Genomic DNA, 144,179 nt, shown 5'->3' with positions numbered 1-144,179 from the left:
GAGAGAGAGAGAGAGAGAGAACACGCAAGAACCGTAGCCACAAGTTCTGCCTAAGAACTTGAATCCAGCCACGTGTTCCTGCTTGAGCCTAGTCAAGCCTTGGCTCTGGCTACCTTAAGCTCCAACCACGTGTGTTGGCTTTACAGGCAGGGGCCCTGTTCGGCAGGGCAGGCCTGAATTGTCTGTAGCACTGGCTTTAAGCAAGTAGCTCAAAGTTAGTCTGGCCTGAGGCCAAGCCGACCTGGGCCCGGCCTAGGGAGCCGGCCGCCCTGGCGGAAAACGGGACCTGCCGCCAAGCCAAGTTAAGCGTTTTTTAATGGATTCTTGTCACGTTGGGCACCAAATGTAGATGTAACCAACGGTCTTATCAAATAAGAAACACAGAGCCAATTCAGAGAAGAAAACCAAGAGGTCAGAGCTAAGAGCCTCACCCTTCCTGATTCAGGGATCCTCTCCAGCCAAGAGAGCTCTCCGAAAAAGGACCTACTTCCTGTGTGTCTGTCTTTAAAGTCTTCCTGTTCTGCCTTCTCATTGGTTGTAAACCCAAACATGTGACTGCCTCGTCACTGCCTGAATGTACTGCCCTCCAGGTCCTTAAAGGCATGCGCCACCGCCGCCACGCACTTGCTATGACTCTAATAGCTCTGACCCCCAGACAACTTTATTTATTAACATACAATTAAAATCACATTTCAGTATAAGTAAAATACCACCACATGTATGAGTCTTGAAGATTCTAGTCTTTAAATTGTCATCAACTAGTGTTTTGCCAGAGATTTTCTTGCATGTCTGGGTTCCTATTCTCATTCAAAAAAGAAAGAAGAGGAAGGATAAAAATCAAAGATCTAAACATGTGTACAAATAACTACAGTCATTTGATATTTGACAAAGATGCCAAAAGCATATGCTGGAGATAAGATGGCATCATCAACAAATGAGACACTTTTTGTAAGTTGATACTACATCCTGCTACTTTGCTGAAATGATCATTTCTAGTTTTCTGAAGGAATTTTGGGGATATTTTTGTATAATACATCTTTTGCAAATAAAGATGTTTTGACTCCCTCTTTGCCTATTTGTATACCTTTAATTTTCTTATCTTGCCCTATTGCTTCAGTTACTACTTCAAAAACTATACTGAAATGGAGTTGGGTTGATGGGTAGCTTTATTTTAATGTGATTTCTTCAAGCTTTTCTCTATTTAGGGTGGTATTTGTTGTGGGCTTGTCATATATAGACTTTATTAATGCTGAAGTATGTCCCCTCTATTCCTACTGTCTCTACCACTTCCATCATATTTTCAGTAATAAGTTGTTTTCATCTTCATAAGTTGTGCACTTACTAGAGATTTGTTTTCTGTCAATGTCAGATTTTATTGCCTTATGATCAGACAGGATGCATGTAATTATTTCAATCTTTCTGAAAACCTTAAGACTTGTTTTGTGTCCCAGGATATGGTTTATTTTAGAGAAGCTGTGCTGCTGTGAAGCATATATCTATATAGATTTATAGATATAAATATATAGATAGATATAGATATAAAATGTGTTTCCTTGTTATATATTATATAAGTTATATGTATATTATTGTATGCATATATGTATGTATGTATGTATATACAGATGTCTCTTTGTGTGTGTGTGTGTGTGTGTGTGTGTGTGTGTGTGTGTGTATGTGTGTGAATATCCTTTGGTGTTTGGGTAGAAGATTCTATAGATACCTTCAGTTAAGTAAATTTGATGCATGGCCTTATTTAATTCCGATGTTTCTCTGTTCTTATTTTTGTTCATATGCCTTGTTTATTGGAGAAAATTGGGTTTTAAAATCATTTAACATTAGTGGGTTGATGTTCATTTGTGTATTTAGTATCAGTAGTAGACTTCTTATAAAATTGGGTGGAACAGAACTTTGTACACATATATTTTGGAATGTAATGTCTTGCTATTGATTGTTCCCTTTTTTAGATTGAATTGTTCTTTGCTTTTCCCACTAGTTTTAGTTGAAAGTCTATTTTGCAGGATATTTGGATAGTTACAACTACTTCCTTCCTGGTCCCATTGGATTGGAATTTTTTTTTCTATATTTTATTCTAAGGTGTGGACTAAATTTGAGAAAGCTTTCTTCTATGATTTTGGTGAAAATATGGTCTCGGCAGTTGTCCTAGGATTCTTCCCTTTCATCTATGCCTATACTTTGAAGATTTGATCTTTTCATGATTCCACAATTCTTTCATATTCCTTCCCTATGTTTCCAAATTTTTGTATATTCTTTTCTCATTTGGTCTCGTTCCTCTACTTTGTCTTTGAGTCCTAATATTCTTCTGCTTGATGTAATCTACTTTTAAGTCTTTCTCTTCAGTTTTCTAGCTAGGTTACTGACTTCTTTTTCAATTCAATCTTTATGTTTCAGTTTGAATTTTTTCAGTATTTCTCTTTATTAAATTTAGTTCTTAAATTGTGTATTGTCTTTGTCATTCTGTTAAGCCTTGGACATCTCTCTGGTATTTATTCTCTTTGAAGTTATCCTCTTTAAGCTTGATGAAGTTTATTGTTATTCTTCTTAAGTTATTTCTTCCTGGGGTTCATCTAGGTAATTCTCAATGGAGAACCTTTCTATAGGACTGCTGGATTTGGAGGACATACTGTCTTGTCTTTCACTTTGTTCCTTGGAGGAAATTTGGGTGTGAGGACTTCTTATATTGGTTGTGTGTCTAGTGTGCACATTGCAGGGATGGCTGACAAGCAGGATATGCCACTTGGCTTGAACCTGGAGGTTAAGAAAGGTGCAGATTGGGCTTACCAGCCTGGGTTGGGCTGTGTTTGTAGGGCCAGACATAGGTATGGAATTGGGGAGGATGCAATTTGGGTTGGGTCAGGTGAACTCACAAGCTAGACCAGAACTCAGGATGTGTGGGTCTAACTGGGCCTGGAGGATGGACCTGACAAAGGCAGCTGAGGGCAACTGGATTTGGGTAGAGCTGTGCTGGAGAGCAACATTAGGTTATCTGTGTCTCTGTACCATGTGGTTGGACTAGAAAGTCTGGGAGATAAGCAATTTTTTTGGCTGACCACTTGTTTTTGGACAGTCAATGAAGGGCTTATCCCTGAAGAAGACAGAATCTCTCTCTCTCTCTCTCAGTGTCTTTAATTGTAGGTTATTTAATGCAAGGTGTCAGGCTTCAGTAGCAGGTGCTTTTATCTGCTGAGTCATCTCTCCAGCCCAGAAAGTGAATTTTATATGAAAATGTCATCATTGTTCCCCACTGGTAACTTTACTAACATAATCACCTGTATTTTTTTCCTTTTCACTTTTATTCAAAGGCTGCAAAGGATGTCTGCTTTGTCAGACTAATATGCCTGGGAAAAGAAAAAAAAACTACTAGTAGCTGGGGACAGTGGTACTCAATGAGTGAGGTAGGAAATTCAACTGCCCAGTGGCACTGGAGGTTCTCCAAGGAAAGTGCTGGTCACTTAAGACAAATTTGTTCCATTGATAGAAAAATGCCAGTAACTTACAAGGGAGTTGGTGTTGGCATGAGCCCAAATCATCCTCTTTGTCCTATAGAGTTGAATGAGGGCCAGATGTCAAGGTCTAGGGGTATTTCATGTAATTTTTCTTGTCTCACTTAGAAACTTAGGAAGACACCCGCCTTTACATCTTTTGTCTCTGGTATTAAAAATATGTACCATTATATCTGTCTTATTTTTTAATTTTTATTTTAGTGTGTGGGTGGGGGGGATGCATGTGCATATGCAAGTTGGTGTAGGTATTATGGAGGCCAGAAGAGGGCATCAGATCCCATGGAGCTGGAATTAAAGGCAGTTTTGAGCTGCCAGATATGGGTTTGGGGAACTAAACTCTAGACTTTTATAAGGACAGCAACTGCTCTTAACTGCTGAGCCATCTCTCCAAGCCCTGGAACTGGATTTAAATTCAGCCTCATATCTATTCATTAGTCATTCAATGTGCATTAAATAATGATTCAAAATACGTAAGATAATTTTGTGATCATATCTATTATGGGTTGCTTAATCTATATTAAAAAATAAAACTTCTTAGGCCATATATAGCATGCAATAAATTCTAGCAAACAAGAGCTAATAACCGTAATAGTAGCAGAAGAAAATATCATTTATTTTATAATGATTTTTATATATTATATATATATTACTATATTTTATAATTTAGTCAGCTGAGCTGTGTTTATTATTTACTTAAATTTTTGAGATATGCTTAACAAATGCACTTTCACTAACATTTCTGCTTCTTTTTTTTTTTTTTTTTTTTTTTTTTGGTTTTTCGAGACAGGGTTTCTCTGTGTAGCTTTGCGCCTTTCCTGGAACTCACTTGGTAGCCCAGGCTGGCCTCGAACTCACAGAGATCCGCCTGGCTCTGCCTCCCGAGTGCTGGGATTAAAGGCGTGCGCCACCACCGCCCGGCCATTTCTGCTTCTTGATTCATTGTCTGAAGGTCTTTTTATGATGAGATGATACATGCTGGAAGAAGAATTTTTATAGAAACTAGTGTAAGATTAGTTAATAATTTCCATAAAGATATCTTAGTACAAATGTATAAAACTAGTTGTGATGAAAATATCAATGGTTTCCCTGATATAACTTGGGGAACACAAGTAGGAGAGATTTGTCCCTACCACTGGCCAGCTGGGACACAGGAAATCTTCCAGCCACAAAGTTTTTCATTTGGAGACTATGGTAAGAAACTAACAACATAATTTTAGTCTTCTCAGTAACTGCCAGTATTTGGCAAATAACTGAGATTCGCACATTATTCTTTTTAAGTAAATAATAAATGGATATTGCTATGCATTGAATCTACGTGTTCACTCAAAAGTCATTATATCAGAACTTGTGTTTTCTATAAACTAGCCTGTAGCTGAAAGTTTTCCTATCCCGCCCGGTCTGCAGCTGCTGAGATCCAAGTAAGCACACAGAGACTTAAATTAATTAAAACTGCTTGGCCATTAGCTCAGGCTTACTACTGACTAGCTCTTACACTTAAACTCAGCCCATTTTGTTAATCTATATGTTGCCACATGTTCCATGGCTTTACCTGTGTGCTGTTACATGCTGCTCCCTGGATGGCAGGCTGGCATCTCCTGACTCTGCCTTTCTCTTCCCAGAATCCTCCTTGTCTTCTTATCCCACCTATGCTTCCTGTCTGGCTACTGGCCAATCAGCGTTTTATTAAACCAGTGTGCAAAAGCATTATCCCACACCATTTCCCCTTTTGTATTAATTAAAAAGAAAAGTTTTACCTTTAACATAGTAAAATTATATATAACAAAACAGTTATCAAGCAAGAATTACAGTTACAATATCTAGTCTATTTATATTTTGTAAAATTAAAGAAAATATTCTATCTAGCCTATCCTTGTGAGACCAAGGTTTCATATGTAGCTAGAGTTTCCCTGCCTGGCCCACGGTCAGGACAAATCTCTCTCACCTGCCAGTCCCACAGCCACTCAGACCCAACCAAGTAAACACAGAGACTTATATTGCTTACAAACTGTATGGCCGTACCGGTTTCTTGCTAACTGTTCTTATATCTTAAATTAACCCATTTCTATAAATCTATACCTTGTCACATGGCTCATGGCTTACCGGCATCTTCACATGCTGTTCGTCATTGTGATGGCTGGCAGTGTCTCTGACTCAGCCTTCCACTTCCTAGCTTTATTCTCCTCCTTGTCCTGCCTATACTTCCTCCTGCCTGACTACTGGCCAATCAATGTTTTATTTACTAACCAATCAAAGCAACACATTTGCCATACAGAACATCCCACAGCATTCATATTTACCTTATCTCTTATCATAACCAAGGAAAACCATAATTATAACTATCTAGTCTTCAACTACATCAAAGACCTCAGAAGGATATAATATTACTTAAGTAAACAGGAAGAGTATTGTAAGCAACTTACAAAATTCTGGAAACAACAGAGACAGTTTCCTGCCTGGACAGTCATGCAAAGTTCCTCTGAAGCATCGGGGCATCCATCTTCAGCCTATAGGCCCAGTCTCTCAGTTACTTTTCTCTGTGTCCTGTAGAATATCAGGCAGTTTCTTCTGCAAGGCCAGAACCTGAAAGACCATTTTGCCTTGCAAAGTTCAGTGGTCACCTTCCTGTGGGTCCTGCATGTCCAGTTGATGCAACATTTTGTCAAGCAGTCCAGGCAAGAACAGTTTCTTACCCAAATGGTTATTTTTGCCAAGAAGAAGATAAACTCCATATGAAGTGTCTTTGACATCCATCTTTCTCTTTGAAGTAAATCAGTGCTGCCAGGAGCAGACATGTCTCATTGTCCAGAAAGTCTAAGTTTTTAAAACATTTTAAATACCATATTCTGTAGGTCTTTGAAGTATTTCAAGATTACCTATGTAACTGAAATGTACCTTTATATACCTAAAAAACTTGACTAACATGACTATAAATTTGACTATCATAGAAGACTAATTATTAATCTGTATTTCTTAATTATCCATTAAAATCTCAAATGAGTTGCGCAAACATATTTGAAACAAGAGTATAAATATACATATAGTATAACAAAATTAACTTTAAATTTGTATCTAAATTAATAAACTAAAATCTATACCAATGTAAAACATTTTAAACAAGTTGTTGCTTTTTAAAAGTAGATTCATTAATCTCCCCTTTTATTCTATCATATCTATATCTTATATTCCTATATCATATCCCCATTTCTTCTTTTAGAATGAGATTGACTATGATTAATAACAATTTGTAACCAATCTCTGACAAAGACAAATATCCATAATCTATTTTGTTTTAATGTGTGTGTAGTGTTGTAGGCTACTGCTGATAGGGGGAGCTGGTAGTCTTATGGGGATCCTGAAAAAATTAAGAATTATGGTGAAGTCCTCATTGGAGTGGTCTGTGAGGCTGCATTGTCTGAGTCAGTTGCCTTGAAGCCATTTTTGCATGTTGGATCATCTGGGCCTTGTTTTCCATTGGAGACCTTTCAGGGGGTCTTGGCTGGTCAAATCTGATTCATCTTAACCTGGAACAAATCTATAGTCTCTTGCTTCCTGTGGAAACAAAAGCAGAGCCTCCTTTCCAAAGCAACATATCCTTAGATCCAAATTTTGAAGTGAAGTTACCGTTAAAATACATATATTGCTTTAACTTAGCAGCTTTTTCCAATCAAATGTCTTTCTGCAGTTAAAAATCCCAAAACAACACAATCCACAATCCCTGTGTAATATCCATCTTTATGTAGCTTATTTTTTATATTACCTTTACTGTCTCTTTAAAGACTTTGTTTTTTAAAACTTTCTTTTTATAACTATATTCATTTTCTTCTCTTTTCCAAGCCTATGTATATTTTTTACATACACTGTAAACCATTTAAAGTCTTGTTCCATTTGAATCTGCCTTAATTGCTTTAAACTGCAGCATTATTAGGACTGAAATGGCTGCTGGCTCCACCCACCTCAGCTTTCCAATATGTCAGAACTATGTTTACTTCCAGCTCTGGGGGGACCTTGCTCATTGCTGACTCTGTGAAGTAGAGGGTCTATGCTTCCATCCAGCAGTGTGTAGCCCCAAAACTTTTTTTTGTATTATCAAAAGCTGTTATCTACCACACACCATGTTGCACAGCTTACAGAAACCTCTGTGTAACTCAGCAGGAATCCACCACACTGTAGCTCCAGCCTACATGCCACAAACCCACCATAGCCAAGAGACACATCATTGTACCTAGGCCCACCATGAGTGACATGAACTGGGAAGTTGTTCTTAGCTACATTTATAATCTCTTAAGCTCTCTCAGGTTTTAAGTGGAAACTCTTGCCCCATGTTGGGTGCCATTTGTAGTTGAAAGTTTTCCTGTGTCCCACCCAGTCCACAGCCGCTCAGACCCAAGTAAATACAAAGAGACTTATATGAATTAAAAGTGCTTGGCTCTTAGCTCAGGCTGACTACTGACTAGCTCTTATACTTAAACTCAGCCCATCTCTGTTAATCTATGTCACCACATGTTCCATGGCTTTACCTGTGTGCCATTTCATGCCATTCCCTGGATGGTGTGCTAGTATCTCCTGAATCAGCCTTTCTCTTCCCAGAATTCTCCTTGTCTTCTTATCTCACCTATACTTCCTGTCTGGCTACGGGTCAATCAGCATTTTATTAAACCAGTGTACAAAAGCATTATCCCACAGCATTAGCCAATCTACAACTCCATAAAAAATCTATAGAATAATGTCCATGACCTTAATGAACTCATGATCTCATAGCACCTTCTCTTCTCAGTCCTTAGCTATCAACTGAGCTTCCTGATATCTTTAAATTTCCTATGGGAAATAGTACCACTAACATATCCAGGGGAAACATGATGAATACATTTCTCCTACTTCATGGTTTTACTTCTTCCTTGTGACTTACCTTTGTCACATTTTTCTCTGTCAGAATTGTCCTTGAAAATGAATGGTTATCTTGGTTTACAGCCACTCTCAAAGCCAAATTTAAAAAAAAAAAGAAAAGGAAAGAAAAGAAAATGTAACAAAAGTTAAAGTGATTGCCATGGTGAATGTTTCTGAGCAAGAAACTGCCTAAGCATATGTTCATATATTTAGGGTAGATTCCTAAAGCTAGAAATCAGTAAATAAAGGCATTTCCTGCCAGCCTAAAGACCTGGGCTCAGTCCTTGGGACCCACAGTCAGATGGGAAAATATACTCCTTTAGGTTGTCCTTTGATCCCCACATATGCATCATGTATGGCATGCATAAACATACATATACCTAAAAAAAAATAACAAATAAATGTAGTAAAATTATCTTAATTTAAAAATTACAATAACTATTTTATTACTGCAGCCTGAGTGTACCAAGACTGATTATAAATGGATCAACAATTATGAAAAGTGTAAGATCAGTAAGAAAAAATATAATGCATGATTATCCATTGAATTTTTTTAAATATTGCAAAAGAGAACATTGTTGATAATAATGTATAACCATATAATATTTTAATTTGTTATTAAAAAATAACTTCAAGTCCAGCAATACCTCCTCTAAAAACTTTGACTTAAAATTTATTCTAAATAGGTAGTACTTTATATGAAAGCATGTTCAACATAGAACTAAGTACAGCAGAGAAAAATCAGGCAACTTATACATCCATCAACTGAGAGCTTATTAAGCACTGTTGTATGCAAACACTTGAAATTTTTGTAGCCAGTTTGAAAGATATTCATGAATGGGTTATATAAAATAAACTACTATGTTTAGGTGTGTTTTTATTTGTCCATTTTCAGTAGCATTTGGGGGCAGCTTATTACTCCTTACCAGCTTTAGTTAGAAAAATACAGAAAATGTAAAACACAGACATGGGCATAACCATGATCCAATAAACATAAAATATGAAATGATTACTTCTCTACTGCCACACATGCTACCTGCCTCCAAGGGTTAACTGCAAATAACTTGCGAAGTTTATAGACATCACTGGAGTGCAGCATTGGAGATATTCAAATACATGTCTGTTGATGGGGCTTTATGTATATGTGCAGGCATATCAAAATGAGATCAAACCTTTGGAATGACTGAGATATGATGACTTCCAAACTTTATTCAACAAAAGTGATGATGGTTCTATTAAAGGTGCATAGTATACAAAGCAGCAATGCCAATGCAGACCTAGATTAAGGTTGCTAAAGTAATTAAAATAATATCAAATAACTCAGAATATTTTTATAATTATTGTTAAGAAATCAAAGAAAAAATAGGTCCAGCAAAAATTTAATTAATTTATTCTCTGACAATTTCATATATATATATATATATATATATATATATATATATATATGTCATAATTGGTATTGAAAGAATTAGTCTTAATCTCTAAAGTAAATTTTATGTTACTCAAATTAATGCTCACATTTAAATTGTATAAAGCAGCCTCCCATTATCAGATATCAGGCTCTGATGAATCATTATTGATATGAATGTTAAAAGAGGCACAAGAATACTGAATGATATAAAACTGCCAAGGTAACCTACTTTAAATAACATGCTAAACTTGCATGACATCAGGCTATCTTTGCGATTATGTGAATATGAATAATTATAACTAAGAAGCAATGTTCCAAGAGAGGTTAAGTCTGGCTGTGGAAGATAATAGCAGACACATAAACCATAACAATAAGGGGTGGTTTATCACTCAGGATGTTAAACAGCATACATAAAAAATGGGAAAATATGTTGACATATCAAACCAACAAACACCATCAATCCAACTCTTAGAAAGTTCCTTATGTATCCTAGTTTGTAAAAGGTTGTTCATCACGTTTCACATGGTTAACCCACACTTCCATACTGTATTTATGACTAACAGTAGCAACTGAAGATATTAAGACATGTGTTTTCTCACAGTGGATGTAAGAAAGGGTAACTTTTAGAAGTTTTTTTTCCCCTACCAGGACCTCCTGGCTCAAGATTCTGAATATTCTCAATGCCAGTCTCTGATGGAAACACTAAAAATTGCAGTGGGATTAGTGTTAGAAGTACCAGTCCCACTCTTAGAGCTTTCTATAGGGCACATAAATGACATATCTGAGATGGCAGGAGAAAGAAGATAATGGGTATTGTTTAGTAAACATACTTGTTACAGTATCTTCAAAGGCAAAGGCTTATGCTTTAATGTCCATTCTCAGATGGGGGAATACAATGTACTATTCAAAGGTCATTTTCCAGTTGCATAGTTTATGTCAGAAGTTATTGCCAACTAGTATATAATTCAAATAGCACAAATGTGTGTTCATAAGTAAGGATTTCTAGGTGACCACCTCAGTGGGATAGTGAGGACACCGTATATTGCCTTTTAATTTAGGTCACCTTTCTCTATATGGTTCCTGAACATCATCTTTGAGTACAGTTATGCATCTGATCACATGATCTGGACATTCTCAAACTTAAATGATAGAGACATTTGGACCAAAAAGTATAACAGTCCATTATAATGTTGGGCTCGAGGATTGCTTCTTTGGAAAAACATATACTTCTCTTGGGAGCATCTGTTTCATTCTTTAATACCAACCTACTGCTTTGTAGAGGGAAGTTTTTCCACTCCCGGCCAGCCCCAAGGTCCGGATGAATCTCTCCCATCCATGGTCCCACATCCGTTTGTAAAGTAATTACTCAGAGGCTTAATATTAATTGTAAATTGTATGGCCTATGGCTCAGGCTTCTTGTTAGCTAGCTCTTATAACATAATTCAATTCATTTCTATTAATATGTGTATCACCACATGTTCCATGACTTTACCTGTGTCTCATTACATGCTGCTCCTTGGACAGCATATTGGCATCTCCCCATTCTGCCTTTCTTCTCTCACTCTCTCTCTTAGATTTTCCTGTCTGGCTCCATCCTGCCCGGCATCAGCCAATGCAGCTTTATTTGTTATCCACACATATTCACAGTATACAGAAAGACATCTTACAGCACTGCTTAGTGGATAAGAATTTTATTCAGAGCTGAAGAGATGACCAGGTTTCTATTCCCAGCCCCCACATGGTGGCTTATGACCATCTGTAACTCCAGTTCCAGGATATCTGATGTACTTTTCTGATCTCTGCTGGCACCAGGCAGGGATGTGGTACTATACATGCAGGCAACACACTTGTACACATATTTGTTTTTTAAAAGAGCTTTATCCAGTCTTTTAAAAGCATAACATACATGTGATAGTTTTAATAAGATGGGCTCCATAGGCTCATATATTTGAAAGCTTAGTCACTAGGGAGTGGAACTCTTCAATAGGACTAGAAGTATTCGGTGGTGTGGTCTTGTTGGAGAAAGTAGGTTTCTTGTGGTGGGATTTGAGGTTTCAAAGACCCATGCCAGGTCACCCCTCCTCTCTCTCTCTCTGCCTACAGATCAGGAGGTAGCTCTCAACTACTTCTCCAGCACCATAGCTGCCATACTTGCCACCATGCTTTCACCATGATGACAATTGATTAAGTCTCTGATACTGTAAGCAAGCCCTGAATTAAATTCTATCTTTTATAAGAATTGGTCATGGTGTCCCTTCACAACAACATAACCATGACTAAGACAAAATGTGAAGGTCCCTAATCACTTAAATCTTAGGCAATTCTAGTAATACATAATTGGAAAACAAAATACTGACATGAGTTTATGTCAGTTCCCACTGACATAATATATTATATGCCATTATATTAGCTGTATGTTATTTTTTTCTCTTATGTAACTGCCCAGGAATAGCAGGTAGACTAGGCTCCATATCACCCAGAGACTGACTGCCTCCTCAAGGATATCATACTCATCTGCATAGTGAAAGTTAATGACCATGCCTTATGCCCACTAGTTGAAAGGATGAGGAATACAGAAGTTCACTTGTGTCAGAAGGACTAGTGTAGAGGTGACCTGCTTTCATTACATCATGAGAATTCAGTCATGAGTTTACTATGACCTTCAGAGCAGTGAGAAAGAATAGCCTGTGGGCAAGTTGCCCACCTTGGTTTTAACTTTTTGTTTCTGTGGAGGAAGGCCAGGACCCATTTCAACAGACAGTCTTAGACACACCCCTTATAAATGCTGACATTTCAAGTTTATTTCACATATCTGAATGTAGGAAAGCAACTCACCATGAATATATGTTTGAGAAAGAAACAGCAATGAATTCAATAATGGATTCTTGCTGAATTTATAACCATTTTTTCTTAGATGTGATAGCACTCTTATGAATAAGCCCTAAGAAAATTTTGATGGTTATTGTTCATTTACAACATACAGGAACTCAAATCACTTAGGAAACAAACCTCTGGGCATGTCTGTGAAGGAGTTTCTAGATTGAATTAGTTGAAATGGAAAGACCTTCCCTAAATACAAGTGATACCATTGCACTGAATGTGCGTTGACTGTATAGGAAAGCATAACAAGCTGAGCACTACCATTCATCTCCCCTTGCTTCCTGACTGTAGACTCAATGTGATGAGCTGCTTGCTTATGCTTATGCTTTCATGACTTCCCCTGCATGATGGACTGTAACATCAAATTGTGAGCCAAATTAAATCCATCCTTAAGTTGCTTTTGTCTGAAATTTTTGGCATAGCAATGAGAACTGTTGCTAAATACAGAAAATTACTATTGTTATAAAGATGAGCATGTGATTCTTAGGTTTTTGGAAATGGTTTGTGTAGTAGAATATTTTAAAGTGTGTTGCTTTTGTTTATATTGCATTTGTTTGACTCTGTGAAGCTGTGTTACTGTGCCTGTCTAAAACATCTGATGGTCTATTAAAGAACAGGCCAATAGCAAGGCAGGAGAAATGATAAGCAGGGGGACTGGTAGGCAGAGAGAATATATAGAAGGAGAAATCTGGAAAGGGGGATAGATCTAGCAGACAGAGAAGGAGGAGGACTGTAGGGACTAGCCACCCAGCTACACTGCAAGCCACGGAGTAAGAGTAAGATTTACAGAGTAAGAAAATCCCAGAGGCAAATGGTAGATGGACTAATTTAAGTTAAGGAAAGATGACTAGAAACAAGCCAAAATAAGGCTGGGCATTTACAAGTAAGAATAAGCCTCCGTGTGCACCCCCTCCCCCCCAAAAAAAAAGCAAGTAAAAACAAACAACAGGTTTGCTGCAAGACTGTAGAAGATTTTGGAACGTTGGGCTGGAGGAGAACTTAATGGGTCATTCTGATGGGAGTTTAGGAGACCAGAATACTGAAAAAAAATGCAGAATTTTCAAAGGCAAATAAGGACTCTCTCAGGAACTGAGCTTGAAGCCATTCATGTTCCAAGCTGGCAAAGAGTCTGGCTGTATTCACCTCACTGTCCAGAAAACTTGAGTGAGGCTAACTTTAGAAGTAATTGACTAACTTGGTGGAAATTTCAAGTAGCATCCAGGCTATGCTTTGTTTGACTATTGCTTTCTGGATTTATCAAGAACTATAGAGAGAAAAAAAAAAGTAGAACAAAAAGATCTGCAAAAATGCAGAGGAAAGAAGTTTAATAGCTCAGACAAGTCAGGTGTTGAGAAAGTAGCTCTAATTGTCAAAGAAGTTAGCACTGTTAAAGAGAAATGCCCATCCCTACATTGAGATACTGGGAAAGACTTTCTGAGGGCCAGACTCCATCCATTAGATCATACCTTGTAAAAATATTAATTCATTAGAAAGGAAAGAGGGAACCTGAGAAATGGATCCCTGCTTTTATACAAAGATCCAGGGAAGTCTGAATGGGAACACAGCCCAATACAACTGAAGTTGAGTGAGGACAACTACATCTCAAGTTGGCAAAAGTGATGTCAATATGGTCCTAGTTTTATACTCATGATACATGAAAGAATGAGAAGTAGTAGTCATGGTTACTGTTTCAGAAGGCCACTGTGTCCGACAAATATGTGGTAGGACCAGATTTTGCATGAAGGCCTGGAGGGACCACTGGATTAAACTGTGAAGCTGAAACCAAGTTTTAATGGAGGTCCCACCCAGGATGTTGGAAATGCCAGAACCATGAGTCATCTCACAGGCATCTCACAACAAAAGCTGAGGTAGAGTGGAACTGGATGTGTGTCCTGTGGTTGGCAGACCTGGAGGGGTGGACCTAACTAACTCAAGATCTTTACAGCCCACATGATTCCATCACGAGCCCTAGATGACTGATGGGGAGCTATAAGATTTCGTATTTCACCTGCTGAGTTACAGTCTTGCATTGCTTCATTCTTTCTATTCTTTGCTGCCACTTCTCCCTTTAAAATTGGAAATGTTTATTTACTCTGTTCCATTGACTGTCGGAGTTATATATTCTTGTTTTGACCTTTACAGGACCTTACACTGCAGAGATTGCCTGAGTTTCAGAAGAGAATATGCACTTACACTTTTGAACAGTGTAAGAACTGTTAGAGATTACTGAAACATTGAAGTTGAACTGAACACATTGTGAATTATGAAACCACCACTAATCTATGACAACAGGGGAAGGATATGACTTAAAAGTGGTGTGATTGTGAATTTCAGAAATGGTGGATTTACAATATTTAATATTGTTAATTTGATTTGATTGGGAATCAACTGAGAGACAGGTGCCTGTGTAGGTACATGGGGGCATTTTGGGGAATAATTAATGGACGGTAGCCTTCGCTTATAGAATTAGCCCAGATATGAAGAAGTCCAAGGAGAAAAGCAGACCTTCTTATCTGCTTCCACCTCGTCCTTGTGGGTGCATCTGTCTCCCCTGCTGCCGCTGCCTTTCTTCATTAATATCGGAATCGAGCTTCTCTGAGTTCCAATGTGGACTGAAGACCAGCAACTCTCCAGAAATCCTCCAGGCATTCAGCACCATATTTAGAACGATGAAGCATCCAGTCTTGTGGACTAAGTAGCTTCTCCAACCTTCAAATGGCCATTGTTGGAATACCCAGTCTGCATCAATTATAGGCCATTCTGGTACACCTTTTCTATAGAATATATGCATCCTATTGGTTCTATTACTCTTAAAAACACTCCACCAACAGAGAAGAATTGTATTGTTTATCAAAAATAATGCAAAATTTCTATTATGCTTGAAAAAATGAACATACCCTACATGTGTAAACCATCTAACTATTCAAATAGCCACCATTATTCCCATCATGAGCCTAGATTCCGTCAACTGTGGTAACAACTTCAAGGCAAATACTTCAGAAGCACAAACCATTAAAATTCTTCTGTTTCCCTTCCAACTTAAATTATTACACCTATGAAAAACATTAAACCTGTAACTGAAAAATAAACTAGAGGAGATTCCCTTCACAAAAAGGTGGATTGAGCAAAAAGGTGACATAATTTGGAAAGAATGCTGAGTGGAAAATTGTGAGGAAACATTGCTCTTGGTTCAAGTTTGCATGTATGTGTGGAAGGGAATGGCTGGAAGCTGAAAGGTTGTCCAGGCCAATCAAAGAGAAAGAGAGAACATAAAGTTGGTTGAGCTGGAGATGAGGAAGATCCTACCTACATAATGAAGGATGGAAAAAATCAAGCCCATGTAGAGATTTCCCCTTACTGCCTAGCATTCATACTGCTGGGAAGCATTATACACACCACCCTAGAAGAAAAGTAGTTCTCATTCTTACCCAGCTACAAACCCTGCAGCCTACAACAAAGTTATGCCAGCAAGATACACTGCTGCAAAAGTGACAGACATATTATTGGAATACTAAACCACTTTTTAAAAATTGGATTTAAGGCCCAACCCATGAGAAAGAATCCATACCTGACAGTCTTAATGCAGCTACAAATCTAGGGTTATATAGGTCCTACTATTTATTCTGATGAATGAACATAGCAAAAGAAAATTCCTAGTGGTAGATTTCCATACCCATGGATTAATGCATCACTCAACCTTCCTTAGAGACGCTTCTTATTTCAACAGACATAAATTAACATAAAGACCCACAACTGGACAAGGTACAGACCTTGAAAACTCTTAGAGAACTCTGTAAATGGGATGTCTATATCAAATCCCTCTCTCCAGGGCTCAGGGATCTATGTGGATGCAGAGTCCAGAAGACTGCAAGTGCTAGAGGTGGTGGATGACTCCAAGGAAAGCACGTATCTTTCAACAACAAGACTGATGCACATATAAACTCTCAGAGACTGTCGACATGTACAAGATCTAAACAAATTCAAGCCAGACAGAGAAGTGGATGCAAAGTCCTACCTCCAACCTAGAAGGTATTTACAATTGATACCTGCTGCATGGGGAGCAGAGTAAGTCCTTGGTAAGTGTGGCAGTTCACACAGGCACACCCATGCCAAAGTACCCATCACCTCTGACTCATGGGGAAATGACAAAGCCTTACCCTGGGGTAAGATTCCAAGGGAAATGGCAAAGTCCTCCCTTCTGGTCAACATGTCAGTGTTGATAATGTGTGCAGAAAATGTCCACCATTTCTCTCATTCCTCATATGTCCTGAATACTGTTCCCTTGTAGAGACTGCTACTGAGATTAGCTAAACCTTTTTCCTTGAGTATCTGTATGTAATAACCTGCTTCCTTATTTATCTATTACCCTGCATCCTTGTTCAGCTGTATGCCACAACCCTGACTCTCTCTTCAATTCTGTGTAATAAACATGCTCAGCTTCTAGGGTGCTTTGGTTCTGTATTCAAGAGCCCAGACCATTCAACCCAAACTATCTGTTGGTGTTTGTTTCTTGTTCACTCATTCTTTCACCATCCCTAGTCAGGTTCATCCCTGGAGCCATGCTGGAGGCTGGGAAAATCAGTTTTCTCCAATGGATTGACTCTGAGTGTATCAGCAACATTCCAGGGCAGGCCTCATGTTCAGGAGTAGTTAGGAAAAGGAAAACAGACTCTATGTCTTCTGTGTGTGCTTTTCTTCATTATGGTTTGGTTATTTTTGTCTTTTGGGGGTTTTGTTTGTTTTGTTTTCTTGTTTTTGTTACAGGAAGAGAGGAGGAGGGAGAGAGGAGAGAGAGAGAAAGGGAGCATGAAATGGGTGGGTAGGGAAGTGAGGTGATGGGAAATCTGGGAGGACTTGGGGTAGGGCAAAGAACATGATAAAACATATGTGTAAAATAAGTCTCAGGAAAAATTGCTGAAGAGAGGGCAGAAAGACCTAAGAGTCAGAAGATCAGTGAGTTTACTGTGAGATTGTGTCTCTTAGTAATGTCAGAAGCTACTCGCATGAAATCTCACACATCACTGCCTAAACATAAGCTGAACAAAGAGGACACAGACATGCCAAAGTGAACCGAGAAAAGCCCATGACAGTTCAATCCCACACAAAGAACTACATGCGACTAAGGAATGATGAGAATGGGAGGAATAGTCTTCCCCAGAGAAGAGCACAACAATTGGTTATTCAATCCCAAACAGTCAGCCCGGAAAACATGCATACAAGTAACATCAGACAGACTCAGCCAGTTATATTTGGAAATATATATGTTTATACATATATGTATGTAGCACAATTAATGAAAAAAAGAGGTATTGAATTTCAAGAAGAGAAAGGAGGGTCTGAGGGGAGGGAAGGGGATGAAGAAATGTAACTATATTATAACCTCAAAATAAACGTAATTAAAAATTCATTAAGAAACCAACAAAAAGTCAGAATACTGCAGAGAATCTGTTTCTGTAATGACTGCTCTTCTCTCTTTTTGAAATTTTATAAAATTTAATTTAATTCATTATCTGCATGTGTGTGTGTGTGTGTGTGTGTGTGTGTGTGTGTGTGTGTGTGCGTGTGTGTGTGTGTGTGTAGATCAAAGGAAAACTTTCAGGAGTTGGTTCTCTCCTTCCACTGTGTCATCTGGGGATCAAAACTCAGGTCACTCGATTTCACAGCAATTGCTTTTATCCATTGAAGCATTTTACCTACTCCTTGTGTTCGCTCTGTAGTATAATAAAGGAGTTATTCCTGTTTTTATTGCTTTATTACATTTATTTCTCTCTCTCTCTCTTTCTCTCTCTCTCTCTCTTTCTCTCTCTCTCTCTCTCTCTCTCTCTCTCTCTCTCTCTCTCTCTCTCTCTCTCCCCCCCCCCCCGTGTGTATGTGTGTATATGTGTGTGTGTGTGTTTGTGTGTGTGTGTTAAAGGACAGCTTATGAAAGTCAGTTCTCTGTTCCCACCATGTAGTTCCCAAGGATTGGACTTAGGTTATCAAGCTTGGAAACAAGTGCTTGTACCCACTGAGCCATCTCACTGGCAGAAAACTTATTTTCCTTAAAAAATACTTGATCTACTCTTTTTTTTATTTGTTGCAAATATTTACTTAATTAACATTTTTATATTGTCTTCATTAACAAAAACTGAGCTTGAGGTTGATTTTTTTCTCTCTCTCTTTTTCTTTTTTTCATTTTTCTTTATTAAGAAATTTTCTACTCACTCCATATGCTACCCACAGACCCCCCTCCTCCCTCCTCCCTTCTCCCACCCCCCAGCCCTCTTTTCCAAGCCACCCCACATCCATCCCTTCATCCCCCAAATCGAGGTCTCCCATGGGGAGTCAGCAGAGCCCAGCACACTGAGCCTAGGCAGGTCCAGGCCCCTTCCCACTGCACCAAGGCTGTACAAGGTGTCACACCACAGGCACTGGATTCCCAGAAGCCTGCCCATAGACCAGGGACAGATCCCGATCCCCCTGCCTGGGTACCCCCCAAACAGTTCAAGCCAAACAACCGTCTTCTGTATCCAGAGGGCCTAGTCCAGTCCCATGGGGGCTCCACAGCCACCAGTCCACAGTTCATGGGCTTCCACTAGTGTGGCCGGTCATCTCTGCACATGCTCCCATCATGATCTCGACGTCCCTTGCCTGCAGTATCTCTCCTGTTTCATCAATTGGATTCCCAGAGCTCAGCCTGGTGCCTGGCCGTGGATCTCTGTATCTGCCTCCATGTGTCACTGGACAAAGGCTCTATGATGACAGTTAGGTTATTTGCTAGGCTGGTCACAGAGTAGACCGGTCCAGGCACCCTCTGGACCACTGCCAGCAGACTAAGGTGGGGTCAACCCTGTGGATTCCTCAGAGCCTCCCCAGCACCCTGCCTCTTCCTATTCCCATGATGTCCTCATCTATCATGGTATCTTCCTCCCTGCCCTCCCACTCTGTTTCTGTTCCAGGTTGGCCCTCCCATTTCCCTATTTTCTCATCCCCCACTCCTCACCCTCTGCCACCCCCCTCAACAACCAGTCCACTCATGTAGATCTCATCCACTTCTCCTTCACAGGATCATCCATGTGTTCTTCCTAGGGTCTTTTCCTATTAGCTAGCCTCTCTGGAGTTGTGGGTTGCAGTCTGGCCATCCCTTCCCTCATATTTATTATCCACTTATGAGTGAGTACATACTATGGTTGTCCTTCTGAGTTTGGGTTACCTCACTCAAGATGATATTTTCTAGATCCATCCATTTGCCTGCAAATTTCATGATATCATTGTTTTTTTTTTTACTGCTGAGTAGTACTCCATTGTGTATATGCGCCACATTTTCTTTATCTATTCTTCAGTTGAGGGACATCTAGGTTGTTTCCAGGTTCTTGCTATTATGAATAATGTTGATATGAACATAGTTGAGCTTGTGTTCTTGTGGTAAGACTGAGCATTCCTTGGGTATATGCCCAAGAGTGGTATAACTGGGTCTTGAGGAAGACTTACTCCCAATTTTCTGAGAAACCGCCATACTGATTTCCAGAGTGGCTGTACAAGTTTGCATTCCCACCAACAGTGGAGGAGTGTTCCCCTTAATCTACTCTTTCAAAGGAGAATAGTTTAATACCATTCTTGAATATTTTTATGCTAGATCATCAAGGAAAGGGAGGTCCACTCAGACATTAAATCTTTCTATTACAAATGGCAAATACACAGTGATTGGTGGACACATTTCACCATAATAATAACCCTCTGCTAGCTTTTACTGTTTGTAAGCTATGAAGTCATGTGATTTTCTCTGAATTAACCAATTTCCTTTCACTGAATGGAGTCTTGTTGTGAGTGACTGTCCTCTCAGCCAAGCAACAACCATCTCCACTTCAGCTGTGCCCTTTTGCAAAATGATCATCCCAGCTGGTTTTGTTAGCTCTTTGCATCCCCTTATGGAGTGAGTATACTCTCACTTGAGTGTCCAGCCACTCCCTACAACCAGTAGCACACAATCCTGCCTTAACTGCACATGGCCTGTAGGATGGGGGAGAGTACATACGCCAGGAAATATTAGGGGATGGGGCTTCCATCTGTGTTGCTAAGTGAAAGCCATCATCCCTGCTGGGTAAAGGCTTTCCAGGTTTGTTCTGTGACAGGGAGTTCACCCATAGTAAGACACTCCTCATCTATACTCGAAACTCATTGGTTCCCCTGAGTAATCTCTCAGCAGAATATTGCCTCCATTTGTCATGGAGAATCTTAGGAGGAGAGTTAGACTGCTTTTATCTCCCCTTGGGAAGGAATTTTAGAATTGCATGTTTATTGCTTATCTATTTTTATACATTTTTCATAACACATAGAACCCTTTTAAAGTATATAATAGCCTCAGGTATTTTAAATGCTATTTTATTAATTATTTGAGAGTTTCATACAATGTATTTTGATCATACTCACCTTTGTCTTCCAACTCCTTCCATATGTATTCTCTACCCCTCCCTCCATCACTCACCCAACTTTGACCTTTCTTTATATATACCCCCACCCCAAACCAATCTAGTTTGTTTTGCTCAACTAGTCTTGGATGTGGGGCCTGACCTGGAGTGTGTTCAATCTACCAGATGGTCAGATCATTAAAGATCATTGACTCTTCCTCTTCCAGCAGCTATCAGATGCTGATGGTATCTCAGCTAGTGCTAGGGTTTCATCTTCTTTTCACCCCTCAATGCTGAGGTTTTTGTTATCTTCAGCTTGGTCTTATATATGCTGTCACAATGACTTTGAGTTTCTGTGTGTAACTGCCCTGTCCTGTTGTGTCTAGAAAGCATTGTTTCTTCAATGTTGACACACATGTTCTAGATCTTACAATTTTTCTGTTTCCTCTTCCACAAACATTCCTGAGTTTCAGGAGGTGTGTGATATGGATATCCCATTTATGGCTGAGCACTCTAAAATTTCTTCTCTTCATGTTGAACAGTTGTGGGTCTCTGTTAATTGACATGTACTGTAGAGGAAGCTTCTCTGATGAGGGCTGGAGGACACATTGATGATCCCAAACTATTATTTAAAAAATTCCTTCAAATAGTATAAATTACTTTTTAAATGTTTTCATTATTCAAAGTGTGTTCCAGCCTCTTTGGAGAGTCCACATTCCTATGGACAATAGGGCCACATTGCTCCCGATCTCACATGACTTCTGAAAATTCAGAATCTTTGTAGTTGGAAATCTGTATTGTATATCCAAGGATGTGACTACAGGAAGACTTGAAGTTCAGCAGGAAAAACCTATAGTTTTGTTGTTTTTCAAGATGCTCTAGAAACCTTGGAAAAGATTCTAAGCAAAATTTCATGGGGAGAAGAGAACTATCAGGATGTTTTTCAATTCCCACCTTTTTTCTACACTTTTCACCTGGCCTCAGAATGAATTACCAGATAGAGACTACAGTGAGCTATTATGATTCAAAAGGATTCTCAAGCAAAAGATAGCTCATTTTAAAGGTTGCATCATTTGTTACTGTGGGTTTTTAAAGGCTTTAAAAGTCACAAATGAAGATTGATTGATAGTTCAAAATAATAATAGTTACAAGCAGGATTTTAGGCAGGTGGGGCTAGCTGGATCGACAAGTTGGTAAGGAAACAAATGAGTGGGGATGCCTTTCCTTATCCCTTAAGTCTGACCACATAGACTAGTATTTCGTCTGGAATTGCACTGGGTTCCTCTTCTGGGAGAGCCGCCTGACTTCCTTAAGGTGTGTCTGCGATGGCATCACCATCACTCATCTTAAATCAGCTCCAGAGAGAGTAAAACTCCACTGGCTCCCAAGAGATCCTTCCAAAGTTCTGCACAGAAAGAAGATCCTGTGACTGGAGAGCTCTTTCAGTAAGTCTATGGGAATCCTGGCTAGGGGTCATATTGAATATCAAGTTGAAAGAGTCAGAAAAGAAAGACTCATTCATGACCTTATAATTCAAGGAAGTACCTGGATCCATTTAGGGACGAGAACGGGCAAAGAAGAATAAGTTATTTGTGAAGAACTGTTTTCTTTTGATATTGTAAAGAAGTTGTTTTACAGGTCAGAAATAACTATAAACAGAAATATCTGTTTAAAAAAAAAAAGGGTTAGGGATACAGCCTTAATAAGAAAATAGGTTCCATCAATCAAGTCTTTTGTAAATGCACATATCATATCACTAAGATAGGGTTTATATGAAACAAAAGATGTGGTAATTATAAAGACAGTTCATTTCACAGTGGCTGCTGACATGGTGGAGTCGTGGGAGGCAGCACCCCATAAGTAGAATAAGTTACAGGCAATTCAGAGATGTTACAGGGACAAAGACTCAAGCATCTGTTGAATCTGTTCTCCAGAGCTCTGAGAAGCTGCCTTGAGCACGTGGGAGTTGTGTCTGTAGCCTAGAGACTCTGGGAAGCAGGCTGTCTTGGGTTTTGTGTACTAGAGTCACAGTTCATACTGGTGAAAATACTTCTGGTGGGGAGGGGCCTGTAGGCCCTGGCCAGTTCATCCTTTCCTCAAATTGTTGCATTTTCAGCACGTGCTATACTTATTCTTGAGAATTACAAGTGGTAAAAAGAGGAAAGTATGTCAGTCGAAGCTAACCTGAAATTAGTATTGTTAGTATAAAAATTTGGAGATGGTAGAGAAATGCCTTCTTGGTCCAGAATGATGACTCTTCTTTCAGAGGACCAGAATTTGATTCTGTGTACCCGCATCAGGTAGGTCAGAACTGCTGGTAACTCCAGCTCCTGGGGATCTGATGCGCTATTCTGACCTCCATGGATATAGACACACATGAGTACATACATACACACAGACATATATGCAAAAATAAAAATAAATCTGATTTTTAAAGATTAAATTTGAGTGAGTTAGAGAGAAGTGTCTAAAGCTAGTAATCAGATCTAGACTAGAGTGCTCAGAATGGCACTCATTATAGGACACAGGACTCTTTCTGCAGGGAATAATGGGATAAATGAAAGGGGGCTGATGGATAAAGAGCTGTACTTTTGAAAGTGCCATGCTAGCATCTGACAATTGATTGGAGTACTAGAATTTATATCATTCCTTCTACTTCCATCTTTACTTTTCTTTGTCAAAATTTCATTGTAAGTTATAACTTAATATGTACATAAGTAAAAATGGGTAACCAAATTATGTGCTTATTAAAATTCGAACTCTGGATCTTAGACTTAGGATTAGTATTCTTTTTTTTTTTTTTGGTTTTTTCGAGACAGGGTTTCTCTGTGTAGCTTTGCGCCTTTTCCTGGAACTCACTTGGTAGCCCAGGCTGGCCTCGAACTCACAGAGATCCGCCTGGCTCTGCCTCCCGAGTGCTGGGATTAAAGGCGTGCGCCACCACCGCCCGGCTAGGATTAGTATTCTTAAGCACCTTTTTGTTTGGAGATATGGCTCAGTGGGAGAACACTTGTCTAGCATGCATATTTTAATCATACATCTTATTCAATATAGGACTAACATCTAACTATCATGCTATATATTAAATATATTATACACTGAATCAAGAATATAAGCTCAAAATCAGGATGTATGTGACATAAAATATTGAATGTTCTTTTCCATACATTCCTTCCCTAAACATCATTCTCTCTGTTTTAAGCTCAGTGCTCTGTTAGGAACTGATCTCAAGAAAATTATTAAAGATAATTTTTTCTAATGTAATTTAGGGAGAATAACAGAAGAACTGGAAAAAGACAAATTTAAAACGAAGTAGAAAGAAACATAGATATATGGATCAATGTTATAATAAAGTCAGTAAATGGCTTCTGAATGGGTGAGTAGTTAGTTGGGATTTGAAAAGAAGTATGCATTTGCCAAAGCAGTAAGGGGAGAAAATTCTAAGAATTTTTTCTTAGAAAAAAATTTCTTAGCAAAGAAACAGATTGACAAAAAATAAAATCAGGCAGAGGAGCTATGTGTGGTGCCCGTTGAGTATTGTCTAAATGTTCCCATCATGGTCATTAAAGAGTCTAATACTTATTAGAACAATTTTAGGAGGGTAGAAACTTGTAGTAGAATTTATTTTTTCCAACTTATACAAAATTACCATTAATGTGAGTAGAGGTTCTGGTGAAAGTTTCTGTCTTCTTTTAAATGATGTAGCAAATTGGTATTTTAACTGTGTAACACTCAGGATGACACCATTCCCCCAAAGCCACCTTTCCCACTGGGCCCTCTCAGCTGTTCTGGAACCAACAGAAGTGCCCCTATTGGCAGAGAGTTGCCAGTCATGGGGGCTGTTCTGCTACTATTTGCAGCTCCCTTGAGTGCCACAATTCAAACAAATGTTGCTGAAACTTCATTCAGTTACAGCAGCACTTTTTGTTAGCTTTCCAGAGAAGCCTTGCCTTGGGGTGAGATTGGTTTATATAGTAACTAAACTACTTTTCTGTTCAGCTGGTAAGACCCAAACTCTTTCTTTTTTTTTTTTTTTTTTTTTTTTGGTTTTTCGAGACAGGGTTTCTCTGTGTAGCTTTGCCCCTTTCCTGGAACTTACTTGGTAGCCCAGGCTGGCCTCGAACTCACAGAGATCCGCCTGACTCTGCCTCCCGAGTGCTGGGATTAAAGGCGTGCGCCACCACCGCCTGGCTTATTTATGCCATTTTTTATAACATAATTCTTTATTAATTCTTTGGGAATTTCATATCATAAACCAAGATCCCACTCACCTCCACATCCCTCCATATCCACCCTTCACCACTGCAGCATCCTTCCCCAAAAGGAAACCCTCTAAAATTAATTAAAAACAAAACAAAACAAAGCAAGCAAACAAACAAACCACCTCCCTCCTCCATCTTTCCAACACCTCTTTATTTGACCTAGTGGCATATGGAGCTTCCGTGTGTCACACGTTATACCCTTTTATCCAATGAGTCCCACTCACAAATGTTCATTGCGATGAGTCATTGGTCTGGTTCAAGAACTCTGGCACACCTGTCAACACTGGATCCTCACTGAAATGCCCCCAAGATACTCTGCTGTTGCCCATCGTCATGGAGATCTTGTGGTTATTGTTCTGCAGGACCAGTTCTTTCACATGCTCCAGCAGGTCACAGATAGGGTAGATGTTAGGGTGGACCACCCAGGATATGGGTCTGGGTGGTAACTGAGCTGGTCAGTCTGGGTCACTGGGATCACACCTCTCAGGCAAGAGGTTTAGACAGCTCTACTAGGCCCATGCCATTGGGGCTAGCTCTCCCATGTACATGATGAGAGATGCAGCCATCTCTTTGGAGTGTGTGTTGGGGGCATCTCTCTTGCTGCAGTGTCCAGCGAGGGGCAGGGTCAGCTATCCCAGGGCCAGTGAAGGATAGGGCCTGGTCAGCACAGCCCTTGGACTTCAACATACATGGTTCTTATGACCTTTTGTGGTAACATGGGCTATGGACATCAATGCAGACCCCAGCTGCGGCAGGACCATAGACACAGACATGGCCCTAGGCTGCAGCTTGGGCCCTGGATGTCACTGTGGCCCCAGGTGGCCGCAGAGGCCACCCAGATTAGTTTGGCCCCAGTGGCAGCATGGCCCTTGGATGCCAACATGGTCTCAGGTAACTGACCAGACCCCAGGGATCTACATGGCCCTCAGTGGTAACAGGAGCCAGGGACATCAATATAGACCCTGGATGTGAAAGGGTCACAGACTATGACATGGCCATCGGCTGCAGTCCTGGCCTGGATGACACCATGGCACTGTGTGACAGCACAGACAACTTAGATCAGTATGTCCCCAGATCTGCACAGCCCTCAGACACCAGCATGGCCACAGGTTGTGTCCTAGACCCCAGGTATCTGTGTGGTTTTGGTAGCAACATGAGCTACAGACATCAACACAGACCCTGGCTGTGGTAGGACCACAGACTATGGAATATTTTTTCCTGAGTAAGTTTCTAATGGTGACTAGAGAATTTTCTTGACAACTTAATTTTCCATCTTCTCCAAAATCAAACCAAATACAGCTTGTAACAAATCTAAGAAAGCTTGGAGGATGCAGAGAAATACAGATTGTCCTTATCAGCTTTCCATATTAAGTTACGGGCTCCACTTCGATGAAGATGGAATTTGGCTTACTTCTCCAACAGATCACTGCAGCCCTGCATCATGGAAGCAGATGGAGAAGAATGTACCCATCTATATATCCTTCCTTCCCTTTGGCGTGTTATGACCATAGATGTTTTAGTGGCAATGAAGAGGACTGGCAGACATTTCCACAGTGGACAGAATTGTTACAGAATTTTAACAAAATCTTTCCAAAATCATCCATACAAAAGCAATGAGTTTTTAAAGAACTTCTGTTATATTTTAAAACTGTGTCTGTGTGTATATTCATGGGTGTGCCTGTTAAAACACATCTTTAGTGATGTGGAATAACATAATAGGGAAGAAATGAATCCTCATTTGGAGCCAAACTGCCTGGTCTAAAATATGCTTCATTTGCTGTGGGCAGGTTGTTTAATCTCCCTGTATATCAGTTTCCTTTGAAGTACAATGCAGATTAAAATAGATTGTGCCCTATAGGATGTTGGTGAAGACAAAATGATTGCTGAACTGGTACCTGTCAGCAGAGTGATATTCACTAGTTATTATTATTGTTACATTTCATGTAAAACCAACTATTGGTGTAAATGTCTATAACTAACCTCCCTGCCCCTGCAAAATCTGGTGAGTGTGTTTGTAAAACCTAAACATTAGTGTTTTATTATCTTCCATTTTTCCTGGAGTTACTACAACCACAGATGTTAGACCACAAAGCCTATTCCAAATTTTTTTTTAGGATTCTAACTATGGTAATTTTGTTAATTTCTGTTTTTATTGCACAGTTTGTCTGAGCTCTTTCCAGTAAAGCATTCATAGGGAGCAGTCAGTCGAAATCTTTTCCTGGTTTCAGTGATTAAGAGATAACATTTCTGTGATCTGGCAACATTAGAATGAGAGGCGGCACAAAACAACACTACCAAAGGACGATGTTTTTTAAGTGACTCAAGCGAAGAGTGATTTAGGAATTTAATGACAAATAATTAAATTTAATTTTTAAGAGAGGAGCCAACAGAAGAAGTAGGAGAGAGATAAGAGAGAACAATGGGGAGTGAATTCTACCCAAAGGCAGCACATACGTCCTCCTTAAATCTTGATGGCGCATGATCAAAGACAGATGATATGATAGACCATAAAAAGGTCTCAATAAATTTAGTAAGATTAAAATCATACCTAGTATCCTTTTTAGTTACAGTGGTATATAATCAATGACAGAAGGGAAAAAAATTCACAAACTTTTAAGCGCACAACCCTTTCCCAAACAGCCAAAGAATCAAAGAAGAGTTGTTTTTCAATCTAGAGACAATGATGAAACATATCTAAGCAACACAAGACTTACTGAAAGTTTCTATAAGACAATACCTCAAATAAACAAAAAGGACCAGTCTCAATTAGAAGGAAAAAAAGAGAAATAACTAAGATAAGAGTGGAAGTAAATGAAAGAGAGACTAGAAATAATACTTTAAAAAAAAAGTTTCTTTGAGAAGGTGAAAACTTTGACATGCCTTTATCTAGGCTAAGAAAAAAAGGATGAAGACACAAATAAGATCAGAGACAAAAGAAGACATAAAAACTAATAATAAAATAATTGCAAATGAGGCTGGAATGAAGGCTTAATAGCTAAGAACACTGACTGTTCTTCCAGAGATCCCTCGTTGGATTCTGAATACCCACATGGTAGCTAATAATTGTCTGTAGATCCAGTTTCAGGCAATTCTGGATTCGGGTCCTCGGCCTTGCAGGCAAATCATACATACACACAAAATTTAATAAAAATAATAAGTGATTACCATGAATAATGCTGCATCTTCAAATTAGATAATCTAGAATAAAAAGACAATTCACAAATGCCTAAGAGTAAAATCAAATCCATAAGAAACAGAAAATCTAAACACACTGATCATAAATAAGACCAAATCAACACTCATAAATTTCCCATCCGGAAAGAAAAATAAATAAATAATAGCAAACAAAGGTCTAATGATTTCAATGGAAAATTCTAACAAACTAATATTTAGAGAGTATTTGCCAACAATCAAACTAATCTGAACATCGAAAAGAAATAAACATTTCCAAATTTATTTTGCAAGCCCATCAGCCCCTAGATACCAATATCAGAGAAGCTGCTACCAAAAATTAATCATAGACCAATATTCCTAATAAAACACATGGGTAAATATCCCCAACAAAATATCAGGAAACTAAATGCAACATCACATAAATGATCATACATTTTAATCAAGTAAGAGTTATTTCGGCTATATGAAAATGGTTCAACATAAACAAAATGTGAGTCACTATATCAACAGGAAGATATAATTGAAGGAGTAAGCTAACTTCTTGTGGCTCTGCATTGGCCCATGAGGGTGAAGGGGACAGAAGCAGGGAATAGGGTTGAATATGGCTGTTGGTACCAAGGGAGACAGCCCTCCAAGAGACAGACTTCAGTGAATCAGATCAACTTTATTGTAGAGTGCAAGGAACACATAGGATTGGAGAGCCTGGGGACAAACTCTAATTTACAGTAAGTGGCATGCATCTATCCCAAGGCTTTGTATGTGGCAGTAGGCTCCTATAGCAGGGCTCCTAGCACAAGTCTTCTGAGCAGAAATCTGTGTCAAGGGCCAAGCTAAAGATGAATCAGGCATCTGATTTAGAGACAGTTTTCAGATAAGGTCAGTCCTTCAGGCCTAGGGACATTCTCCAGATAAGGGCAGGTAGAGGCAGGAGGAACTGCTGAAGGAAGCAGACCAATGTTGCTGAGCTATTGAGATAAGCTGCCACACCATGGGGAGACTGAATCCTCTATCAGTCAGCAAAATCCGCCAATGACTCCTGAGAGTTGTCCTCTGATGTAGCTGAAGTTTTCTCTAGTCCTGCCTGGCCCACGATCAGGACAAATCTCTCTCACCCGCCAGTCCCACAGCTGCTCAGACCCAACTGAGTAAACACACAGAGACTTATATTGCTTACAAACTATATGGCCATGGCAGGCTGCTTGTTATCTAGTTCTTCTATCTTAAATTAACCCATTTCTATAAATCTATACCTTGTCACGTGGCTCATGGCTTACCAGTATCTTATATGTTGGTACTCATGGTTGCGGTTGGCAGAGTCTCCTGACTCAGCCTTCTTGTTCCCAGAATTCTCTTCTCTGCTTGTCCCACCTATACTTCCTGCCTGGCTACTGGTCAATTAGCATTTTATTTATACAGAGCGATATCCACAGCACTCTGATGTACATATATGTTCTGTGACTTGAAGAATATGCAATAATCACATATAAGTCATACACACACACTCAAAATATACATATTCAATAATAATATTATTAATATTAAATAAATTAAAAAATGGGCAATGGTTCTGAAAATATACAAGTGACCAATGGCTTTATGAAGGGTACTCCACATCATTAAATACAAAGGGAATATAAATAAAAATGCCAATAAGACATCACCTTAAAGCTGTTAGGATGGCTGTTATAAAAAGAAAAATATAATCTGGAGAGTGGTGGTGCAAGTCTTTACTCCTAGCATTTGGGAGGTCTACAGAGCAAGTTCTAGGACAGTCAAGGTTACACAGAGAAACCCTGTCTCCAAAAAACTAACGAAAACAAAAGTAAACTATAATAACAACTTCTGTTTAGAGTGTAGAGAATGATGAGCCTTTGTATACTATTGCTAGGAATGTAAATTTATATAACCAGTATAGAAAAAAAAAACTATGTAATTTGAGGTGGCTTAAAATAATAAAACCTAGGTATTTATTCAAAGTAAATAAAATCTCTATCTTGTTAATACTTAATTTTTTGTTAGCTGAGGCAGGTGTATTGCTGCAAGTTGGAGACCAACATGAGCTGCATAGTGACATCTTGGCTCACTGAGCTACAGAGTGAGATCTTGTGATCTTGCCACAGACCAAAAAAAAAAAAATTCTCCATCTCAAAGGGATATTTTCATTGTTATATTCATTGTATTAGTCACAGCAATCAAGACATGAATATAACCCAAGTGTCTGTTGACAGAAAGACAGACCAAAGGAAAACATTGAATGCTTATCAAATGGAAAGGTAACTTTTAAAAAGCATTTTTAAAAAATCCGACTTTTCATGTAATTGTGACAAACTTGGAGGGCAGTATTCTAAGTGAAGAGTGTCAAATCCAGATATAGAATGAGACAAACTTAATAAAATCCCACTTACATGTGTCGTATTCAAAAGCTGAATTTATGGAAATGGAATGTAAAGGGGTAGTAACCACAGGTAGAGGGTTGGTAAAATGAGAAGCTGTTGCACACAAACAAACTTGAAATTATAAGACGAATGATTCTGATTTTTTTTTATATATATATTTTTCAAGACAGAGTTTCTCCGTGTAGTTTTGGTGCCTGTCCTGGATCTTGCTCTGTAGACCAGACTGACCTCGAACTCATAGAGATCTGCCTGGCTCTGCCTCCTGAGTACTGGGATTAAAGGTGTGCACCACCACCTCCTAGCTTAAGACGAATGATTCTGAAGACCTATTTTACAGCATGATGGTTCTAAATAATAATATGTTCTTGATTTGCTAAGATGATACTCAATGCTGTTGAAAATGCCCAACAAGATCAACTTTTGGAAGTCAGAGCAACTTCCAGAAGTCAGGGTTTATTTCAGCCTACAGTTTAAGGGGACATAGTTTCCCACAGTGGGAAGTTATGGGAGGAGGAGCATGAGGAAGCTGGTCAGATTGCACCTGCAATCAGGAAGCAGAGATAAAGACATACTGGGACTCAGCTAGTTCTCTCTTTTTCTTCCTGTCTGGGACCCTCGTCTGTGGGTTGGCAGTGCTGTCTATTTCTAGGGTGGAACTTCCCATCTCAGTGAAATCTTTCTGGAAATGCCCTCACAGACAGGCCCAGAAGTGTGTGTCCTAGGTGATTCTAGTTAATTATCAAGATTAAACATCATGGAGTGTAGCTAGAGTTTTCCTGCCTGGCCCACAGTCAGGACAAATCTCTCTCACCTGCCAGTCCCACAGCCACTCAGACCCGACCAAGTAAACATAGAGACTTATATTGGTTACAAAGTGTATGGCCGTGGCAGGCTTCTTGCTAACTGTTCTTACAGCTTAAATTAATCCATTTCTATTAATCTATACCTTGCCACGTGGCTTGTGGCTTACCGGTACTTTACATCTTCCTTGTCCTGATGGCGGCTAGCAGTGTCTCCCTCACCCAGCTCCCTGTTCTCTCCATTCTCCTCTCTGTTAGTCCTGCCTATACTTCCTGCCTGGCCACTGGCCAATCAGTGATTTATTCATTGACCAATCAGCAACACATTTGACGTACAGACCATCCCACAGCACTGGAGAATAACTTCACATATCTTCATCTCTCACACATAAAAGGCAACTACGTAAATCGATCAGGACATCCATTATACCTCACTAAATCTGAAAAGAAATCCACATGACAAATAATCATGTAAGAAAGAAGAATGCCCAACATACTATAGGAATTCAAATGACAAACATTTGATTTAGATGGTGGGTGCATAAGGATTCTTCCAGAGCAGGTGACCTTTGTAGATCTTTAAATTGGGAACTTGGAGTCTGAGTGAAGAAGGAATTGTTAGAATTAGCTATGAAGAAAATGTTGGGTCTTAGTCTAGAAACAAAATAATGGTCCCAGTGGTTCCAGCATCCCATCACACAGTACAGTTTGGGATTCAAGCTGAGGAAGACGTAAGAATGAAGACCAAAGATGTCTTAGCTGTCCATCAATCCGTGGACTGGCCATACAGTACTGAAAATCAGACATCATTGGTGCTGTGGACCCTTCTCACCTGCTCACCCTTCTGCTGGTGTGTTATTTTTATTCTTCCTGCTCCAGAGACTTCAGGCTCCACAGTGCTTCATACATATAACACTCTTGGCAATGTTTCCCTTTGGCATTCTTGGTGATGTACAACTCAGGCAACACATAGAACCAGAGCCAAATTATGTTTGTTTTTTTTTTATGTTGATTTACCTTTCTGTACTACATGGATGCTTTACACACTCATAGTTACTTCTCTCCTGATTGGAGATACAAATCCACTAAAGTTAAGCTTCTTATGTACCCAACATTTTGCTGGTTCTCCCTAAATGTTAAATATTAATCAAAGAAGATGAAGTGTAAAAAAAACACAAGATGACAGTTGTAAGACTGGACCTCAACTGCATTTGGGCTGCACTGCAAATGTCAGCTAAAAGATGTGGATACTTTTCATCAAAATATAACACGAAAATGTTTCTAGGAGGGCAGGAGATGCTCAAAAGCAACAAAGAGTTTTCAATCTAATTATTTAAAAATATACGAGAAAGTAGTTTTCGCATGCCCTTTATCCTCCTACTGAGAATATAAGATGTGTTTAACTTGTAATTTGGATTTTCATCAGTTCCGTGACCATATTAAACTGACATTTTTTCCATTGTTTGAAGTGATTTTTTTCTACAGGTAATGAATAGTACATGGTGATAAAATATTTTATATATATATATATATATATCTGTATATATGTATGTATGTGTATGTATCTGTATATATGTATGTATGTGTATGTATCTTGATTATTTTTGCTTTTCTGAAGCCCCATTGTTCATTTCACTGACTCCTTGACTAAACGCCTCTGTTTGCATTCCGCTTCACACAAAGGCATGTTTTAGGGACGTACCTCTCACAAAGAAGTATTGATGGGCCAGGAATCAGACTTTGAACAAATGAACATTTCATGATAACACAGCCTAATTGTTAAAGCCCTTTTTACTGAAAAGAATGAAAATTTCATTAGTCATCACTGTAGCTCAGCTCAAAGCCTCCCTCCTCTTCCCTACAATGCACAGAAAGAGCCAGAAAAAATAGCAGCTTTAAGCTCAGCACGGAACTTTTGGAAACTTTGGTTTTTCTTTCAGCTCCACATGCACCTATGTATGTTTTGGTAACAAGTGCACCATAACTGTGGTTATAATCTTAAGTATAATTTTAAGTATTTGTGTGGTTTAACAGTTTTAGATCCCTGTGTGCAGCTCAAGTTACAAGAAGCCTGGAGTTCCAGCTGATGAAGGTCTTGTACTTTAGGTTTCTTCTGTGAAAATTTTAGAGATTTTTAGGTCCATCTAATGTTATGCAAATTTAAAGAAATATGTTTTGCATTGATGGCCATATTGCCACAGCAGTTTTTGATTTTAGTATCTTTTTCTGCATGTAACCAAGTTATATATTGATTGAACTGTTAAATGAAAAAAAAATGAAGGGGAGAATTTCACAGGGACCATCTGTAGAGAAAAACCTATCAGACAACAAAGAACTGCTGGGAGAGGCAATGAGGATGAGATTTGTAACCGATTATTTAATTCCAAGTGGTCAGCCCTGAAATTACATATACAAGCAAACTTGAATGGACTTAGTAGGTTTTATTCATGTATTTATGCATGTGTGTGTGTGTGTGTGTGTGTGTGTGTGTGTGGTGTGTGTGCAACAATAACAATTAAAGGAAAAGAGGCCATGTATTTGAGAGGGAGTGAGGTTGGGAATATATGAAAGGGGCTAGAGGGAGAAAGTGAAGGAAGGAAATGATGTAGTTATATTTTAATTTTTAAAAGAAAATGCATTTAAAAACCAAAAGAGGAAAGATACAGGAAGTGACTATTCAGGATAGAAAGCCTTGATGTTAATTAGCTAAAGTTGTTGAATATATTATGCAACCAAACAGCAGCAACTATTGTATCAGATTAGTAAAATGGTGAAGAAGAACAGACAAAGCCTAGGAACACATGACACCCTGAAGCTTTCCACATAGGCAGATATGCTCATTGATCTTAGAAGTATATGTGATAGAGACAGCACATGACTCATTTAACAGGTTGGGGCTCAAGATAACCTTTTAAGGTTTTTCTTTCTGATACAAGAAGCTTTAGTTGTTACCTGTGATTCTAGATAAACCATCTTACTCTTCTGCTCAAAGTCATTCTAACTCACAATCTTGTTCTGAAAAAGAAAATGTTGAAGTCCTTAAGCAGTCCACCATCAGTTCTCAATTGTCTCTATTCCATTCCCTTTCAGACTCAGCCTCTTCCATTAACTTGTCCACAGACTGTTTCTCAAACACAGCAAGCAAACCACTGTCTCAGAATCAGAGCAGTTATGAATGCTCTGCTCCAGAATTCTGAATGTCCACTCTCCTTTTTTAATGACTGAATTTAAATGACCTACAAGGCAGTTGACAAAGCTGCAGTCAGGAGCAAATCTGGACCCATTGCCTGGTTCTGTATGGCTTTCATGCAAAAATAGTGTTTATGGTTTAAATGGAAAAAGAAAAATCCAAGGCAAAATAACATTCTGGGACACATGGAACTCAAACTTCGGTATTCATAAATACAATTTTATTGGAACCACAGTTGCATGTATTTGCCTTGAATTTTTCCCAGTATTAAGATATACCTTAGATTGGATAGTTTATAAGCAATAGAAATCTATTTCTTATGGTTCTGGAGACTGGGCAGACTCGATGTCTGAAGGTTTATACCTCATAGATGAGATGGTGCCTTGTTACTCTAACGAAACCTGGGGGAAAAGGAAGAAGGATCAGGAAGGTTCTATTATAAAGGCAAAAAATATCACTCAAGAGGATGGAACCCTCAGGACCCAACTACAGCACCAACGGTTCTATTTTTTAGTGCCATCACATTGATGGTTTTGGTAAACATCTGAATTCTGTCAAGGAAAATGCTTACATCCAAACCATATCACCATTTGTGGGAAGGCAGGAATCCTGGGGACTGAGAAGAGCTAACACAATAAACTCAGGAGGGGACAGACATGGCCATCTCAGGCAACAGCAGTGTTACAGTTGGAGAAGTGGGGGAAGGAGAGAGAAAACTATAAAATCATGGAAATGTTCTAGTGTATAAGTTCAATTCCTTAGCTCTTTAGTGAAACAAAGTTCCAAGTAATATTTCCATTTCAAAATCCAAGAGTTTAACTAATGTTCTCAAATATTCACAACCATCCAGGTCTACCTAATTATGGAACTCATTTATTTATTCATTCAACAGAATTTGAATTTATGAACAACTACCAGAAACAAACCCTCAAAAAATATAGCCCTTGTAATCATGTGCCTGATAGGTACTAATGCAAGCAGGGAAAGATCATGTCTGTCTGAACAAAGAGAGAACGTTTTGTGATGGGGTGGACAGTTGAGCTAGGGGACAGATATGATATGGCACAATAGACACTGGAAGCAGCAACCTGATTAAAGGCTAGAGAAAGATCCTCCGTGTAAGAGTGTGCTGTTTGTAATTCTCATTTTTAAATTTAAGAGACCATTACCAACAACTAAATTCTGCTTTTTTCACCATGTTGTTCTCACTCCCTTGCAAGAAATTCTATTGGAATTATGCAAGATACATCCTAGGCCTTGCACAGGCACTGAGAAGGAGGGAAGATGGTTTCCATGAGCCTTACCATGTATCCATGAGTCTTCTGTTTGGCATGGGACCATCTCCAGAACTCCACGGTTTCTAAGAGATGCCAGAGATATGGGTCATGTAGTAGTTTGGTACCTGGATAGAATCAATAAAACAAGAAGTAATGCAAAAGAAATGGGAGCAGGCTGGCTTGTATTAATTTGTTTAAACTGCTGTCAGTGGGTAACATAATTTGCATGAGATGGCCTACTTGTGACACACCTGGATTCAAAAATGAGTTATGAGTTTCATCTATTTCCTTTTACATAATTGACCTTACCTACCGACTCTTTTATGGGGGATCATTCACAAATATTTATTTATTACTTTCTGACACACAGGCTCACTATATAGACCTAGCTGGCCTGAAACTTACTATATGAGATCTGCTTGTCCTTGTCTCAAGAGTGCCGCCATTAAAGACATATATCACCATATCTGGAGTGGTTCATAAATCACTAGTCTCCATGAAGCCTCCTATTCAGAAGTATTTTCCAAAGTTATCTGTGCACGTCTTCCATGATATAAAAAGCTTGTTTTAGAGTTATTGTACCACTTCAGGTTTATGAATTCAATATCAAGCAAATTATAGGAACATAAAGTTCTGGTCTTTTATATGTGAGTGGGGCTGAGACATCTACCACTGGATTCAAATAGCAGATATATGAGGTATCACAGTATCAATCTCCTTTATAGTCTGTCTCAGCAGAAGAGATGGATGGGCTTACTGGCTAGGCATAATTAGCCAAATGATTAACCCATACAGGGTTGAGATGTGGATACCTTTGGACAAAAAAAAAAGAGACTTTAAGACTTAAGCATTTGGTTCTGTCTGTGGCCTCAGCATTCTTTTCTTTATTGGTCAGAGATTTTTACTAAGGATCTGTCTGTTACATCAGGTGTGTTGGAAGTCAGGGAGGAAATAGAACAAAATCAGAGATCCTGCATCTTCGAACCATGGCAAAGTAACCAATAACTACAATGATAAGGAAATGGCATGGGGCAGAGAAATTTCAAGCCCAGGCTGTGGGTATCAGAGACGACTTCCTAGAAGAAATGCTATACACCCTGAGCCACAAATGTGATGGTAGTAGTGAGCTGATAAGCAAAAATGAAACCTATAGGCATGAAAACATAGATCTTTTTAGGAAAGCCATACTTCAATAATGAGAGTGGAGTCCCTGATAATCATTCCAAATTATGTTCTTCTCTAATAATCTTTCAAAATGTCCTCTACCCTTTACATATAACAATTAAGATAACATGTGGCTATGTATATGACTATGTATATGACATGTGACTATGTATAATCCATTATATATGGAAGCAGAGAAAACTGGAATCATGTAGGGTGATCAACAAGTCTCTGCACCGGGCAGCTAGATGAATCACATGGAAAAGTAGTGTCTTTGTTTCTGACAATGCAGGGAGAAATGACAGATTTAATTCTGAGAATATTAAATTTATGATTCCTATAGGCAAGGACTTGAATACAACCATGAGAACATTCTCATTTGGAGATAAATATTTGTGATCCATCAGAAGACACCCGCTGAAAGCACACCTACACAACCAGCTTACACAGACTCTGAAAGGTCTCACTTGTAAGCCAATTCTAATCAGTTCATAAACTGAGAAATAAACCATGGGGCATGATTTTTAGTTCTGAAAAATCACATTTTTTCCAAGCATCGTAAAAGACAAAACTATGAGAAAGGCACCTAAATGACAAGACAGCTCTACAGGTCTCCACATCTTGTGTTCATGTTCAGCTTGTTGCTGGGGAAGACTTTGTGTTGCTGGTTTTCTTTGGGTCTTTAAGAATATGAACCACACATAGCAGACCATGTGCTCTAACAAGATGGAATGTGTCTTACCACATAGTTTTACATGGACAATTGCCTTCCACTTCCAATTTAAGTTGTTTTACTCTGGTGGACAAAGCTTAACAATGGACACTTATTTTCTTTTAAAGGATCATGCTGTGACTATAGAGAGAGGACCACAAGTTCTTTGGGTGTGTTTTGTTTGGCTGCTTTAAAATTCAAACAATGTTTTAAAGAATTTTAATTAACAGGTGTTTTGTTTAGTTATAATCTAACCTTTGGCAAGAATCATCGTCTTTCACTCTACCTATTTTTGATGTTTTTGTTAAAGTACAGACATTTTCTGCAAGTATGTGGTAAGTTGCTTTGACTCTCCAGGGCTAAAGCCACATACACAAGTTAGAGAAGTAGAAAATGGGTGAATGAAAGGAACAATGCATTTTAAATGTTAGAAGGCTGAATATTTTTATCAACCTTTAGGGAAAAGTACTTAATAATAGAAAATTGAATACCTATTTTGCCAGGTGGCAGAGGGAACTACTCAGTGAAAGGAAAAATATGGATAAATAAAACACTTTTAGGAATGTGAGGTAGTATGCTAGCAACTTAACATTTTCCCCCAAGAGTAGAAAGGCTTCGAATACCATGTTAAGGGCCTTAACATACCTGAGACAGCAGGAACTCAGAGATGTAATGCCACAGAAAAACATTGCAACTTTCAGAAAGAACACCTTGTTCATTGTGGCACCATGCAGTTGAAGGAAGTTAGGTTAAAAAAAAAAGCCGCTGGGCGGTGGTGGTGCACACCTTTAATTCCAGCACTCGAGAGGCAGAGGCAGGCGGATCTCTGTGAGTTCAAGGCCAACCTGGTCTCCAAAGTGAGATCCAGGAAAGGCGCAAAGCTACACAGAGAAACCCTGTCTCGAACCCCCCCACCAAAAAAAATGAGAATTAAGTCATTTTGATGGCACTGATATTTTACCCCAATTCAGAGCCTGCAGTGATACTAAAATCTCCATTCATTGCAGTTTTGAGCAATGTTCTTCTGATTTTGTGGATCTCCTAGTAAATAGGACCCTCGCTGTTTGTAGTGTCTCACTCCCTCCATCTCTGTCTATGGTTATTCTTTCTCCTTATACTCAAACCAGCAAAATGACCAATTCCAATAAAGATGCAGCAGAGTAAACAATGCACCCTTCATTTTGGCAGTTATTTTCCTGTTGTTCCTTACTGGATCAGCTACGAATCCTTTCTTCCTCTAGCATATTGTGTCATGTGGCCTTTACTGGATGAACCAACCCTGTAAACAAATGTAGACTGAGGATGGGCAGTGGGCTGAGAGAAAAGGTTGCCATTTAAATAGTATAGACTAGATAAAAATCAATTTTAAGTTCCCAAAATTTATCTTAGATACCAAAAGATACATATCATTTGGATATTTTCTGGCTTAGATGGAAAAGTCCCATTCCCAGGATCGTATACCATCTTTACAAGGTTTAAACATCACTATGGCTAAGACAGAAGCAAGAAAAGCAGAAATTTAAAAAAAATGGTCAAAAGAAAGGAAATTTTGTTTATAGTTAGAGCATAGCTCAAGAATAGCTCATGTCTTTATGTTTGAGACTTGGGCCTCAATCTTACTCTCAAAAGAGTCAAGGAATGGATAGGGAGAAAAGTCATTCAATGAACACAGCACAAAGTTTTTTACTAAACCTTCAGACAAAGAACAAAACTCCATCCTCCAGATAGCATTGTATGTGGCTTTATACCCATCTCAGGACTCCTTTCCCCAAGGCAAATAAAGAAAGGTGTTCATCGTCCAAATTGTTTGAGCTCCCAGTTTTTGATAGCAACCAGCCTAAATGTGAGTCAGAGAAAGGACAGGAAAAGAAACCAAATATAGCGTGTGTGGGGTAAAATTCAGGAAGTAAGAAAACTAACTCTTATCCAATTAAATGACTGGACTTAGAAAAGTGATGTTTTCTGCGTACTGGTCCTCTCCTCTCTCAAATGTAGCAGCTGGATCACACCAGAAGCCTCTGTTGTTCCAATTTCAAGTAGAAGGTGAGATGATGGCTGAATGGTGGGGGACGTGGAAAATAAGGTTTGAGGGACATAACCACAATGTTACTCTGGCTATGTAGCTGGGTATCACTGAGGTAATTATAACCCTGTGACCTCCTTGGCAGCATTGAAGATTTAATCTTTCAGTGTTCTTCATCATTCAGGAGAATATATATAATATTTCTGTGTTTGTCTAGAAGATAGGATAAATAATATTTCCTGTTGAGAACAAGTTGCTCCATTTTGAAATTTAAAAGGCTTGATAGGGGTAAACAGTAATTTGAAACAGGAAAAGAAATTTAAATCTCATACCTTGAGTGCTATCTTTCAGATAAATAATAAACCATTACAATGGTAAGGTACAAATAAACTAGGTTAAAATAACTAGTCATTTTTATATTTAGTCATTATTTCATCATATATGTTATAAATTCTCTGGTCTTTGTCCATAGGCAAATAGATGATCAATTTTATAAATAGAATTGACTGGAGTAGGGCACACCCAGACATCTGGAGGACAAAAAGTTATGTGTAGATGTGTCGACTGTGAAAGCATTTTTGGAAAAGATTAGCAATTAGATTCGTGAATCATATGAAGACTCTATCCAAAAGAATAAGAAGGACGACTGAACTTTATTTTGAACAAAGAAACAGCCCCATAGTGTCTTTTGGTTTTCCAGATTGTAGGTTTAGAAAAGGAGAGAGCCACGCTCCAACTCCAAAGCAAGCTTTAATTTTTAATTGATCTGAGACTACATAAAGACCATTTGTGTTAAGTGTCTGTAGAGAACAGCAGAAACAAACATTTAGGAAGACCTATGAAATTTTATCCTGTTAGATATATGATATACCAATAGACCAATTTACTCTTTTTCTTGGGACATTTTTTTTTCTGGATGATTTGTCCTTTTTCTTCAGATGTCTCATTTGTTCAGTGTTCTTCAGATTCCTTAGCCTTCATTCTTCTGAAAGACAAAAGCAAAAACTCTTCCCCAACCCTAACTTTGAGGAGGTTCCCTTTTGGCAAGCTATATCTGACCAAATGAAAAGCAATTGTTAGTTGTATAAGTTAATTTAAATTGAAGGGTCATGCTGGTTGATGAGCTATCACCTCTTGAAGATTTTAGGAAGTTGCTTACAATGCATTTCCTGTTTACAAAGGTAATATTATATCCTTCTGGGGTCTTTGATATAGTTGAAGACTAGATAGTCATGATTATAATTTTCCTTGATTATCATAAAAGGTAAATTAGATATGAAACTTTATATATATATAAACTCAAATATAAGATAGATGATAAAATATTTTCTTTAATTTTGCCAAATACAAATAGACTGATATTGTAACTGCAATTATTGCTTGATAACTGTTTGTTATATATAATTTTACTATATTAGAGATAAAACCTTCCTTTTTGATTAGCTAGAAAAGGGGAAGTGCTGGGGGATGTCTTTCTGTACGCTGTGAATATATGTTGTTTCCATTAGTTAATAAATAAGCTACTTTGCCCTATGGGAAATCCATAGGAGAGAGACAGGAAAGAGAAAGGCAGTCTGGAGACACTGCAGCCTGCCATAGGCCATACAATTTGTAAATAATATCTAGCTTCTGAGTGATTATTTTATTTTATAAGTGGCTGTAGGACCGTCGGCCAGGCAGGGCTAGGCAGGACAAGAGGAACTCGGAACTTGAGAAAACTTATGGCTACAATAATAGGCACTTTTGTAAAAATTGCTGAAATGAGAGGCACACATTACCCTATGTGTGTATGAATATGTCTATGATATATGGGAATACTGGTGTGTGAGTGTGAATATGCCCATGCACATATGTCTGAAACCCAGAGGAGGGGGATTCATGTCCTGTTCTTTCACATTCTCCCTTATTCATTTGAGATAAGATCTCCCACTTAACCTGGAGCTAGGTTGGCAGTCAACAGGCTCCATCTATCCTGTTTTGGTCCCCACAGCACTGGGGTTAGAAGCCTTTAAGTTTCTATGCTAAGAATTTTACATGGATGTTAAGAATTTTAATTTAGGACCTTGTGTTTTCTCAGTGTTCTGACCCACTGAGCCATGTCATCATTTTTCCTCAGACTTTTAAAAACTAAAACTGAAACACTTACAGGGTTGGTATTGTCAGTGACCATGGAGAAGCCACATTGTTCAGTGATAACATTTAGTCATATGTTTCCTTTCAAGCTTTGTAGGGAACTGAATGGGGTACTGAATTAAAACAAAATCTATACCTGCTAGAGAGTGCAGTTCTATGGTTTTTCATCATTATGGTTCAAAGTATGTCTATGTAATGTACATTACATGCATGAATTGTCATGTGCTGTTTGAGCTCATTAAGAACCAGGCTCTGAAAGTAGGATTGTCTCCTGGACCCATTCAGATTCAAGCATGTTTATGTCAAGTGTCCGCTAGACTTCTTGCCTGGGGATGGTATGGTCACCCTAACTGTGGAACAGAGAAGTAAAAGAAGTACAAAACAGCCCAAGAATAAAAACATTGAGCCCTGGAAAATGGCTAGAAACTAAACTGTTTCCAACAAACGTTAACGTTGCTTATCTATCTTATGATATAAACAAGTCTACAGTGGGAAACAGAAGTTGGAAGTTCTCCCATGGGAAACTCAGTCATGGAGAGAAAGCTCAACTAGGAACTCTAGCTAACTGACTCAAGTTTCTCAGTTGGTTTCTGCTGAATGTTTTTAGGACCATGATTTGACAATACTGTAACGAGGACTGTTGGGGTCCTGCCCCTCTGTAGTACTCTCCCAGGGTTCATAGAAGAATCTACAACCATCTGATAATCTAATCTCAGATGACATGAAATGCATTTATGTACACAAAACTCTTTAGTCTACTCACTTTATTCTTCTGAGTCAGTTCTCTCTCTACACAGCTTCTATTCTGCTCTCTTACTTAGCTCCTTTCTTGCCTGATTTCTCTCTACATTGTTCTACTGTCCCCTCTAAGTGCTATCTTAATTCCTTCATCCAGTTCTGCCCAATCTAGGTTTTCATCCATCTAGTTCTTGCCCATCGTAACTCCTCTCCCATCCCCTCCTTTCTCATCTAGTTCTTCCTCATCTTGTTCTTCCCCATCTGGCTCTTCCTTATCTTCCATCTTGTCCTTCTAGTTCTCTCTTCTAGTCCTCCAATCTAGTTCTCCTCCAACCTGCTTCTCCACAAGTCTCTGAGGTTTATAGTTATATACCTATGCAATAGCAATGCTCCAGTTAAAGCAAGGTCACCAGGCTTGAATTCCCTCAGGGTCAAAAGGAAGGGCAATAAGATCCACACAAAAGAGCAGTAATTGTCTCTGCAACCCCAAAGTGAAGTGACTAATAGGGAAATGAATCAACTAAGGGCTAAATTTGGTTAATGTCTAAGCAAAGGGTATTTTATGTGCTTAAACTATATTCTTAGAAGTGGTTAGGTAAAGTGTTAGGAGTCCACCAGTAATGAGTGAAAATAAAACTGCCATATTTTCCTTTGGTCCCTTATCTGTCCAAGCTATCTTGGCTACTGCCCTTTTCTGGCAGGGTCGGGGAGTACACTAGGTGGCTGAGTCACAACTTGATGTACCTGCAAGTAGAAACCCTTTAGTTTTGAGTTAATTGTTAGGGATGGATCTAAAACTCGAGACAAGACTTTGGAAAGGAAGTTAAGTTTAATTAGCACATCTGCCAGGCCTTCTCAAGTAGATAGTCTGGATGCATAAGTCTGTTCTTAGAGATTCTGGGAAATATCTCAGATAAGATACTTTCCTTCATCTGGTGATGGTCCTGGCCGGATGTTGCTAATGACGATAATTACAGAAAGGTCTGATATTAGGGATTTTGACTGCGTCTGTTGGAGCCCAGTTGGAGAAAGTTATGCAAATACTTTAATTGTATAGGGGAAATTGTGCCCAATGAATGATGGAAAAGCTACAATAGCACATGAGAAATTCATAGCAGGAAACAGCTAATAATCAAAAGCCAATATCACCAAGACTCTTTGAACCTTGGCCTCAACCTCTGGAAAAGTTCTTAACTCTTCGAGGTATAGCTTTGTCATAATCAACTGAATTCCTACTTCATATATTTTTTTCAGCCTGCAACAATGTTACCTTTATATTATTATTTTTCCTTCTTTTCAGCCTCACCTGAAATGATGTTCTGCTCTATGCAGGACTCCACTAACTGCAAACTCCAGCTGACTACCTAAATTGCTCATATATAATACACTATGATGTACTTTTAGAATTCTGTCATATGTCATATATATGCATGCTGCACATATAATTTATACCACATTAGTTACAAGCTGTGCATTCCTGTGTCAGTAGCAGTGGGATAAGTCTTCAGAACAGGTTGGACCTCATTTCTCCCTGTTGCTTTTTAGTTGTGATTAGACATCTTACACTGCAAAGATGAAAGAAATATGGATATGAACATCTCTGCAGTTACCACTTCGGTGTTAAATATCTCTAGCGTATTTTTTTGCTTCTTTCTTTAATGAAGTAACTAAATTTTATTAATAGGTTAAATTTATGTGTTTTGTTTTCACATACAATATTATACAACATTATATGTTCTTTCACATTACTGGTAGGAAACCTGGAATCTTTGGTCAGTTCCAGGCCCACTCATACTTACCTCTTATTCTCTGAGCCAGTAAATCATGCCCTGACCTAGACCATCACCATTGTAGCCTAGTAAGATATACATATTATTTGTTATCAGGCTACCATTAAAGATTCTATAAGCAATTAGTGAAATATTGTTTTCAATGTTGTCTGGATTTCATTGAGGACTAGTTTATTAAATAAGAGAATACATCCATTATATAAATGAGAATTAATGACAGTGGTCCTTCATATATTCAGTGCTCTTAAACTTCCTTAAGAAAGCATGAACACAGTTTGTAATATTTTCTGTCAAAAGGATGTCAATATATAAACAACAGGTGTTCAAGCACCTGTTGAGCAGAAATTAGCTTGGGATGAAAAGCTCTAAAACACAGAGATTTTAAACTTCATAAACTTGGTAGAGACTGTATAAAATTGCAAAGAATAAGGCATTATGATATGCTCAGAATATACATAATTTATTTAGTAATAAAATGCAGAAAATCTCCTAAAGCTGAAGGTATTATTTCCAAAGACAACTAAATAGACAGATGGCCCAACAGGACTGGACTCATCTTCTAGCCCAGATAAAACCAGCAAAAACCAAAGCATGTGCCAAGGATCCTTTTTAGGAAATGTAGTACAGCGTCTCAGTTCTTGGGGAATGCACAATTTAGTAGAGCTGCAAACTCTTCATCATTTTACACTGTATTGTTTGTCCTTGTGGCAAATCTACACCATGCTGAAACATCCAGATTGATGGGTTATACAAAGATATGGTATGTGCTAACATACACAAGAAAGTTAAAATAACTCTGTGGGAAACCAAGTCACAATACAATGTAAAGTCAAAGAAAGAAAGATAAATCAAGAGAACCTTTTAAAATCTGTTGTAGAAAAATGTTATGTTAGGATAGAAAAACCACCACATTAGAGTAATGCATCCAAATACTACATCCTTATACTCCTATAATATTTCCTCCAAATATTATATCCTTATACTTAGTCCTAAAATATTAGATTCTCTTTAACGATCTTATATTCACCTCTTGAATCATACATTTACTCAAGAACAGGAATAGCTTCACATCTGGGACTTATACTCAAATATAGTACCATCTCTTTCTTTGTGAATGAGTTTCCTTACTAGCAGGAGTATCTACAACTAAACTTGACAATATTCTTAGATATAGCACACTTATTGTTCCCTGGTAAGTAAACATATTTGGTAAGGCTTGTAAATGGACACTTAAACTTCTAAGCAGTCATGGCTTTCTAACCACTTACTTTAGTAATTACAACATATACAGTTCAGAGCAATGAATGCACTTAATTCATGAGGGCTTTGCCAAGCAGGGCTTTGATTAAGTATTCCATGACCTTTTCACTATTGCTACTCCTACATACCAACTCCATGTCCATAAATGTAATTCTGGATGTCTGTGATCTATGTTGCTTATAAAAACTAGTGAATCTTCCCACAGAAAAGTGCATCTTGAAAAATGACAGTTGCAGGCAGGATAAAAGACGGGATTATTGTAAGTAGACAAGATCTCCTTGGTTGAGCTTCCAAATACTCTTGAGTTAATAAGAAGAAGGGTACATCTTCTGTCAGATAATATAAATTACTACTTCCAAATAAATGTTGTAATTGGATGTTTCTCTCCCACCCGTCTGTTCCCAAATACCTGTCAGCTGCTTCTCAAATAATTGACTCAGAGGCTTAAAATTACTTAAAAATGATTGGCCAATAGCTCAGGTTTGTTACTAGACTACTCTTATATTTAAATTAACCCATTATATTAATCTATGTACTGCCACAGGACTCATGGCTTGTTACCTCAGTTTTACATGCCCTACTTGTTCAGTGGCTGGCTTGCAACTCCCCTGACTCTGCCCTTCTTCTCATCATTCTCTGTTTGACTTTTCCACCTAACTTCCTGCCCAGCTACCAGCCTGTCACCTTTTTATTAACCAATGAGAGTAATACATATTCATTGTGTAGAAAAGGATTATTCCACAGCAAAATGTTCTTTAATCTATTGCTTATTGGAGATTGATTATATAATTCAATTACCCAGCACATTTTATGTCTCAAATATTTATAATAAATGTCTTTAATAATTGAGTATCTCACTTCAAGTTTATATTAAAAAAATACTAGTTTTCTATTTCATACAAGTTCATATACAACAGTAAAAATGGGTTTAGTTTGAATTTATATGTATTTAATTTCATAATGGTTTTTCTTTTAAGATTGATTTTTATTATTTTAACTTATATGTCTCTCTGTCTGATAAAAGGTACATGTGTAGTGGAGCCTGTGGATGAAAGAAGGTGCTAGATTCCCTGGAGTTTTGGTCCCAGGTAGTTGTGAGGTACCTGATAAAGGTGCTGGGAACTGCTCTTGGGTTCTCTGGCACAGGACCAAGCACTCTTATCTGCTGAGCCATCTCTGTAGCCCTGATTTCATAAATATTTTCAAATATAACTACCTAAAAACAATGTTATTATTCAACTATGTTTTCTATATCCTATAATTCCATTCCTCAAAGTAGGCTTAGAGTTCCTTTTTAGAACTCCTTCTAGAACATACTAATGAATAAGACATGCTAGTTATATACGATGTTTCTAGGTTTTTTTTTTTTTTAAAAAGCCTTATTCAACATAGCTATTTACCCAGTTTTTCTTTGAGTTGGCTCAGAATGGAATCAGTTGCTAACAACAAAATTCACAGACAAAAAAAGAGACCTTTTAGAACAGAGATTCTTTTAAGAAGCGTATCACAGGTTCTAATGGCCAAACTTCTCTAAGATTAGATTTGGCTTTTATTTAAAACTAAATATTAAAGTAATGAAGCATTTTCAGGTACTTTCACTAAGTAATGAAATCAAATCTGACAAGTATCTACTGTCTTTCTCACAATTATTATAGACACTAATTTCCTATTATTTTAAGGACTTTGTCTTAGTTGAAGTTTCTATTGCTGTGAAGAGACACCATTACTATACCAACCCCTATAAAGAAAAAAATTTAATTGGTGCTAGCTCATGGTTTCAGAGGTGTAGTCCATTATCATTATGGTGGGACATGGCAGTGTGCAAGTAGAAAGACATGGTGCTAGGGAAGGAGATGAGAGTTCTACATCTTGGTCTGCAGGCAGCAGAGGGAGATTGTGTGCCACACTGGGCATAGATTGAGCATATGAAACCTCAAAGACCATCCCTACAGTGACAAATTTCCTCCAAAAAGGCCACACCTACTCTAACAAAGTCACATTTCCTAATAGTGCTACTTTTTTTTGAATCTACTTTTATTTTTATTTAATTATTTACAATATAATTTAATTCTACATATCAGCCATGGATTCCCTTGTTCTCCCCCCTCCCGCCCTCCTCCCCTTCCCCCCAGCCCACTCCCCCATTCCCATTTCCTCCAGGGCAAAGACTCCCCTGAGGATTGAGATCAATCTGGTAGACTCAGTCCAGGCAAGTCCAGTCCCTTCCTCCCAGGCTGAGCCAAGCGTCCCTGTATAAGCCCCAGGTTTCATACAGCCAACTCATGCACTAAGCACAGGACCCGGTCCCACTGCCTGGATGCCTCCAAAACAGATCAAGCCAATCAACTGTCTCACCTATTCAGAAGGCCTGATCCAGTTGAGGACCCCTCAGCCATTTGTTCACAGTTCATGTGTTTCCATTCGTTTGGCTATTTGTCCCTGTGCTATATCGAACCTTGGTCTCAACAATTCTCGCTCATATAAATCCTCCTCTTTCTTGCCAATTAGACTCCCAGAGCCTAATAGTGCTACTTCTATGGAGGCCATTTTCTTTCAAACCACTCCCTGGCCCCATAGGCTTGTTAGCCATATCACAATGCAAAAATGCATTCAGTGCAACTTCAAAAGTCACCATAGTCTATAACAGTCTCAAACTTAATTAAAAGTCTAAAGTTCAAAGTCTGTTTTGAGATTCATGCAATCTTTTAATTGTAATCACCTGCAAAATCAAAATCAAAAAGTAGGTCACATACTTTTTATGTGCCACAACACATAATGGCACAGGATATACATTACCATTTCAAAATGTAGGGGAAGGAGCATACTGAGGAAATACTGGACCAAAGCAAGAAGAAAAACCAGCTGGGCAAACTCCAAACTCTGCATCTCTATGTCTGATGTCAAAATGCTCTTCAGATCTCCAACTTCTTTCAGCTTTGTTGACTGCCAACGCATTTCTTTCTCTTGAGCTGTTTCCATTCTCTGTTAGCAGCTCTCCTTAGCAGATATCCCATGACTCTAGCATCTCCAACATCTTGGGGTCTCCAAGGCAATCCAAGCTACACCTTCACAGCTTCACCATACAGCCTGTCTAGGCCTCCATGCAGGAACACCTCTGTCACATGCCTGGCCTCATTGGCTTTCCTTAGTCCCAGAGGAAGTTTCCATAACCCCTTTCTTCTATCCTTGACTCTAAATTCAGAATCACATGGCTAAAGCTGACAAATTCTGCTCCTTACTAGGGCTGGAACATGACCCCATCATAAATGGAGGCTTTTCTCTGTCCTACCCTGTCCTGCAGGCATTTCCAAATAATCACTCAGAGGCTTATATTAATTATAAATGTTTGGATGATGGCTCAGGCTTACTACTAGCCTTCTCTTACATTTAAATTAACCCATAATTCTTATCTATGTTTAGCCATGTAGCTAGTTGCCTTACTTTCTATACATCTTGCTATGGTGGTATTTTATTTGTACTGAAATGTGATTTTAATTGTATGTTAATAAATAAAGTTGCCTGGGGGTCAGAGCTATTTGAGCCATAGCAAAAGCTGGGCGTTGGTGGTGCATGCCTTTAATCCCAGTACTTGGTAGGCAGAGCTAGGTAGATCTCTGTGTGTTCAAGAATACAGCCAACAGACAGTGATGAGGCAGTCATTTGGTTGGTTTTACAACCAATGAGAAGGCAGAACAGAAAGTCTATATAAAGACAAACAGACAGGAAGTAGGTCTCTTTCAGAGAGGTCTCTTGGCTGAAGAGGCTAGCTGCAGCAGGTGGTAGCAGGTAAGGCTCTTAGCTCTGATCTCTTGGCTTTCTTCTTTGCATTGGTTCTGTGTTTCTTATTTAATAAGACGGTCAGTTACATCTACATCTTGCTTCCTCAGCAACTGGCTGGAGTCTTCCTGACTACGCTCTTCTTCATCTCCACTTTGATTGTACTGCCTTACATTACCCTGCCAGGCTATTTGCCCAAACAGCTTTATTTATCAACCAGTGAGAGCAACACATATTCACAGCATACAGAAATACCATCCCACAGCACCCCCTTGTTCAATTACATCTTCATCTGCTTTCTGTTTTTGATTGTTTCCTTTACTGCCTAAGCTTGGCTGTACTGAAACTGGATCTGTAGACCAGGTTGGCCTCAAACTCAGAGATCCCTCTGCCTCTGTCTCCTGAGTGCTAGAATTAAAAGGCATATAGCACCATTCCTGGACCTAAGCTGTTTTTAGTTCCTTTTCACAAGCTATATGCTTAGCTGGATCAGGTCTTCCCCTGAGGTCACCACTCCTTTTATTCCATTTATTAATCTGTTTATCTCCTGGAATAGAGGACTCAGCTCCATTCTACTTCCTAGTGCTCCTTTTCTCCTCAAATATTACATTTTTAATTTTTCCTTGCTCAGCTTGCTCATTTTCATTATAAATATTCATTAGAGTTAACACTAAAAACCACACAACAGAGTCTATACTACATGGTTTTGAGATCTACTCTGCCAATGAAATTAATCAAAAACTCTTTATTTTAGCCTCAGGCAGACTCTTAGGACAATGTCAACAGGCAGCTACTTTGTTAAATAAAATATCACAAAAACATAGGCAATACACTAAAATTCTTCTCCTCTGAAATCTCTTGAGCCAGGCCCCCACAGTTCAAATCACATTCAGCACCACTATCTTCCATGCTCCTACTAGTATGGCCCATTAAACAGCAGTCAAAGCATCCACTGGTTTTCTATCCCAAACTCCCAAAGTCTAAATTCCTCCAGACAAAAGCATGGTCAGGCCTATCACAACAATACCTCAGTCCCTGGTATCAACTTGTGTCTTAGTTAGTGTTTCTGTGGCTTTGAAGAGACACCATGACCATGGCAACTCTTATAAAGGAAAACATTTAATTGGTGGTGCTAGCTTACTGTTTCAGATGTTCAGTCCATTATCATCAGGACATAGTGGCAGGAAATAGTGGCATGCAGGCAGACAAGGTGCCAGAGAAGGAGCTGAGAGTTCTATATCCTGATCTGCAGGGAGCAGAAGGAGATTGTGTGCCACACTGGGCATAGCTTGAGCATATGGGACCTCAAAGCCTAACCCCACAGTGACAAACTTCCTCCAACAAGACCACACTTACTCCAACGGTCATACCTCCTAATAGTGCCACTCATTTTGAAACAGTCCTCTTTAGTCTTTAGGAGGAGCAACCCAGGCTCAGTATGAGGTGAAAAGAGGGCTCACCGACTCTCCCAGAGATGAGATCCTATTCCCAGTGCTCCAAGTCCCCATTATATTTTGAGGCCTCAGTCAGCAGGGCAGGCAAATATCCAAGTCTTTAGTTTATAACTTGAAGATCTGCTGTCCTCTGCCTGGAGGTTCTGTTCTAGTCACCTTTGATGACCCCAAAGAGGTTCAGCAGTTGCTACAACAAAAGGAATATAAAATGGGTGTAGACAACTGCCCACTGCAGGTGCAGATCCAGGCCTTAGACCTGCCTGTGATGACCAACATCCAGGTGTCCAGTGAGCCAGATAGCTACAAGTCAGTGGCTTTCCTGCTGGCCTTAAGCTGAATTAAGAGGAGCTGCTAGATAAGTTGGAGATCTGAAGAGCAGTTTGGTATCAGACATGGAGATGTAGAGTTTGGAGTTTGCCCAGCTGGTTTTTGGTCTTACTTTGGTCCAGTATTTCCTCATATGTTCCCATCCCTACTTTTTTGGCATGTAATGCATATCCTGTGGTATTATACATTGGAAGTTTGTCATCATTTTTTTTGTTTTGTTTTTACAGTAGATTATAGTTAAGAGATTGCATGAATTTCAGAACAGACTTTGAACTTTAGACTTTTAAAGAAGTTTGAGACTGTTATAGACTATGGTGACTTTTGAAGTTGGACTGAATGTATTTTTGCATTGTGATATGGCTATAAGCCTATGAGGCCAGGGAGTAGAATGTGATGGTTTGAAAGAAAATGGTCCCCATGGGGAACAACACTATTAGGAAATGTGGCTTTGTTAGAGTAGGTGTGGCCTTTTTGGAGGAAGTTTGTCATTGTGGGGGTGGGCTTTGAGGTCTCATATGCTTAAGCTATGCCCAGTGTGGCACATAATCGCCTTCTGCTGCCTGCAGACCAAGATGCAGAACACTCAGCTACTTCCTTAACACTATGTCTGCCTACTTGCACACTGCCATGTCCCATCGTGATGATAATGGACTAAACCTCTGAAACCGTAAGCTACTCCAATTAAATTTTTTCTTTTATAAGAGTTGGTGTGGTAATGGTGTCTCTTCACAGCAATAGAAACACTAACTAAGACAGACTCCTTTCCAGGTTACTTATTTTCCAACATTTACAACAGAATCATGATTCTGTTTACTGTGATATGCCAAGCCTAGGAGTGGACTTTCAGCTGGTGAAAACACACAATGACAATAACTTTCCTCTACTTTACTGACTGCTCTTATTTTCTCATTTGTCTACTGAAAAATAAGAAGAAATCTACTGAGAAACTTCTAATCCAGGTATTCCTTATGTATCAAAACAAGCACCAAGGGATAAAGTATTGGTTTACATCTGCTCCTTGTGTTCTGGCTTATTACTACGCGTGCAGCCAAGGCAAACAAACTGGAACCACAAAGGCAGAAGATAGAAAAGGCATAAATCCAGATGACTTCTGTGAGTTCCTGCATGGAGGTACCAACCTCCAAGCTTCTTCCTATATGAGATAAAGATCCTATTGTTTTTGCTATTGTATAACAGAAATACAATATCCATAGATGAAAGCGTCCTTACTGGTATGAGCGACAGGTATCAAGCGGCAGCTCCCAGAAGACCATAAAAATGTATTTTGATAATCTTTAAAGACACTGAGTTCATAGCTATCAAAGGCAGAAGTATAGTCTTCCCCAGAAACAGATCTTACATAGATTCACTGCATTTGACTAAAGATGCCTTTCCTGGTATCAGTGATTGTTAACATTGAATTATGACTTACATAACACAATTTTAGTATTTTTCTGTGTATTTTACCTAGTTTGCTTAAACATTTTACATTGCTATAATGAGCCATATATCCATAATATTTTTATGGATTCTTCCTTGTTTTAGAGATTTTAGTCTGTTTTCTTCTAATGGATTAAGAGATGTTACTATTGGTGTTCACAAGGAATTCATATCCAAATTACAGACTACTAATTTAGGAGAAATTTCTAGCCAAAGAATTTTAAGTACATGAAGGAGGGGGAGAGTGGTGTGGGAAAGCCATCAAAATGCCAGACATCTCAAAGTAGCTAAGATTTTAAAAAGTATATTTTACAGCCTTATTTTTTTTTTCTATTACACAGCACATGCCCATAGCTTAGACACTCCTCATCCTTGCTGAAGAGAGCATTGATCAGTGGAATACAGTCAGTTCAGACTATATCTCATGTAATATTAACCAAATGCTAACGAGTTTCCATTTTGTTCATTCTTTTTCTGTTCAACTGGTGGGAAGAATGATACTGTATTAATTTTGACCACACTGTGAGACATGTGAACACATATATTTCTGGGGGATTTTAGTGGAAGAACTGAGTCTACTTGCCTTTTCCTCAGTTTTGGTTATCAGTGCTATCTATATGTTTCTTGTTCTTATCATCACAGCCTTTTTATTCCTTAAAACTTCATGGACCCCATGGAACATTAAAATGTCTAAGGTTGAAATAACCTATGTAACTAGAGTTTTCCTGCCTGGCCCACAGTCAGGACAAATCTCTCTCACCCACCAGTCCCACAGCCGCTCAGACCCAACCAAGTAAACATAGAGACTTATATTGCTTATAAACTGTATGGCCGTGGCAGGCTTCTTGCTAACTGTTCTTATAGCTTAAATTAATCCATTTCCATAAATTTATACCTTGCCACGTGGCTCATGGCTTACTGGCATCTTCACATGCTGCTTGTCATGGCGATGGCTGGCAGTGTCTCCTCCTCAGCCTTCCACTTCCCAGAATTCTCTTCTCTGCTTGTCCCACCTATCCTGCTTGCCTGGCTACTGGCCAATCAGTGTTTTATTAACTAACCAATCAGAGCAACATATTTGATATACAGAACATCCCACAGCAAACCTACTTAGTCACACTAACTCGAGCTGTACATGACATTATTTGAGATTTGTCCTATGTCAGGAAGATAATATTCTTTAGGTAGTATATGGTCCAGATGCTTTTCATTTTTTCATCCATTTCCTCCATGTTTTAGCAGATGATGACCCAGCTAGGGTTCTAAGCAATAAAGATGTAACAGAGAACGACCATATCCTTCTTGTGGAGTTGGGATCTTAATGGGAGCTCTTACTATCTTAAAAATAAGCCAGTTACAAGATTTTGTGAGTGTTATTTTCTCAAATATTCCATGGCTTTGTTCCCTCATTATTTAGTGTTTAACTTGACTGGATTGTGTCTGTGTATCAAAACTGATCTGCAAAGTTCTGTATCTGTTCTCACCATTGCTCATTTGCTTGAGGAAAAAGAGCAGTATGTTGTCATATTTTCTTTAGAAGGAATTTGTAAGTGAGTGAATGCAGGTAGTATTTGGTACCTCATTGGTCTGTGAAAAGTAGAGGCCTCTGATGTTACAGGAATTCAGTGTATAAATTTCCAGCAATACAAAACAAATGAGATTCTGTAACACTTCATGGTCATGTGGTGCTAGATGTATAATTAACATTACATGTCATATATTAAAAAAAACAAACAAAAAAAAACACTTGAGATAGAATTGTAGAGAGTTGTAGAGAACGGTTCCATAGGTTTTAGAAGGTCCACTCAGTATACTGGGAATTTTAACAACTTAAATATTCACAATTTAAACATAGCTGAGTAGCAGTAATATTTTGTGATTGTACAGCATCATAATTTTTTTTTTTAAATTCAGCTTGGAGGTAAAGTATGCAGGAAGTGCATCAAGGAAACATTTTCTAGAAATGTGATTAAAATCCATTTATGGTAGAAAGCAGCAGTTAAGCAATGCACTTCACTTTCATTTTTAAATCTACTGAGAAAGAGTAACATTTTGACTACTAGTAGTAACATCCCCAAACACTTTAGGTTAACTATATCCAAAGTTACAATCAATGATTAATCAGTTTAAAAAACAATGGTTTGGCTACTGGTGATAAATTAGAAGTGAATATATTCCCCACCCTGTAACTGGAAGATTTCTCCGGTGCTTCCCAGCCCCGAGGTCCCACAGCCACTTATATAATAATCACTCAGAGGCTTAAGATTATTTATAAACTGTATGCCCTATGGAAGACTTCTTGTTAGCTAGCTCTTTTATCTTAAATTAACCCATTTCTATTAATCTATGTTTTGTCACGTGGCCATGGCATTACCAGTCTGCCAGCATCTTGCTTCTCCTTCGGCGGCAGCTGGCGTCTCTCCCTCCTCTCCTTTCTTCTCTCATATATCTGCTTGGATTTCCTGCCTGCCTCTAAGCTGCCTTGCCACAGGCCAATGAAGCTTTATTTATCAACCAATCAGAGCAACACATATTCACAGCATACAGAAAGACATTCCACAGCACTTCCCCTTTTTTGTCTAATCAAAAAGGAAGGTTTCAAATTTAACATAGTAAAATTACATATAATAGAACAGCTATCAAGCAGAAATTGTACTTTGCAAGACGAGATGGGTCTTCCAGTTTCTCAGAAAAAAACTCCCAGACATTCTACCGCATATGGGGAGAAGTGACTGATGAACTTTGCCAGAATGGGCGGAATAGCCCTTAAAATTTTCTTCATCACTGAAAACTATGCCAGAGACTTTAGGACTCTAGGCTGAAAATGGATGCCCCAATGTTGCAGAGGAACTTTGGGTGACTGTCCAGGCAGCCAGCTGACTGTGTCTTTTCCAGAATTTTGGAAGTTGCTTACAAAGCACTTCCTGTTTACTTAGGTAATATTATATCATTCTGAGGTTTTTTTTGATGTAGTTGAAGACTAGGTAGTTATAATTATAGTTTTCCTTAGTCATGATAAAAGATAAATTAGATATAAAACTTCAGACTCACAAAATAGGATAGATGATAGAATATTTTCCACTTTTGCCAAATATAAATAGACTAGATATTGTAACTGTAATTCTTGCTTGATAAGTGCTTTGTTAATATAATTTTACTATCTTAAAATTAAAACCTTCTTTTTGATTAGACAGAAAAGAGGAAGTGCTGTGGACTGTCTTTTCTGTACTCTGTGAATATATTTTGTTCTGATTGATTGATAAATAAAGCTGCATTGGCCCATGGCAGGGTAGGATGGAGCCAGGCAGAAAAATCCAAGAGAGAGAGTGAAAGAAAAGAGGTAGAGGTGGAAGAGGTGCAAGCCCACAGCCCAGGGAGCAAGATGCCAGCAGACTGGTAATGCCCCAGCTATGTGGCAAAACATAGATTAATAGAAATGGGTTAATTTAAGATGATAGAGCTGGCTAGAAAGAAACATAAGCCATTGGCCATACAGTTTGTAATTAATATAAGCCTCTGAGTGATTATTTTATACATGGCTGCAGGACTGTGGGGCTGGAGGGGACCTGAGAAATCTTCAGCTACACCATCCCCATGGAATGAATGTTTTTCCCTCAGAAATTGGAACACATTTTTAGAAATGGCATTTGACAATTTACATTCATAAAATACTGGAGATTTTAGAACATGTTCTTGTAGTTCCCCTCACTTAATATTTATAACACATTTGTGAAGTAGAAATCCTGTCATCGTTTTTGCAAGCTTCAAGGCTGAGTTATTGCTAAGTTGTGTGGGATAGGGTTAAGTGAATACACATTAGTAGAAGTAAGAAGTATAATTCCAGGGCTTGTTTCGTAGAAATACCTGCTCTAGTGTATTAGTCTGTTTAATGGGAGCCTATTAAGTGGAAGGCATCTTAACAAAAGAGGAAGAATGGTTGGTGTGATGGCTGCTTTTGTCTAGTTGATACAGTGTAGAATCATCTCAGAAAAGACTCTTCGTGAAGGGCCATCACGATCAGATTTCCCTGTAGGCATGGCTGTAGGGGTTGTCATGATAATATCAATGTATATGAGAAGACCCAAGCCTACTCTTGGTGGTCCCAACCCCAAGCAGTAAAATGTAAATGTAAATGTAGAGAGGACAGATAGAGTTAAGGAAACATACATGAATAAATTCATTGTTCCTCTTGTATTGATTGTGGGAGTGAGTTGCTGCTTCCAATTTTCACCTTGATTTCCCTATTATGGTTGGCTAAAACTTGAATTGTAAAAAATATCAACCTTTTCTTCCTTTGAATTACTTTCATCATGGTGTTTTACCACAGCAACCGGAAAGGAAACTGGTAAAGTTGGTAGGGGCTTTGTGGCATTGGATTTCTTTTGTGTAGTGGTGATTCACTTCTAAAGAGTGAGGAAAGGCAGAAAACAGGAAATACTGAAAGGGAGAGGACTGAATGAAGAGGAAAGCAGAAATAATTTCTATTCTTTAATTATGGATGCTTCTTGTTAACATTATAAATACTGCATAAATGCTGGCAGATAACTGAAAAGTTCTTTAGCATCAAATCTCAATGTTCTTTTGCATCAATGGAGGCAGATTTTTTTAATCCATAATGAAAAGAATATAATATTGTTTCTGGTTTCCTCTTCATTTTACAAGTTTTAAAATTAGATACGTATGGTCATCAAACTTCAATCATCATGTTCCTATGACGAAGTTAAACCTATCAAATCCAATTTAAAGTTAAATCTAAGGTATTTCAAAGACTCTTGTAATCACAACTTATACTACTAACTTAGCAACTGTTCTTTCCAAGAATTATTAGAACAAACTGAATGTTTATAATCTAAGTGCCTCAGTTATCGCCTATATAACATAAAAGTAAATGATTATGAAATTTAGCTGATGGTTAAATATGTATTGAGAGCTTTTATTTTTAATAGTGCAAATTTTTTGAATATTTTTAAGCTTACAGAAAATCTGTAAAAGCACTACAGAGAATTCTGACAGGTCCCCCATCCACTGCCTCTTATCATTTAAATTATGTAGAACAAATGTTGACTAACTACTACTAATTTACTATTTTAACTAAAAGCATCACTTATTCAGATTCTCTTACCTTTAATCCAACATCCTTTTTAGTTATAGGAACCATCTAAGGCAAAAGAGTTAGTCATCATGTCTCCTCTGTACTGTGAAAGTTTCTTATGATTTATTTTTGATGACCTTAGCATATTTGAGAAGTACTAGGATGATATCCATCAGAGCATCCTTATATTGGGTGTGAATTGTTGCTTTTCCCATGATGATACTTGGTCATAAGAGGAAGAATATGTGTATGTGTGTGTGTGTGTATCTTTTTATCTTTATATATACATATATATATATACACTCATATACTATACATACACATGCACACACACACACACACACACACACACACACACACACACACACACACACACATATATATATATATATATATATATATATATATATATATATATACAGAGAGAGAGAGAGAGGTAGAGGGAGGGGGGGGAAGAGAGAGGAGAAAAAAGACAGAAGTATCTCTTTTCAAGTATATATTTCTGTGTTTTTTTCTAATTTGTTGTACCTGGCAGGGTGTCCTAGTAATTGAAAACACTTTCAAATCCCCTCAGAAATCATTGATGACATTGGCTCTTCTTTGACATCCAGATACCAGCTAACCTCTGAGGAGTTAGTCCTTCAATTCCGGAAACCTCCAAGCTACTTTTAAACAAATATATTTTTATTTTTAGTTAAAATATAGTTATATCATTTCTCTCTCCCTCTCTTGAATCTCTCTCATGTCTCCCTCCAAAATTCATGGTCTTTTTTCTTTAATTATTATTGTCACATATGTATAGATGCATATATATATATATATGTATTATATAATTATGTAAATACAACCTGCTGAGACCATTTAGTATTGCTTGTATGTATATGTCTTTAGGAATGACCACTTGGGATTGGATAACCAATTAGGGAGCTTATTCCCGGGGAAGACTAATTTTCTCTCTCTCTCAGCAGCCAGTATTCAACTTGGTTTTGAATGTTTCCTTTTACCTTTAGTTGAAGACAATGAGGCTTGGGGCACTCAGCATGTATGGTAGAGTGATGATATCTCTGGTACATTGCAGGACCTGCACCGGCTCACTTGGCATTCAAGTATCAGCAGTAACTTTCTGCCCACCACATTCATATGCTTATCCTACCCCCACCCCCACCCCCGCCCAGTCAAGGGGATTTTTACAGCACAGATCCCATAAACAACGGATAGTCACAGACAGACTTGCTAATAATCAGCACAGAACTGGTTTCCAGATATGCTGACAGCAGCTTGCATTGGGAATTTCATGAGTCTCCCTGGAGTCTAAGCAGAAGTTACTTCACAGTGGAGGACACTGGAGTCACGCCTTTTACCAATGATGCTTGAGGCATAGTCATGTCTGAGAGTGGGAAAGCAGAAGGACATGACCCACTATGCTGTACTTCTTTTGGTATTTCATCCTTTCTGTTCTTCTGGAACTCCCATGGCTTATATCAGTAATTCAATATATTCTTAGGTCTTTTAATTTTTACGTATACATAAGTGTTTCTTCTGTCATGAATTTCTCAGAACTACCTTCAAAGTTACTGCTTTTCACAACTGGACAGAATTTACTTCACACAGTAGATGCTTATTTTTAAGATGTCTATTTTTATGTTCCAAATTTTTTTTGAGAGAAATTGCTTCCAAATTCTTATGACTTTTAGGGGTCTATGGGAACTTACTGTTCAATAACTCCAAAGGAGGTAGCCTATTCCTGGCAGTGGGTTTTTTCTTTATTAGCCTGTGGTCTAGTAGGGGCACTGCTGTCCTGTTACAGGATAAATCCACTTAAATTCTTTTCACCTATTGGTATATAAATATTTTAGAAAGCTTCTACAGTAGTAGGTTTTCATGACTTTTAAAAAGTTTCTTCAGTGTTAGTCATCCCTTCCCATATTCTGTCTCCTACCCTGCCCTCCCATCTCTCACCTCATTTAACTTTTCCTGTCACATTTTCCCCCTTTAACCTGTCTTAGTTACTTTTCTATTGCCATGACAAAACACTATGACCAAGACAACTTAAAAAAGAAATCATTTCATTGGTTTTCATGATTCTAGAGGGTTCGAGTCCATGACCATCATGGCTGGGAGCATGGCAGCAGACTGGCAGGCTTGTTCCTGAAGCAGCAGATGAGAACTTACATCTGGTCCACAAGCACAAAACAGTGAGAAAGTTCTAACTCAGAATGGCATGGGCTTTTGAAGTTTCAAAGCCCACACCTAGTGACACACCTCCCCTCAAAAGGCCATACCTCCTAATCCTTCCCAAACAGTTCCACAAAGTGAGGACTGAACATTCAAATATATGAGCCTGGGGGGCATTCTCATTCAAATCACAAACCCTCCATGTTGCTACATTCTCTCTATCTTCCTTAAATTCCTGTCCTCTATGGACTCTTTATAATTTTCTGACCTCATGATCATTCCAATTGGACAACCATATATAAAAAGTCAAAGCTAAAACCTACAAATAAGAGAAAGCACACAGCATTTGTCTTTCTAAATCTGGGATAGCCCACTCAGAATTATTTCTTTCCAGGTACTTCCATTTACATGTGAATTTTCTATTTTGTTTTCTTAATAGCTGAATAATCTTCCATTCTGTAAATGTTGCATACCACATTTTCATTATCCAGTCATCAGCTGATGGTTATCTAGGATGTTTTTATTTCCTAGCTCTTGTGAATGGAACATAAATAAACATAGATGAGCAGGTATCTCTATAGTAGGACAAGGAGTCCTTTGAGTATGTACTCAAGAGTGGTATCCCTGGATCATGTGGCAGTTATGGTTCTAGCTTTATGAGGAAATTCCACATTGATTTTCAGTGATAGTACCAGTTTCTATTCTCACCAGCAGCGAATAAGTGTTTTTCTTTCCCCACATTCATTCTAAAATTTGTCATCATTTGTTTTTTGTTTGTTTGTTTTATTATGTTGTGCCTTTTATTATCATAGACATTCTGGCTATACTTGGGTCATATGACACAGAGAAATCACACTGATACTCAATTGGACCCCTCATCTTATGTGGCTAGATTTCGTAGTGCTGGAACACTGGCAAAGAGAAGCTTGAAAGCTACAATAACAACCAACTTGCAAAACCTTTCAGCGTTTTAATTGTGAAAATAAATGTCATGGGAGTAACCAACCACTTTCTGCTCCAAACATTGAAACCCATATCTCAGACCATTATTGAGACCAACAACTTGTGTCTAGATCAGTCATAGTTCCAACAGGACAGCCTAATACTATAACTTTGCTAAATGGGTATGGTATTAAACCAACTCCTAATGACTTATTATTATGCCAGTAATAGTAAGTAATAGTGATAGCCTGGAGGTCTTACCTTAAATATAGAGGAAGAGAAAGCATGTGATTCAGCATGCAAGATGAATAAGCCAAAGTACAGGGACCATCAAACCTGTAGTATATAGTACAGCAATGTATACAAGATAGACTCTGCCTCAGCAAGGTAGAAGGAGAAATCCAACTCCCAACGTCATCCTCTGATCTCTCCCCAACCATCACACACACACATGCACACATGTGCATGAGCATTCCACAGTTTCTCAATCTCTTCACCTTGACTAGCCATGGATCATTGTGTTAATTGCCACCTATTGCAAAAAGAAGCTTCTCTGATGAGAATTCAGAAATGTACTTATAGGTATAATAATGTCATTAGGAGTTGGTTTAATACTATATCCATTTAGCAATATATTCTCTAGTCTGCTAGCTATTTAAGGGATTTACCTATACTTACATAGCACATAGTATTTATCCAGGAGGTCTGCAAACCAGTATCATACAGAGGAAGATGTCCAGTCTTGGTTCCCAAGAACACTATACTCTTAGACTGGCCTTTGTTAGATGCCATATTACTCATCACAGGGAACATGCAATCACTATAGCATGGAGAGACAGCATCCCATACTATATGATGAAAGTAGCCATATTAGGATTTCCCCCATGGATGCTTTACTTTCAGACAGATAAGCTTAGTTGCATGTCTCACCACTTATCACAGGGGCCATGCAACCGTACTTCTCCAATTCATCTTTTATTCTCTTAATTCCTATTTGAATGCCAATTGTGTTATGATACCTTTCCTAGGGAGGAATGCCCAAATATTTATTCACCCTAGATATGACATCAATAATAACTCAAAGAGATTATTTCACCCAAGTCTATTTTAGATAACCAATAAACTTATTGGAATTATTTATAAGAGTGTGGAAAACTCAAATACATTCACAATGCCAAAAAGTCCAGCCGAGAATGTATGACAACTCACAATATCTGCATCCCTGGAGCTATTTGCTTAGTATGTAGGCAGGCTCCAGCCTCCATGGGAGCCTCTTCCCTCCAGAAATTGTCTGCCTATTTAACTGTAGGGAGAGACCTTTTGGTTTCAGAAGCTCTCTAAATCTTGAAAGCTTTATTTTCTTTTTTATCATAACAATTCTCCAGGATTTACATAACCGTTATGTTTCCTGTGTGTAGTGATGAAGAAGAAAATCAAAAGTTCTGCATAAAGGGTGAGAATTAGAATAAACAGGAATCTCAAGGATTGGGAATTATAGGGTCACCATTAGACCCAAGATGCATCTGCATCCAGTTCTAGAGATTATAGCCTTTGGTCTCAACTTTGTATCCCTCCACCAATTCTACTCCACAAAATGTTGATTATGCTGTCAATTTTTCTGTCTTATTACATTTCCTTTTATAGTTTACCATTTAATTTAGGCTCAGAACTGCTTAACTTGATGGGGATTAGGCATAAGTTATGAACCCTCATGTATGCTTCATATTAGGAAATTATTGAACTAAATTATATAGGAAGGATGATCTGGTAGAGGAGATTATTTTGGTGTGTCAGCATAAGGAATTTGTAAGCACAAGCAAGGAATTCTTTCATTGGATACTGAATATTTTGAAAGTGATCAGTATCTGGTTTATGCAAGAACCTCAGATTCTAATTTTATACTGAAAATGCCCACATGATCCTGGTTTCCTCACATTACAGAGATATACTACTACTGAGAGACTTTTCTTGCCTGAAATGCCTTGCTATTTTGCACCAAATACTCTTTTAGACAATTTATTTGCTACACTGTAGTTCTTTATAATACAAAACAGGGAAGGTAGTTGAGGAAGGCAAGGCAATGGATTTATTCAACACAAGGTTCCAATCATAAAGTAAAATGTCTATTGGTAAAACAATGATACATTTGAGTATTAGGGAAAAGACCTGAATTTTATTGTTTTTCACTTGTATGCTAGTCTATTTCCTTTGTAGACTTTGGAAGGGTCAAGATTAAGACTGGCACTATGAAAAAGCAATTGCAAGTTTTACTTGGGAGAAAAAGTCTAACCTAATAAAGAGACATGTAAGTAACAGGATTTTAAGGAAGCTAAGTCAAAGGGCAACAAATTATTGCTCATACCAACCTTCCAGAAAAAATTCTAATTTTTTCCTTTCTTTTATTTTCTTTTGTTGCTGCTGTTGCAGCAGGGTCTCTCTATGTAGTTTTAGCTATCCTGGAACTCAACTATGTAGACTCAGCTAGCCTTGAACTCACAGAGATCTTCCTGCTTCCTCCTTCTGAGCACTGGGATTAAAGGCACACACCACCATGCCCAGCTTCCTTACTACTTTCTTAAAAGCAATAAAGTTTGTTCTTGATGTGAAAAGACTGAAGGAACTATCTTGAAAAGAGTCATGGATTCTGAAGTCTTCCTTAACTATCTCAATATGAGTAAGTGACATTATCATGTAATTATTTAAGAAGCAAGTATTTACTAATGCTTATTATTACAGGAAAATGTGAAGAAAATGTCAGAAGTTTTGACATTTTAACTATGCTTAATGAATCTAAAAGCTGCTGTGGATGGATTTAGTCAAGCAGCCTTTAGCAAAAATGAAAGCATGTGATGACCATGAGACCATCTGCCTGCTGATTGGATTTTGGAACTAGTTGATATCACCTGAGGCTTACAATAAATTCAAGTCTTTATAATAAGTATTAGTACAATATTTTAGTACTAAGTTCTAAATAATAAGTAGTATCTAGAAAGCAGATGGGAAGGGAGACAAGGGCATTTGCTGAACTGAACTGAGACTTAGATTTGATGTCCTGTGTTATATAGTTATTATACTCTCTAAAACTGTGGCAAAAACCACTGTTAGAGACTCGATATAAGCTGTCTAAGAATCCAGTGTAGGGGGCTTTCCAGGCCCAAAGTTCATTGATGATTATGTAAGACAGGTTTGATGTTACTATGTATTTCCCATAACTGACTAAACCTGATTCATCATAAAATTTTTAAAAATTATTTTAAAGTAGTCAACTAATTGGGCACTAGATCAAGAATCTGAGTTTTTTTCATGATATTTCCTAATAATAAAAATAATTATGATCATGAATATTGACTCAAACATATCTCAACTGAATTCTCCATTTTGCTACTTTGTTAGTGTACTTGGTTAAGTCTTATGCCTCAACCTCTCTACTTTATATTCAAGAAGGATAATAATGGTTCATTTCTCCTTGATTTTCATGAGAAGTAAATGAGACATTTTGCCTGAAACACACTATTAAGAATTCAAAGTAAACAACACACATTTCATGATTATTATAATTTTAATGATCATTATTTTTATTACCACTGTCAAATTAGACCTCATGATTAAAAGTAGAACCCACACTGTTCATAATTATATTTAGATTTTAAATGATTATTATTAACATCAAATTAGACTTAGAGCCTTTGTGGCCATCCGGACCCTGCTCATCCTGCTCCCTGGCTCTTTAAACAGATAATCTCTTTTGAAGGAATGAAGATCAAAGGTACTTTATGAAGTCTACAATGTATGTGAAACTGTAGATATCCTTCCAAACAATATATTCAAACATTGGAGATTATTGATAAAGGGGTGTTGGAATGTATAGCCACCCATTCTTCTTCCCACAGTTGAACTTAAATATGTTCCACTGTGCTCTGTACTTCATAGTCATCACTACAGTGATGAGTGACATAAAACTATGCCTTTCTAGTTAGTTTAAGAGTTTCCCATGTAGCTCAGACTGGTTCCAAAGTTAGTATGTAGACTATTATGACCTTTTACTTCCGATTCTCCTACCACTACTTACTAGTGCTGATTACAAATGTATATCATTGGATCTGTCTATACTATACCAGTTTTTCTCTGTGTAAAATAACTTCTTTATTTACTTATTTATTTTTATTAAGGAATTTTTTATTCATTTACATACCAACCACAGATCCCCCTCTCTTCCCTCCTCCAGCCTCCCCTAGTCTTCCCCCACAATCCATCCTCTATTCCATCCTCCAACAAGGTCAGGCCTCCTATGGGGAGTCGGCAGAGCCTGGTACTTTCAGTAGAGGCAGGTTCAAGCTCCACCCCACACCCTGCCTCAAGGCTGTGCGAGGTGTCCCACCATAGATAGTGGGCTCCAAGAAGCCAGCTTATGCACAGTGAATGGATCCTGATCCTACTGCCAGGGGGCCGGCCCCTTGAGCAGATCAACTGCACAACTGTCTCGCTTATGTGGAGGGCCTAGTCCAGTCCCATGGAGGCTCCACAGCCATTGGTCTAAAGTTCACAAGCTCCCACTAGTTTGGTTTGGTTGTCTCTGTAGGAGCTCCAGGAGTCCAGTCGAAGAGAGAGAAGAGGGATTCTATACTATACCATTTTATACTTGGTTGTGGAAGAATCTTTAAAGACTTTAAGGCTATATTTGTAGAACATACTGGCTATAAGTAAATAAACATGCAGTTATATACTCATATCCTGATATTGTTTCAATACCTCAATAAAACTTTTTAAGTCATATGGCATTTGCTATGAAATGCCCCAAACTCACATAGGTTATTGAGTGCATTTTTTTCAAGAGATCTTTATTTAAATTCTATTAACCCCTTCTGAAATCTTATTTTCTTAAAATGTTACATATCATATGTGGATCTAGACATCTTACTGCCTACTTTTTCTTTCATGTATTTTGTAAGTGGGTTTGTCTGTGTTATTTCTACTCGAAAACAGGAAAAGAGGGATTTTTTTTTATCAGAGAATACAACTCTGTGTCACACTATGAATAATAATGGAAGAGTTTAATAAAAGAGAAAAAAAGAAACTAGATCAATTTTTCTATTCCTTTTAGAGAAGTGTCCTCTATTGCTGACCTATTGAGATTTTGTCATTCCTAACAGCTGACTATCAAGTGTTTACTAAGCCTTCCTAGATGTCCTCACACAGTTCGAACCTCCTCTGTATCACTTCCATGCTTTTGTCACACTTAAAGGATGAATCTGCAATTTGCTCTTTCGGTTCTGAGTTCTTCTTGGGGCAGAGAATCAGGCTATATTCACAGGACTGCAGGTTCTACACCTATGGGCACTCAATCATTCATTAGAATTATAACAAGCATTTTAAATTAAATCGTATGAACTAATGCATGTGGTATGCAGCAATAACAAGGTAATTTTATTTTTCCCTGGCTGAAACTTCCTTCACAGATATGTTATCTACTACAACATTCTGCAACCTGAGCAGTATGGACACTTCCTGTTAATTTGAATAGGAAATTGAAAGGTGGATTACATACGAAAACTATGCACCCTGCTTTGAAGGAAAGTAGCAAGTGTTATTCATTTTATCTAACCCTCCTGTTAGTATTGAGTGCCATTGACTGGAGTGTTTCAAAATGAAGAGAGTGAGGCTTACTTTTATAATTTCCTTTATTGTTTCAAAGTTCATAAACATAATTCAAGTCTAATTTATGCAAAGGCATGCTAAACTTAAGTCGTGGAATGTCCTTTCAGTGCCGGGCTGTGACAAACATGGCAAATAACAGCCAGATCATAGATACAAAATTCATGGACACATCTACACATAATATTCAGTAATGCATTTTTCAACACCTGTTCAGTTTGACAAAAACTTTACAGTATTATCAGTTCATATGATTTTATTAAGCACATGGATGTGACATAAATTATTGAAAATATATAAAATCATAATTATTTATTAAATTTGTAATGTCAATGTTTACCAAGAATTTATGTACATTTTATTAGGACAAGTTGCAACTGGAGCATGACTTTTGAGAAAATAAAGCTATTAAAGAAAATGCTTATATTCTCTATTATCTGTTAAGTTTGATACTTGTTACCAATCTTTTTCTAGTGCAATTTAAATAATTAATTAATAAATTAATTAAATGTGTATCATATTAGTCTTAGGTCAAGTACAAAGATTTCTGACTTACAAAGAAGAAAAGTGCGCTACCTCCTTTGAAATAGGTATTTGAAAAATCTCTCCATTAGGGCAAAGATTTGGGCTCATGACTTTTGGGCACTACAGTCGTTAAATAGACTGTTAATAAGAACAATGAATAATAGATTTTTCTTCTATCATTACAGAAATTTCTATTTTTGAGGGCAAAGATCCAAACTTGAATCTCAAGTTGGAGCAAGGAAATAACATTAATGGCATCCTGTTTTTTTTTTTATCTCTGAACATTTAAACACCTAATTTTCATGGCAGCATTTTAGGTTCTGGAATTTATGTCTCACCTGATTTGTGCTGTTCAGAAAGTTATACCATATTCAATTCAGTTCATGTACATCTATGCGAATATGCACAAGTATGTATGGCATCGTCCGTGTGTGTGCGTGTGTGAATGTAAAAGATTGCCTAACAGGTTCCAAAGTAAAGCAAGCAAACGTTTGCTAGATTTTTTGAAGTCTGTAGCGTGCTATTGACACTTAAAGGGCTTGGCCACCAGTGTCTGGGGCCCCAGAGGCCACGAGCTCCTTGGGAAATGTTGCTTCCTGACCTGGAAGCCAACTTGGCAGACAGACTGCTAGCAAACACTGTCCGTCAGAATACGGAAGCCAGACCCGATCAGGCAAAACTTGAAAAGGTCCTTTCATGAGAAGCCCCAGTTGGCTTTTTCCAGTCACCCTAGGCCCGCGCGTTTTTCTGCGCTCGCCACGTGTGCGCAGGCGTGCGAGCCAGCGAGCGCTCAGACCCACCGCTCTCCTCACCGAGCGACTCTCTCAGGCTCGCCCACAGGAAGTGGAGGGATTGCTCCTCTCCAGCTTCTGAGGGGGAAAGAAAAAAAAAGGCGGGAGGACGAGGAGCAGCCTGGCGGGCGCGGGCGCGCCTCGAGGGGAAGACCTTGCGGCGGCAGGTGCAGCCCGCAGGCAGCAGCAGCATCTCCGCTCCGCCGTCGGGGCGCGTGCGCATCGGGCGTCCCCGGGCCCAGGCCAGGAGGTTTGAGCGGCGGCCCCGGGGGCGCGGAGGCGGGGGCGCGCGCGGGCTTGAGCGCGCTCCAGCTCCCTAGCGGCGCGCCGGCTGGGGAGGGGAGGGGAGGGGAGGGGAGGGGAGGGGAGGGGGCGGGGCGCGCGGGGCTGGGCGGCGGAGGAGCAGGCGCGCTGCGACCCGAGGGCACGGTGGAGCATCGCTCGCCCGCCCCAGAGCGCCCGTCTTAAGCCGGGCAGGCGCGCTGCAGCCTCCCTCAGGGCTAGCCTCGGCAGGCAGGGGCGCTCGCTCGCTCGCTCGCTCGCACTGCACTCCCAAGTCCCGCGCGGCGCGGCAGGCGGCCGAAGGACGCGGTAAGCGGCGGCGGGCGTCTGACTGCAGGGACCCACGGGGGGGGGGGGGACGGAGGGCTCGGGATCCCGGACGGGTGCGCTGCCCGAGGTGAGGGAGGGACGGCCCCCGGCTGAGGCAGCCCGACGCGGGGCTCCGTGGAGAGAGAGAGCGCTCAGGTTTGTCCCCCCTGAGGTGGTGTCCCCGCGGTGGCGGCGGCGGCGGCGGCGGCGGGAGCGGGTGAAGGGGACGCCTCTCCAGACGCAGGACCTTGCGCCGGACCCCGGGGCAGGATCTCCGGGTCCCCGCGGAAGGTGCGCGACGGGGGTGCATTGGGGAAGGGGGCGGCCCCCGGGCTGCGCGCCCACGCGGGACCTCTCGGTGACCGCAGCGGTGGACGGAGACAGTCCGGTCGCGCGTGGCCCGGGGCGGGCGGACGCGAGTGCGGGGCCGGATCAGGAGGTGGGAAAGCTGCGGGAGGGAGGGTGGGAGGGAGGGTTTGCCTGCTGTGGAGGAGCGGCAGGGCCCGGGATGGATGGATGCTGCGGGGCTTGCCGGAGGAGAGGCATCGCCGGCCGGCCGAGCGCTGGGCTCGCGGATGCAGTGCGTCCGGGCAAAAGGACGCTCAGAGGTGTCTCCAGTCAGGACCTGATCCGTGTGCTCCAAAATTGAGTTTGCAGGGTTAGGAAGTTGGGGACTTAGAATTTGTCACTCTGCAACACTTAGGGACAGGATCGCTGCGGTGCCTGTGTTGGGACCAGCCCTCAGCATCTTTTCCAGTGCTGAAGGACGTGAAGGGACAGAGGCAGGAAAGTGCTCCCAGTTCAGAAAATTAACTAAGGGGGAAACTCTGGGTTGGGGGAGGGATTATCACAAGGGAAGAAAGGGGTGACTTTCTTATTCCTCACCTTATCTGGAAACCACTATTGTGATACAGTGTCAGGACTAGTCACAGGCTTCTGTTTCACGTGATTGCCTTCAGAAAAGGTTCAAAGAAAAGCACTAAGGTTTTTGGTCATCTTAGGCTGTCACCTTGTACAACTGTTGTTTGTTCGCTTTTTCAAAACTAATGACAAGAATGTGTGGCAGTTTGCCTGGATATTGACAAATATGCCGCTAGTTCTGTCTATAATCCCACGTCCCCCCAAACAAGTACCTTCTTGGATGTAGACGTCCTTAACCCATATGCCCAGACCAAAAAAAAGGGCACTGTTTAAAAAAGACGAGAAAGTCTTCCTTAATTATTCTAATAGCATTACCAGTCACGCATTGTCCCTAGGCTTTTTTTTAAAATTATTAATTAACTAAAAAAATTCATACCCTTAAGCAGAACTTTATGTTAATCAAATTAAACGTGAGTTTGCAGTTTAACTTTTCCTGAAGAAACTATTTCTTGGCAGCTTGAGGTGCTTGATCTGACCATGTCTGTTCAACAACTCTTAAGTCTTCTAGATAGTGTTAGAGAGAAGGACGGATTTACCTGCCACCAGCAAGGTTAAGTGCACATCTACTGTGGTCGTGGAATCTAGCGTTCCAGGAACATTTTTAAACTGTGAGGAAGCAGTGTCGACATTTAGAACAACAGCCCAGCTTTGTTGGGCACATCTGAACAACTGGGCATTCTACTGGCCATTCTTCTGATTTTTTCTGCCACAGAGATCTGAGCTCTTTGAGTCTTAACTTTACAGTTTTGTGTTTGTACTGATACTTAGAATACTTGTTATAATAAATAAATTCAATAAATACATTTCATGACAAGATTTTTGTAAGGTTTTTTTGATGGGTTGTTTGATAGTTAACATTTCTGGTCATTTAAATTGAGATATTTCAAGGTACCCGTGAGCAGTCTTGAGTTTAGTTATTATTTAAATATTAAATAAATATATTATTTAAATATATTTAAAAATTGAGGGTAAAACTTACCCTCAATTCTCAGACTCTGTTTTAAAATGATTTATGGATCTGCATCTCAAACAATCCAGATTTCTTTATTAACTAATTCTTAATTTCCAGAGTACACCTGAAAATTGCTGACGCACACAAACAATGGCTTCTTTTGCCTGCTTATGCAATATATATTATACTGACAACATATGAGTTGGTGCTTACTTTCTGGGTAGTTCACCCTATATTAATCACCAAAAAAGCTAGCCATTAAAATAAGCAGTTTAAAAACCTTCTTCAGAATTTTTGGATATGCTTTTTTTGTGTGTGGTGTCTGGGTTATAAGTATGAATCTATAAAGGATTCAAGAATGCCATTTGTTGAGGTGTAGAGAACTATTTTTGTTTATAGTTTATGGTCTCTGCCTGCCTGGTTGAAGTACTAGAATGGAGACAGAGGTACCATTCTTCTTTATGTGCTTTTGTCTGGGTCTCCTTTCTGTTATCAGCTATCACTTTCTGCTGTCAGGCTGGGAGCGGGTCCTGATGCTGTGTCCACCTGTTTTTCTTTCTTTTTTTCTGTCCTAATGAAGTCATGTATCCATTGCCACGTACAAAGCCTGTAGATTCTGTGACAGACAATTTTTGTTCATGTGCTCTTTGCTGTACTATGGGCTGAAAGGTTGTGATTCTCAGAAGAGTGACTGTATATGCAAGGTTTTAATGTGTTTATATACAGAAAATTTTGTATGGGAGATCCTTAAAAGAGTGTCTTCACTTTAGACAATTTGGCTTTTTTTTTTTTTTTTAAATTGAATCAGACCCTTTAAAAATGTTTACTTTTCTTATGTGGGCTTAGGTTATTTATGTACCTCTTTCTGTCAGTGAAACTCATTAACCTGGTGTAGTGTTAATAGTCCCCTATCCTGGAAGCTAAGTAAAAGTGTAATTTGATAATCCTGCTAACCATACTGGATGCTTGTTCAATTATTTAAATGTTACTTTGCATACCTGTCTAAGGAGGAGCTACATAATCAAATCAGTTTGAGGAAAGTCTATTAGTCTTTAAAGTTGTGTTAGTCATATATTCTTTATCTGAAGCATTTCATGAACATATATTCTTTCCTCTAACAGGTATTTATTAACAGCATACCAGTTGCCAGTCTCTGTGCACTGAGATTATGCAAACAATTCTAACTATGGTAGTTTCTGGGTCTAAGAGGGAAACCTGCGTGATCTAGAGCTATAGGAACATTTTTTTTTTAATTATGGGGAAGCACAGTGTCTTGGCACTTAAACAACAGCTTAATACACTATAACATGTTTTGCACATCTGAGACAAAACAAGAAACTAATATTAATGAAACAGAAGAGCAATGTTGTTTAAGTGCTGTGGTATAAGTGTGATCCCAGTGCCTGAGTAGGGATTTGTGAATGGGTAGTTATCAATTCAAGAAGACTTTCAAGGATTCCTGGAAGGTGACATAAAATCAAGGTTAGCAGAAACAAGATCCTGGATGTTTGTTTACCATCCTGAGGGTTATCTCCCTCTATGCAGAGTTGCTTTTAAAAGAGGTGTGATATGCTGAGAGGTCAGCTTTCACAGCAGTCTAGAAGGATGGCTCTCAGAAATCTGAGACAGGAACAGCTTTTATGTTTTGGGATGACCTTGATAAGAGGACTTAATATATAAGTGTTACTTGAGTGAAGAAGAGGGAGTACCAAGGTAACTTAAGTGGTAGAGTCTATAAGAAGAGCAGGAGATGAGTATGCTGGTGGAATACAGAAATTTGGGATAAGAGACTGAGATTTGAGATGTCAAGGTGTCAGGTTCAGGTTGGGGCACACAGAACCTGAAGTGGTGTGGAAAGTTCATTAGAGATGTGTATGCAGTAAGTCATGTCACAAAGTTTTGTGAAGAGAGGGCCTAGGTTAGATAGTAAGTAGGTAGATTAGTGGATGGATGCAGGGATGACAGTTGTAGCATGTTGCATAATTGTAAACATTGAAAGTTGATGGGCTTACCAGGAAAGGTACCAAGAGTTAGTAGGAAAATAGACAACTGGGGAGATCCTAAAATTTGGCAACTGGATTGAGAAATAGAGACCAACAAAAAATGAGACCTTGGAAAGCAAGAGGGCAGGACAGAATGAGGGGAAAGGAGAGACTTTCAAGAAGTGAGCCATCGGGTGGTGAATGGAGGAGTGTTAGACAGTCCTGCTCTACCTTCACTCAGGTAAATTCTGTGTCCTGGGGATGGCAGTTCATTTTCTAGCCTTAGTCTGCAAAATAGGGAACAAATCAAGTGTTTTACAAGGCTTCTGTGAGATCAAAGATGATAGATAGGCTTAAGTACAGCATTTAGAAGGTTACCTGTTTGTTGCTAGTATGTAGAAGCAGCTTTAATGAAAACAGACCTTGGATTTGTGATTAGAAGACTCAGAGTGAATTTTAGTTCCCAAAGTGCAAGCTGGCAGGGTCTAGAGGTTATTTCAAAAACATTTATGAGGTGATCCAATTTGTAGTGCTTTGCTTGGGAAGCCAGTGGATTAGCAGATATTGAAAAATATGAAGGAAGCAGAGAAGCCAGCTCATCCAAGTCTTAGAAGAGAGGATAGGAGTTGCTTCCAGAGTTCTAGTGGGATGCTGAGTTCCCAGAACAGCCTCTGCTCCAGCTGAATGGTGTTTAAACATCAACTGTCCCTCAAACCGATGTTCTTGGTATTCTAGGTATGCCTTGGATGATCTCACAAGGTATTGATTGTTCATTTTAATAGAGTCTGAAACAAACAAAACTGAAGATAGATATCAAAGCTTAAACTATTTCCATCAGTTGCTGAGTGAAGCCTCTCTGAGGCATCAATCTATGAGTATAGAAGAATATCACTAGGAATCATTTCCATTGACTTTTTTCCCATTCCTTATTGATTCTATCCTAGGTCTCTGGGGTATCCCACCTCTGGGTCCTGACACTCAGGGGTGAGCTCCCTCTCAGGGTATGGGTCTCCACCAGTGCCAGTCATTAGTTGGTCACTCCCACAATTTCTGAGCCATCTTTCCCCCAGCACATCTTGTAGGCAGTGCAATTTGTAAGTTGAAGGGTTTGTGGCCAGGTTGGTGTCCCAGTCCTTCCCCTGGAAGTATTGCCTGGTTACAGGAGATGACTGGTTCAGGTTCAGTATCCCCTATTTTTAGGAGTCTTAGCTAGGATCTCCCTCATAGATTCCTGGGAATTTCCATTGCTCTAGGTTTCTCACTCATCCTGGGGGATGCACGCAGCTTCCAGTTTTCTCTCCCAGAACTCTCCCCCACCCCCACCTGATCTCTCCTGTTCCCATTCCCAACCCTTTTTTTTTCCAGCCCCCTCCCCTCTTCCATTGGCAATGTCTGTTCTATTTCCCCTTCAAAGTGAGATTCATGAGGCCTTACCTTGAGCCCTCTTTGTTACTTAGCTTCTCTGGGTGTGTGGGTTGTAGCATGGTTCTCCTTTACTTACAGCTAATACCCACTTAGGAGTGAGTGAGCACATACCAGCTGTTGATGGAAACAGATGCAGAGACCCACAGCCAAACCTTAGGCAGATCTTGGGGAATCCTGCCAAAGAGAAGGAGGAAGGATTGTAGGACCCAGTGGAGGTGTCAAGGGCACCACAAGAACACCCACAGAACCAACTAACCTGGGTTGATAGCTCACAGTGACTAAACAGACAACCAGGGAGCCTGCATGGGGACTGACCTATGTCCTCTGCATATATGTTACAGCGGTGTAGCTTCGTCTTCTTTGTGGGGCTTTTAACAGTGGGAGCAGGGTCTTTTTCTGACTGTGTTGCCTGCTTTTGGGACCCATTCCTCCTATTGGATTTCCTCATCCAGCCTTAATTGAAGAGGAGGTGCCTAGTCTCACTGCAACTTGATATACTATGGCTGGCTGATATCCATGGGAGGCCTGCCTGTATCTGAGGAGAAACAGTGGAGGAGGAGTGGAATGGAGGGGGCTGGGAAGAAGGGAGGGAGGAACAACTTTGATTGGAATGTAAAAATAAAACAACCAACCAAACAAACAAAACTTAACAAACTAATGTTGTATCAAATGTTTCAGAAGACATTTCCCAGTTATCCAGGGCCTTAAACTCAGTATTGTGAACAAGTTATGATCAACCTGTACAGCAATGAAAGGATGATCATGGAGTTTATTTTCTTTCCCCTCCTCTCCTGAAGTTTATTGTAGTAATGTATAAATATCCTTACTAGGGAATATTTTGAGAGTAAAATGTTAACATGTATGAATTGTTTGGCAACCATCCAATACCTGAACACTGTACATGTTGTTTACACATTACTTGAAAGACATTATTGTGATTGGTTGGTTATATGTAATTATGTTTAGCTCAAGTTAGTAGGTCTATTAGTCTATCATATCTACGGCTGATTCACACTTTTTTTTGTATAGCACTCTCAGTAGTGCATAGCTTTAGGACACATAAGAATTTACTGAAAAAATGAAATTTAATGTTTAACAATTTAAAGGTGAAATGCAATTTGTTATACTGATGGCTTTGAGAGACTGTAGCAATACTTTCTGTTATCAGTATCTCTCTTTGGCAGAGTTGACTTTCCGTGATTTTTTTTTCTACTCTGTTTACTTATAGTACATGGTCCTATTACTTGCAAAGCATAGAGAGCTGTGTGATTTCAGTTTAAGATTTTTGTTCTGTTCCACGTTGTGTGTGCATAAATCCCAGTATTTCACACTGGATATTTATTGTCTTTTTCAATACCCTCTTAGAGAGACTGCAAGGCCAAGTTAAAATTTGTCTAGAGTGTTACATGTAGATAGGTATTAAGCAGTGTGTAATAGCCAGAACAAAAAGGCTACTTTTGAGTTTATGAGTTGTAGAGTATCTAGGATAGCTTAAGTTTCAGGTTTGAAATCAACTGCTGGTTTCAGGCTAGAAAGTTGCCTAAGTTTTAAAGTATTTTATTAGATAGGAAGACTGCGTAGGAGGAACATTTTGGAGATCTTCATTATGGCCTTCGATTATTTATGTCAACTTGTAATGCTTTCAAGTTTCAAGTTTCAATGTTTTCAAGATTCTAAGTCATGTTTTAGCATTAAGTATTGAGTATACCTTGTTTTAATGGGAAGAAACTATGGAACTAGTATTTCTCCAAGTGAGAAAAAATGCAAGTGTATGCCCAAGTATCGGAAAAGTAAAATTATTTGTACACATTTGCTACAGTATCTGTAAGATGTTCTTTATGCTGCGTAACTTGAATCATATGATTATAAAACTTCAAAACACCTGAAGAAAATAGGGCCAACATTTAAAATTTGTAAAAATGCTTTTAAGGGCTAGGGAGATAGTTTAGGAAGGTAAAAATTTCTTCCACAAGCCTCAGCATATGAGTTCAGATCCTCAAAATGAACCTACAGCCAGACATGGGAGCATATCTGTAATCCCATGATTCCTATGGTGAGATGGGAAGTAGAGACAAGAGAATCCCTGGGTACTCACAGGCTATCAAGCCTGGTGTGCACAGTTACAAAAACAAGAGAGTTTGTCTCAAATAAGGTGGAAAGTGAGGGTTGAAACTCCAGGTTGTTCTCTGAGCTCCACACATGTGCCCAAACTACCAGAACACAGGCACACATACATTACACTACATATATGCATAACACACAGTTTTAAAATTATATAGTTGATATTTTGCTATATTAATTACAGACCTTATTGTATCATATAAATACTTTTTTTCAGCTGATGGTTTAAAAGCATCTCATTTTAAATAAACTAAACTAAAGGACTTTGCTATTCAAAGCAACATCAAAGAACATCCATGGGAAGAATCCTCTTTTGAGTAACCTATTTTGCAAATTCAAAGCTTTTTATTCTGCTTAAGTACACGCACAGCAGCAAAAACATGTGGACACACCTCTATAATTGAATGTAATTCAACCATCAGATTTTTTTTAGTCTTTTTGTGTAGCACAACTGATCTCAGATTTGTAATCCTCTAGTCTCAGCTTGCAGAATACTCTGTGTCCCCACACCTAGCTCGTTTATAAAGTTTAAACACCATTTCAAATGGGCTTCCTATTATTCTGCACCATTGCCATAAAAATATTGATAATGTAGAAGAGTGTTTCAAGAGGATTATTTTTTTAATTTCTAACAGTGACATAAATGAGTATGTGCTGATTCTTAGTATTCTGAAAGATCTGCCTTACACTGCAGGCATTGTACAACTTTACCTAAGAAACTTGGTCTGTGTGCTTTCCATAGCTTTATCCATTGTCCAGTTGGTCTGTCTACTGGGTAGGCTTTACAGCAAACTAGTCAAACAGGTTTGCCTGTTTATTTGACAGAGCTGGGGGAAGCAGGGAAAGTTATGGATAAAGACTAGGCTGACGCTGTTTTAAGGAAATTAATGCTAATCACTAACCTTTTTCTCGTGACTTTGAAAATATGTTGAAGATATTTATAAGAATATGTCATAATAGAGATATGATTAGGATAATGGAATCTAGAAGGGGAAATAAGATGCAGTGAATATAAGAATAAAGCGAGGACAACAGAGAAAGAGAAAACCTTGTTGGAACAACAGGAAAACATTCAAAGAAAAGCAGCCATGCTTCAGTGTTAGTCTCTGTGCTATTCTTTCTGTGAGCTGGCTGTGTCCCAGCAAGAAACTAGAGTATTGATCTGAGGGGGAATGTAATTAAAGCAAAGGTTTGCCTGTGGCATTGGCATGTGGATGGGACCTCTCATCCCAGAGCTGAGCTATATACTAGAGATATTTATGGGTGGGATTTAGTTACTTTCTCTGACTCGCCTAACCTTATCCTAGAAATGATAGTTATCTTTTAGAAAATAATAAGATATTCATGCAGATTTTCGTTTTATTTTTGAGGGTTTCATGTATCTCAAGCTAGCTGAAACTTACTGTGTAGTAGAGGATGACATTGAACTGCTGATCCTCCAGTCTCCATCTCCAGAGAGCTAGGATTAAAGGATTGTGTTTAACCATGCCAAACTAGCTTTTTTTCCCTATCTGTAGTTTACAAAACTGTGTGTTCTATCATTGTATTCGTGATCTGCCTCAGATCTCTGGCTAGGAGGCAGTAGAATATTACTGTAAGATGATATAAAGTCTTCAAGTTTTCAATTCACTTATTGAGATGACCAGTATAGTCCCTAAGACTTCAAAGGTAGGACCTCAGTTTCTTGCTGAGAGCCAGGTGCTGGAGGTATACCAAACACCTCATTTTCTGAAATCCTTCCATAGTCCTTTGGAAATTACACAACAAACGCCCCACCCCCCATAGTGTCCATCCCTTTCTTTCCCTCTTGATGGAGTCTCCCACCCCTACTCTGTGACAGTGTTCTTCATCTGCTTTTCTGGTTATTCCTCTGTCTTTTCTGGGCATTCTTTAGAACATTTTTTAAAAATTCTCAAACCTTCACTCTTTTTCTTCATTCCTTTGGTGAGGGTTATTTGTGCTTGTATACTAGATTTCTGTTTATAAATATATGGTCTGTAATCCCAGCCATGACATTTTTAATGTAATATCTCGAAGGCTTAAGAGTTCAAACTCAACTTGCAAACTATGTCTGGCACCCCTGTCTGCATCAGCCAAGTGACAGACCTTGGGGTTACCTCTGAGCTTACCCTTCTTTTGTCTTGCTTATTTAGTCTGGCCTACTCTTCTGTGCTTATTCTCTTAATAAAGCCCTCCCTTCACACTGCTTAGAACTCTCATTCACCTTCTGCTGTCTCTGTGTAGTCTTCTCACTCTCAACCTTAACATTATTACTGTCTCTCACCTTTGCCTTGGATCTCTTTGCATCACTGCTTACTTGCTGCTCACCCTTCATCTTCTTTAGGGGCCATTTAACTGTGCCCCTTATCTGAAAACACCACGTCTTTAGCCAACCTTCATGCCTACGCATTGTCTAGCTGCACCCTGAATACCCTTACTAGTCTTATACCCAATAAGGAGACAGCATGTATCCCTTGCTTCAGGCCATTTCAGTTCTAAAGTGCCCTAGCTTTCTATGGAGAGGTGGATAACAAGGAGATAAATGAAGTAAGGAGAATGGGTTAGTGGAGAAAATGGGTTAGTAGAGAGAGGAAGAGAGACACAGAGAGAGATTTTGGGGGTATAGCCAAGGACTTCGTTTTTGTGCCCGACAAGAGTTCCACCACTGAGCTACATCCCCAGTCTTTACTCTCTCATTTCAGATATTCACCTACCCAGCTTTTGACATTCAAGACACACCTCAGATTATTGTTTCCTTGTATCTCTAAACTTTTCTTTGGCTTTAGCCTTTGCATATATTGATGTGAGTTTAACATTTACTTCTGTCTACCTTCTCCCTCTAAGGAGAGAACACATCCATATACCACCTTGGATAAACAGGTCTCACCAAAGATAACGATATTCAAACATCATTAAATGTTATTTTTAGCTCCTCACAAGGTAGTGTAAGTAGAGAATTTTCCTAGGTTTCTGTACATAATGTTGATACTTTTGCTGTTTTCTCTCAAGCTTGATTATTCAAACATGAAATGTTTCTTTTTGGATTTTGGGATTGTCTGTGTAGAAACCATAAGGGTTACCAAGACCTCTATTCCACATAGTCAGCCACAGTAGGAAGGTTTGATCCATAGAAAAGTCATGTTGCAGAATTCTTTAAAGATCACATTCATGTAGGAGTATTTACTTTTAAATATACCTAATATTTTATCTAATAGATACAAGTGTATTCCCAAGTAATTCTGAGTGAGACTAATACAAGAAATAGCCGTAGCAGTAATTAATTGTACTTAGTGTTTGTTTCAGATTTATGTTTGATCGTGAGTGTGCCCAATGTCGTGAAATAGTAGTTGGGGGTGGGTTACATATGCTAGAAAGAAGAGTTGGATGCCTTTTAATTCCCTCACCTGGACGTTTTACGATAGCTGCAGATGTTGAAAATGCTACCCAGGTGGGGTGTTTTTGTTTTTTCCTCCTCTTCCTTTATTCTAAGCTTCTCCCTTGGTAATTACCAAAATTCTTGTTCAAAATGACTCCCCTTCCATCTCTTTCTGGGCAGAGTAGTAGAAGGGATGAGATTAAGGATATAGTTTAAGATTGAGACAAATTTTAATATATTTTAGCCCAGGAATAAAAAAGAAGAAAAGCATGAAATATGAAGACTATTAAAATCTATACACATTACCTGACTACAAATCAGGAAATTCCCATGGGAACTCAAAACAATCTAGGTTATTGCCATTGTTCGTAGTTGCCTACTATAGATAGATGACAGGACCCTATTGCTAAAGACACAACATAGTATGATTACAGGACATAGAGAAATCAAGCTGGAAGTGACTAGGAAGCTCTTCCTCCAGTGTAGCTTCTTGTGGGGATCTGCCCCACCAGGAACTTAGGTCACCTGTGAAGAGGTGGCCTGGAACTGAGGAAAGGCAAGTGCAGTGCTGCTCGCCCTTTCCCCAGCCTCCCTCTTACCCGGAGACAATCAGACGCAGCGGGGAGTTAACTCAAGCAAGAACTCATTTATTGAGAGACAGTAAGCCTCTTTTATACCAGAAAACCTCAGAAACCTAGGAGGGGGTGAAGGAACCAACCAATCATTTTAAAGATCACCCTATTTACAAGTTGTTTATGCCCTGACATCATCTCCTGTTTTTAGCATAAATAACTTGAGCTAACTTCCTCTCTCACTATTTGTCTTTAATCTCCATACAAACAACCCAAGCTAACTTCCTTTTAGCCATCCTTTGTATCTATTCTCTGTACAAACAGCTTAAACTAACTTCCTCTGGTACCATTTGTATCCACTGTCTGCACAAACTGCTTAAAGCTTAAGCTCTGTTTATCTAAATTGCTTTCGGCACCCTCTTTGTAGCCTATGTATGCCCCACAGCTTCTGTAGTTCTAGAAGGTACTGTGCAGGCTCCTAAGAAAAGACATCAGTAGTTCCATACTGGCCCCTGCAGCAACCTGCAAAGGGAGATGTGGGCACTGATAACAGTAGTGGGAAGCCTGGCATCTGGGTTAACCAAGAGCTCTCTTGATTGGATTTGAGGCCAGTTCCACGGGAGGGAATTCATGCTTGTTACTGTAAATGTAGTTAAGACCTATAGTTAGGGAGGTTATAAGACCCAGGGGGAACTTACTATTGTTTTGATAAATGGTGATTTTGTTGCACTGCTTTCTAAATACTTTATGTTCATAAATTTGTGCCCTTCTCAACCTTGGGCAGAGAAGCTTCTTAATGCAATGGGTCATGGTTAATGCAGAGAGCCATAACTGTTCAAAGTGCTGAGAATAATGACTGCAAATGCTCAGCCATGGCTGGGGTATCTATATTAATTTCTCACCCATAAGGCTCAGGGAACAGGATGGAAGAGGGAAGCCAGCAGAGGTAGAGAATGGGAAAGAATGCTGAGAGATTTCCTCAGGTCATGATATGTCTGTGACACATACGAACTTACGGCAGCTGTAGTTACCAATGTAAGACCTGCTCAACATAAAGCCAGACAAAATCCCACAATGGATGAAGGAGGGGCTACCATAGACCATAGCTGAAGAGCTCTTGGAAGTTGATGGCTCTTGTGTAGGGAGTAATTTTTCTTTGGGGAAGGGGAGTGGCCATTGGTAGGTTGCTTATGCCCCAGTGGATAGCTGCACACCTGAGCACATATAGGCAATAGTAATTGAACTAAGTGGTTTTAAACAACAAAAGTGTCGTGTGCCAGTAAAGGCATTGAGGGCTATGTATTACTTAGAACAGTTATCTTTTAAATAAGCGCACTTTGCAATGTTGTTCCAATGTTTTAAACTGTGTACAAAACATAGACACAAGCTCTTCTGGATATCCTTGCTCCTTACCCTGTGTGTCCTTTTGGAGATAAAGTTCTTCTCTTTCTTCAAGAGTCCTTATGCCAGATCCTACTGATGGGTTTACAGGTGGGTGGTAGGGCTAAGAACATGGTCTGAGACCTTTATAGTAGTTAATGCAGCCTTTATGGACCCTGACCACTTTATGATTTACATATATATATTTTATATATACATATGAAAATACTAAAATATATAAATACTAAAATTCCTTCACTAATCTCTCTCTCTTTCTCTCTCCATATACATATATGTATATAGGAAGGATTTTAGGCAAATGCAACCCTGTTCCTATTATAACTCCTAGTGTCTTCACCAAAGGTGAATCTTTGTGAACTAGGAATGTTAATTTCTTTGTGATCTGAGAAATTTAAGAGGTAATCCAGCCACCTATTCAACAAGCAGCCAGGTGCATGGTAGAAATCTACCTTGGAATGAAAAGTATTATAGTTTTTTTTTTTTAATAGTATAAGTATTAAAGGGCTTTTCAGTATAAAGGTTTAAGTTTAGTACTAAGGCTTTTCTGCTGTTTTGATTTGTGTATCCAAGAATTCAAGAAAATAATTGACCTGCTATCTGATATGTTGTAATGACAACTTTGGAAAGTCTTTACTGTTTCGGTCATGATATACTAGAGAGGATCAGGAAACCTGAGTGATAGTGTTGACTTTGCCAATGACTAGCTCATTAGAGGCATTGTCCCTTTGTCAAAGGAAAGGATTTGAACTCAGTTATATTTAGTACTTAAATTAGGACTCCAATTGTTTTTTAGATGAAAATACTTTTAATTGTATTTTGTATTACTTTACATAAAATATATTAATTACTGTGTTTAAGTATATTTATATTAGTTTTGCAAAACCAGTAATGACAGCAGTGATTTACAAAAGACTGCTTGACATTTGTTCATTGTGGATATATTAGTATAATCCGAGATGCATAAAAGACACAAAATGACATTTTCCTCTGTTAGTAAAGGAGCATCAGAGAGATGCACTGTGCCTCGTGAAGAACCTACCCAAGTCTTTGGTCCCGGGGGACTCATAAGTTTGCTGTTTTTTAATCTAATAGTCTGCAAAGAGCTTCTCATGGTGCTTGTGCCTGAATTTTGTGGCAATAGACAAGTCTATTATTAGTTTACTAGTGAAGACTTCCACAGGATACAGAAATACATAGAATTGTGTTTTTAGGTTAATATTTGGCTGGACTATACTTTTTTTAAAACTCAAAAACATGTTTGAGACATTATATGAATGTTTAGTTTGTGACTTTCAATAATGCTATTATAGCTCATCCACAAACCTATTTAGTGATATCAAATAAAGGATATTTTTAACAAGTAGAGGAAAGTCCCATGCATTCCAATACATTTCTGTAACATTAAGAATTCTAATTAATTGCTAATTGAATAGAGTTGCATTGTGGGAGATCAAAATTTAGCCTAGATTTCTTTCAGATTTAAATGCTGTATTCCAGTACAATAAATAAAGAGTTATAAATATATAGAGTTCCAGGCTAGACTGGGCTAATGTGTGAAAACCTGTCTCAAAACAATAATCATATGGACTATTAGATTGAAAAACAGCAAAGTTATATTAATCCTCAGGGGACAAAGACTTGGATAGGTTCTTCATAAGACACAGTGAATTTCTCTGATGCTCCTTTATTAATAAACAATGACTTTTATGCATCTGATTGTATATCAACAAAATCTCAATAAAAGAGTTGTAAAGTGTTATAGCACAGTATTTTAAAACATAAAACATGGTTTAAAAAAATAAACGTTTGTCAGAAGTTTAAACCTTAGAAAATCTCAGTTAGATAACTTAGGATCTCTTCTGTTTGTATAAGGATGAAGTCAGAGTCAAAACAAAGAATTTCTGTATTTTCTGGATGCTGATCAAATGATGCAGAGGCATGGAGATAATTAGTTCCAAGCTGGTCAAGTCTTGGCAGAATTATAGAAAAAGAAACCTAAGTCTTTTAGGAGTGTGTGTGTGTGTGTATGGATTTTATAACTAGGATGTGATAAACACCAAAATGATTTAATCATACCATTTTCTTTAATAAAAAGGAACATTGTTTTTCAACTGTACATTTTTATCACTATCATTGATTCTCAGAAAATGGCTCTTGAGTCAGTAATTTCGGCATCATCTGTGAATTCGCTAAAATACCAGATTCTGTGGCTCATCTCAGATCTACCTTGTGAGGGCACACCCAGCAGTCTGTTTGCATAAACCCCCCATTTGCTTTTGATGCTTGCTACTTTTGAGGCTCATTAGTCTGTGATACTAGATGCCTAGTTGGTTCATATTATCATATGGTGAAAATTTGTGATCATTTTGAGGATGAACAACTTGGCTTAGGTTTTAAGATTTTTTTGATCAACAGTTCCTTGAATAATTTTATAACTTAAACTCATGATATAGTGATTTCAGTAACTAATTGGCTGTGTAGATGAAGTCAGGTATTCTTAGTTCAGTTAATACATACATACTCATTAATTCATCTAAAAATTGAGACAATTGATTGTCACTTTTTTAGACTTTGCTCTGATGCTGTCTCATAGTTACCCATTTGGGGTAGTATAGTAGTTCTCAATGTTATCACCTGGATAGCAATTGTGGAACAAAAATGTTAAAACTTGACCTCAGCTGGGTATGGTGACACATGCCTTTAATCCCAGCACTCTGTAGGCAGAGGCAGGCAGATCTCTATGAGTTCAAGGCTAGTCTGGTCTACAAAATGAGACCCAGGACAGCCAGGGCTGTTACACAGAGAAATCTTGTCTAGAAAAAAAACAAAAAACTAAAGACCAACAAAACAAAACAAAAAACAAACAAAAAGCCTGGGCCTGATCTCTTGATTGTGGCAACAATGAAGTTTTAAAGCATCTTTAGGTTTTAAAAGCTAGAGATGTTTTAGAGCTAAACTGTAGCCTTGTGCTTAAAGATTGGCTCCTTATCAAGTCAATTAAAACATTACATATGAAGTCCATTAGGTACTCAAATTATTTTAAGCACATTGTCGTTTGCATATTTGTGATTGAAAAGTAATCTGCTTCCTTGCAGGTTTGCATTGCTGACTGCTTGACCATGATCTTGTCTTGACTATTTTAGGACTGTTAGAGTGTTGGCTAAATCTTGACCTATGTGGACAGTTACTTTATATGAATACCAGCAGTCCCATGTCCCTAGGGAGCTTGTTTCAGAAATAAACAAATTGGGGATTCTCACTCCTGATCTGTCAAAGCCTAATTTATATTTTAACATGTGCGATGAAGTTTGTGTCAATTGAAGAGTCTCTGGAACCTAATTTGGAAATCAACTTGAATTCATTTCTTTTTTTGGTTTTTTGAGACAGGGTTTCTCTGTGTAGCTTTGCACCTTTCCTGGAACTCGCTTTAGAGACCAGGCTGGCCTCGAACTCACAGAGATCCGCCTGGCTCTGCCTCCCGTGTGCTGGGATTAAAGGCATGCGCCACCACCGCCCGACCCATTTCTTATTTTTAAATTTAGTACTCCATTGATTTGATCATACTTTTTTATGAGCATACCACCTCAATCTCCTTAAACTTAGCGTTTTTACCTCCTTTCCTCTTTTCCATGCCCCTTCCCCAGTAAGTTATTTTCCTTTCTAAACTTGTTCTTAAATATAGTTTTGAGCAGGTTTTATAATAGGATGTTCAAGTCCTTCCAATTTGATAGTCTCATTTGGCAGGTTAGATAATTAGTCTCAAAGAAATTAAATATTTGGCTTCATTTACAAAGATTACTAATGACAGATTTATGGATCGTGCTTTCTCTTACTTTTTTATTTCATTATAAGTCATTTAAAATTTCCATACTTCAGAAATGAGCTAACTGAAAAAGAGATCTTGGATTCTTAAATATACTTCCAAGCCAAAATCTTAATTATTCTTCGGCAACTATTTTAGTTATATTTCTAAGTTGATCTTGATATATTTTACTAGGAAATTCCATTTTAGTAATGCACTAACAACATAAATTAACTCAGAATTAATTAGATGAGAGGGAAAACCCAGTCCTAAAAGGAATGACAGTGAACAGGATGGCCGCATGTTCACTACAGGCTTAGTCCTAAAAGCTTTATTCATGTACTCGTGGAAGTGGTAGGTAATCTTAGCAAGAAGAAGCTTGTAAATGTTTTGAGATTGTTCAGCTGCTTCTTCTGTGTTCCTAAGGATCGAGGTGGTACAGTGTGCTTTTCTGAATTCTCCAAAGAGATATGCTTTACCTCAGGTCTTGCTAGTTTACACCTATAGTTTCTTCAGTGTATCACTTGTATTACTCTGCACTGAAGTGTTAAGTGCTAGATTCTTACCAAGTTAGAGTGGTGGTGAATGACAAAGAAATCTTCAGCTGCTTTTTTAAAATACACATTCTTTTCTACCCAAGTCACCGACTGTTTGCTGGAGACCTTGGAATCTGCATTTTTGCTTAACGTTTGAAGTGAGTCTTTTGGGTCCTAAAATTTGAAGATCATTTCATTTAGATGATTAAATTTTGTGTTTTATTATTTCTTAGGCTATAAAATTATATTTATTACTATACTCATCATCATTTTCATTTTGAGACAGGGTCTCATTCTGTACCTAGGCTAGCTAGGAGTTCATAGTGATCCCCCTACCTCAGCCTCCTGAATGCTAGTGTTACAAACTATCAAATCCAACTTTGAAGTTTTAAATAGCTAAGTTTATCATGATTAGGCATAAATGGGTTTGGGGTCCCAAGTGCAGTGTTTGTTGATATCTAATTTTGTGTCTTCTCTCTAGCCTTGCTTTTGTTTTTCCTTCCACTTGATGGTTGAGGAGAAACTCTTATGTGGACAGGGGCCAGCTAGTACTGATAAAGGAGAAGGGTTGAGTTTCTCATTACAGCTTTGCCACCTGTACTGCAGATGTTAGGAAGAGGATAACTGTGGCTGATTAGAGTGAGGAGTGTGAGTGCGCCTAGCTTGGGATGTTACAAAAGCATCAGCCATTCTGCATTCCTTATGACCTTTTTTTGAGGGTATTGCTAATGGTTAATATCTTTTTGTATTTCATTTATAAGCAAGATCTGCCTGTTTGTAGTACTCCCAAACAGCTATATCAGTCTCACTTCCTATAATGGAATATGTTAGTATAAGCAATAATACCATATGAATATAATATTTTCACCATGACTTTTCAAATTAGTTGTTAGTCACAGGTATTTTTTTTTCTTTTAAAAGTGATTGTGTTAGAAATTTTGACTAGAAACTTCTGATGGGGGAGACTTAAATTTGTAAAATAGGCCAGACCGTGGTGGCGCACTCCTTTAATCCCAGCACTGGGGAGGCAGAGCCAAGTGGATCTCTGTGAGTTCGAGGCCAGTCTGGTCTACAGGGCGAGATCCAGGACAGGCACCAAAACTACACGAGAAACCCTGTCTCAAAAAACAAAAAACAAAACAAAACAAAACAAAAAAAAAACAAAAAAAACCAAAATTTGTAAAATAGACTACATTCTTCCTTTTCATTCAGAATTTTTGTCTCATATCTGTAGGTAAACTGCATACATTAGATTATGTGCAAACCTGAAAATTTTGTGCAAACAAACATAGAAATGTTTTTGTGTTGTTGTTTTGTTTTCTGAGTAAATCAAAACCAAAAACTTAGTAAAGTGGTAGATTTTGAAAATCTCCTTATCTAGTCACTAACTTCTAATGGTTATCCTGAATTTTGTTAGTGGATGATAGTCCAATTAGTTCACGGTACTGGGCACACATTATCATTTTAGTTTTATGTGATTTTTGTGTGTATGGCTGTTTTGCCTGCATCTTTGTCTATGCACCACATGTATGCATGCATGCATGGGGTATAGAAAGTTAGAAGAGGGTGTCAGATTCCCTGGAACCAGAGTTGCAGATGGTTGTGAGCTGCCATGTGGGGGCTAGGAATCAAACCTGGGTCCTTTGGAAGTTCAAGCAGTGCACTTAACCACTGAACTGTCTCCAGATCTCCCTCCCTTCCCCACCTCTTTTTCTTTAAGGTGGGAAAGAAAACTGAAAGGTAACTGAAAACAGGGGACCATACTTTTCTAAATGGTATGTTCTCTTCCAACCCCCAGCTGAGAATTCTCCTAGTCTATGAAAGGATTTTTACTTTCAGTGTAAACTTCTAGTCATAATTTACTTTAGGACACCAGGTATTGCTTTTATGTGAAAGTAGTAGCCATAGAAGTAGAGCTGCGTTTGACCATGTGTGTGTGTGTCTTTGTGTCTGTGTCTAAATAGGGTGCATGAATGTATGTGTGTGAACTTTTGACCTTTCATTATATAGTGGGATAAAGTGGATTAATTTCCTAGGTGTTAGCTTTTGTTAGGTTTTTACCTTTTCAGACTTGTTTCATAAAGTAGAAGCAACTGTCTTAGTGTAAGTGAAGTAATGCTTTCAAGTCTCAAGGGCAGAAAAAGGAACTATAAGGTCAAAGCTATGAGGTGAGCCACTTGCGTGATTTGCTCAGGAATTTCGCATTTGTAGTATTGAAATGCCCATCCCTTGGGATCCCTCAATCCTGGGAAGACCATGATGATTCATCACCCTGGTGCTATAGACAGAGATGGTACAGTGGCTTAGATCAGGTAGTTTAGCTGCTCATAAACAGTAATCTGGCATAAACATGGAGGAATGGCATTTCTGGCTCGAAGCACCTTTGTGGCTACAACTTTCTGGGTCTATTCTTTGGAATGCATGGCCTGGAGTGTTAATAATTGCCACAGTCTCACACCAGCTATGAGGCACGTTCGAGTGACTATTAGGGCAAAAATTATGCACACAGCATTTCTCCTCCTGTAACCAGAGCTTTTAGGGCAGAAGCCTGGGCTCAGCCACCAGTCCCCATATACCAGTTAAAGAGACAGAAATTAAAAGCAGAGATAAGTTCAGTATGGCCATGTTGGGAAGAGGAACTAAAAAAGGGGTTAAATGACCCTAAGTCCTTCTTGAGGAAACTTATCGGTGCGTTAGATTTAGAGGAGGAAGTTCTTACTTAACATCATCTCTGATCAGGTCTTGAAAGATAATCTTAGACAGAATTCTTTGCTGGAGGGGTTGAGGGGGTTTCAGATGGTTAGTTCCATTCCAGGGTGAGGCTGTCAGTCCTAGACAACAATTACCCTCATTTTATTTTGGAGGAGTCTTTATTTTATACAGGAATAAAGTGACCCAAGGATAACACATTAAGCCAAAATAAAGGAGAGAGACAAAACTGTGGCAAGAATGTTAGCCTTTCATCCTGCTTCAGTACCTATGTGCCCCAGTGAGGAGGAGTCAGTGCTTTTTAACTAGAGGTTTCTAGGCCCCTGCTTTACTCCATCTCCTCCTGTAGGAGAACTGAAACTAGATGCTGGCAATGTTCTCTTTCATCTTTTTGGCCATGAACCAAGTTGAAGTAGAGGACATTACCCTTGAAAAGAGAACAGAAGCCACAGTCACCTTCTTATGCCTTAGCATCTAGCATATCACAGAATTCCTTTAGTGCATTTAGTGCTATTGTGATTGAGTGTAACAGTAGTTCTCTTAGTTGTTTATAACAGTGATTATTGGGGTTACCTAAGGAAGAAAAATGGAACCTCCAAACTCAAGGAAAAACTCTTAATTGTCGTTTTTTTTTTTTCTTTTGGTTTTTCAAGACAGGGTTTCTCTGTGTAGCTTTGCGCCTTTCCTGGAACTCACTTGGTAGTCCAGGCTGGCCTCGAACTCACAGAGATCCGCCTGCCTCTGCCTCCCGAGTGCTGGGATTAAAGGCGTGCGCCACCACCGCCCGGCGTCTTAATTGTCAATAGCAGTGTGGCTACTGGCTGGGGAAACTGCTCTCCACTGTCTCACTGCCTTAGGAGTTCTCTTCAGAAATATTTATCCAGGTGAGGCTGGGGTTTTTGACTGTGCCATGGAAAATAATTTCAGGACAAGTCAGTTTGAAGCAGAATTGGAATTTATCAGAAAGAAATTTTAACATGATTTAAGCACAAGGTTTAGTAGGTGCCAGAGAAAGGATAAGACAAGCTCAATTATGGATGTGGGCTTCTGGAGTGAGCATGTTCAAGTGCCTTTAGAATAAATGTATGTATTGTTTGAGTGGCTTCTGAAGTTGACAGTACTACTTTACAGCCCCATTCAAACCTGCTCTGGTGTGATTGTTGTTTCACCTAGTGTTAAACAAATCACTATTCTTTGCAACATAAAATGCCAAGTGCTGTCATGTGTCACACATTGGAATTGGTGGGTCATAGTTAATCTAAAATCCTCAGACGGTGGTCTAGAACCATCAGTTCTAGTGTATGAACCAACCAATACCTACTCTAGTGTTTTGAGGAACAGAAAATGTGTAAATGCTTATAGAGAAGAGGTTTAGTGTCACATCATGTTTTGTCAATAAACTTCTAACTAGAAAGTCATTTTTTAAATGAATTTTAAATTATTATTTCTTAGTGTCTCTTACACCCAAGGCGGGGTGGTGGTGGTGGTGGTAGTGGTGGGGTGGTGCAGGGGTAGATGAAGGGAGTGGAGAGGGGGAAAATACTTTCCCAGACTAAGGCAGGGAGTGGGGAAAAAACAAGTAGAGAGAGTGGAGGCCACATTGTCCTCACTGTCTGGGACTAAGCCTCAGGTTCCCCCGGCCCTGGGCTCCCCATTCACTTGAAATACTAAGATGAGGCCCAGGGCACCTGACCTTCCTACTAATATATTGCATCATCACTTTTTAAGTGGATATGGTGGTTGAGCGTGGTGGGTAGTTCAGAGGCACATCATCCTCCTTTTGGTACACCCCTCCAGGCAGTTCTGGCTTTGAGATGGTTCTGCAAGTGGTCTTCCTTGGCGAAAGCCTTGTGGCACAGGTGGCACTCATATGGCAGGTCCACAGTGTGTAGGCACATGTGGTTCTTGAGGTCTTAGCTCTGCAGGAAGCCGTCTGAGCAATGTGGGCATGAGTAGGGGCGCTCTCCTGTGGATCTTCAGCTTGTCGTTCCTGGTGAAGCAGATACCTCAGACCTCACAGGCAAAGACCTTCTCACCAGTGTGGGTTCTCATGTGGCATGGTAGTTTGCCTGCCCTATGGATTATCTTGTGACAGACTGTGCACTCTTTGGACATTTGTGAATGGCATTTATGCACCAACTTGTCTTGGCCATCAGGTCAGGATCAATGGTATATTCATCTGAGCCCTCTGGCGATAGATACTGGGGGCTTGTTGATCTGTGCTAGCTCATAGGCTGGAGGATATACCAGCTCCTCCTCTTCTTCCTCACTCTCAAAGACCTCATAGTTCTGGTACCAGTCAGGAGGTGAGGCATCACCTGTGGGAGGACTAGCTGTCCCTAAACCCACTGCTCCCACTGTTGCCTACTCTACCAGCTCCCCCTTCTTTGTAAGTCAAGGGATGGGTGAGTACTGTGGATGCATCAGGGACCAGATGCTTTGCTCAGACCCCCTTGGTTTGAAGAAAAGCTTTTCAGGGCTTGCAGCTGTGGCAGGCGACAGGTCAAGCTGGTGGTGGTGGTTGGAGGAGCTCCTGTGGAGGGCTGTCTTCACGTTGGGCACATCTGAGGTTGAGGCTGTGGTGGTGGCAGTGGCAAAAGCCTCCAGGTACCATCAGGCTTGCTCACAGTCATCCTCATCTGAGCTAGTGGCTTCTAGCCCACTACTTTGTAGAATTTCCATGCAGGCAACAATGACACGGGATTTCTAGTAGCCAGGTAGCTTGGAGTACAGCCAGTATGTTGGCACTGCTGGTGGTCAGTGTGGCTGTGTAGGTAAATTCCAGCAGGGCACCCAGGGCCTCAGGCCCTACAAAGTCCAGGTCACACTGACACACACAGGCCCCTGCTCTTCCAGTAGCTGTCCTGCCACCCCTGTTACCAAAGCAGTCCCCCAACCTCCATCATGTAGATCTTCTGGAAGTAGTGGCTATAGGCAGCCAGCACAACTATATGGGAGCTGTATTCAAGATCCTGTGTCCTGATGATGAGGTCTCATAGATGGCCCAGCTGGATCTGCTCATTAAGGCAGCTCAGGAGCTCACTGTGTGGTCTGGGAATGAAATTCCAATCAGGACATCCTCAGGACTCCCCATCAGGGCTCTCCATCTTTTCCTTTCAGCTTTCTGGAGCTGCAGAGTGACAGTTTGGGAAGAAGCCCAAACTTCCTGTCAGTGCAGGGCTTGTGGCTTTCCTCAGGTTCTGGTCAGAAGGCTGAGGTCAGTGGCTCACCTCTCACTCTTTGGGGAGGGCTCTTCCTCCACCACCATTTGCCTCCTCCTGCTGCCCCGACCCCCTGTGACATGGAGAGCCTTACATTCACCTGGCTCTCCCTCTCCAGGGCCTGCCTCACCTGTCCTGTCTCACCTGTCCTGCTTGTTTTCCTCTCATTGTCCCCTCCTTCCCCCCACACCTGCCACCCTCAAACTCTTCTCCCCCCTTAGCAAGACCCTCTGTCACTTCCTCGTTTTTCACGCCCCAGCCACCCCTTCCCTCCTCCCAATAAGGACATAAGCCTACACCTCTTCCAACAGCCAGTTCCAGCAAGGAGCATGTGGGTCCCTCCATCCCTTTCACCTCCTCCCTCTGAGCTCTTCCTTTGCTCCCTGAGCCTTTCCCAGCCTTTTCCTTTCCCTTTTTTCCTTCTGTCTCCCTTCATCTGCTGCGATCCCTCTCCCTCTTCTCTTTGTACCACTGTCTCCTCCAGTCCACCTTCACCTATACAGTTGTTAATAACAGTCTTCCTAAAACACAGATGAGTATTAGGATAAGATATTGTATAAACTACCAGAAGGTAATAGTCCAGTGGATGTGCTCAGGTGACTGTGAACCAGGAGAATTTCAGCATTTGTTGCTAGCTGTGGTCCTTCCTCTTATTTGCACAGTGATGCTTACAGTGCTTATGTTTAGGTGCTGCTGTGATTTTTTCATAATTGTTTTGTATTTAAGTAGAGAAACATGGTTGCTTAAATAATTTTGTTTTCTCATAGTCACTGTTTTTTATTGGAGGCATGGTAGACATTTCTAGAAGTTGTTTTTGCCTTGAGAATGTTGATATTTCTAAATAGTAATTTTTAAATCAATGTATAGAGTCAGTAGTTTTAATTTTTTTCTTTAAGGACAGTACTCATTAGCTACCTGTAGCTGAACTATTAATACAATTTGGATTTTAGTTCTCACTCTTCCTAGCCTCATAAAACTACTCAGTAGTTACTGGTGAGTAGAATGCCCAATAGAAAAACAGGCATACACATTTTTCATCTCACAGAATAGTTTCCTGGACAGTGCTATTCTAGGACATAAGAAGTTCATTGAAGCAAAATATTTTATGTTATTTCTTTTTAATTTTTAGTAATGATTGAAATAATATACTCAGATAAGGAAGAGTAAGAAACACAGAGGAAGTGTTTGTTTCCATGCTACTGTTATTATTCGATTTATGATCAATTCATGGCTTTGAGTGTGGTTGAAGTACATACTAATTGTCAGTCCAGCAGAGTACAAGAGTGGCTGTCTGCCATGGCTCCATCATTAAGTAGATCTTGGGTGTGCACATAGCGACAGTAAACAACAGTATTGATGGCATATCTGCTTTTGCATAAGTCTCATCCCTAGAATTTATAACGTGTGTATTGAGGTGTCCATCCGTCTCGCTTGAGGTTGGCACTCTAGCTGAAGGTGGAATGTAGGAAGTGTGGTCTGGGACACACTCATTCACCAAACCCTTCTTCAATATGCAGTTACTCTTCTTGGACTTTTCTTTTGAAAGTCATTCACTTGGGTGATGCCCTGAATTAACACAGTATGTAACAAATAAAATGTTACATAAATACTGACTGCCAGGATATTTAGCATATGTAGTGATTAAAAAAATACTGAAGATTATTTTACCTGAGGGAAATACATTTTCTACCGAATTATTGAACTACTACTTAATTATAAGTGTGACCTCTTATTGGAAACCTTTAGTCTCAATGGGATTGTTACCACTAAATTAAAATGATTTAAGTAGCAATTGTGTACTGATATACCTGAAAATTAAAAATTGTCACTCTTCCTGGAATTAACATTGACATGTATTAAGAATAAGAAATTTTTAATACTGTTTCATAGATAGTGTTCAAAGAAGTACTATGTTTCATAGTGTTTAAAGAAGTACTATCACTTGTCTCTAGGCCTTGCAGAAGTTATTATCTGGGTTAAAAAGTTCTTATTTACTGATGAAATAATGTATTTCAGATTGGTCTGATATGTATTGTGTGTCGATTTCTTCCAATTCTGTACTTAATAATTTTTATTTAAGTGAAGGCTGCTTTGGAACAATATTAGGCTAATTTTTAAAAGAATTGGATCATCATCTGTTTTGGGAAATAAAATCATTGTGGTTGTTTTGAATGGCTATCTGTTTATACTGTTTTAAGTCATTTTCTGGTTGTCTTCACAGCTATGAAGTCTTACACTACATATTTCATGCTCCTATGGAGTGCTGTTGGAATAGCAAGGGCTGCCAAAATCATCATCGTGCCGCCAATTATGTTTGAAAGCCATTTGTACATTTTCAAGACGCTAGCATCAGCCTTGCACGAGAGAGGCCACCACACGGTGTTCCTCCTCTCAGAAGGCAGAGACATTGCCCCATCTAATCACTACAGCCTCCAGCGGTACCCAGGGATCTTCAACAGTACCACCTCAGATGCTTTCCTGCAGTCTAAAATGCGGAATATTTTCTCTGGGAGACTGACAGCAGTTGAACTGGTTGATATACTAGACCACTACACTAAGAATTGTGACATGATGGTTGGCAACCGAGCCCTAATCCAGGCTTTGAAAAAAGAAAAATTTGACCTGCTACTTGTGGACCCCAATGATATGTGTGGATTTGTGATCGCTCATCTTTTAGGAGTTAAATATGCTGTATTTTCTACTGGCCTTTGGTATCCTGCTGAAGTAGGAGCCCCTGCTCCTTTAGCTTATGTCCCAGAGTTTAACTCACTCCTCACAGACCGCATGAACTTCCTGGAAAGGATGAAAAATACTGGCGTTTACCTCATTTCCAGACTGGGGGTTAGCTTTCTGGTTCTTCCCAAATATGAGAGGATAATGCAGAAGTATAACCTGATGCCTGCGAAGTCCATGTATGATTTGGTTCATGGGTCCAGCCTATGGATGTTGTGTACTGATGTAGCACTGGAGTTTCCAAGACCCACCCTGCCTAACGTTGTGTACGTTGGAGGAATCCTAACAAAGCCGGCCAGCCCACTGCCAGAAGTAAGGTTTGCTGAACTTCTTGGTAATTTTTTTAAAAATATAAGCGTCAGTTTTTATTTCTGAAAGAAAAAGTATTGGTTAGTATTCCTTTAAGAGCCCATAGCTGATCAGCCCTCTTTATTTGTGGATCCTTCACCTCCCTGGAAATCATCTGCTTTGGGTGAGCATATCTATAGTATCAAGAGGCTCTCTGTCCTGTGTAGGCAATAGATTGAATGGAAAATAGATTTTTAAGTAATAACTATAGTCTATGAGAATATACTTAGCTGTTTAGTTTTAATAAGCATAATTTATTTTGCTTTTAATTAAACACTCTGTTCTCCACAAATAGTATGCAAGCATGGTGTTTGGTAAACACAGTAAAAATGGAGAGAATAAAGGTACTTCTTTGGGAATTTATAGTGACTAGAACATTTCCATTCTATAGTGAAGCTGAGTACTGATTTCAAAGTAGGAAATCAACTAATTTAAATTAATAACAAATGTAACATTTTAAGAAAAGCATTCCCTAGTGCAGTTTCATTTCAAAAACAGAATTAATGGTACGTTAAAAATATCTGGCTTCTCAAAACTGCATTCTTTTCTTTTTTGCTAGTTTAACTATCAGTCCATTGTTCTTCAGAAATCTTTTTTCTATCATATTTTGTTTTAATTAGCTACCTAAACCAGCAGGAATCATTATATATATATATATCTATATATATCTAGATATATATATATAGATATATATATAAAATGATATATGTATATTAAAGTTTTCTAACTTTATGATAACTCAGTACTTTATATCACTTAAAAAGTAGTAAAGCTTATATAATTTTATTTTCTCTCATCTGTGAAAATAGCTACCTGCACAAATGGTTCATTTCCACTGTGGGCACTAAATAAAAAAAGTCTATCAGGCCCTCAATGAAGAGAAAACCCAGATTGTCTCCTGCAGGTATTAACATAAAAATGATCACTGGGTAGTATTTTCTTACAGTGTAATCAGGTGACTGGATTGTAGATGTGAGACTTTTCTGGTAGACCCATTGAAGTGATACTTAAGAAATACCTTGCTATAGTCCATGTGACATGGAAGCACAGGAGTAGCTGGCTTTGTGTGCAGTGCTGGCTTAGCATCTTGAATTGATGCAGTCACTGGAGTGTCAAGGGCACAGCTGCACTAGCTACTGTAGAGGATGAGAATTAACCTTAGCCTATCTCAGCTGTTCATGAAGAGTCACCTTGTGATGTATCGCTCGCCTTCCTAAAGATAGTTAAAATCAGATTTTAGAAGCAGCTCCTCAAGGATTTAGTAAACAAAGTTGTCTTTACCTTGAGAGGGTCACTTATAATGTTACAGAGATAGCTTTGCTCTTTGCACAGCTTCATCATTTCCGGTGAGACCAGTGCCCTCTGCCAGCAATATTGGTTTTGGTCTCAGTACTTTCTCTCTTTATCTACTCAGTCTCTTGATTAGAGAAAGCGCTTCTGATTCCCCCCTTTCAGTTTCAGTGCATATTTCTTGAATTGCATCAACTTGAACAGCGAATTATAGGTATACAAGACTGTTCCATATTTTGTGTGCTTTCTGTCTTTATTAAGATACATAGTATATGCTGTGGGATGGTCTGCATGTCAAGTGTATTGCTGATTGGTCAATAAATAAATCACTGATTGGCCAGTGGCCAGGCAGGAAGTATAGGCGGGACAAGGAGGAGAATAAAGCTGGGAAGTGGAAGGCTGAGTCAGAGAGACACTGCCAGGCCACGATGACAAACAGCATGTGAAGATGCCGGTAAGCCACGAGCCACGTGGCAAGGTATAGATTTATAGAAATGGATTAATTTAAGCTGTAAGAACAGTTAGCAAGAAGCCTGCCACGGCCATACAGTTTGTAACCAATATAAGTCTCTGTGTTTACTTGGTTGGGTCTGAGCGGCTGTGGGACTGGCAGGTGAGAGAGATTTGTCCTGACTGTGGGCCAGGCAGGAAAACTCTAGCTACAAGTATATGTGCATTTTTCTGTAGTTTGAGTTTATTTTTACTGCCTTGGTTCCCTCTGTTCAACCATATCTTAACTAATTTCAATATTGTGTTTCTTTTTAAACTTAAAATTATTTATTTTACATGTATGGGTGTTTTGGCTGCATATATGTCTGTGTACCACATGCATTAATTACAGATCGTTGTGGTGTTGGGAATCGAATTTGGGTCCTCTGGAGGAGTCAGTGTTCTTTTTTATTAAGATTTATTTATTTATTATTGTATATACGGTGTTCTACTTGCATATGTCCCTGCATGCCAGAGTAGGGCACCAGATCTCATTACAGGTGGTTATGAGCCACCATGTGGTTGCCAGGAATTGAACTCAGGGCCTCTGGAAGAGAGCAATCTTCTCTCAAGCCCTGCAGTCAGTGCTCTTAACCACTAAGCTATCTCTAGGTCATCTTGGGTTTTGTTTTGTTTTATGTTTTTTTATAAACTATTTTAGTGAGTTTTATTGAGCCTCACCTAATGTATTAATTGAAAAATTTTTAGACTTGGTTAACACTGGCTTGACCAACTTTTTATGAGCCTATCAATTTTTCTCTCATTGAATTTTCTATAGTGACTCTGGTGAAAGTGTGCTTCTAATTAACAGCAGCTGCTCATGTCTATTGGTTGGGTTATACATACTGTTGAATGTACCTGGTGTGTGTTATACTGTAACATGATTAGTACCATGGAAGATTTGGAGTTTAAATGCAAGATTAGTTTCATTTCAGTGTACCATCCTTAGTATGGATATTTTGACAAATGTCTATCTTGCTCCTTTTGGTTCTCCTTACTCTGTCAAAATTTTATATGCTTAGAGCATATATCTTCCTACTGAGATTTCTCTCATTGATATCTGAGATAACTACACAATAGTGTTTTCAAAGTTAATGAATTTCTCAGGTGTTCATACAATTCCAGAACGTGTTTATGACACTAAAACAAGAGGGTCCAACAAGCAGCTGGTGAGAAATGTTATTCCATAACAACCACCCAGCTGTTAATTGCCTTGGTATTTCATATTGGGAACATATTTCATTTTCCATATGTCTGGAAATGATAGTGAGATTTGAATTTTGTAGCATGGGATGAAGAGATGGAAAAATTTCTAAAAGATGTTTTTAGAAACTTTCATGATGTTTGAGTGTGTAAAAACTATTGTGAGTATCTGGACCAGCTCCGTTCAGTAATTTTCTGCCTTCAAAATACAGAGAATAGACATGATAGCCCATTACTTGCCAGATGGTTCATTCAAGCCCAGACTCTGGCAAGGCACTTGTACCATAGATTTCTGGGCTATTGATTAGTTTGTCAAAATGACTGTACCCTTTTAAAATTCATGTTATTCATTACACATGCAGTTGTGTTCAAGACTACAGAGATAGCTGTTTCTTCAGTCTTATTTGATATCAATGATTGTGAGTGCTTAGTACAAGAATCATTCAAAACTATTTGGATTCTTACATTTTAGAGATTCTGGGTTGATCTGGTTGAAATAAACACAAGCACATTATTAATAATAAAATGTTGCATTGATGTAGTGTGAGAAATTGTTTACCCTGATAATCTAATAATTCAAGATGCAAGTTAGAAGTGTGGCCTGAGCAACCACCTGGGTTCCTAGGATGGATTCTATTGGTTTATAAGGTGTCTTCACACAGTTATGTTGGTATTTGGAGAACAGAAAGTTGAAGACCATAGTGTTTGGAGAGACTGCAATTTAATTCCATTTGTGCTCAGATGTTCACCACAAAATGAGAGTCGGGCAAGAAATGGTAGATTTATGTTTTTGTAGTTTTGTGAGTTTATCATAATATTTTGGCATTCTTTTGTAGTAATAAACCAGAAGAAGTTTTTGATATTCAAATCTATAAGAAAGTAACTCAGGAACTGTGGGAGTCATCAGTAACTCACCATTCATTTTGCAGCATTGCAACATTAAATAACCTGTCTGTTGCGTCCGTAAGCATTATGAGCTAAAGGGATTTATTGACATAATACGAGATCCAATTATATGACCAGATTCCACTGTCTGAAGTTGATATCACAGGATTTAGCTTAATTTTAAGTCCTCTTCCCCAGCATCAGTCCTTAAACCATTATTGTACACTTGAGAATTGTTCAATTAGATATTGATAAAACATTGGCAATGTTAAGGGAAATATTTTTAACTGGTATTTCTACCAGTGATAGTTTTCATAATAAATTGCTGTTGGATTCATATACTTGCTCTATTTTTCACATATCCTCATTCCAAGCCAAACAGTTCTATTTTTAAATTAAACTTACTAGTGTTGATGAGCTTAACACATTTATTTCTTAGTGCTCATTTTTTAAATGAAAAAACAACATACCTTATTTTTACATTTTACATATTAAATAACATTATAATAAAATGTTGTAATACATTTTGAAACCAAGAAATGGGAAAATTTTCAGGTTACAAAACTCCCACACAAATTTTTCCTAAATTACTTTTTCTAAATGGGTCAGTGTGACAAATGTACTCAGTGACCAGTCATGTTTAATTTCTACTGCACTAATAGTCAATGCCATTAAAAGAAAGTCTAAATTAACAACTTTCTCAAAGGAATTGCACATATTTGATTCTTTTGAAATGCAAAATGGTTCTCACTACTTCAGTACCCAGAGATTAAATTCACATATCCACCAAAAAAAAAAAAAAAAAAAAAAAAGAAGGAAGGAAGAAACTTGGAGAAAGGCTTCAGAGTTTTAGCTTTTTCATTGTTCAGGTATCCTTTCTAACTTTTAGACTAGACCGTATCCTTTACCTTCAGTACACATTTTAGCAGAGAGAATAGTGAGTATAGCTTGTGAAAAATCGGTACCACCAAAGCCAAACCACCTACTCTCTGGCTGTGTTGGTGGGATACTTAATACTAAATTCCAAGATACTGTCTGACAGTGTTGCAGCCTACAGAAAAGTGGAAAGCATGGGTTTTCAGTAGATGTTGGCCCTTTGTTCTAATGCCTTTGTCACTGTGTTTTCAGCTTTATTAGTGCAAAGACAACAATGCACTTTGGGTAGATAATAACCGTCCATGGCCATACTTAATGGTGGAACTTGATGTTTTTACTTGCTATACTAACTTATCTAACTTTGCTGAAGCATTAATTACTTCCTGCTTTCCACATGGCAAATAGCAGAATTAATCACGGGAGAGCTGTGGGAGTGCAGGGCAATGTGTACGTGTCCTGGCTTCATCCTTATTTGGTCTGTCTAGTTTTCTCACTGAAATGGAAGGAAAAAAACAAGTAAATGAGATCCGTTGTCTTGTGGTGTTTTGAGACAGCATTTCTCTGTGTAGCTTTGCGCCTTTCCTGAAACTCACTCTGTAGCTCAGGTTGGCCTTGAACTCACAAAGATGCCTCTGCTTCCCGAGTGCTGGGATTAAAGGCGTGCGCCACCACCGCCTGGTCTTTAAGCCATCAGGAGTGCCTTCACAATGCGTAGCAACTGACACATCTCTAGGATAGACCCAAGGGTTGAGAGAGTAATGGCATGGTGCTTCAGGGTGCTGTCATCTTTAGCTTTCGTGATATGATCTGTGGTTTTTCAGGCTCCTCTCTACTAGCTCTACACATGTTCATTTTCCTGTTTCTATGCTTCCCAGTCCTGAGGGAGTAGAGGTAAATTTCATGCAGATTCATGATGCCTTCATTGTAGCCAGGAATCCTACTCAGATTCTCCATTATATTCAAACTCTGATTACTCTAGTCCAGAAAACTTAGAAACAGTGTGTGTGTGTGTGTGTGTGTGTGTGTGTGTGTGTGTGTGTGTGTGTGTATTGTTTTCTTTATCTTCTCATTAACTCTTGGTGTAGGTCAGTCAGAATCCTGTGATGTTCTTGTCCGTACAGTAGTGTAGACAACTTACTAAGTCTTGGATGGCCAGAACAATGTTCAGGTTCCCTGGTGATGCAAAGCTATTGGTCAGGCTGACAAGCTACTTTAGCTTCAGATAAGCTGTGTGGTTTGTGCATTATTTGATGATTTTATGTTGAAACATTATTGCTGGTAGATACAGATTTTCTTTGCTCTAGGATGTACCAAAATATGTATATATGTATCTAGATGTCAAGAACTAAAACCCATTTATTTCTTGCTTTGTTTACTATATTGTTTAAACTTGTGACGTTAAATTCCATTTTCTGAAACTAAAATGATGATATTGAATTGTCAACTCTTATGCTAAGACAGAGCTAAGCCATGTTGAACCAATGTCTTTCAACACCTCTCCCTGTCTTCATTACAGCTATTTACTTTTGGCTCTGTGTTGGTTGTTTTTGTTGGATTCGTTGTTGTGATGTAGTGTTTTTTTTAGAAAGGATGTCACTGTTGTTGGCATAGAACCTACTGTGTAGCCCTGGGTGGCCTCAAAGCTGTGATCCTCCTTCCTCAGCCTCTTGAATGCTAGGATGATAGGCTTGCCAAAGTATATTTTGTGAAGCAGCATAGGTAGCTATTTGTTGGAAACTTTTATTATATTTAAGAAGTCAGTTAATTACTTGGTTAGTAGAGTATATATTATGGAAAATTGCCATGAGAAGTGAGTCTTCCTCTTCCCAAAACACTTTTCTAGTTTGAGGAGGACTTCCTCTTAAAGGGGCCCTTGACTTAACTGCAGTGTCTCATACGGTTTGTTTTTGACATAGGGACTCGAGAAGAATTATTATGTTCAGGTATAAGAGGAGAACCTAATGTCATTCATAGATACTATTTTCCATTTATTTCCTTCTTTTTTTAACTCCTTGGAGTGTATCTATAATATAGTAAAATAAACTTACTGAAGTACATTGACCTGAATTTATAGTTCAGTGAATATAGCAAGTGCTAAAAAATACCTTTAGAATGGAAGAGTTTTGTGTATAATTAGAGAAAGGTCCATTTTATAATACTTAAAGATTTCATCTACATCTCTCTTTAGGAAAACGCTAGGTTCTATTATTTTAATTATCCAGAAAGAATAATGAATGATGAAAATCAGCTTGCTATTCCAGATTGAATTATTTTATCTCGTGTTCATGTGTGGGCACACATGCACATGCTGTGGTGTATGTGTAAGGGGAAGAGGACAACTTGCAAGAGTTGCTTCTTTCTTTGCACTGTGTATATCCCAGTGATTAAGGTCAGATCACCAGGGTGGACAGCAGATGCCATTACCTGCTGAGATGTCTCACCCAGGCCTGATATATTTACAATCAAATTGTAAATGAGTCAGTAGTGAGGCTTGAACCATTTTTGTCTGTCTTTGCTTATGATACGGACAAGACAGTTTCTTTATGACGTTTTCATAAGTGGTATATATAAGAACTCCCCTGTCTTAGCCCATAATTACCCTCTCCCCAGCTGATCATCTTCCTCTTTTCTAATTTCTCTTTGTACTTGTCTATTTTTTAAAAGCTTCATCCACTTTAGATAAGATGAGAAAGAGAACATTTTGAGCACCTTACACACATTCTTATTTCTAGGGGAGTTTTGTTGGCAAAGCTAAAACCATGTACACCTTAAATAGTTCATAGAAGAGCTGGAAGTGATCAAGGCAATGGAAAACGACTGCTTTATAATTTGTATGTTAGTGAAACTTTAATTACATATATGAAACATATATAAACAATAATTAGAAACAGCATTTTTTTATTGAAAACTAATAATCATTCATTAGTTGATAGACAGCTAGGCTATTTTCAATATCTAGCAATTATGAATATAGCAGCAATGGACATGGCTGAGCAAGAATCTCTGTGGTAAAATGTAGAGTCCTTTGGGTATTTGCCCAAGATTGCTATAGGTGACTCTTGTGGTTGACTGAGTTTTAGCTTTTTGAGGAACCTCCACATTAATTTCCAAGGTGTTTGTACCAGTTTGCACTCCCACCAGCATATAATTTGTTTGATTGATCTTGGCCATTCTGACTGGGGTAAGATGAAATCTCAAAGTGGTTTTGATTTGTATTTCCCTGGTGACTAAGGATGTTGAACGTTTCTTTAAGTGCTTCTCAGCCATTTGTGTTTCACCTTTTGAGAAGTCTCTTGGTTTAGTTCAGTACACCATTTTAAAATTGGATTGTTTGTTTTCTTGATGTTCAGTTTTTTTTAAATTCTTTGTGTATTTTAGAGACTAAACTTCTGTCAGATATAAATTATAAAGAATCTTTCCCCCTTCTCTAGGCTGCTTTTCTGATAAAATGTTGATGTACTTTGCTGTGCCAAAGTATTTAAACTTCATGATACCCATTTTGTTGATTTATTGCTGGTCTTAATGCCTGTGCTCCTGGGGTCCTGTTCAGAAAGTCCTTTCCTGTGCCCGTGAATTCAAGCCTAGTCTCTACATTTTCTCCTGATTCAGGGTGAACTCAGACAGTGACAGCACACACAGAGTCTGCACAGGGTCAAACCAGGCAAAATCCCAGCCCTGAGGACAAGTGGACACCAAGTCCCATCCATAACCAAGAACATACTTGCAGCTGATACCTGCTTGGAAAGAGAAAATCAGTTTCCTCCAATGGGTACACCGAAATCATACCCATGCCTAGGATTAGTTGGTTAACTCAAAACAGTCTCCTTTTTTTATGCTTTTTGTTTTGTTTTGGTGTGTTTTTGTTGTTTGTTTGTTTTTGTTTGAGAAAGAGAAAGAAAAACATGAAATTGGGTGGATAGGGAAGTTGGGAGGATTTGGGGAGGAAAAAGAATATGATCAAAGTACATTGTCTAAATATTTTTAAATAAAAAATAAATTAATTTTTAAATCCTTTAATTACAAATTGAAACCACCAAGGGACAACTAATCAAGAAGACCTTGCGTTTAGGAAAACACGTATGCACCAAACTCTAGCACAACCAATTTCATAAGAAGTGTTCTATTGGAATTCAAGATAGAGGTTAATTCAAATTCAGTAACAGGTGATTTCAATACCCTACTTTATCAAACAAACAGGTGATCTGGACAAAAATAAACAGAGAAACAGAATTAAAAGATATAATACGTCAAATGGACCTAACAGATAATCTACTGAATATTAAACCTCAAACTAAAGAATATATATTCTATTATCAGTCCATATATGTTCCTCTAAAACAGACCATTTATTAGAATATAAAGGAAATCTCAGAAAATATAGAAAAAAATGAAATAACTTAATGTATTCTCTCTGACCACAATGCAATAAAACAAAATGAACTGCAAAAGAATTCCTAGTATAGTGGGTCTCTGTGGGTCATGTCCCCTTTGGAGCCACATATCAGACATCCAGCATGTCAGGTAATTACATTATGATTCCTAACCATAGCAAAATCACAGTTATGAAGTAGCAGCAAAATAATTTTATAGTTGGGGGGTCACCTCATGAGGAACTGTCTTAAGGGTTTGCAGCTTTAGGAAGGTTGAGAACCACTGCTGTAGTAGTTGCACACACTCATAGAGATTAAAAAAAAACACAAGAGAGGACAGACAGGACAAAGACAAAATCAAAAAAGAAATAATTTCATTTTTCTCAGCATAAAGGAGTATTTGTGAGTTTTTCTTGAAATGTGATCTTAAAATTTTACAGGATCTGTAGAGGGAGCTCGGTGGTTGAGAGTGAGTACCACTCTCAGAGAGAATCAAAATGATTCCCAGCACCCACATAGTAAAGTGGCCCAGAACTTCAACTTCAGGGAATCCATCATCTTCTTCCAGCACTCAAGGACACCTATCCACACATTTCATATACTCACACAGACACACAGATATACAAAAACAGAAAATAAAGATCAATCTTAAAAGAGAATGTTAAAACATATTAAACCATATGTGCAATTTAGTTTCTCCTTTTCAAAAGCTATATGCCTCATCTTTGTGTGATGGAGGCTTTTTGAATAAGATTTTGTAAAATATTCATAGTTTTACCTTTTAAGTAAAATTTCAGAATATAGGGAAATGCTTCAAGCTTTTAAAAACTTAATTTCATTTTGCTAAATTTCTGATGATTATTTTATTTTTTATTATAGTTATTTAAGTTTAGTTTTAAGTAAAGCTTGCCTATGAAGTTTTTATATTTTTAAAATAGTAATTGATGTGATATATAATTTAGATTCATTTTCTGTTATAAAGATGGTGTTTTTAACAGTTGAGAAATGATTGCCATTACAAATAAAAAAGGTAAAGATAAAAGAGTTAGCTTCTCTACTAGACTGTATATGGCTTTTCCCCACTTTCAGCTGAATGCCCCAAACCCTACTTTCATTTTTCAAAAAATAATGATGTTTTAATGTAAATGATATAGTTCGCCCCACTAGATTTGCTTTGTAATAAATTTAAATGCCTTTAAAATTAGGATCTAATGGGGCTCACACTGTGACTTAGCCTACTTGTGATTTCAACAGTGTAAGTTCTTAAGTGGGAGTTACAGCTTATTGATCCCACATAAACTTCAACAGAGCTGAAAAGTACTCCATTAACTTTATTTGCATATTGTATATATAATCTGTACTTACATTGATAACACCACTTCTTTCAGCTGAATGGGGCCTCAAAGTTGTACATCCAGTATTTGAATAATGTGCTATGACTTTAAGAAGGCAGTATTAGGCACTACTGGTTTCTACCAGTTGAGGCTTTACACAGCTGTGCACTTAGCATTTAATCGTGCAGGGAATTTCTAATGAGAAAATCAGACTGGACAAAGCACACCCAGTCAGTCTGATACAATGCCATTTTTGTTTGAGAAACATAAATAAATGCTCTTCATACATTAGGGGTTTCATTAATAGGTATTTGTGCTTGGTATGTCAAGCAGACAGATGTTAACAAAATGTCTTAACCTGCTACTAATAATTTATCACTTTTAATCTTTCAGAGAAATCATGTTCTCTTTAAAACAAAACCAATCTTAGTCATATTTCTGTCATTATTTGACCTTACCTTCAATATTTTAATTTTCCTTTCAACAGCTTCCTCCCTTACATGCATGTAAAGTATCTACTGATCAACTCTCCTCCTCTTTCTGTCACTCCTAGCCAGAGCCATGTAGCCCAAAATCCCATTGTAGCAACCTCTCTCCAGTAGCTTTACAGTGCCTCAGGCTGCCACTGCTGCACTCTCCACTTCCTTTCATCAAAAACACCATATTTTTAACCGAGAATGAAGTAAGTTGAATGCAGTAAGCAGTGACAACTCAGTTCGTTATTGCAATATGGTAAGAGCTGAGAACAACCTAACGTATTACCTTTCTAGGAGCAGTAAATATTTTATGCTGAAATTTGAGTGGGAATGACAGTAAGGTGTTAAGTCAGAATAATCAATACCAGCAGTGTAATTAGGCTGCCTAATAAAAGACAGAAGGTAGGGGTTCAGGCCAGTTGGGTGGAATACTCTAGACGTCCTTCATGCTAGTATTTCTGACTTATTATAGGTCAGATTATCCCTGCAATGACTGGAATTCACTGGAGAAAGTAAATTCTCAGCCCATACAGTTCACATTTCAGTCACTGCATGTGTAACCAGTGGCTCTAACTTTCCCTTTTAGGCTTGAGAAGTAAATAGGCCAAACACATGCAATACTGAGAAGTTAATGTGTTCAGGAAAGGCTGCAGTTGGGGTTTTGCTGGAACTTGACCTTTGTAGACTAGCTGTGCTTCATTAATTGATACTGCTTGACCTGTGTTCTATAAAGAAGAGTGGGAGCCTTAATTCAAGATCCAGAGTTTGAGTCTCAGGTCTGCCACCAAGAACTACTTTCATTTTCATGAGGCTAGAAAAATGCTAATTTTGTCAATATTAAAAGCATTAGTTAGCCGGGAGGTGGTGGCACATGCCTGTAATCCCAGTACTCGGGAGGCAGAGCCAGGCAGATCTCTGTGAGTTCGAGGCCAGCCTGGGCTACAGAGCTAGTCCAGGACAGATTCCAAAGCTACAGAGAAACCCTGTCTCGGAAAAAAAAAAAAAGCATTAGTTGTAGATCAGTTGAATATTTATATTTACAAATTATAGAGCATTATTATAAGAATAAAAGATTACCATAGTGTTCTATGGCAATTAATGTTACTATTTAAATAAATATATATTATGTACTCAATAAAGATAAACTGTGTTTTTAAATAACAATTATTGGAGAATAGTCTAGAGTTTAAGTACATTTCTCCTACTAAGTCCAAATAACAAGCCTTTTTAGGAGTCTTATTTGAATTACAACTAAGAACTAGAAAGTAAGTCTAAACAATATTTGAAAGGCTGGAATAAATGTTCAATATCCAGGAACTAAAATTGATAACTCTGATGCACAATAGCCACCTTTAAACCTTTTTCATATAGTTAAGTTGCTTTAATTGTCTATCTTCTAAATATCTCTTATTTTATTCCCAAAGCCATGAAAGGTTAAAATAACTATATAGTAAAAAGAGACACGATGAAGGCAGTAAATAGGGACATCTTTTCAGTTTACCTATTAGAGAAGGAGAGAAGCTCCTCTAGAACAGCAAGACAATGTACAGGATTCAAAAGGGGCAAATGGTCTTGGCCCATTTAGTATCATAGACCCAGAGGAAAGCATTAACCACAGTGGCCCACCTCATAATTACATCCTTAATCATGGAACTCTAGGCCTTCAAGGAAGGGAGCACAGCACATCTTCTACAGGGGCTCCTTCAGTAATAGGTTGTCGTAGTTACTCTTCTTGTTCGTGTGGTAAAATACCTGACAAAAGCAACTTCTAGAAGGACGGGTTTGTTGTGACTCATAGTTTGGGAATAGAGTCCATCGTTGTGGGAATGACCTGGTAACAGCAGTTTGAGGCAGCTGGCCACATTGAGTCTACTGTCAGGAAGCAGAGTGGTCAATGCATGTAGTCCGCTTAATTTCTCCATTTCTATACATTCTGAGATCTCAGCCAAGGCAATGATTCCATTCCCCATTTAGAGTGGATATTCCCAAACCAATTAACCTAATGCAGAAACCCACACACAGACCTTGTCAAGAGGCTTATTTCCATTTTATGATTCTAAATCCCATCAAATTGACAATCAAGATTAATCATCATATAGGCTTCATGGAAACTGTAGGTTCCAGACTATGGCAATCCACATAGTCTTTGTATTTAAGTGAAGACATCCAGACTTACTCATCAACATAGGTCCAGAGTATTCACCTTCAAACTGAAAAGTTTGTGTGAAACTAGCCTTTAGAATTATAGGCTAACATTTATAGCCTTACACATTCTTTCCACTAGATTAATGTTATATATTTTAAACCTCTAGTGGATGTCCTGAGATCACCTGTGTCATAGAGTGTGCATATGTATACAATGATGCATAATACTTGCTTTAAATAGTAGAGTCATCCTCTAGGTATACTTTTAATTATGGTAATTAAGCCAGAAAATAACACTTAGAAGATTTAAAATCATTTGTTTATTCAGTAACACAGAATTTAGTGAAGCAGATTAGTTGTGTTCTAAAGAAGCTTAAACCTGATGAAGAGGGCAAACACTACTGATCATATTAACTGAAATTTGGAAGCACTGTGACATGTTAATCATGAGCAACTGGGAATAAACGGGGATCATAATGAGCTTTTTCTGTGAGGGTCCCAGGATGTTCACTGTGGTACTTATGCCATTGGCTTCTGGACCTGAACAGTAGGCACTCATAGTAGATTACACAACTTCATCACATGATTCTGGGTAGAATATTTAGGTCTTTGAATGGAGTTGTAACAACAACAATAACAAAAATCCAGCCTGAGCAGGTTTTAGGGACATTGCTATATCCTCTCTACCTCATTTTTTATTTTTCTCTTTCCATCATATCTATAGTAATTCATTGAAGTCACCACATATAAGGCTCTCTCCCATGACACAGCAAGGAACTTTCCCTGTTACTGCTATGGCTGACATTCTAGTTCATTCTAACCTTTGTCATGCTGAGTAGTTTCTGTTTTATTATAAAGTGCATCTTTCTCAGTAGAGGCATGTTTGGATATTAAATGCTGTCATTTGGAGGTTTTTACTCAGTTTCTTGGCTTCAATATTTCCCATCCATTCTCATTCTATTGTTATCCTCACATTATCTCTTACAATAGATTTTCTAGCTTTCAATCCACGCTCACTGGGGAATTCCAAGGTCTGTGCTGAAGGTACTCTTCCTGAGGTTTTTGACTTAGATATTTTTATAGAAGAAAATGTCCAGTCCCTTATATATAAATCATTGGAATAGTTTATCTCTTTGTAAACAATGTTTGCTGAGGGCCTCCATATTAAAAAGTGCTAGAAGGCAAGGATGCAGAATAAGATGCCTTAGTGCGTGAAGCTTCCAAGGATTTCACATGTGATATAAATAGTTTCTAGGATTCTAGGATTCCAACGCTGGCCTTATTTGTCAAGATAAACAAGAGAAAATGAAAGGCAGCCATCTCTAGCTCTCTTCTACCTCTTTATCAGACTCTGCTCACTTCAACCACCCATTAATTATCAACAGCTTCACATTTGTTGTTAGACTATAGTACAGATGCCTTAGCTGAGTGAGGAATTAACTAAACCTCTCAAAAAGATGTGGGGAGAAACCAGTATCATCACGTCTGTGTCCCTGGCTCTCTTTTTTAACATAATGCCACTCATTAAACGTAGAAATGGTGGCCTTCTGGGATTTTATTAAGTTTCAATGAATTTCTGTCATGAATTTCCCCCCCTTTTCCTTTGTTTTGTTTTCCTACTCTTTTAATGTCTCTTATTTCTCCTTCATAGCATCTGATTTAAACAAAAAGCATTTCTGCATGAACTGAGTGTGAAAATAGACTTTGATGCAGGCCAACATGGCCTTTAATGGTTTCACTGTTATTAGTCCATCATTGTGAGGTTATTTAACTTTCTTGAACCACAACTCCTTTATTTCTGAAGTAAGAAAAACAATTTTGTTGTAAAATAGAGGAAATGAGTTCTGTTGAGTGGCCGGGTTTATTTGTGTGGGTTTAATGTCAAACTAGTGCATTTTCTATGTCACTGTTAAGATGTCATAGTTTGATGTTTTTCAGATTATTTCATATTATTTATTAATATTTATGTATTTATTTTACATCCTGACCACAGTTTTTGCTTCCCTGCTCTCCTCCCAGCTCCTCTCCCTCCACACCTCCCCCCAATCCACACCTCCTCCTCTTCTCTTCAAAAAAGGGCAGGACTCCCATGGATATCAACAAAACATGGTGTAGCAAATTGCAGTAACATAAGCACCTCCCCTTGTATTAAGGCTGGGCAAGGCAACCTAGCATGAGGAATAGGGTCCCAAAGGCCAGCAAAAGAGTCAGAGACAGCCCCTGTGCTCACTGTTAATAGTTCCACAAGAAGATCAAGCTACACAACTGTCACATATTGGAGGGCCTAGGTCAGTCCCATGCAGGCTCAGTGGACTCTGTGAGTTCCTATGAGCTCCTAGTTGATTTTGTGGGTTTTTTTGTAATGTCTTTGACCCCTTTGGTTCCTACAATCCTTTCTCCCCGTCTTCAGCAGGATTCCAGAGCTCTGCCAAATGTTTGTCTGTGGGTCTGTCTGCAACTGTTTCCATCAGTTGCTGGATGAAGCCTCTCTGATGACAATTGGGCTAGGCACCAGTCTATGACTGAGTATAGCAGAATATTATTAGACATCTTTACATTGACAGTTTTTTCCTCCCATAGTGTTTGGTTCTATCTGAGGTTTCTGGGCCATCCAGCCTTTGGGTCCTGGAGCTCCAGGCAGTGTCAGGGGTCAGCTCACTCTCCTTGTCATGGGTCTCAGATTGCTGATTCCTAGAAGAGAAGAATTCCCAATGGTCCTAATTCCATAGTATTTCTCAGGGGGTATACATTTACAGTTACTCACTCAAGTGTACCCTAGCCACATCCAAAATTAATCAAATATTTTTTTTTTTTGGTTTTTCGAGACAGGGTTTCTCTGTGTAGCTTTGCGCCTTTCCTGGAACTCGCTTTGGAGACCAGGCTGGCCTCGAACTCACAGAGATCCGCCTGGCTCTGCCTCCCGAGTGCTGGGATTAAAGGCGTGCGCCACCACCGCCCGGCCAAATATTTTTTAAATGTTAGAAACATATAACTTTACTTCAGGGTTATATATTGCCAAATTTTCTTTAGCTTGAAGATTTATCTCAGAAAATATCACCAAAAGGATAGGCTACTTATATCTTAAAAACAAAGCTCTAATTATGACATTTTAATCATTGCTCTAAATATCATAGTAATTTCCTTCCAAGAGTTCTGATAAATGTGAGAATATTGCTCAAAGAACCTGACAAATTTTTGATTTAATAGAGCATAATACTTAAGGTGAATTAATTTGTAATGAATTTTGTCAGTTGAAAATCATGATGAAAAAAGAACCACACAAGCCCTGCTTTTGGACAGTGTAGCTTTGTAAATAATGTTACTCCAAAACACAATGTGCTTAGAGTTTTTATTTCTTCTCTCCCTGTGGTAGATACTGTCCTTCCTGTGTCACTTCAGGATTATCTGTTTCCATAACCAAAGGCAGACTTCGACTTAGATTGTGTAAATCACAGATTCCCATTCTCGGGAGTAATGAGAAAGTTATTTTATAATTTAAAATATTAGACAAGGAAAAATACACTTTTTAAAAAAAGAAAAATAATTTCTAGTACCTTCACTTCTCAGTGGATGTCAGATAAAGTTTATTCTTACAGTATTGTGACTGGCTAGCATTGCAGTCGTGTTGACCTGTGGTACAGAGCTGGTGAGATTACTCAGCAGGATAGGAACTGGCCTCCAAGCATTAAAGCTGAGTTCCATTCCTGGGACTCACATGATAGATAGTAAACTGACTCTTGAAAGATGCCCTCTGACCTCTACACAATCCCACAGCATGCTCAAATCTAAACACACACATCATAATACACACTAAGTAAATAAAATGTAATGAGATTTTTTTTTTTGAAGACTAAGAGTTGTTTTGATGGATCATGAAGCGTGAGAAGAACTACTACAGTAGACTATAAGCTAATGTATTTAGGTATTAGAGTGAACTCTGAAAAAAGAAAGGTGGAAAATCCTACACTATTAGAACCTGAAACATACAAAGTTAAAATCTGATGCCATTGTTAGGTTAAATTTGTCCATTGCCTGAATTAGTCGTCCTTTGTATTTTGACTGAAAGATTCTGTGTTATTATTTCTTGTCTACCCTTCACAATGAAAAATAACACTAATCAGACATATAATCTTAAAGTAGAATTTAAAAGTTGTAAGATGAAATTTAATAGTTTTTTAAGTACATGTAAACTCATGTTAAATGAAAGAAATCAACATTAATGGAAGGAAGCATTGGGGCTCCTTAGTCTTGTCGCATAGTAGAAGTGGGGAGATAGCTCAGTCAGTGCGGTGCCCACTGCACAAGCATGAGGATCTAAATTTGGATCCATCAAAGCTAAAAGCCATCCACAGCAGTGTGTAGGCATACAGGAGAAACCAGTGTAGGCAACCTGTGAGCTACTGAGAAAGACACCAGTCATTAACCTGGCCTCCATGAATCACATGTTCACACAGGATCACAGAAAACACACAGACACACACACTAGCATTTCTCTGAATACAAGAGCAAAACAATATTTTTAAACAATTAATTGCACTCTATTTTTCTATGACTTATCCTTTAAGAGCCTTGAGAATACTATGTGCCTTTTGAAATAAACATTTTCTTTTCATACACCAACAGAAAGTCAGGCAGTAAACTTACAAACTAAATAGTCTCGACAGAACGGACAAGTAAATGGAAGTTCTACCTATTGAATCGATCAGTGCTGAGTTTACTCAGCTGTCTATGTGGGGTAGGTGATTCAACAACATGCAGCTGCCCAGTCAGGTGAAAAGAAAGGAAGCAAAACATCTACAGACTCAAATGGTGATTTAAAAATAGACTTAGTACAGTAGCCTCATGCTGAAAGGAAAGCATCAGTAAAGTTCTACACCCTAAATTGTACTCCTATATACATCCTGCTCTAAGGTAAATAATAGCTACTGATTTAAGTGCTTAATGTATTTTGGCCATGACATTATATAAAGTGATTGTAACTCACTCTGCTTATGTAAACTAAAAAACATTGCCATAAGGTAGACTGTCGCTTTAAAGGATGGGAATAAAACACCTTTTTGTGCTTGTTATTTCAGTAATATTTTATTTTATATGTTTGTTTCCAACCTGACCTTAGAAACTGCCAGAAACTGCCAAGGTAGGACTCTGTTGGTAAGAGTCATAGTTTTTACTGATGTGTTTATATTAAATAATGAAAATGATGTTTGTATACAAAATGAAGACAATGGCTTTGTCAACAATTAGGCCCTCGTAGTCAAAAAGATAGAAATCGATTATTAAAATATAACTTGGAATCTAATAGTTATTCATGTGTAGGGAGTCATAGGACACATGAATCACTTGAATTGTATTTGAAACAGTAGGCAGGAATATCCTTGGCAAACAGCAGTAAACCCTGCAATTTCAAGAAGTTGTCCGTGAGTTCTCTGCTTTCCTTCTAATGCTAATAAAGAGGGAACTTATGAGGATTAGAAGAAAATCTTATACCACATGTGAGGCTATTGAGGGGCTTATAGGCAATGTTATTTTAGAGTTAGGCTCTGTTTCATAAACACCAGTATTGCTGAGGTCTGTTCACATACATAGCATGTACCCAGTAAACGTCTATTAGGTGAGTGAATGCATTTGTAATTTTTTGTCAGTCTCTCAGATAGAGAAACATTGTGAATGTTTCTTAAGTTCTTCCTGTGTGCTAGAGCTTTGAAGGGTTTCAGGGACAGAAGAAATAATAATACATTTCCTCCAAAGAATTCTTGAGAGAATTGGGTGTAAACACACATGAATGCAGAGAGAATGTTTTGTCATATTTAATGTACATAATAATAACGATTGCATGAGATTCACAGTGGATCTCTAAAGAGTTAGCTCAGAGATGCCCCTGGCAGATGCACTTAGATTTTACTGTTTTGCAAGATTTACAGGCAAGGACCTAGAATATCATTCATGTGGCCCGTTTTTCCCTCGCAGTGTGTTCTGATCATTTCTGTTGCTATGCTTTAAGGTGTTCTTGCTACTTTTGAAAAAAACAAACAAACATGTAATATGATCCTTACAGAGAAGCTTTCTATTACCCACACTCTGACACATACCTATAACCCTGGCTCTCAGGAGGCTGAGGCAAGAAGGCTATGAATCTAAGGCTAGTATGAGCAACAAAGTAAGTTTAAGGCCATTCTGTTCTCAATTGTAAGATGTTGTCTAGAAATTAAAAGTAAAAGAAAATAAAGAATCCCATAAAATTTATTAGTGACATAGAACAAAACTGCCTTTTAGTAGGAAAAAAATCCGTTTATTTATTTGCTTATTACTGGTAATAGAGAATATAGGTTTAAAAAAAAGACAGCATAAATTGTGGGAAATTTACTAGGAAAAAGGTAGCTCCTCATTTAATTGCACTGAAGGAATACACACATTATTTGTGTTGTACAAAACAAAACAACACTTTGGCTCCAATTATTTGTGAGTTAAAAAAGTGCAGTGCATAGAACTGATAATCTTTGCTGCAACAGCACCTAGAAAATAGTTCCTGCTTTAATGTTTCCCAGCAGTAGTATTTACCACTTAGGGGTCCATGGGAGAGTTACACCTTACAAAAAATGATATGAGTAGTTCTTTTTTGTTTTTAGTTTTGTGTTTGACTTTTTTGTTTGTTTGTTTTTGTTTTTTGCTCTAAAGGTGGTAGAGAACTAGCACCAGCCCAGCTGCTTTCACGGAAGGCCATTTCATTAAGCCAGATATTCTGGATAGGCATTAGCTTTAATTCTCCCCCAAAACTCTAGGGTGAGAAAATATCTACATAAGGATTCCTATTAAGACTTGCCTTCCATCATGCCATGACATGGGAAATGCCCAGAAAGTATTTTTTGGTTTCACATACATTTAAGTAAAATTGCTATTTAAATAGAGTCCTGTTATCCAGTTGTTTAGGAAGTTTTCAGGCCAACTTCTTGTCACAACTGTAACCTGGAAATGTAGGTCTGCTACCATTGTGCACAGCCTTTGCAAACTATCCAGAGTTTGAGATGTAGCAGAATTCTTTGCAGGTTAGGAGATTGACTATTAATTTAAGGCAAAGAAACATCTTCCTGTCCATAGGATTTATTCTGATCTCTTCATTCTAAGAATACACAAGTAGAAACAGATACATTACTTCAGTGATCATCCTTTTTATAATCATGTTGGCAGCTGTAGAGATTTCATAAAATATATCAGATTTAATACATGAGAGTCTTCAGGGAAGTGTCATCTGAGATATAAAATTTGCATCAACTATTCATTCCCAAAAACCTTTAGTAATAGCTTCTAAATTTATTTTTTATTGCTTATGTGTGTATGAGTTATTATTTATTTATTGTTATTTAATTGGCAATTAAATAATAATAGCTGGTGTCCACTGAGCATTTTTACATACCTATTCTGAGCAGTTAGGATAGACTGGCTTGTTTCAGCCTCATAGCTTCTCTATCAGGCAAGAACTGCTATGACTTCATTTGCAGATGAGGAACGTTAGGCTCAAGGAATCCAAGTAACTTTCCCAAAGTGATGGTAGAGGACAGAACTTAAAATTTACACTGTAGAGTCTTACACATTACTCTCCCTTCACTCTGTCATTACTCTTCTTACTATATTTTTTATTAATTATTTCCCCACTTGCCTAGCCTCCCTCCAAACCTTTCCATGTACCCCTCCTTGTTCTTTCAAATTCATGTCCTCTTAATTTGAATTGTTATTACATATGTTTATGTGTGTGTGTGTGTGTGTGTGTGTGTGTGTGTGTGTGTGTGTGTTCCTAAATACATGAATGCAACCTGCCCAGTCTTTATAATATTGCTTATTTGTATATGTTTTCTGAACTGACAATTTGTTATTGGATAGCCAGTTGGTGTCCCGTTCCCTGGGGAAGCCTGTTCCTACCACATTCCTTTGTTTTTGTATGTTAATCCACTGACCACAGAGAACATTTTATGACTCTTAACAGATTGTCTCATGTGTAAGGTAGTTTTTTTTTTTAATTTTAAAATTTTATTTTATGTCTTGAGTATTTCGCCTGTGTGTGTGCGCATGTGCACCAAATGCATATCTGGTGTCCATGGAGTTCAGAAGAGGGTGTAACATATCTTGGAATAGGAGACAGCATGTACATGCTGGGAACCAAACTTGGGTACTGTACAAGAGCAACAAATGATGTTAACTGCTGAACCATCTCAGAGGATTCCCTTAATAGGATAGTTAGTGGGTGTCACTTCAGTCTTGTTTGCCTCTTGGGTTGTTTTCTCATTCCTCATTGCTGACTGGTTTGTGATCTTCCTTCTTGAGTTCCTTTATTCTTCATTACATAGGATGGAATGCCATTGCTACATATTTGAACTACTCTGAGCAGATCAAAGTGATAAAATAACATTTATGTGCATGGAGGATGATGTATGTCTTTCCTGTGATGAGGAAATAATATTTAAATGATTTACACAAATTATTATATAGCAACAGTTTATATAAAATAGTTCCTCCTCCTCTTTCTCATTCCCCTCTTCTTAGCTAAGTCAGATCTAGTGTTCATAATTATTGCTGTTCAGACTTCCTGTATCAGTGACATTACTTTTTAAGTATTGCCATTATGGCCCCAAAATGAGTTTTACTTACATATAATCTAGTTCAATTTTTCATGAATTTTAAGAAAATACTTAGGAACAAATTTTTAAACTCCAGTAGCAGTGTAGAAGATAAAATAATATTTATGGACTAAAGCAGGAAGAAAACAAAACAAAACAAGACAAAAAACCCAAGCAATCAAACAGAAATACAACCAATAACTAGAAAAAGGCTATACATGCATCAGTAGGAAGTGGTGCTTACTCAGGGGAGTGCTGTCTGAGAGTTCCTCCTGTACAGCATCGCTCTCTCTTCAGCCCTGCCAATAGTAGGGAGTGTGTGCCTTGGAGGAACATCCATGAATTTCTTGTCACTGGGTGCATCTCAAAGGCTTATGAATTGGTCCGTTTTTGTAACTTTATTCTAATAAGGAACCTTAAATAGCCTTTGCATTGTAGAGTATATGGCTACACTAGCATTTTAGAATAAGGGCAGTTTGACATGAATGTAAGAGATACACATCTTTTTCTAATGATCTCCTGTTAGTTAATAATGTCTTGCTTTGATTTCTTTATTACTAACCTGAATAATTTTAGCTTTTCTTTTCAATTAATTATGCAGGGATTATCATGTACATCTTCTGGTTCATTTGTTGCTGCACATTACTGGTATAATATAAAGGTTATCTTAAAGCAATCCAAATGATCCAGAAATTAATATTGATAATTTTCATGTAGTACACATCACAAAAGAACAAATTTGCTCAACTGGGTAGGCCTAAGAAAACCATACACTGTTAACCATTCTTCATGTTCCTGTCATACACATACACAGTGCTACAAATAAGTAGCTATATATAATCAAAGTATATATATGTCATGTCAAGGGCTTTCTGAGTCCCAGCATGATGTGGCAGGGCAAAGAAGTGAGTGTGGAGTTGGTTACATCCTCTTTACTTTCCCTAGAGGTCTGCTTTCATCTGAAGTATCTTAATAACTGTGGTTATCCCTCCATTGGAAACCTCATTTTTCCTTTTGCTCACTGGAATGAGCATTGAATAGCCATGTTACTGTTAATTAACTTAACTTCAGCTTTCTAGAAAACGTCCTTTTTTGGGCTGCAGTATTTTCAGCTAAATGTTGGACTGCTAAGGAAGTAGAAAAAACGAATATGGCCAAGCAGCTAGCTTCCTTTCTCCCATAGTGATATATACCTCTGCATTATATGTAAAATAAAATTTATTTTGCTATAATCTTATTTATGATTAAAATGGCTCTTCTCAGAATGGCCTTATAGTGGTATATGTCCCATGGGACACGTTTTTGTTTTTGTTTTTTTAAATTTTGCAATACAATTCAGTTCTACATATCAGCCATGGATTCCCTTGTTCTCCCCCTTCCCGTCCCCCTCACCTTTCCCCCAGCCCCCCCATTCCCATCTCCTCCAGGGCAAAGCCTTCCCCACAGACTGAGATCAACCTGGTAGACTCAGTCCAGGTAGGGGACACGTTTTTTTATCTTCACTTCGAAAACTGATTTATATGCAGTTATTTAAATTCAGTGAACAGTGATTTTATTCAGTGAGTAATGGTGTAAAAATGTGAACTATTCATTTAAAGCAGTAGTGTTTTGGACCAGTGGGTTTTTATACCACACCTGATTGGCATGCAGTGATTTTCCCAAGATGAGCTCACAGCAGAGGTTCTGCTCAGGATCTGAGGGTTAGCTTCATTGATTTCCTCTGCCCAGGGGGCCAAAGGATCTGCAGTGACTAGCTGTGTGGTTCCACTCACTGCCTTTGGAATTGTGTTATGCCAAAGTAGCCTATAACCTCACCTGCGTGGTGTCCTCTGAGACCATCGTAGTCTACGTGGGAATTTTTCAACATCCAAATCCTTTGTTTATATGAGATACATTTTAAAAGTTCATATTTTTGAAACACTCACTACCTCTTACCAATATACTGATGTCATTTTTTTACGTTAAAATATGTGCCCTTAACTGTTAACGAAAAGCTTATCTAATATTATGATCACATTTTCTAGTTCTATTACTGTTGTCCTGGTGGTATTTTCTACTTCTGTTGTTAGATTTTTAAATCTATTTTGAAGGTTATTCAGTTTTCAGGAATTAGTTGTCAGGTAAGGGACCCAGTTGAATGAAGTAATTATAAATTCAGGGATTATTTTAAACTTCTCATTCTCTATAAACTGCTTTTTAAATTATCATGCTCCTTTCTATCTTTGGCAGAGCAAGGCGTTTCTCATGAATATGTTCATTTTCTTTGTGTTCTACAGTTCTTCCTACTGTTAACCACTGGACAGACTTAGTTTTCCTTCACTAAATAGTCCTGTTTTAAATCTACCATCCCTTCTATTTAGAACCTTACCTTTTCCTACCCGAAACTGACCTCTCTCAATACTCCTAACTTAGTTCACCCTGGAGAAGGCGCATCCCCATTTATTCCTTCCTTGTGGACTATGGCTATGACAGAATGTGATGAGACATTGAAATCTCTACCCATATACCTTCTTATTATAGCTATTGATTTAGAGGGACATGGCACATATTCTTTTTCTTCTAATTTTGCATTTTAGTGGATAGTTTTCCAGAAATAGGGTATATCGTGAAAGTTTGCAAACGTTTAGTCCTAAAGCGACTTTGCAAGTTTTGTTTGACCTAACTTGTCTTGATTGTGAATATTTAAAATGTTCTTCTAGAACGTTTCTAAAGCTGTTTTTCTCTAGTCGTGTTTCTCTGTTAACAATGTAAAAGTTTCACAATGCCATTTAATTTCATGGCAAGTTTGACTCAATTTCAAGATCAGAAACGAGATAGATAAATACATAGGTACATAGATCCATCCATAGATATAAAAGATCTTATTCTTCTGTTGAAGTGCTCTAATTGGAGTCCTTGAGCTTGCTGCAAGCCTGCCTCGGCTCCACAGGTTCCCTGATGCTCCCCGTTAAGGAAGGACTCTGTCCAGTGATGCGACAGGCGCTTGGTCGCTGGTGCCCAGGAAAGGTAGGAGAGAGAACATGAATCGGATGCCTAGAGATTCATCTGTTGATTGTTTTTTGAATTATTAGTTCAATGTAAATAATACCTAAATGCTGAAATATAACTTAACTTTTCCTAAATTACCAGATATAGCAATGTTATTTCAGAAAATTGATATCTGAAAAAGAAAAGTACAAATAGATCTTTAAAATAAACTCTTTAATAAGTTGGTAATGTTATGAATAAATTTACAAAATTAATGAAGTTCTGTAAAAGACTAGAGAAAATATAAGGCATATGACACATCTTGAATGAGTGTTTAATTGACTGAATATGAATTATAGGAAATTTTATTATTCTTGATGCCTTGAAATTCAAGAAAAATATAGTTTACTAAAAATATGATGTATGTAAATAATGTATAAGTGGTTCATCTAGAGACAGTGCCATAGATATATGTAGCAAAGAAGAAAAATGAATATACATGATTAATCATGACAAGATCATATAAGGACTGGTACAGTAGGCAGCATGTGAGCTGACCTTGAGTGACTTGTTGAATTTGGATAGATGAAAATACTGTCATGGGCAGAGAAGCTATGCGCAAAGCCCCTGAGTTGGCAAGAATGGAATACAATGAGAGAGTGGACTACAGTTAGAATAAGGAGTAAAGACTATGTGAGCCTTGGATGAACTATCAAAATTTTGTGTTCCCGCGAAGTAAAAAGAAGGTATGTGAAGTGAACTTTCATGAGAGGGCTCAGGAACTAAGTTAAGGGAATAGGTGAGAGAGCACATCATTTTTGTCTGCTCAAAGATAATTTGTCACATAGACTTTTCTACGTGCTGTACAGTATTAAGAGAATGATTTGGTCTTAGACTATAAGAAGAGCAGATTAATTCACATTTTAGTGCTATAGAATTAGCTGGGTAGTACATCTTGTCATTGGATGTTCTTGCTAGCCATTTTCCTAGGGTACCCAGCATTGCAGTACCCAGTGATGTTGGATAACTGGACTTCATTCTTCATTTATATAGTCATTACTGAATCCAGATAGAATTCTTTCCTTAACCTGATTGTCCTGTTATTTTCCCAATAGAGTTTTTTTAATGTAAGGTTATACATGGAAGGTTATACAGTCTAGCAGGCTGTTACTGTGATTCTTCATGTTTCTGCCCAAGGCACAAATGCTTTCCCTGAGATGAGCAGCTACTTGTCCTGAGGTCAATATATCCATTACCTTTTGGGTCATTAACATTATTGTATAAGAGTATTTATCCAAATGAGGAGCAAGAGGGAGAAGGCCATGTATTGCATGGTCACTCATGCCAAAAAAGTGGACCAAAGACTTCTCCAGCCTTCTTCAGTTTATATACTGTTCAGCTGAGTCACAAACACTGGAGCTACTGGAAATGTCCACGGTCTTGGTCTGTCAGAAGATGTACTATTTCATAAAGCATTTGAGAGCAGCTGACTTACGTGTCATCATCAGCCTGGGAAGATCTCTTTGGTGATTTACCTTGGAAATTATATGTTAGACTAGTTTGAAACAAATTCTCCTTTTCTGGTTTGCTCTATACTAGTTTATAATTTAGAAACACTAAGTACTATTATCATAATATGAATTTCTACTATTTATGATTAAATTCCTATGCTTCCAGTGCTTTTTTGTTTACTATTTTATTTAATTTAATTAACTATAAACATGTTTTTAATGAGTTCTGGAAATATTTAGCCTACATCTGGAATTGATTGTCATCAAATTATTTCTCTGGCAGTGTCACTCTGAAATCAGAGAAAACTAGATCACCACATATTTAATGTAAATGAACTTTCTAAAATTTAAAATTTATTATTTCCAGGGAATTTATTGGCTAGAATACAAGTAATACAGCAAAGGCAGTGTTAATTCTCTCTTAGTGAAGACCAGGAACCTGAGCTGGACTTTGAACTCGCAGGCAGGAAACTATATCTTACTCTTATATTCCTGGCATGTAGTCCCTTACATATAAAAGGTAGCCAAGAAAAGTTTGTTTAACTGTGATTGCGCCATTGGTGAAATGAATATGCCTGCAGATCAAATAAAGGCACTGTATCTTTCCCTTTGGACTAGAAGTCTTATGCATGTCCATTTTTGTTGCAGCATCCTTTTGCCATTTACCCTGACAGGAGATTAAGGAGTATATATTTCAGGCTGCAGAACTGTTCTCTGTACTCATTCAGGAAGAAAGGTGCCTCTTCTCCATCTTGGTCTCTTCCCTCTCCTGCACATGCTAATTTCAAATCAGTTTCCAGATCTCTTGCCTTCTCACATCTCTTGAGTCTTCACTTACTTCTGTAACATAAGAAAGATTTACAAATCATTTTGAGAGACTTTTTTCTTTTCTGGTCAGTTTCCTTTGTTTGGTTGGTGTCTGCTCTTCTTTTTCACCCTGTGGGTTTTTTCATAGCACTCCAGCACCTTGCTGTGCTCATATCCTTGGGATGTCCAAATTGCTTGTGTGCAGTTTGTTGAAGGTCTGAAGAACCTTGAAAATTTAACTCTCCTCAAAGGGTTTCAAATTTTGCTTACTTCTAATTGTAACTGTGCTGCTAAAAGTCAAAAGCCTGAGGGAAAGGAAAAAAGATACTTCAGCATGTTGGTGGGAATGAATGTGTCTTTCAGGATTTTTTCATTCTCTCGAATGTTCAGTGTTAGACTCAGCCCTTACCTTGACATTGATCTCTCTATTACATCTTTAGGTTAGTTGCTGATAAACTTCAGGATGAACTTGGAAAGCATTTGAATTTTCTAGAAAATCTGACGACTTGATTTGATTTTGCATGAAAACAGTGTACTACTTTTCCTTTATGTATTATAATTAGCTTTTTTCTGAAGAATGTAAAATATGATAACAAAGAATAAGGAAAATATCTTGTTTTAGAAAGACAGTTTTGTCTTGCCACCATGTGGGTGATGGGAATTGAACCTGGGTCCTCTGGAGGAGCAGTCAGTGCTCTTAACCACTGAGCTATCTCTCCAACCCTGGGATACGTGTCTCTTCATTCCATAATGTATGTATTCCTTATTCAATGTCTTGTCTAGGAAAAAGAACAGGCCTGTGTTTATCTGACAAAGTACTTTTTAAAATATTTGATCCCATTTCTTCTTGATGTCCTGTGATGTGTTGCCTGCACTTGTGGAGATGAGGAAGACAGGTTTCCAGTGATGTGATTAACATCACACAGCAAGTGGTGGAATTGGACTTGGAGGAAAATCTTTTTCCAAACCATGAAAGCAGTGTTTAGTTCATGTTTATTTTGAGTAGTAACTTTTACACTTTCATTTTTTTTCTTTTCTTTCATGTGTGTGTGTGTTGTATATACTGATGTGTGGCAGTCAGAGATTGGCATCCACTGCCTTTTGTTTTTTGAGACAGGATCTCTTACTGAGTTTAGAGCTTACCATCTGGGCCAGGCTGACTGCCTCTTCCCCTAGCACTGGGGTCCCAGCTGGGGCCTGGCACATCTGACTTTTGCATGGGTGCTGAGACTCTGCACTCAGTTCCTCATGCTTATGCAGTGAGCACTTTACCCTATGCGACGTACCTAGCTCTAACTTCTACATTTTAATTGATATTTTTTATTTAGTTAAGTCTTGTTTAACTACTTTGGCAATACTCAAAAGTCCTGTGATGCCTGGAGCTGTTTTTAAAAGATTTTGTATCAAAATATTTGCTATTATTCTACTTGCTGAATTTTACCATATAAATATTTCAATTATTTACAGCCCACCTGACCTAAGCAGAACATTCTTTATATCAGACATGGTAAAATACAGAAAAAAAGCCCTATTGATGTTGGGGTTGGGAACAACAAAAGTGGCCTCAGCACCCTCCCCCTTGTCTTCTCTCGCCATCTTTGTGTAGGATTCACGCACAGTCCAGGCATTCTTCCCCTCAGAATGCATGGCACTGACAAAGGAGGCAGTGTTACTACTTTCTTGCCTGTGCTGGCTCTCTCTCAAGGCTCCCAGTTTGGGGTGGAGAAAGGGATGCCAGAAGGACATACCTAGAACCAGCTACTGCAACCCAGTCTGTTCCCACCCATGAGACATGAAGCTCCTTTCTAAGTCTGGAAGAGTCTGATACCCTCAGAACAAAGCCTCATTGAGGGTGGAGGCAGAACTGTGCCTCCCAGTCTTCAGTTAGTCTTTTATTGTTTGGGGAGCAGTTATCTGGGGGTTTAAAGGATCAAAAATTAATAGGAGGCTTCTGTTTATTTTTGTGTACAGAGCTGAACTTTATTCAGTGATGATCTCTCAAAGGTTGAAGAGCTAGTTAGATTTTTATATTGTCCCCGATTTCTCAACATCCATCATGTAAAAGTATTACCTAAAGATGCTGAAATTGTTATCCTCGTGGGTCATCACTTTTCTGTATTCTTTGATTTCTATTTTACTTGGTCTCCTGCCATAGAGCCCAGCTATTGTACTCCTTCATGCTGAAAAGCACAGGGCAGAGTGGGTGGGCTAGTTGGAGGACACCTTATGCAATTACTGACTTTCTGCTTCCTATGACCAAGTCAAATCATTTGGTATAAAACTGATCCAGAGAAAGGAATCTGTCAGCTAGAAAACAAATCATTATCTAGTCATGTTGTGGCATTTTAATGTACAGAATATGGTTATGATAAATCTAAAACATACATATTTTCCTTATTACATTACTACTTAGCCCAGTAAGGAGAGAGGGAGAGAGGGAGGGAGGGAGGGAGGGAGGGAGGGAGGGGGGGGGAGAGGGAGAGAGAGAGAGAGAGAGAGAACCCAAGCACACATCTGGCAATTAAGTTGTGTAGAAATAAAATTATTTACCCACATATAGTTTGGGAACATCTGACATCTGTGTTTCTATGTTCGTATAGAATACTTGATTCACTGTTCTGATCATTGGTCTTCGTTCACATTTAGATGATTGGAGAGTTATTCCCCTGGGGTTTGGATTCCCCTGAACCCTTAGGAGTGAGTATTAACCTTGGACATAATGATTTTCGAAGCCAAACATCTCTGTTCTGTCCCTGCCATGCCACCTGGTGGTATAAAGTACAATGCTGTGCTGATATCTGAATATAAAGGAATGGATGTAATTTCTAAATGTACATTTTTGATGAAATTAAAATATGTATTTTGTGCATATATGCATGCATACCCACAATGCACACAAGAAGTCATGTTGTTAGTGTAAGTTTTGGCTTTAAAAAGTAATTAAAATATATCAAATGTACAGATAACCTAATTACAAAATAAAATATAATGAGAGAAGTTGAACCATGCAAATACTTAAAGTACATGATAAAGTAACACTAAATAAATTTCAGAATTATCAGGGATGACAGATAAGTGGAACAGAGGAGAATTTAGAAAGCAACTGAGATGGTGACAGTTTGAATCACTGAAGAGTTGGAGTACTCAATACATAGTACTGAGAAAGCTGACTCCTGAGATGATTAAAAATAATGGTGGGGACAAGCATTGTGGTGTACATGGAAAGGTAAGGGATGGTGATTGCTTAAGGATAGTCACGCTACATGGCTAATATCAGAGTATTAGGAACTACATAGTAAGATCCTCTCTCAGAACAAATGAATTGCTAGTGATAGGACTCCGCCTCATTATTCTAGATGCATAAAAATTAAATTCTGTTGCTAGATTCTAAATGCATGGAAAGGTGATACACTAATGAGCTCACACTGCTGAATTACTGAAAGGAAATATCACTTGAGTGATAATCTTACAATGGGAAAAGATTGCTGAATAACCCAGAGGCCACTTAAGTGATTGTATCCTTTCTGAAAAAAAGAAGTTGAAAGAAAATTGTAAAACTTTAATGCTTAGTAAGTGAACATTAAATAAGTCCTGTAAATGTTTAAAGTTAAATGGATTAAATTGTGGTATCATGTGTTTAATAGAGTGCTTGTAGATGATATGAAAACATTTTGCGTTTGAGGTCCTCTTAAGTAAGGTGAGGCGTTTTTCTGGAACGTTTGTGCAATTTAGCATTCTTTGGGGGCAGTTTTCTTAAGTCATTTATGGATATTTCTGTCTATTTGTTTTTTGTGTTAATCCTTTTTATATGTTGTAATTTCCTTCTAGTTTAATTATTGTTTTGTTGCTTCCATTCTCTGTAGTCTAGTCTGATCTTTAGTGAGCTGTGCCTGTTTCTTGTGTGACTTCTGGTGTCTCTGGCTCAGGAAGACCCTTCTGGAGTATGACAGAAGCATTCTTTTGTGTCTCCAGATCAACCACCTGTTTATTCAATTTAACATTTTTTATCCTTCTGTGATTCATGCTCTGTGGAAGTGTAGAGCCTCATATTTTCACTAGATCTATGCTTGTTTAACTCCTTTACTCTCTCATGAGAAGTCCCAGCTCACATCTGACAGTAGTCTGTCTCTATCAGCAGTCTTCATTGCTCTGTCATAATTGCTCTACACTCTGGGGACATATTACTACTTAGAAAAGTGAACTGCCTGTGCTTTTCCAAAGTTTCTTCATCATTTTATTCATTTTCATTTTTTATTTTTATTTTTTAGTTTTGAGACAGTGTTTCTCTGTGTACTTTTGGTGCCTGTCCTGGATCTCACTCTGTAGCCCAGGCTGGCCTCGAACCCATAGAGCTCCGCCTGGCTCTCCCTCCCGAATGCTGGCATTAAAGGCATGAGCCACTGCCACCTGGCACATTTTCATTTTTTAAATGATTGTTTGTGTGATGCATGTGTGTTTGTGTGTGTGTGTGTGTGTGTGTGTGTGTGTGTGTGTGTGTGTGTGTGTGTGTGCACATGTGGAGATCGGTGTCAGGCATCAGGTCTCTTCTTAAGTCATGCCTCACCTTGTTATTTGAAGCAGGGTCTCTTGTTGACTTGGTTAGAAAGGCAGCCAGCACATCCCCAGGGTCCTTCTATATATACTTTTCCACCACTGGTATTATAGGCATGCACTGCTATGCCCAGCAATGGATTTCAACATAGGTCTTTGTATTTGCACAGCAGGGAGTTTACCAGTTGGCATTTCTCCAGCCTCCTGTTTTGTTTTCTGAAGCTTTAACTTTCTTTTTATGTCTCATAAATTCCCTTGGAAAATGTACTGTTGATACAATATATTCATTTTTTTTATAAAAATTGGCATCATCCTAACAGTATTTGCAATTCAAGCATACTATTACTCTATCTTTATTCTTACCTTCCTTTTGTCCTTTATTAAAGTTTTCACATGTGTTTCTTAAGGTTTATGTTTATTAAAGTTTTCTTCAAGTGTGTTTTATATATTTCAGTTTAGTTTCTTCTTCTATATCTATGGATGCTGTTGGTGTTAAAAATAAATGAAGTTTTAGTCTTTTTTTTTAATTTAGTATTTTCTTTGCAGGAGTTAGGAAGTTTCTAAATACTTTTATGTTTTATAATACTAAGTTTCTGCACTAAGGGTTTTTAATATTACACATCTTTATCTTGAAATTAATTTTAGTAAAGAACTACAAAATGATTTGGACTATATCATTGATGAGTTCTTAAATTCTGGAAGGTACTTAGTATATATATATAAAAGAGATGACATCTAGGGCTTCCCAACTTATTGGAGATAGAGACATCATTTTCATGAATTTCTATTTTCAAAGTCTTTACTATGGACTTAGAAGCCTTAATATCACTATAACCTCTAGTTCACATGTGTTCATGTTTTCTGGGTGTATTTTTAGCCAAATCCAAAACTCAATCCTTTCAGTGTTCCCATTGTACATCTGTCAGTAAAATATTCTGTGCACTTGTGAAGATTAGAAACCCTATAGAGAAGGAAGATTTCATCAAGGAGAAGCCAGGTATTCACTCTCTCCCCATTTGTACTCTGGACATTCCCTCATCTATTTTACCTCCAACCCAGTTGAATGTCAGCTTGAAGCTACACTGCCCCTTTTAAGCCAAGCGAAGTGTTATCTACTGAAAATACTGACTACTTTTCCTGTAGGTAACCATGCTGATTACAACTTTTTCTACTTCCTTGCCTGTTAGTGAAAACTAAACAAATATATTCTTACCATGGTTAATACTTATGGTAGGAAAAGGGAGAAAAAATGTAGATGTGTGGGTTTCATTTTACATCATGTGGAATAAAATCTGGAGAAACTTTCATTGCATGGAGTTCACTAAAACTCTGTGACCTTTCAAGTCTATGTGAAAGAAGACTTAAATGATACCATTACTGTAAGGCCACCTACATCTGAGTAAACTTTTTGCTAATCACATTGATCCTAAAATTGAGTGGTAAGTGGTAAATTGCCTAAAGGCAAGACATAGGGAAAAGATGACACGTTTCATGCATTCTCCATGTAGCATTTTTAGCATTGTGTTAGGCATATCTGCCTTAGTGTTGTGTATAAAATTTAAATTGTGAATAGATTTTTTTTCTTCTTCTTACTTAGAATCAACAGATATCATGCTCATATTTTCAGCATGTGAAATAAGGCTTGGTAATATAGCAAAAGATAAATTAGTGGTTTTGATCCTAAGTTGAGACAGCCTCTGTTTCTTTTATATACTTATAATTCAATAGAAAATAATGTTTAAGATTTGTGTCTACCCAATCATCACAGTGTGTTTTCTTCACTGACTACAGGATCTACCATCTTACCGTTATCACTCTCTGTCTTGCAGTGTTTGGATTCTCTTAAGTCATTTGAGATATAAACTGTGGTCCTTCCCTTCTGTCTCTAGGAATGAAATGTCATAAAGCCTCTTTATACAAATATCATTAAATAAAGAAAAACCATGTAGGTCACATGTTCCCTTTATGAGCCATGGTATCAGCATGACATGATTCTTACCATGTAGTGCTCTTTGGCTGTGGTCAGTGTGTGCTCTAGAAAGTGGTATGAAACTGTAACCCACATTGACACAAGACAACAATCCACTGATACTGAACAGAAAGGCAGGAGCTGCTGTGCAGTGGCCTTGACAGCAGGCTCTGCACCACAACACTCCTACAAAACTAGGTCACACCCTTGTTTTTATGACTGCCTATGGCATACAGTCAGTAGACAGCAGGGTTGTCCTTAGGAGAGTCTTACATGCCCTCAAACGCACTGGACCTGTTAGTGTTCACACAGTGAACAGCTTCCATGTCTTTGAGAAAGATTCATTCACATGTATGACCCACCAGTAACATAAGACTTGTGCTTTTAGAGCCCAGCTGCTGGGAGTGGTACCTATGTACAGGACTGCTTTCATTTTTAGTACAAATCATCCATCCCAGCAAAAGTCTGAAAGGATTCATTGAGGAGTTTAGCTGTAGGGTTTGTCACATGGTCTGACTGAATCTTTTGCTCATATTCTTACATCTCTCTCTAACCATGGCTCAACTATTAGAATGTCTTGACTTTTGAGGTCTCATACTATTAGCTATTGGTTTATTTGGGTTGTTACTCACTAACCTTAAGGAAGACAAACAAACAATATATGCCATCCTAGTTCAATGAGCATTATCAGAAGTATTTTTTCATTTCATTTATTTTAGGTGTGTGAGTGTTATTCCTAAATGTGCATGCCTGTTAACGAGCAGAGGTCAGAAGTGAGTGCCATATCCCCAGAAAATATAGCTATGGACAGTTGTAACTTGTGTGTGGGTATTGGGAACTGAACCCAGGTTCTCTGCAAAAGGGGCAAGTGCTCTTAATCGCTAAACAATCTCTCTGCCCCCTGAAATAAATCTTTTAAAGTAGTTTGCTGTTTTTAGTGGAAAATGCCATATACTATCTTCTTTTGTTTTCTTGTTTAAGGAAATTATCTGAAGATTTTTCCAAAGCATATTTTGATGCTTCTGACTGAACTGTGTTGGTCTTCTTAAACTTGCCTTCCATGTTTCTATTCTAGGATCTGCAGAGTTGGGTAAATGGTGCTCAGGAACATGGCTTTGTCCTGGTGTCTTTTGGAGCTGGTGTGAAGTATCTGTCAGAAGACATTGCATACAAACTGGCTGGTGCTCTGGGGAGATTGCCTCAAAAAGTGATTTGGAGGTAAGATCGTGGTAATTTAGGTTGGTTTTTTGCTGTTGAGTCCGAGTTTCTTTTTATTCAGTCTTCACACCATGGAACACTGGAGCATGGAACATTGATTCACTGGCTAGATTAGATGATCTTGAGGTTTCATTTTGTTTCTAATGCATTGAAATCAATAATTAATTCATAAAGGTCTGTGATTGATAAAAATAACTACATAGAAAGAATATATGATGTGGAATGAGAGAGTCTATGTTGGATACAGTTTTATTTTTCCTTCAGATTAAGCCCTCATTTTTCTTATTTAAAAAATTTAGTTGTAATTTCATGCCTGACTCTATATTTCTTCAAATCAGTTTGGAATAAAGTAGATAATGATGAATGAGTGAATAATTTAAATACTTCATTAATTCAGGTACTTTGTACTCTCATTGTGTTCTCTCACCTTTATTGGTATTTCCAGACTTAATATGAGAGACTGAGCTTCTGAAACTCTCATTAAATTATCAGATAATTAATACTGGTTATAATAGACTCTAAGATACGTCTCAACTTCCTAAAGGCCCTGCAGTGGGTTGTCAGACCTGCATACTTTGTTGAGCAAGCATTTGTTGGCATTTACCACTATTTTGGAGGTCTGGGGATATCATAGTGGACACAACTCCGCAATAAGAAAAAAAGATCTCCCAAGCCATTATATATGCTCTGAATTGTCTAGGTTTTTATCTTCATAACATTGTGTGAGGCTAGCTAGGGAATGCTCACTAACTGTGTTCTGAGCAGATCTTTCCCCTTCTGACTGTAGTTCCATTGAGATTTCTCCATCAAGCTTTAACCCAGAGCTTCCCTATGCTTTATTGAGGGCAGTTCTGTTTGGTAACATCAGACTCTTGTCATCCTCTTAGCTCTGAGACATGTTTGAGGTTCACCACAGAGGAAACAGCTTAACTATGTGCTTTGCTCTGCCAATCTCTCTGGTGCCAATATATTGAAGCATACTTCCTGCTGTCTTTCAGTGTTGGCACTGGGTGGGAAGGATGGTGGCTAGTGACAGCCTGGTGGTGGTTGTTTCTCTTCTCCCTGGGTACTTGAATGGAATTAAATTCAGCAACCATTCATTTGGGTCCCCCCATCTCTTATGTATGTCTCTTAGAAGAGCAAATGGAAAATACACTATGAGAAAATTCTATCTTATCTGTCTATCTGTGGAATATTTTATTCTATTTGGAATATTGTAGAATATTTTATTATAAAGAAAGTGAAGCACATTTTTATTGATACTAAACCAAAATTTCAGTAATTTATCATGTAACATAACACTTGTAAGTCTACAAAATTAACCCGTGTCCTAAGTCTTCATTTTGGAAAGACCTATTGTCTGGTATTCATTTTAGGTTTTCTGGAACTAAACCAAAGAATCTAGGAAACAACACGAAGCTCATAGAATGGTTGCCGCAGAATGACCTGCTTGGTAAGTCAGTGGCTGCACTTAATTAACTGATGATATTCAGTAACCATGATGTTAAATGCTTGGGAAAATGTGTACATGGTTTCCGGTGGACTCATTCTTAATCTAGTCCTTCAATTCCTAAAATTCAGACCAGTGATTAAGAATTTTATTTGTTGGAAAATCATTGGTAAAATGTAACCACTGGAATCTATAATTTAAAAAATTTAAACAATCATCCAATTTTAATTTTCCATAAAATATACATTAAATTGTATAAATTATTAGTAGTAAATAATGCTATATTTGATTAGGTTAATTGGTAAAAGTAGTAAAATTTAAACATAAAAAACACACACTGATGTTATAGTCATTTACAGATTTATGTAAGCCCTAGATAATTGGGAGTTATTTGATTGTCTGAAACCAAAGAAAAGCCAAAACCAGGGAAATAATTGATTTAAGTTTAATTTGATCAATTGCTTTAATTCTTCCTAAATTACTAAGAGTTTTAATAAACATTTGCTTTAAATTTTTATTTGTTGTGATTTTTGGTCTTCAACACAAAATTAAAATAATATTGATCATGTGCTTATCTTTGAAGTATGCCTAAGTATAAAGTATTTTACTTTGTTTAATGAGTACAGACAGTAAAATGAACAATTTTATTCATTAAATTTCTGGAGATACCCAGTGTACTATCATTCCCTTAATGTATATTAAGGAAATAATAAGAAAGCTGTTGATCTCAGCAGTATTAGACACCATTTATATAATAATATGAATGCCAAATATAAAATAAAATGACATTTTAAAATTATTAATCTTAAAACACTAGTAACAATCTTTAAATGCTTTAAAATTAAAATTTAAGATTATACTTATTTTAAAATATGCTTCCTAGATGCTACAGTGGCCCTACAAGTCAGACATTTTATTTTATTTGCCATTCTTATTGTTGTTGTTTTTAAAGATAGTCTATCATGTAACCCAAATTTTTCTTGCACTCAACTGTGTAGCTTTGAAGTTTTGCTTCTACATCCTGAGTGCTGGAATTTTAGGAATAGTTAAATAATTGTGTGTGTATGTGTGTGTGTGTGTGTGTGTGTGTGTGTGTATTGAACCCAGGACCTCACACGTGATCAGCAAGCACTATTCACAGTGTCTGCATGCACCTTCGCACTATATCTTCAGGCCACAGAGCAAGCAATTTCAATTTTTCAATATAAAATGGTGAATAGCTTTTATATATGGGTCCTTTCTCCCTAGCTCATTCTAAATGTAGTAAATGAAACTGAGCAAAAATAAACACAAGAATTTTCTTTTCCCAAATTTTTTTCTTTATTTTTCTGGCTGTTACTGTGATCTCTGAATCCATACAAGGTAGGAAGGAAAAAAAAAAGAAGAATCCCATAGAAAAGTTGGCCATCAGCTAGCTCAGTACAACAATATGACGCTTTCACCTAGGAACATATGAGTTTTTAGTGGTCTGTGAGGAAGACCTCTTCAAGGCTTCAAGGTTCTTCTTGTCTCAGTATTCTGACTTTTCCAAGATTAGTGCTTTGCTATTACTCTAAGTATCACCTCTGCAGGGTTGTGATGACTTCCATAATCAAAGATTCATCCAGGACAAAAAGTAGGCAACAAATCACTGTCCTCTCCCTTCACCCCATAGAGTCACCCTTTTCTTCAGATGCCAGCTCTACTTGATTTTTCAATGCTGGACTTGGTAGTACAGGTTTTGTTAAACTAAGGAGTTCTGCTGCCAAGAAATACTTTTCAACCTGATCCTTTATTTAATCTGAGATCAGGAGTAGACACTATCTATACAACACAGATGTATTGAGAGCTCATTGATACTGCAGTTCGTACACAGTTCTGTACCTGGTGAGATTAGTATTTCTGCAACCAATAATTATTTATTGCCAAAAACACATTTCCTAAGCACACTGTTTATTTTTCTTGCACTTCTTATGCAAGTTTTTCATTCCTCTTATTAAATACAGGCCATTTACCTAGTGGGTGTACCTCATTAAAATTTTAACAAGCTAACCTTTCTACTCCCATGATAGCTAAATATTATATGATATGATATATAGCTCTTACAGTTGATGCCCTCATTGACTTTCTCCTTATTATCAGCAATTAGTGTGTGTTGCTAGTTATGTTTGAGAGAATTTTGTCATATATTTTATGATTAATGTTGTATGTTTAAATTACCTAAAAAGGATTTTCAGTTGACATATGTAACAAACATTTTAATTGATGTAAATAATGGATCAGTGGAATTACCACTTTAAAAATTCACTTTCTGGCCGGGCGGTGGTGGCGCACGCCTTTAATCCCAGCACTTGGGAGGCAGAGGCAGGCGGATCTCTGTCAGTTCAAGGCCAGCCTGGTCTACAGAGCGAGATCCACGAAAGGCGCAAAGCTACACAGAGAAACCCTGTCTCGAAAAACCAAAAAAAAAAAAAAAAAAAAAAAAATTCACTTTCTGAAATGCATGTTTACTATATAGTGTTAAGCTCTGGATAAATCTAGAGTAGTAACATAGTTGTTTCCTTTTTATCTTTTAGGTCATTCAAATATCAAAGCCTTCCTAAGCCATGGTGGTTTGAACAGCATTTTTGAAACTATGTATCATGGTGTCCCTGTAGTGGGAATTCCACTTTTTGGAGACCATTATGATACTATGACTCGAGTACAGGCAAAAGGCATGGGGATCTTGTTAGAATGGAAAACAGTTACTGAAGGAGAGTTGTATGATGCCCTGGTGAAGGTTATCAATAATCCAAGGTAAGGCTTCAGCTAATATAAGGCAGATAACATTATGTATATACACATTTATCACATATTTACATATATACACTTAGACACATATTTATTTACACAGTATATTGGCAGGAAGTTGTCTCTAAGTCCACCATGGAGATATCCCTTACGTTACTGTTATATGTGTTTTCTAAAATTTTGAAGTTAAATGTATCAGCCATTTAGTCATCCAAGTTGTAACCCTGAGGTTTTTGCCACCAAGATTTTTCAGAAAAACTAAGGGGGATCTGTTGTCAGATCTCTCCAGTGTGTCAGATTTGTATCTTTTATACTCATTTGTATCCTTGACACTCATTGCACTAGTTACATTTGCCATGGCTGTGACCAAATCCTTGAGAAGAGGTGACTTGGAGGAGGAAGAATTTATTTTGTCTGTGGTTGGAAGGTATATCGTGCTGACCCAGGGGAAGGCCTGATGGCAGGAGTAGCTCCCAGCTGTGGTCACATGGGCTGCCGCACGCCTTGGTAGGAAAGCCGAGAGTGGAGAATACTGACACCGTTCTGGCTTTCTTTTTCCTCATTCTGAGTCCCCAGCCATAGGACAATGCTATCATATTCCGATTTTCCCTCCTCAGTTCTCTCCTGGGACTGTTCTCACACATACTCAAAAATACGTTTCTCGGGGAATTCTAAACCCACTCAAGTTGACAGTGATCAACCATCTCCCTTGCTGCTACCTTGTATTAGAACTTTTGCTATTCTCACTGTAGAAATGAGGCACTTGAAGCTCCAAGAGCTTCAGTAATTTGCCTATGGTCGCATAGCTATTCAAATACAAACTGAAGACAGACTTAGCTGTCCTAAGCAGAGCTCTTCATCCTGCCTGGCAATCACGTGCTGCTGGCTTTCCCAGCACTAGCCATTACTGAGATGTGTTTGCTCATGTGAATGATGAATTAGAATCTTTATTTTGCCTTTTAAATTCTTGATGTGTCCTGAGTTAACCCACTTCACAAATAAGTCTCAGTGGGCAGCTGCCCTGGGTAGTTTTACACAAAGCAGCGATTTTCTTCATTTGAAGACATGATGTTTAGTTTATCGTGTGCTTCAGATGACATTAAGTAGCTGAGGAGAGTAATTTCAGTTTTTACCTGGGGGAGATGGCTAAACCCTGGGTTGAGAATTGTTGCTATATCCTAAGGAATGCCACGTAAGAAAATGTTTTCTTAAAAAAAAATTATTTGAAGCTTACTTAGAAAAATTTTTAAACATCCAAGGTTCATTATGCTACTTTTCGTAGGCACAGAGATGGCACTCATCTGTGGCCCCTTAAAATTACAAATGTCTCGGTCACAAATGTGGCACCTGGATCAGTATGCTCTGTGCCTCAGGCTCCTGCATACTACCCCTTCTATAATCTGTAGTTTTCCTTGTTAGACATCATGAATTTCAAGATACGCTGTTAGGAAAATATTTTTATATAGGCCTGCAAAATCTGAAGGAAGGATTTGGTGTAGGAAAGTTGGAGAGCTGCTAACATTGGGTCATTATATAGAAACATTTACAGAAAGTGGTTCGGCAAGGTGGTTTGTGTGTTTGTTTTGTGGCACTGAAGGTTGAACCGAGGGGCTCGCACATGCCGGGCAAGCACTCTTCCATGAGCTATATTCCCAGTTCAGCTTAACAGTGTTCTCTGAGGTGTGAGCCAGCATGAATTAGAAAAAGATCAGGCTGTACTCATTACATTGCAATGAAATCTTAACTGCAGAATCTTGAAGGATATAATAGGTAGAAAAATGCCTTGCATAATATAGAACTAGCAATGATATGTGCCATAAATATGCCATTCCCTAAAAGTCAGTATGCAAACTGGAGCAAATTACTTCAGATGTATGGCAGATGTTCCACATTTATGGGGAAATCATTATTTAAAAGGCTAATTATCCTCATTAACATTATATTTTCAAGATATTCTAGTTTAAGGCAAGTAACCACTCTTGCTAAAGAAAGTTTTGTTGTTTGGGGTTAATTTTTTTAAAACATAAACCCTACATGATACTATTACAATCCTACTTCCTTTACCTGGTCACTTGGTACCTAGTCCCTTGGTTTTGCTGAATGAAAACCCACTACTTTGTGTGGAAGTATCCTTCTAAGTCTGGAAACACTATCATTCTAGAGAAAGCAATAAACAAAGGTGAACTGATCTTTATAATTTCAATTATCTAATACAAAGTCAACTTTTACTATGAGATATTTTTTCATAAATTCATGAAATATAATGTGATTTCATTACTTTCAAGAAGGAGAAATATCTAGGATATTCTTCATTTTTCTATTTGAAGGATAATTGTTTACCCATATGCATATATGTATACACACACAACATATGTGTGTGTGTGTGTATGTGTGTGTGTGTGTGTATTTGTAAAATAGAGTAAGAGGAAATCCATTTTCTCTTGCCATCAGCTAGAAAGCATGATACAATGTAAAGCAAGATGTGGATGGGCTCTCAATATTTGGGTGAACACTTTAGATCATTTACATCTAGATTCATTATAGAAGAAATCCTGATGACAGAGTAAATGTACCTTTAAAAGCTACATCCTCCTGTCGCATTGATATGAAAAGGTCTACAAGTGATTGTCTTGGCTTGCTACCTACCCCAGTCCTAAATTCCTATTCATTTCCCTGATTTGTTGCCATGCCTATTATAAGCAAAATATGTAGGGCTACAGCTACATCACAAAAGGAACATCACATCAACTCATGCAGCACTGTAGCCTTTTAGTTAGGCAATAACGTCTTAGAGTTCCTCCCACTCTCTGGACCCTCCTTTCATCACATCCCATACTGGCCACACTATGGCTAGTGCTCTGCACCTTGGAGTGCTTACTGTTCATTGGATCTGCCATAGTCTGGCAGGTTGCAAGAATTACAGTTGTTCCTGACTTCTTTACTTACTTTCACAATGAATCCAGGATCTTGCCAACTCCTACCAACTCTTTCTCTCTACCATTTCCCCCCATCTGGTTGAGCCTACTCACCTTTTATTGCTCATGTGGTCTTTTTCATGTACCCCCTTACCATCACTATCTTCTTCTCTAGTATACTAGCCGTTTCTATGTCTAATGACTGTTTGGTTCTATGATTTAAGCTACAGAATTTATCATTCAGTACAGGCTTGAGAAATTTGACCAGATATCCCTTGTTTTGCATAATGCTTGTGAATGGATTTACCCTTGGAATGCACCTGCTCTCCTAGCTTTCTTATTCTTCACATTCCTCCTTTAGCATGCCAGGTCTTCACATATGCCTAAGATTTTGCTCCTTGGTAAGGCACCAAGAGCCATATCCGCTGTGATATTTTTATTTTCTTGAAGTAGAACTTATTTCTTTGGTCTAAGCAGTATAATCTTCTGTCAGGGCCCTGTACTCAAACAGACTGTCAGAGTGTCCCACAAATGTATAATTATGCAATTTAAATTAAAATAAAATGTTTACATTTTATCACGTTACCTGTTTTTTTAACTTACCACTTAAGAAAGGTTTTGTAGTCATGTACATGCTTGCTTACATTTGTGTTTATATTACATATAGTGTCATACATCATATCATAGTGCTCCTCAATCCCTTTTTCTTCTGTTTAAAATAACATTCTCACACCATCATTTATTTTGGCTTTAATGTGACTGAATGACACTACTTTTTTAAGAACTGGTATGAAAAACATCAGTGTTTTTCTCTGTCATTTTCATAGAACTTGAAAAATGTCTCTTTTTTGAAAAGATATGTTGGTTAACAGCATTTGGCAATTTCTGATGAGTGATGTGTGTGATGTAGTGTAGGAAAAGCTTGGGTCAGAAAATATACATCCATCTCCCATTATGGAATCTTTTCAAGATGCTGGGTCTCTGGGTTTGCTTTTCCTCACTAGCTTGAAACATACAGAGACATTATAAGTATTCAAAGCATTTAACCCAGTTCCTAGAGCACACTTAGGTACTTAAAGAAGAATATCAGGCATTTCACACATTTCTAAATTGAGATAACCATCAGTACAGAACTTGTGTGTACATGATTATATCATGTTTTTTCCCACTGCAGCTATCGGCAGAGGGCTCAGAAGTTATCAGAAATTCATAAAGATCAACCTGGCCACCCTGTCAATCGGACTACCTATTGGATAGACTACATTCTTCGCCATGATGGAGCCCATCACCTCCGTTCAGCTGTTCATCAGATTTCTTTCTGTCAGTATTTTCTACTGGATATTGCCTTTGTGCTTTTGCTTGGTGCTGCCTTGTTCTACTTCATTTTGTCCTGTGTGACAAAATTTATCTATAGAAAAATCAAAAGTCTGTGGTCTAGAAATAAGCATAGCACAGTCAATGGACATTACCAAAATGGAATCCCCAATGGCAAATACAAAGGAAATGGTCATATTAAACATGAAAAGAAGGTAAAATGAGCTAACAACCCAGGTTATGGGAACAAATCTGTTCGGTCATTGAGTTTGAATTGCTATACTTTAGTCTAACAGCTACTAAAACTAAATGTCAGCAAACAATTCTAATACTCCCTCATCAGACCTTACTAATGAAATGCCATGGATAAGATATCTGTAAAGAGCACAACCCTAAATGCATAAATGTATTTTATTCAAATACTGATGCAGAAAGTTGGCACTGAACCATTTAGAAGCCTTAATTATTTAAATCAATTAAGTGATTGTGTCAGACCTTAAATGTTACATGTCTATTATAGATGAAGAATGGTGTCTTTTTTCTTAGTAAGATATGTGTATGTGTGTTTCCTATTCCTATATCAGTGAGTTTTGGCTTGTATTTGTTGAAAGTACAACATATTCGGGAATGGAGTAGGAAGACAGGACCCAAATGTTTCTCTGCCAGTGTTTAACATATGTGAACTTTGAAGTCTACCTTCAACGACTGTTTCCCTCAAAATTCAAAGGGGGCAAGTGAAAAGATGGGTGGCACAATTTTTGTGTTTTTGTTTATTATAGATTTTTTATTTGTTTGTTTTGTATATGTCCTTCCTACTGACTATGGATTCTTGTGGAGGAAAACATGTAATGAAGTAAATGAATGAATTGTTTTTCACATTTTGCTTATATTTTTCTCCTACCATAATTTTTCTCTGGAAGAATTTTCTAATTTTCTTGTCTTGTTTTAGTAAGTAACATGTTAACATATAATTAAGACAAAGCAACAAAGCTTACTTTTGTTCAGAGTACTAAAGATTATTGCTCACATGGCACTTGGAAGCAGGGCCATTGTTTGAATGTTTATGTGACTATTGGATATTCCATAATTTAAGTTTTGAATATTCAGGTGTCACCATTCTAAAATTTTAACTTTAAAATACCACCTTTCATTCCTTATATTGTCTGGGTCACACAATCTAGTACATAGGTGCCAACATATGATTCTTTTAAGCAGAACATTTATGAATCTCCTGATTGGTACCTGCTTTGTCTGCAGGGGTTTGAAGTTTTGTCAGTAAATCAGACTCTACATGCTACACAGAAGTGACAGGAATTGTACCACCCATTTGTGCAAATGAATTCCATTCCCTCACTCCATCAGCCCAATTCAGCAGCCTTTGATGTCACTGTGTCTGACATGGGACAGTGACAGTATTCATTTGGAACAGGGAGATGAGTTACAACCTTCACAAAATCAGGACCTCCCTGTTGAGCCACTTACTAGATGACAACTGTAGGCCTATTCCATGTCACTCTGTTTACTGAGCATTTGCACTACACATGCAGAGTATGTGCTTTATTTATTTGTGGTTGGAAATCCCACATTTGACACTTGAGAGTAGAGAAATGAAATATTAACATCATTCACTAACATGGAAGAGTTGTGAAAAATCTAGAATGCTGTAAATCCTTGTCATACACTATGACATACAACTTTATGACACTCCCACCAGGAGCCACTCTCATATACTTAGAAGTAATATCATCAATAGTTTTCTAATGCACAATGCATAAAATGTACTGCTTTCTGAATACTTGAAGAAATGGTATATATACAAACCTGTTAGTTACACCTTTTCACAATCTTATCACAATGTTGCCATTAAGAGGAAAAAAGTCAGGCAGTGAATGGTGGGATGGTAGCAGGACATAGAGTGTATGAATGAGTTGATTCTACATTTTGGCATTTGATGAAGTTGACAATAGGCACTAACTGGATGATTAAGCATAAGTTAATTTCCACTGTGATTTAAAAAAAAAGACTTAAAACAATAAACAAAATTGAAAATAGAGAAATGTTGTTGGAATAAAATTTTTATTCAGATTTTTATTTCACAGTATTATATATAGGTATATTTAGATTATAAACATGTTTCTAAGACCTCCTTACTTTTGTATGTGTATATGAGTGTGAAAACAATGTATTAAATGCGATAATGTATTTAATAAAAATTAAATGCAGGGATTTATCTTTTCAAGTATATCAATATGGATCTTTAAACTCTATCCCAGAATATTAAGAACAATTTTTAATTATCATTGTTTCTTTTTTATTTTATCTTATTTTTTATTGTTGTTGTTCTTCTCTACCCAACCCCTACCCTAGACTCCCAGAAAGCCTATTAGCCAGTTTTAGTAAGCATGGTGATTTAACATTTTCTATACTTAGGCTAAATTCTCTAATAAAGTAAAATTTTCAAAAAGGCATTTATTCACTTACTTTTAAGAAAGAGTCTCTATAACAGAAAGTGCTTCCATAGCTCATTTTATCAAATTAAAATTGTCTTTTTCCCTTCTAAATCAGTAACTTTGTAATATCTTACCAATAGCAGAAGGCAAGAATTTTGATAACCCAACTTGGAAAGAGTTCATGTTTGAATTGGAAGCAGCACTGTTATTGAACTTGAAAGAAACTAGACACTTCCCTCAAATCTCAGCCCCTCACTAAATCCTAAATTACTACTAAAATTGAACGACTCCACTGCAATAAAAGGTTTAAGAATGGTAGACCCTTGAGGCTGGTATATTACTCATAATGAGGACTTGGGTTTGGTCTCCAGAAATTCTCATCCTACCCTATCTCCACAAAGAAGAAGAAAAGTATGTTGAAAAACAACCTTGAGTACTAATTTAGCAATTTATTTTGTTGGGAGTATAACATTCATTTTTTTCAATCTTTCTGCTGAAAACAATTCAACAAGTTTATAAATGTCACATTTGACAGTGTTTATCATTATGAATAATAATACAAAGGATAAAACTTCCAAATCTTGTCAGATGAGGTGGGTAATTACAGGAATTCTGTTCCTGAAACCTCCTCAAAATATGCCTTAGAGAATTTCTTACTCAGTGTTCAAGAAGACCACTATAGCAAGCTTTTAAAGAAGTGTGTTATGTGTGAATATGCTGTTGGTATTTTTGGTAGACTTAGATATATTTTCCCGACACATTTTAGGAAGAAATTATTGAATTTCACACAGTTAAACCCTCCACACCATTATTTAGCTGAAAATTCTCCAAACTTTTCTAGGTTTCCAGCCACTTGGGTGTTTGTGGAATGGATGTAGTGATGTTAGTAATAGGTGGTAGCACAGATGTAGGTAATTTTGTTTTTAAATTATGGAAACTAAAAGGCACATAATAGTTTTATCACACCGTTTCTTTGGGGTGATCAGATATGTTCTAAGAAAGAATTCATATTGTTGTCTGAAATTTTTCTGAAAATCTAAATAGTCTAATAAAACAAGAGTTCTTAATTAGAGTATAATCCCTGTTTGCAATGATGAAGTCACAACCACATGCAAAATCATGCTGTGATTTTAAATAAAAGTATGTTAATCAGTGTAAGTCTAATAACAACATTCATCCATTGAATTGAACACTTCTGATATTACAAAAGATTTTCATTTGTGAGCCAATACAGAATTTTCCACTGATTTGTAAAGAATTAGTATTATTATATTTCAACTTCTACAATTTTTTTTTACTTTTTCAGATCTTATTTTGTATAAGTGATAATTCTCCATTGCAATGAACAGAATTGACTTAGATTTTCACTGAATAAGTGTTAGTTACCCCATTTCAAATGATAGTTTCTGTTGAACCATGATTCCTTAGTCCCAATATTAGGATCAGATTTCTGTTTAAATAAAAATAAAATTTAAAAATTCCCACATCCTTCACACAAATAGAAGCCTTTCAGTTGGCAGGAGCTATTATAATGTTATGTAGCATAGAATGTAAGTGTGTGCAGTAGAGTCTCTAACCTATTGGAAACATGCATTCTATATTTTAATGAAAATTCTGTTTCAGTTTTTCTCAGTTTTGTCTAAAAGTACATGCAGTTCCTTGCTTTTACCCATAAATGGGACTTTTTGCACTTAAAGACATTGGTAAATTGCAAGTAACATTTAAGTCAGAAATGATTTATGCTGAGGTTCCTCTGATGGCAGTCACCAAGCTATGACATGTTAGAGACCCTCAGTTCTGCTTCCAGTCTTGATTCTGTCTTCTAGGTAAATCAAATGACCAAGCTTACAAATACCAGGGCAGTGAGAACAGTATGAACAATTAAAGAAAGTCTTATGAGACTCAGGATATAAACCAAATATGCAAGGCTCAGAAAGCTCCTGAAAGTTACAAGGTTCACAAGATGCCTCTGCAAGGTATATAAGCAACAACATTTGCTGGGGAGAAGAGATCCTTCCACCACGCTGTCTATAAGCTGTACAGGAAATGTAGGTTTGTGGGCTGCCAACCATGCTAGGGTGGGCTTTGGGTAATGACTTTGGGATACTGTAATTTTGTTAGTAACCCCAACAAACTCACTAACTGAACTAGACATCAGTGCCCTGTCTGATGATAGGTGAATGAACATTTGTTTTCACTTCTCCAGGAAAAGTTATATAGTATATATCCAAAAAAGTAAAATACTTATATAAATTTATTGTTGGTTGGCATTTAAATCCAATACTTTGTGAGATTTTCTGAAATCCAAACAATAAATGAAGTTTGCTTTTTCTTGAGTGACAAATCTGTCTCAACAGCTTCTTTTAAATTAAGAAAGGCAGAGAGGCTAGCAAATTTTGAAAACTTTTCAGAAGCTCTTTCTAGAATATTTTTTAACAAATTATTGAAGAATCAGAATTTTAGAGTCATAGAACTAATGCACTGCCTTAATTATGTTCTTCCATGTCATTCCATCTTCCTGGATATTCTAAAATAAAGACCTTATTTTAAATTAGATTTTAACCTACATGTGGATTTAGGTATAAATGACATTTTCTTAACTGTGACTTTAAGTGATAATGAGACCTAACCCCCCTGCTGTTTTACAGAAAATTAAGGGAAAGAAGTCATTTATTTCCACACCTCAGCAAATTTCACAAATCTAAGGGAATGAAAGTTACAGTTTCATTGGGGGAGTGTTCGGGCTCAGGTCCTGTACTGTTGATTGAACATGCCAATCTTACCAATTTGTTTGCTCCTATTTTTCTGCTTCTGTGAGTTCTGTTTTCTTTCTTAGCTCGTCTCTTGCACAAGTTAAGAATTTCATAAGTCACTGGCACTCCCAAGTATAGGGTTCACAGACTGTGTGTGTGTATCTAAAAATGATACTTTTAAGAGAATGTGGTAAGACAACTAGAAGTTAAAGCATTCAAAAATACAGACTGAATTGAGCAAGTGTCCATTTATTAAAAAAATGCCTGCTCCCCTATATGAACTTTACTCATGTTGTAAGTTCCCATGAATACAGGGAGGGAATGGTGCTCCAGTGAGCACCAGGAGGAGGGTAACCAGTGTGTGAACACTCCTTTCTTTCAGGACTCCATGGAACCCTTTGCAGCACTGTGCCAGTTCTTTGGGGGCAAAGCTCTATGATCTCTAAAAGGTCAAGCCAAATGCACAGCCCGTTTTTGCCTTCCACTTGATCAGTTAAGATTGTGGCATCACTAGCTTGTACAAGTCAAGACCTTTCTCCAATGAGGACATCTTTAAATGTTAATTGTGCTGTTATGAAGGAATCCTGTACTATTAACTGTTCAGCTCTGATTCTGTAACCCTCACTTAGCTTCACTCATATCTCCAATGTTAACAGAAGGTACTGGAAAGGCAGCCAGCTGTCGGGAGAGCCCCAGGTAACATAGATAAAAGGCAGGCATTCAAAATTTATCCAAACCTTGTATTTCATGAGAATGAACTTATATGTAAAGAGGAATGGAAAGGTATAGGTAGGAAAGGCAAGAGTCTGGGAGGGAAGCAGTGTAATGGGATTTCAGATCAACTCAGTATACCTCACATTTCTTTTTTGCAGTATAGTGAAGATGGGAAATGGGGCACATCAAGTTGACCTTTGAAGGTGAATATGGGATTCAGAAAGGCTACAGAGATTCCCAAACAAAG

The 144,179-nt window shown here is 38.2% G+C and overlaps 1 protein-coding gene and 1 pseudogene across 3 annotated transcripts; one reads left to right on the top strand and one right to left on the bottom strand.

Moving 5' to 3' along the window:
• The first annotated feature begins 68,219 nt into the window (after positions 1-68,219).
• On the top strand, positions 68,220-140,245 carry Ugt8 (UDP glycosyltransferase 8). 3 transcript variants are annotated; one of them, XM_052730623.1, is made up of 7 exons: positions 68,584-68,768; positions 91,686-91,782; positions 94,008-94,831; positions 129,425-129,567; positions 130,944-131,020; positions 133,573-133,792; positions 137,876-140,245. In XM_052730623.1, the coding sequence occupies exons 3-7, from the start codon at positions 94,010-94,012 to the stop codon at positions 138,237-138,239; spliced, it is 1,626 nt and encodes a 541-aa protein (XP_052586583.1). In that variant the 5' UTR covers positions 68,584-68,768; positions 91,686-91,782; positions 94,008-94,009; the 3' UTR covers positions 138,240-140,245. The 3 variants fall into 3 exon arrangements, with proteins under 3 accessions (XP_052586584.1, XP_052586583.1, XP_052586582.1); XM_052730624.1 differs by lacking the exons at positions 68,584-68,768; positions 91,686-91,782 and adding an exon at positions 68,220-68,427; XM_052730622.1 differs by lacking the exon at positions 91,686-91,782 and having other exon boundaries at positions 68,585-68,768.
• LOC128105453 (zinc finger and BTB domain-containing protein 7B-like) lies at positions 90,072-91,659 on the bottom strand (annotated as a pseudogene).
• Positions 140,246-144,179: the final 3,934 nt, after the last annotated feature.

This window comes from Peromyscus californicus, unplaced genomic scaffold (assembly GCF_007827085.1).
Source record: "Peromyscus californicus insignis strain IS unplaced genomic scaffold, ASM782708v3 Scaffold_9__1_contigs__length_137607984, whole genome shotgun sequence".
Lineage (NCBI taxonomy): Eukaryota > Metazoa > Chordata > Mammalia > Rodentia > Cricetidae > Peromyscus > Peromyscus californicus.
This window is presented reverse-complemented; position numbering and strand designations above follow the sequence as displayed.

What these genes read in the sequence shown, in the direction of transcription:
- Ugt8 (XM_052730624.1), top strand. Translation starts at nt 94,010, where the DNA reads ATGAAGTCTTACACTACATATTTCATGCTCCTATGGAGTGCTGTTGGA. An exon ending in CCTCAAAAAGTGATTTGGAG is followed by an intron (nt 129,568 to 130,943) that starts GTAAGATCGTGG and finishes TATTCATTTTAG; the next exon opens with GTTTTCTGGAACTAAACCAA. An exon ending in GCCGCAGAATGACCTGCTTG is followed by an intron (nt 131,021 to 133,572) that starts GTAAGTCAGTGG and finishes TTTATCTTTTAG; the next exon opens with GTCATTCAAATATCAAAGCC.